This window comes from Hibiscus syriacus, unplaced genomic scaffold (genome assembly GCF_006381635.1).
Source record: "Hibiscus syriacus cultivar Baekdansim isolate YM2019G1 unplaced genomic scaffold, ASM638163v2 tig00111769_pilon, whole genome shotgun sequence".
In the NCBI taxonomy this organism is placed as follows: domain Eukaryota; kingdom Viridiplantae; phylum Streptophyta; class Magnoliopsida; order Malvales; family Malvaceae; genus Hibiscus; species Hibiscus syriacus.
The window spans coordinates 867,022-1,011,200 of NW_024063172.1; the positions used below are offsets into that span (position 1 = coordinate 867,022).

Consider the following 144,179-nt stretch of genomic DNA (forward strand, 5'->3'; position numbering starts at 1 on the left):
ACATCATCAAGAGGTGTTCCTTCATCAGTACCAAATTTCGGTGATGTCACCATTGGTGTGGGGACAGGATTTGAACCTCTTATACTTGCTCTATCAAGAAGCTCAAGAATGAAATTGCGTTGTCCACGTAATCGAGTCATTAGTACGTTGAACTTCAAGGCCGAGAAATTGATGCAGTTCTCCAAGATCTTTTAAAGCAAATTGTTGTCCCAAAACTCGAACGACATGCTCAACTTGTTCATTATCTTGGTCGGTGATAATAATATCATCAATATAAATAAGTATATAAGCATATCGACCATCCATGCAACGTAAGAACAATGATGCATCTGCTGGAGTACCTTTAAAACCAATTTCAAGAAGGAAATATCGAAGTTTGGCATACCAGCTCCTTGGAGCCTGCTTGAGACCATACAGGGCTTTCTCGAGCTTACAAACTAACTTGGTTCCATCCAAGGTAAAACATTCAAACCCCGGAGATTGCACCATATACACGTCTTCTTGTAATTTGCCATGCAATTGTCAACGTAAACTTGACGTAAGTTCCATCCATATGTAACAGTGAGAGATAACACGACATTAATGGTGGCCGACTTCACAATAGGGCTGAACGTATCACAAAAGTCTTGCCCTGGTACCTAAGCAAACCCTTTTGCTACTAGCCGCGCCTTATATTGAGCGATAGAGCCATCAACATTTTTCTTAACTAAAAAAAACCATTTACAGCCAATCGCTCGTCGACCAGCAGGTAAGGGAACAAGTTTCTATGTGCCATTATTAACCAAGGCATTGTATTCCTTCATTACAACATTATGCCATGTTGGTGAGGAGAGAGTTTCATAAACAGTGACAGGTTCATCATCACAGCTAGGAGACTGAGTGAGAAGAACCCGAAGCTTAAAAACACCTGCTTTGCTCCTCGTTACCATAGGACGACTGTTTACCAAAGAGGCATCTTGTATTAAGGGAGGCTCGTTATTAATTACCTCAGGAGCATTCAAACACGAACCAGGCAAATTACTCGAATGTGAAGGAGATATACTTGAGGTAACGCTTTCATGAGTGGCATTAGCAACCACATGGCTGGAGGACGTTCTTGATGAGGACACAACATCATCAGGCTCCATATAATTTTGGGACGGAGTGGGACTAGCATCATCACCATTTCCTAAGTTTTGGCCACTGCCTCGAATGAGAGGAATACGAGCATCAACAAGCTTTCTTGGATTGGGAATTGTTTTAACAAGTGACTCCTTGCTTGCAAATGGAAAAGAAGCTTCATCAAAACGAACGTGACGTGAGACATATATTCGTCCATCAGGAGCCAAGCAAACATACCCTTTGTGTTGCGTACTGTACCCAAGAAAAGTACAAGAACCACTCGAAACTCCATTTTATGACGCTGATGCAGCCGAATACGGGGAAGCATGTGCATCCGAATACTCGTAGATGCTCATATGTCAGTTGTTTGCCAAACAATTTCTCAAATGGGCTGCTGCGATTGAGAATTGTTGTGGGCAGACGATTTATTAGATAAGTAGTTGTAATCACAACATATGACCAAAATTTAAACGGTAATTCAACTTGTGTTAGAAGCGTTAAGGCAGTATCAATAACATGACGATGCTTACGCTCAACCACCCCGTTTTACTGAGACGTGTGAGGGCAAGTGAACTGATGGTGTATCCCTTCTTCAAGAAGACGTTTGGTGAAAGGTCGAAACTCGAGCCTTGCTTGAGATTTCTCTTTCAACAAGTATACCCACTTGTAGTGAGTGCAAGCATCAACAAAAGCTATATAATATATGTACCCATTAGAAATAGTAGGAGCAGGACCCCATAGATCGCTGAAACTTAATTCAAATGGATCATTGTATGTGGATTGAGAGTCACTAAAGGGTAAATTGTGACTTTTCCCAAGTTAACAGGCGACACATAACTTGTCATTAGACTTAGCAGAAGGAACAACACAAACTTTAACTAATGACTCGCGAGAGGGATGCCCCAAACGACGATGCCACAGCTCAACATCAATCATTGTTCCACATGTAAGATGCTCTCCGCACAAACCAAGTTTTTATTTACAAAACTGGAATCGAAAATATATAAACCCGCCTTCTCATAACCTTCAAGCAGAACCACATGTGTAACTTCATCATGAACAATGCAACGTCGGGGATGAAACTCAAGGTAAACATGATTATCCTGTGCGAGCTTGGAGACCGAAACCAAGTTTTAAGACATCTGAGGAACACGGAGAAGGTTATTCAGACGCAGTGATTTAGAAGAAGTAATTATAGCAGAGTGACCAACACTAGCAACGTTTAAACCCTTACTGTTACCGATGAGAACTTTACCAGATCTGGGGAAATTTTCAACATCGGCAATGTCAGCACCATCAATAGCCACATGGTGGGTTGCCCCCGAGTCAACAACCCAATCAACATTCTTTTGAGAGACTCCATGCCCACAGTCAGTAATTAACGCAGCTGGTCTAGCAGACCGAGAACCAGAACTAGCGCAGCCACACCAATGCTCATCAGCAGCTTTTAGATAAGAGCAGTATATATAATACCCTAAAGGAGACACCTCAGCATCTTTTAACAAACTATTACAGCTCATCAAAACCTTCTAATAAATTTGCAACCTCTCATCATCATCCATTACAGTTGTCATATCAGCTTGATTCCTATCAGGAACAGATCGAAGTAGACTTACATTGGCAAATCACATAACAGTCCTATATACACAAGCTTATCTCAAACTGATAAATAAAAATTGACATTTCAAATCATCTGGATACAGTAAAATAAACAAGTTTTGTGATAAAACATTACATCAAACATGACAGAATTTGTGACCAACACAACACAAGCCAAGGGTTCATTGTGTTGTGTCCAAGTTTATTATTATTATTGATACAAAGAAAAATAACTTAGCTTATCTCAACTACACCTCGGCTGATAATTTTTCCCTGGTTAAGATCCTGGAATGCTTTATTTCCTTCTTCAAATTTGTATTTTTGAGAGACAGCACTGCTAAGATTGAAGATTCCTGTTTCGGCTAGTTTAACCAGCTTCGGCAGATCCTGCCTTGCCCTCGCTCCATACGAACCGATCACTTTTACCTTCCGACGAACCAGACGATTGATGTCCACCTCACCTACAGCACCGGCTTTCGCAAGCCCGATCATCACTGCTTTTCCACCATCTCTTACACTTTGTATACACTGCAAAAACGTTTGAGGTTTCCCCAACGCTTCCACGGCGATGTCAACACCTGATCCTCCAGTAATTTCCTACTCAAAACAAACATTAAATGTGTTCAAGTATTTAAAATAAAAAATAAAAACAACAATAAAGATCTAATGATGAACTCAAATAATTTCAAACCGCTTACGAAATAGTCAGAATACTCGACAAACGATCATCTAATCTCACTATTTTTTATTTCAAACTCTAAAGTCATGTCTCAAATCTCAATATCTAACATTGTCACAACTAAAACTTTTACTTCTGTTGCATTTACAGTCGATTGATAGTTTAATTGGATTCAATATTTGTATGCTAAAGAACAAAGAACAAGCAAACCTGTACATACTTTAACCCGTTCAACGGCATCTTCTTCCATTGCGTTTACTGTATGAGTGGCCCCCAAAGTCTTAGCTTTCTGCAGTTTATCATTCTGAATATCCACAGCAATAACTTCAGAGGCACCAAATGCCCTTGCTATCTGCAAACAACTGAAGCAAAAAACTTGTCATTTCTATGTCAGTTCTTTTGCAAATCTGTCAAAGTTAGTAATGAAAAGTTGATGTAAAAAATACCAAAAAATGCAATTGCTTAAAATATAGATCCCACCATTATAATTTCTTTGGGGAAAAAAATAAATGATTACGATTCAAAGTTAAGAGCCCAGATTTTAGAGAGTAAACTCCCTTACAATTGTTGGGGCTTGCAGATATTGAGGACAAATGAACGAAACATGTTTAAGGTGGTTTATACAAGCAATTACAAAAATGTGGAAATGCCCTTACGAGAACTGTAAGTTTTTTACTGTAATAGAACTTTTATGTTCATTCATCATGATTGGTTTCTTACAAGTCAAGTAGTCAACAAGAACATGTGATTAAATGATGATTAAGAGGAAAGGAAGACCAAAGAAGTAAAATCCCGAGACCATAAAAAGAAAAGACCTTGTTTTCACTGAGCTTACTGAGGATACTTTCATAAACAGAGTACAGTGGTACAACATGACAGAGAACGGCATATGTTGAGAAAGGCCTAGTTCATAGTTTTTATTAGTGATAGTAACATCATGCCAACAGGTGTTATTAAACTCCGAAAGAATTCACAGGGTAGATTCATTGACAAAACCTTACAATTCAGTAAAGAACCCTGAAACCAACAAATAAATTAAATCCAATCCAAAATGTAGTGCAAACAATGAATATAACAAAAAAGAGATAAGTAAAGAAACAAGAAACTAAAATATTTTGGTGCTTAGTATTCCAGGTCAGGTGTTTGATTAATATTTTTAAGATCATATGCTTTGTGCTGGGATCTTAAGAACAGAAAGCATTAACATCGGTTTTATTCCTATACCGCCTAATATATAAGTTAGCTTGAAAGTCATGCATGATGTGCAGCTATCTTTATCGTCTATGCTATCATATATGCTTTTCTTTTGGACTCTTAGGTGCCTTTTTTACCCATTATACATTGAGGACAAATACACAGAATTATCAAAATGACAATTCAAACCAATTATCTAGTTTCAGAATCAGCTTAATATCTAAGTACCTTGAACCAACCCCTCCAATTCCAATCACAGCAACAGAATCCCCAGGACAGACCTCAGCCGCATGCCTCATGGCACCATAAGCAGTAAATACAGCACATCCTAAAATTGCAGATTCGGTGTATGGCAATGATTTCGGCAAAACACACAAACCATACGCCGGAACAACGCAGTATTCAGCAAGGCCTCCCATGCTATACATGTATACAGGTTTTCCTACACAAATAGCGTACCTTCAGTTATCCAACAATGATGCCAACACTATAAATATAAAGTTACAGTAAAAGAGCAAACAGATGCTTAAGATGGTTCACACACTACAGTTAAAAGGGCATTCGAAATGCACATAGACAAACATCCTGGTAGTCATGCTTTCATAGAGAAAAAAGGATGGAGCAGGACCATCATAATATAGTAAAATTAATAATAAAATTACCACTATTGCGGAGGAAAAGCCGTGTTTCACCATCATAAAGGGTGCCCTTTGCTCGATTATAGGCAAAGAAATCTTCACATAGATCATCATGGCCCTATCTCCCAGAAATAAAAAAAAAAGATAAGAAATTAGCAGTAATGATAATGGAATTGAAATTCAAGCATAGCATCCCAAAGCACTGTACCTTAGAACAGAAGAAACAATTACCACAAGGCATGATAAAAGCTCCCACCACTCGAGATCCAACTGGATATCTGAGAACAACCAAAATCAAAATTAAAAACCAATTTTGACAATAAGCAAGTGCAAAGAATAAGACTGAATGTAAAACCTTTCAGTGATTTTGCGGTCGGTGAGTGGCCCATGTTCAACAACTTCCCCAGTAATCTCGTGCCCAATAACACAAGGACTAGAAAAAGGAATTTCGCCTTTTATAACATGAAGATCAGAGTGACAAACTCCACAAGCTGAAACCCAGAAAAATAAAAAAGACCGAAAACTGAGATATGATAACCCAATGGAATCCAACCCATTTCAAATCTTGGGTTTTTTTCTTTCTCACAAAACCAAAAAAAAAACGTACCCTTCGTTTTTATGAGAACTTCTCCAGCTTTGGGACGAGGCATATGAAATTCTTCAATGGTGAGGGGCCTATCGGATTCCCAGAAGACAGTGCCTCTCATATACCCGCCTGAACTGACATGATAAGCCGCCGAAGACGACGGCAGGCTGCCGTTCTCCGCCTTCTTGGTGTCGCTATCAACGTGGCTCGAAAACAGAAGGGAAGACAACAATGAGATGGAACGATTCGTGGGGTTTGAAGAAAGCAGCTTCCTGGAGATGGCGATCCGAGATAAAACTGATGAAAACCCCATTTTTACTGTTCTGATTTAGTGGTGAAATTCAGTTGAAGTTTGACCGCCGGCGGGACAGTGGATGTTGACTTCAATCTTAGTGCACTGATCTAAGATCTTGTCTCTGTTTAATAGAGTTTCATTCGCTAAGTAATTTTTTTTTGGATAATTATCACCACCGCCACGTCATTTTTGTTTTGTTTATGGAAAATTTAACCCAGCAATTAGTATTTTAATAGGAAAGGGTTTTTATATATATATATATTTTATTTCAATTCCAATATTTATATTCTAAATACATTATTTCCTCTTAATGTTTGAATCGTTTTACTTTTTTAGGATAAGTTACAAGTTTAGTACTTAAATTATTAGTTTTAATCAGTTTAATACCTAAACTTCCAAAAACAAATCAAAACCATACGTAAAATCTAGTTTTTGTTTCATTTTAGTATCATGTTCAAAATTTAATTTAAGTTTTGATTTTTTTTTAAAGTTTAGGTACTGAAATATACCAAAATTGATAGTTTAGATACTAAACGCGTTAAGCTTTTAACGACAGGGTACTAAAATGAAATAAAAACTAAATGTTGAGTATAATTTTAAAAAATTTGAAAATTTAAGTATTAAAATAAATCAAAATTAATAGTTTAGATACAAATTATGTAGTTTACACTTTTTTAAGGTCACATTCATTGTCAATGAATATAAAATAATCTAAAAAAAATCAAAGGTGAGAATTATAGTCTTAAAATTATTTATTAGACATTTTTTTAGTAACGTTTAGTTTTAATTGTTTCAAAATTCATCCATCCATTTTAATAATAAAAGATAATAACACGAACAAATTTATCTCAGTGATTAAAGAAACAATTATTATTGTTAGAGGTCTTAGGCTCGAACAATAGAGACTGCATGGTATTTAAGTGTTCATTCTCGCATGGTTGAAAGTCTTTAGAACATATAATACCACTTATAAGCACCCTATATTAATGAAAAAATAATAGTAGTAAACGAGAGTGTTGTTATTTTTAGATGTCTGAGATTAGAGTAACTCTATTTGTAAAAAATGTGTGTTGTAAATTAATTTTTTAAAAAATAATTCAATCAAAAAGTAGATCTCAATAAATAAAAAATATATATAAACATTTTTTCTATTCATAAATCAACTATCAATTAATTTAACAGGTTTTAGTATTAAGTCTTTAAACAATATTCAAATTTAAATATTAATATTATAAATGAAACAAAATCTAGTGAAAGATAAACTCATAATAGACTTTTACATTAATTAATTTAAATTGATCCATAAATAAGTCATATTCTATTAATTATATAAATGTATTGAGATTTTGATTTTAAAAAATATTGATAAATAAAATTCTTTAAATAGGATGAGTATGTAATGAGTGACATTCATTGATTAAAATATACCACTAACGACATATATTACAATGCACCACTTATTAAATTAGAGTAAAATTCATAAATAGTCACAAGATTTTTTAAATGATTTTATTTAGAATTAAATTTTTAAAAGTTACAAAATAGACATTAAATTTTAAACTTTGTTAAAAAAATAAATAGCAATCGTTAAATGCTATTAAGAGGTGACATAACATACTAAATTAATGAAAATGTCTTATTTATCTTCTTAATTATAACTAAAACATCATTTTTAATATTTTTCAATGTTTTTATGTAATAATTCTAAAATATTAAAAATATATTTTTTAAATATATGAAAATAAATTATTTTAAAAATTAAAAAATATTTTAAAGAATTTAGTTATCAAACAATGAAAATAATTTTTTATTAAGAAAAAAAATCATTTTATAACTATTTATTTATTGTTGTATTTTTAGAATAAAAAAATTATAATCTTTGATATTTGAAAATTTATATTATCAAATAATAAAATTATTTTTATTGATAATGTGATTTAAACATTTAACTTTTATTTAATAAATTTAAATGTAATTTAAAATCACATATCTATAATATTATAATATCATATAAAATATTTTTTTTTAATTTATATCGTAGAAATTCAACATTTATAAAATAAAATTAAAAGATTATATTTATTTTATCTATATCTATCTTATTTTTAATTCATTGAACCTACTAAAAATTATTTCAATTAAAATTAAGAGTAAAATTAAATTTTTATAACTAAAGGGTCAATTGAGATATTTCTTAATGATTTTGTGCTCATTTTGTAACAAAATTAAAATTTAATATTTATTATGTAACTTTTAAAAGTTAAATGTTCAAAAATATAATTTTAACATAGTTTAATGATTATTTTTAAATTTTGCCCTATAAAATTAATGGTGAATTGCAATGAATGACATGCATTCTAGAATTTTTTTCCTTTAAATATTATTTAATTAAAAAAAAGGCTCATTGATTGAATTTAAATTGAAATGTAATATTTATTTAAACTACAATTAAACTATAGTTAAATATTATTTAATTCAAATAAGAAAAGGTTCATTGATTGAATTTAAATTGAAATGTAATATTTATTTAAACTACAGTTAAAACTAATGCATTTGGCTATCCTAATATGTTGAGTTAATCGATCGACGGAATTAGCCAAGAGGGGGTGAATTGGTAATTAAAAATTCGGTGGAAGCTTTTGCAGAAAATTGAAAAGATTTGCACAGCGATTTAGAGTGGTTCGACTTTCTCAATCAAAGTCTACGTCAACTACCTTAGCTATCCACACTAAAGATTTTCCAACAAATTCACTAATTTACTATTTCTTTTGAGGCCAAAGAGATAACCCTACAATACCCTCAAGAATATACCCCAATTCTTGAGAACACTCTTTTCCCAAAGAGAAGATTACAAATTTGCAAACTTACAAGGAAAACCTCACAAGGTAAGATGTTTGCACAATTCTAGAACAAGAAAAAAACACTCAAAGATAATTACAAATGAGCACAAATGGTGTTCTTGAAACCAAAATGAATATTGAAAGGAAAATTGGCTTGATTTGCACAAACTTGGTGTTTGATGCTTTCTCTTTTGTTTCTCTATGATTTCTAGTTGATCAAGGGCTTCAGAACTTGTTTAAATACACCTTGAATCACTTCTGAACGTTGGGGATGATTAGTGAATATCATATAGCCGTTTAAGTGTGAAAGCAATTAATTTTTCTAGGTGGAGCGTCTCATGCATCGATGCATGATCAAGGATGCATCGGTGCATTCGTGTAAAATTCAAATATTTTGACCGTTGGGACACTTAGTGCATCGGTGCACTAAGGATGCATCGATGCATAAAATGCATTCGATGTTTGAAAAATAGCCTGATGCATCGATGCATGGAGAATGCATCGGTGCATGCCTTTGAAAAACTGATTTAAGGCTTGATTTTGGTTCAAAATACTTTGTGAAAATTGTTTCAAAAATAGTTTAAGTACAAATCACAATTTTTACACATTTAGTAAGGATTAAAATTGATCTTGAAAAACTTGGAGTAATAATTTGATATTCGATTAATTGAATCGAATATAATTTGTAAAATCATTTGTAAAATCTTAAAATTCATTTAACTTAATTTGTTATATCGAAATATCAAAAAAATATTTTCAACATAATATATTTAGGGATTAATATAAAATAATATTTAAATTATATATTTTTTACATATTTAAGGATTAATATAAAATAATATTTAAATAATATTTTTTACGTTTAGATATCTAAAGTTTTTCTTTTAATGTACATCTCAAACGTTTTCTACAATATTATTTTGAGTGTATATTCCATCATAATAGTTAAAAATTTATTAAAAATCAATCGATAAATCAGTATTTAACACATTTAATTTATTTTATTTAGAAGAAAACATAAATTAAAAAGTTTTATTATTTTCCAGAAATACCCAAAATTGATAAAAACTTTAAAATATCACTTTAATTTCGTCGTTGATCATCATCTTTGTCAACAATCATCAACCGACCACTTACGCGGTGATTAAGATTTAGGATTGTGTTTTGTGATTTAGAAATTTAGGGATTTTGAAGATTAAGACTACGACGTGGGAATGATCAGCCATGATATGTTGGTAGGCAGCCGACGAGGATAACTCATCATTAGCCAAAAAAAATAAAATAAATTCTTGAACTTTCAAAAAAATCAATTTGAGCCTTACCCTCAATAAAAGAAAATTAGCTCATATGTCACGTCATTAACAACCTTAGATTATCTGTTGAGTTAATCGAATGACGAAATTGGCCAAGAGGGGGGTGAATTGGCAATAAAAATTTTGTGGAAGCTTTTGCAGAAAATTGAAAGTAATTGCACAGCGATTTACAGTGGTTCGACTTTCTCAAACAAAGTCTACGTCCACTACCTTAGCTATCCACACTAAGGATTTTCCAACAAATTCACTAATTTGTTCTTTCTTTTGAGGCCAAAGAGATAACCTTACAATTCCCTCAAGAGTATACCCCAACTCTTGAGAACACTCTTTTCTCAAAGAGAAGATTACAAATTTGCAAACTTACAAGAAAACCTCACAAGGTAAGATGTTTGCACAATTCTAGAACAAAGAAAATTAACACTCAAAGATGAATACAACTGAGCACAAAAAGTGTTCTTGAAAGCAAAAATGAATATTGAATGAAAATGGGCTTGAAATGCTCAAACTTGAGGTTTGATGCTTTCTCTTTGATTCTCTCTTGATTCTAGTTGCTTGATGTTTCTTGTTATTGATCAATGGCTTCTAAGCTTGCTTAAATACACCTTGAATCACTTCTGAACGTTGGGGATAATTAGAGAAGATATTATAGCCGTTTTAGTGTGAAAACATTTAATAAAACAGCTTGGACAGTGGGGGGAATCGGTTCCCTATCATAGGGAATCGGTTCCCTAAGTGTAAAATTCAAATATTTCGACCGTTGAACAGGGGGGAATCGGTACCCCCTTGGGGGGAATCGGTTCCCTCCGAGCATTCTGGAAATCTCGGAGCCAAACCATTCAGGGGGGAATCGGTTCCTCCTATGGGGGGGAATCGGTTCCCTCTGAGTATTCTGGAATTTTTGGCTTTGAATTGGTTCGAAATACTTTGTAAAATATTTTGAAATTGTTTTATGATTAAAACTTAATTTTACACTTAAGTAAGGATCAAAAATGATTTTTGAAATATTTGGAGTAATGTTTTGATATTCGAATAGTTATATCGAATATACTTAGAAAATCATTTGGAAAATCTTAAAATCCATTTAACTTAATTTGTTATATCGAAATATTAAAATGTTTCAACAATCTCCCCCTTTTTGATATAACAAAACATTTTAGTAATTTTAAGATTTTTGAAATCAAGTTTTGAAATTAGAAAATTAAAATTAGAAATTACTCCCCCTTACTTTAACACTTATTCTTCTCCCCCTTTTTGTTAAATCAAAAAGACATTGTAAACAAGGTTTTGTAAATCATTTAGCCAATTGATTTATTAATTATAAGCTTAAGCTGCTAAGATCATAATCAAAAGAGAGGTTAGCCATTAGTTTCATAAATCAATATTCATAAATAATGTGATATGGCAAAATTGGTCATATTGCTAATGATAATGTAAATGATGCAAAAATGAATAAAACACACCAAACATATAAGTTCACACCATTCATATATCCAAAATCCAACAATCCACAAAATCAAACATATCAAAATGTTGAAACAATATTCATTTTGTTCAAAGTTTTAAAGCTAAACATAAAATCAAGCATCCGGATCGGTAGGAGGAAAACGGGCTCGCATTGCGGCCATCTCGTGTGTGAGTTCATTTATACGAGCGTTGGTTGATTCATTGTTTGCACGCATCTCCCGAAGAATCTCTAATTGTTGAGCTCCCATTGTGGATAAATGATACTCTATAGAGGAAAAACGCGAGTCCATGGTAGCGTATCGGTAATCGAATGTCTCCATAAAGGATTGAAAATATGGAGGCATTTGATGCGTTTGTTGTGCTTGCTCCTCGGGCTGCTCTTCGGGCTGATCAGGTTCTTCTTCAACTTCATCAATATCCCTCATTAATTGTTCAAACTCGGGATCTTCGTCAGCTTCGGGTGGAGCTTGTGAAGAACTAGCTCCCGGAGTAGAAGAACGAACCCATTCACCGGTTTCTTTGTCCTTTACCCATCCCGCTCTCGTTAAGGAAAGAAGATTTATTTGTTTCTTAAGAGGAAAAACGGCATCTAGACTTACTCTAAGCCCAGCTTTGGAAAACAGATTACTCAAAAAGCAACCGTAAACTAGAGATGAACAGTGTTTCTTGTTAGGAACAAGATTTACGGTTTCAACAATTTCAGCAAAAATAATCTGAGGTAGGTTAATTTTAATACGGTTTTCGAAACAATGTAACCACCAAAGATCCAAAGCTCTAAGAGTAGAATAACGACCTCCGGATGGTCGAAACCACCAAGAAATCATTAGATGAAGAAAACGCTCATGTAGGTCTAAGACACTCGCACTATCTCTTCTTTTGTAACGAGAACCTAAAATTTGTTTTTCATTCGAGATACCATCATTATCTAATCCAAATGTATTGGCTATATATGCCGGGTCAATATATAAGAATTGTCCTAGGAGGTAGGAACGAATTCCTATAGTTTCTGTTTCAGCTTGGTTTTTAACACATACAGCATTAGAGTAGAATATACGAACAAGTTGATGGTAAACGATGGGTTCAAGATCAAATAGTTTATCAAATTTCCATTCTTGTAAAATGGGAAGATATTTAAAATCGATAGCTAACATAGCTTGACGAGAAGGAATACGTTCTTCCCGGATTTTGTAAGAATCGAAATATTGATAATACCAATATCGGTGATTTCTAGACCCAGGATGATTGAAACACGAATTTTGGATAGTCAAGTTAGGATCAGTGGGATTGGGATTAGAAATTGGAATAGAATGAGGATTTTGAGGTGGATTTGGTTGACGACTAGAACGACTAGATGAAGACCTAGGACGTTTAGGATTTGACATGGTGAAGGAAATCGGAATAGATATAATAACCTGCAATTTTAAAACAAGTGTATGCAATTCAATTAATCCCAAAACTCAAATGAGTCCTCAATATTTCAAGATTCTCTAAAACAATCCTAATGGGCAAAGTTTTTGAAAAACTTTTGAAAAATATGGTTTTGAGAAACAATATATGTATAGTTTTTCATAATAACAATATAATTTGATCAAAACACAATAATTTGAAAAATAACATTTTTTTTTATTTCGAAAATTTTAAAAAATTTGAAAAATTCTTGTGTTTTTGATGAAATTAGTTGTAACATCTAGTTTCTAATCACTAAATAATCAATGCCCGATCACTATTTCAACCTAGAACTAATTGAAACTAATCATATGTTCAAAAATAATGAAATAAAGAGTTTAGAAAAATTTACCTTGAAATATGAAGATTGAGTGGATTTAGATGTTGTTTGCACGATTTTAATGATTCCAACAGGTTTGGAAGATGATTTATGAAGCAAATTCCGATTAATATCGTTGATTTGAGGCAAAAATGGAGATTTGAGGGGTTTAGAGGGTGAAAACGGCGGAAGAAATAATAAAATGAGGGTTTGGGATTTTGGGGTTTTCTGTTCGATTTTAACAGATCCCCAGGGGGGTATCGATTCCCCTGTGGGGGGAATCGGTTCCCCTTCAAAGGGGGAATCGGTTCCCTCAGGGGGAGGAATCGATTCCCTCTGCACCAAAATGCTAAAATCCGAATTTTTAAGCACAAAATGTTAAATTAATCTTTTCTAGTGGTATTGGCAACTCATATATCAAACATTAATTATGTTCAAATAATTAAATTAATCTTTAATTGATTTTTGAACATAAAATTAATTTTCATTAAGAATCACAAACTCCCCCTAACTAATAGCAAGAATGCAATCAAAAAATATAAGCATTTTTCAAGATTTATTAAAAGTGCTAAAATTATTTTAAACACTAAGTGAAGATAGATTGGTCAAACCTAATTCTCTCCTAAGTGTCCAAAATCTTTCCTTGTCTAAGGGTTTTGTAAAGATATCCGCTAATTGGTGCAAAGTATCAACAAATTCTAGAACTACATCTTCCTTAGTGACATGGTCTCTAATGAAGTGATGTCTTATTTCAATGTGCTTAGTTCTAGAGTGTTGGATGGGATTTTTAGTGAGACAAATAGCACTAGTATTGTCACACTTGATAGGAATAGTACCTACTTCAATTCCATAATCAAAAAGTTGTTGTTTCATCCATAAAACTTGTGCACAACAACTACCAGCTGAAATGTATTCAGCTTCAGTGGTAGATAATGCAACACAATTTTGTTTCTTTGAAAACCAAGAAATCAGCATATTTCCAAGGAATTGGCAAGTACCGGAGGTGCTTTTCCTATCTAATTTGCATCCTCCATAATCCGCATCAGAAAAAAGCATGCAAGCTAAAACTAGAGTCTCTAGGATACCAAAGTCCTAAACTAGGAGTGTCCTTAAGGTATCTAAAGATTCTCTTAACAGCTAGTAAATGTGATTCCTTAGGACATGATTGAAATCTAGCACATAAGCAAACACTAAACATAATGTCCGGTCTACTTGCAGTTAGATAAAGCAAAGAGCCAATCATTGACCTATATAATTTAACATCTACACATTTACCTCCTTCATCTAAGTCAAGCTTTGTTGAAGAGCTCATTGGAGTGTTATGAGGTTTCCCATTTTCCAGTCCAAACTTCTTGAGCATATCTTTGACGTACTTAGCTTGATTAATGAAGATGCCATCTTTTCTTTGCTTGATTTGGAGTCCCAAGAAAAATGAGAGCTCCCCCATCATGCTCATCTCAAATTCACTTTGCATTAGCTTAGAAAATTCTTGACAAAGAACATCATTAGTAGAACCAAATATTATATCATCAACATAAATTTGAACTACTAATAAATCTTTACCTTTTCTCTTTAAAAACAATGTAGTGTCAAGCTTTCCTTTTAAAAAACCTTTTTCAATTAAAAAATTTGACAATCTTTCATACCAAGCTCTAGGAGCTTGTTTTAAACCATAAAGAGCTTTTGTCAATTTTAAAACATGATCCGGAAAATTTGAATCTTCAAAACCTGGAGGTTGTTCCACGTACACTTCTTCTTTTATAAAACCATTTAAAAATGCACTTTTAACATCCATTTGATATAATTTAAATTCATTGAAACATGCAAATGCTAATAACATTCTAATTGCTTCCATCCTAGCTACGGGAGCGTATGTTTCATCATAGTCTATGCCTTCTTCTTGAGTATAGCCTTGAGCAACAAGTCTAGCCTTGTTCCTCACTATATTACCACTTTCATCAAGTTTATTTCTAAAAACCCATCTAGTACCTACAGTAGATTTATCACTAGGCCTTTCAACTAATGTCCATACTTTACTTCTCTCAAATTGATTTAATTCTTCTTGCATAGCCATAATCCAATGTTCATCTTTTAATGCTTCTTTGATGTTCTTAGGCTCTATGCATGAAATAAATGCAACATAATTACAGATATTTCTAAGAGAAGATCGAGTAGTTACCCCTTTTGATAGATCACCTATAATTTCACCATCCTTGACATAGTTGTACTCTCTTGGAAAAGATACTTCCCTTTCTTCAATGGTTGGATTCTCGAGGGGATCATGAGTTTCCTCATCTTTTGTTTCTTCCTTTGATGATGATTCTCCAACGTAATGTCTAACGTCATTTGCTTGTACAATACCTACATCATCATTAACAGAAGAATCCTTCCTCGGAAGGGGATTATCATCGAAAACAACATGTATAGACTCTTCTACAACTAAAGTTCTTTTATTAAATACACGATAAGCTTTAGAATTTAAGGAATAACCCAGAAAAATTCCTTCATCACTTTTAGCATCAAATTTACCAAGATTTTCTTTACCGTTGTTTAAAACAAAACATTTACATCCAAAAGGATGAAAATAGCTAATGTTAGGCTTTTTATTTTTGAGAATTTCATATGGAGTTTTCTTTAAAATTGGCCTAATCATTACTCGATTTACAACATAACAAGCGGTATTTGTGGCTTCCGCCCAAAAATATTTTGGCAAATTATTTTCACAAAGCATGGTTCTAGCCATTTCTTCTAAAGTTCGATTTTTCCTCTCAACAACTCCATTTTGTTGAGGGGTTCTAGGTGCTGAAAATTGTGGCTAATACCGTTAGAATTACAAAACTCAATAAATCCAAGATTTTCAAATTCAGTTCCATGATCACTTCTAACACTAGTGATAGAGTAACCTTTTTCATTTTGGATTATTTTTGAAAATGTGATGAAATTTTCTAATGCTTCATCTTTAGTACTTAAGAATAGAACCCAAGTGTATCTAGAATAGTCATCTACCAAGACAAATGCATATTGTTTTCCTCCCAAGCTAGTAGTTCTAGTTGGCCCAAAAAGATCTAAATGGATCAATTGTAATACTCTACTAGTTGATACATCATTAATAGATTTAAAAGAAACTCGTTTTTGTTTTCCTTTAGCACAAGCATCACAGATTTTATCATTATCAAATTTAAGCTTAGGCAACCCTCGAACTAAATCACCTTGAATTAGCCGTTGCAAAACACTCATACTAGCATGACCTAGTCTCCTATGCCATAACCAACTATCATGCTCATCCTTAGCAACTAGGCATAAATTAGTCATATCAATAGAATCTAAATGCACCATGTAAATGTTTCCTATTCTATGACCAACAAGCATAATCCGATTAGATGCAATGTCAATGACTTTACAACCATTAATTTCAAATAAGACATTGAATCCTTTATCGCATAATTGACTAATACTCAATAGATTATGCTTTAATCCATTCACATATAAAACATTTTTAATTTGTATGGAAGAGGTATTACCTATTGTACCAATACCTTCAATGTGACCTTTTGAATTGTCTCCAAAAGTCACTTCTCCTCCATTTTTGGCGTTAAGCTCAATGAACCGGCTTTTGTCTCCGGTCATATGTCTTGAGCATCCACTATCAAGGTACCATGAGTTTGAATTTGTTTCCCGTGCCTTGTAGCAATGCTCCTTTCCCTACAAACATAGATTAATTTTTGATTTTGGTACCCAAATTCTTTTGGGTCCATATTCATTAGTTTCCAAAATCCTAGTTCCCTTAGGTATCCATTTTTGTAGGATATCTTTATCTTTAGTAGTAATGAGTCCTTTAGGAACCCATATACTTCTAAATATTTTACCATTTAAGGTTCGTTGAGGATTTCTATGATTGTAGTTTCTAAAATCTTTTCTAACAAAGTTGGATTTTGAATTTTCTCCTTTTTCAAAACGTTTTGTTCCAACTTTTTCAAAAGAGATTTTAAGATCATCAATTTTCTTTTGATGATCATCATTGACCTTTGAAAGTAAATTTTGCAAATCTAAATTTTTCTTTTCAAACTCTTCTAGTTTGATTTGCAAATCTTTAATTTTACTTTCAAGATCATTGTTGGTTTTGGATATGAGTTTATTTTCATTTTTCAATTTTGAAACATCATTTTTATATTTTAAAAATAATTTCTCATAATCCGAAGCCAACCCATTATATTCCTCTAATAGCTCATCATAAGATAAATCATCAAAATCAGATGAGTTAGAGGTTACCTTAGAATCTTCCCCGAATGCCATCAAGCACAAGTTTGCTACTTCTTGTTCCTCTTCATCGGAACCTTCTTCATCGCTCCATGTAGCCACATGAGCCTTGTGCTTATTCTTTGATTGACCCTTTTTCTTCAATTGTGGGCAATCATATTTGACATGCCCCGGCTTTTTGCATTCATAGCAAATGATTGGGTCCTTCTCTTTTGGTTCATTTTTGAGGCCTTCGTTTCGTTTGAATTTTCTTCCTTGGTAAGGTCTCATCATTTTTCTGAACCGTTTGGCAAACAATGCCATTTCCTCGTCATCATCATCATTAGAATCACTCTCATCTTTTGTGGATTTGAGAGCAACTCCAATGTTTTTCTTCTTCTCCTTCTCCTTTGGTGTCTCTTCAACTTTATCAAGGTCCACCTCATCTTCAAGCATCATCTCATGAGTGAGGAGTGAACCGATAAGTTCTTCAAGAGTTAAGGACGATAGGTCCTTAGACTCGATGATTGCCGTCTTCTTTGATTGCCATGATTTTGGGAGGGAGTAGACTAACTTCCTCACAAGCTTTTCATTTGAGATGATCTCTCCATATGATTTGAGACCATTGACAATCGTTGAAAATCTATCCGTCATAGCTTTGATGTCTTCATTTGGTTTCATCCTGAAATTTTCATAGCTATGCGTTAGAATACTAATTTTTGATTTCTTTACCTCATCTGTACCTTCATGTGTGACTTGAAGTTTGTCCCATATTTCTTTGGCGGTTGTACACGATGAAACTCTTCCGTATTCATCTGGTCCAAGAGCACAAAAAATAATATGGATGGCTTTGGAGTTGAGCTGGAACATTCTTGTCTCTCCTTCACTCCACAACCTTGGATGAGTGAGAGGTTTGATGTATCCTTCTTCTACAGCATTCCATGCTCCCATGTCACTTGCTTGAATGAAGTACATCATTCTATTCTTCCAATAGGCATAGTTAGCTCCATTGAAGAAAGGAGGCTTGTTGACGGGCATCGAATCAAGACCGGAGTCGAAGTTTGAAGTGGAGGCCATTGATGACTTTGTAATCGATGTAACTCTTCCCGGATCGACTCAAGAGGCGATTAAACCTTCAAATGAGTTAGGCTCTGATGCCAATTGTTGAGTTAATCGAATGACGAAATTGGCCAAGAGGGGGGTGAATTGGCAATAAAAATTTTGTGGAAGCTTTTGCAGAAAATTGAAAGTAATTGCACAGCGATTTACAGTGGTTCGACTTTCTCAAACAAAGTCTACGTCCACTACCTTAGCTATCCACACTAAGGATTTTCCAACAAATTCACTAATTTGTTCTTTCTTTTGAGGCCAAAGAGATAACCTTACAATTCCCTCAAGAGTATACCCCAACTCTTGAGAACACTCTTTTCTCAAAGAGAAGATTACAAATTTGCAAACTTACAAGAAAACCTCACAAGGTAAGATGTTTGCACAATTCTAGAACAAAGAAAAGAACACTCAAAGATGAATACAACTGAGCACAAAAAGTGTTCTTGAAAGCAAAAATGAATATTGAATGAAAATGGGCTTGAAATGCTCAAACTTGAGGTTTGATGCTTTCTCTTTGATTCTCTCTTGATTCTAGTTGCTTGATGTTTCTTGTTATTGATCAATGGCTTCTAAGCTTGTTTAAATACACCTTGAATCACTTCTGAACGTTGGGGATAATTAGAGAAGATATTATAGCCGTTTTAGTGTGAAAACATTTAATAAAACAGCTTGGACAGTGGGGGGAATCGGTTCCCTATCATAGGGAATCGGTTCCCTAAGTGTAAAATTCAAATATTTCGACCGTTGAACAGGGGGGAATCGGTACCCCCTTGGGGGGAATCGGTTCCCTCCGAGCATTCTGGAAATCTCGGAGCCAAACCATTCAGGGGGGAATCGGTTCCTCCTATGGGGGGGAATCGGTTCCCTCTGAGTATTCTGGAATTTTTGGCTTTGAATTGGTTCGAAATACTTTGTAAAATATTTTGAAATTGTTTTATGATTAAAACTTAATTTTACACTTAAGTAAGGATCAAAAATGATTTTTGAAATATTTGGAGTAATGTTTTGATATTCGAATAGTTATATCGAATATACTTAGAAAATCATTTGGAAAATCTTAAAATCCATTTAACTTAATTTGTTATATCGAAATATTAAAATGTTTCAACATTATCATATTAGTATCGTGAACTATCATAACAATCAATGAAATAAATCATTGGTAAAAAAAACTACATTAAATTTTGATTCTTTTGAATTTAAGACTACATTAAATGTAATAATGATTTAAAGACCACGTTATTTAAAAAAATTGAGGACTGGCCATATCATTAAGTATTATTTTTAAATATGTATGGCAAAATTTAGGCTTAAGTATAAAATAAGTACTCAAATTATATTTGTTTTCATAAATAGTTGTTTAAATTATTTTTTTTATCCATCCAGGTGCATAAAATTATAAATGTTACCACTTTAGTTGTCTGACGTTATAAACATTATTATTTTAAGTGTCTCAGTTCTAACGGTCGTTAAAAAGAACCGTTAGATGACACGTGTCATAACCTTATAATTTTTAATTTTTTATTTTTTTTTAAAAAAACCCAAATGCGTGCCCCCTCCCCGTGCTTTCCCACCTTCCCTTTCGGGGATTTAATTTTCATGGCCAAACCGTCAGCCGACTAAATAGCCAAGTGGTCGATTTCCACAATCGATTAACCAATCGATCAAATGAGTTTTAGAGATTGAGTATTTGAGATTTTAGGGATTAGGAATTGAAATTTAGGGATTTGAGAATTTTAGGTTTTGAGATGAAATTAAGAGTTGAAAATGGGTGGTCGGCGACGTATGGGTGACTGGAGATAACCGGCGGTTGGAGTGAATGAGACTAAAATAAGATATTTTAAGAGTTAAGCTTTTTTTTGGTATTTTAGAAAAAATGAGGGTTTTTTGAAAATAAAATTTCAAAATGATCAGATTGTGACACATATCACTTTAAGAAATTTTTTAACAGACGTTAACTCTGAGACACCTAAAATAATAACATTTGTAAAATTAAACAATTAAAGCAATAACATTTATAATTTTAAATACTTATATAAGTCAAAATATAATTTAGACACATGTTTATAGTTTAAATCCCAAAATTTACTGTGTATATTGTTTTTGCGTTTTCGAACGGCAAAAATAACACCAAAAACATCTAGTTGCTACGAAATGCGGTCGTTTAACCTCTATTTTATAATCGGGGTGAAAAAGAAATTGAAATCGGAAAGTTGCAACGAAATCCATCTTTTTATTCATTCAGTAGGAGTCGCGTAAAGGCGCAAAGTGGCGGAGTAGCCGACGGCGACGGCCGTTTAGGGTTTTAGAGGAGGAAAAAAAAGAGAAGAAACGAAGAGGCAAGCATGGTGAAACTCACGGCCGACTTGATATGGAAGTGTCCTCACTTCTTCAATCCCCTTAAAGAGCGAGAATTAGATCTTCGAGGTGCTGCTTCTCCTCTCTTTCGCCTCCAACCCTAACCCTAATAATAATGTTCTTAAACTTCCCTTTCTTTAGAACTTAATCTCTTTTCCTTTTTCCCCGTTTCAGGTAACAAAATTGCTGTAATAGAAAACCTGGGTGCTACCGAGGTGGGTATTACTTTGTCTGTGGCCATTTCTAGCTTATTCGTAGCTTTAATTTACTTGTGGGTTTTTGTTGCATTTGTTCATTTTTTATAGGACCAATTTGATACCCTAGATTTGTCTGATAATGAGATAGTGAAGCTCGATAACTTCCCTTATCTTAAGCGCTTGGGCACCTTACTTATAAACAACAACCGAGTTACTCGTATCAATCCCAATATTGGAGGTAAGCTTGGTACTGTAGCATGTGTCCTTTACCTCTTTAATGTTGCCTCTTGGTGGGAAGACTCTTATAAAGTTCACATTTCCCTTGTTCTGCAGAGTTCTTGCCGAAATTGCATACATTGGTTCTCACAAATAATCGGCTGGTGAACTTGGTGGAGATTGACCCTCTGGTATCGATTCCTAAGCTGCAGTTCCTTAGCCTGTTGGATAACAATATTACTAAAAAACCTAATTATAGGTTATATGTGATTCACAAACTCAAATCACTTCGTGTTCTGGATTTCAAGAAAGTCAAGGCGAAGGTGATTGGATATGCTAAACTATTATTTTTTCTTTCTAATAATATGTTTTGTTATGAAATTTCTGTTGCCTATAATGTGTAGATATGTGAAAACTGCTGAGAAACTTCTGTTACATTCCTGAATTCATTCTTCTGACAGGAATTGCCTAATTTTACCTTTAGCTTTGTGAATTTGAACTTCTTTTTTTGACATCGTTTTATTATGTGGATATATATTGCAGCAGCAAGTGTAGGCTCATGAAGTGCTGTTCTTTTTGACTGAATGGGAGTTACATTATCAAGGCAATAGTTTTAGATGTTAGAATGGCATTTTAATTAACACTATTAGATATTAGAATGGTTACTGTCTACCATCGGTGCACTCATTACGAGGAAAATACATCATAAATTTGTCTCATTAAAAATAAAAAATCTCTTATTTAGCCTAATGCTTTTTTTATGTATAGAAAACCCTAATGCATTGGCATTGCTCATCGTTAACCTGTTTCATAAAGAAAACACTTTTCTATAGGATTGAATAATTGATTTGACGTAGCTTAAGCATTTTTCTGCATCTTTGGGTAACTGAGGTCGAAAGAGGGTGGGGCTAAATGTTCTACTTTTCCATAGTTTATGTTAGAATTCCTAAGATTAAGGACAAAATACCTACCTTAGTCCTAAGAGTTGCCTTGTATAGTAGGATCTAATCTTAGTCTCTAATTCTTAGAAAGTTACTGATTTTTAGGAATTGTTTCCTTATTTGTACTTAGTTCTCCTTATAAAGGCTGTAAATTAATTAATAAATAGCAACAATCTTCTTTTTAAGTTTGTTCAGTTTATCCTGTAATTGTAACTTACCATATGATTAACTTCTCTTAATTATGCTTCATGGGTCACAGGAGAGACTAGAAGCTGAAAATCTCTTTGCATCTAAAGAAGCTGAAGAGGAAATAAAGAAAGAATCTACAAAGACAATTGCACCAAAAGAGGTTCCAAATGTTTCAGAAGTTGCAGAGGAAGAACAAACGCCAAAAGTGGTTGCCCCCACACCTGAGCAAATTATAGCTATCAAGGTATGCCTTTTTCTTGTATTGCTTGTATGAAACTAGGATAACAATGTTGATTGTGTTTTAGTTTTTATATTGGTTATTTTTCTTGATGTGTTTGGCTTATGCATCTTAGAAAGACCTGGGAACTTTATCAGGGACTGGGATGAAATAAAATAAATGATTTTAATTAAGAGTAAAATGGGGGAACATGCCTGATTACCTCAGTTGGTCTCCAAAAGCATGCTTGGGTTACCATTTACATGTATATAAGAAACTTCAAAAGAGTGATACTTGAACTTTGATTAGTAAGAATCTTAATCAACTTTGTTTTACATTATGATGCATATTTTAGATTTTGTTGCTCAATATCTTCATTTTTCTTGGAGTATTCGTGTTTGACAATCATGTACGATACCGAGGTATGGAGATATGAGCTCTAATGATCGTCCAAATATAGGAAAAAACTAGAAAAGTCTGGATATACTTGTGTCAGAGAAGTACCTACATTCAACACTCGTACCTTAGCCACCTACCCTCTCTTGCAAAGCCATCTAACCAGCAACATTAATAGGAAGGAAACATACATGTACGGTAAGAATGATTCGGGATGAGGGGTACTTTTTGGAATGGTTGAGCAACCCCTGATATTAGTTAACTTTGGCACTCAGGTTTAAAATTTCAAAACAGTATTTGTCAATTTGCAAAATTATTTTCCTTGGGCACTACTTTTTAATTTGTCTAAAGCTTGCATTTTTGTTTTATTTGTGGCTTAAACTGCATAAATGGTAATTTATGTCACATTTATAAACAACTTCTGCATCTTTTGTAGTGCATCCTTGTGACTAAATTCTGTTCTTGTTTAAATTTATTTGATATGCAGGCTGCCATTGTGAATTCTCAGACTTTAGAAGAGGTTGCAAGACTTGAAAAGGTGGCTGCTTAATTGCATGAGTGGCTTTTCAAGACAACCTTCATTTAGATTTCTTTCTTAGTTTTAACTTTTCATTCTGGATGTTCCTGTGGTTGAGCAGGCATTAAAGACAGGTCAGCTTCCTCCAGATTTGAATATTCCCGGTTTTGATACCAATGTTGCTAAAGGGGGAGATGAAAAAATGGATTCTGATATTCAAAATGAGTCCAATGTTGAACCTGATAATATGGATGAAGAAAAGAATGAAGAGCCTGCACCCATGGAACAGGTATGTTGATATTTTTATGAGGATTCTGAATTACCTTTTTGCTCATATTAGATGTTTTATATAAATTATTTGAATTGTTTAGCTTATTGGAATGTTTCGTACTTGCAACCTTGTACACATTCTATTTTAAAGCTTAAGCCCCCAAACTTCAATGCTATAATGGTTATCGATGAAGTTATTTTTTTCAAGACAACTTGATGATTAAGTTATTTTTATTTTCATTCAAAAAATACCCTTTATTAATTACTTAGTTAATATTAATTTAAATGTATTAATTTAAATGTATTAATATTTTTAATACTTCTCATGCCCTTAAAAGTTGTCCTTGAGTTTTCTTGGATAAGTATATACCGATTTTGAACTCATTTATATATACTTGTTTAAAGACCCTTTATCACTTATGACTTTATATATTTAATACTTCTCTGCATAAAAAGTTATTTCTTGATTTCTAATAGTCAAGTATATCCAACTTTAAGCTCCTTGTAGTTTGAGTCTAACTGACAAGTCTGGTTTGTCCGAGGTTTTTGGTTTTCGATGTTTCAACAGCCATCGTACTGGCATGCATATTATATATATATATATGTTACCTTTATATAGTTATTAGTTTATCTTCTGGTCATGTTTTTGTATTTTTGGCCAATCTCGTAAGTGGTTTTATTTTATTTTTCAGGAATAGGGGGTTGTAGATTGTTAGAGTCAATAGCACAACCAAACAGTAGCTGAATTCTTGAATGGTTGTCTGCAACAAAGGACATCGGGTATGGATCCTCTGTAGTATTAAGGATTTTGGTCAGTAGTGAGCTATATTTTATTTGGATATGGAGTTTTGGATTAGCTCTTTTTCCTGTACTAAGGAATGATTTTGAGGTATAACTTAGGAAGAAGCTTGGATTTATTATGTTGACCCTTTTTCTTTTTGTGTTTTTATATGTTTTGGTCTCTCAAATTGTTAGACTCGGTCGAAAGTCGATAGGAGCAGAAAGCCCGGATTTAATTCGACTAAATTTGGTTTTAAATTAATATCATATGGAACTAGAAAAATGATGTACAAAACCCCACCATAAATTGAGCATTGGGATCAGATGATATAATTTCTGTTGTAAGGAAAAGCAAGAGAAGTAGAAGCTACATAGCTTTGTGCCATCACAACTTTTCGACTGTAGCAATGGGAAGATCTTATAATTTTAGATTTCGACAATTCCTTCATAAAGCCATTATGTCACTAATAGTGACATAGGGGTAATATAGAAATTACTAATCATAATTAATCCAATAATAATATTATATTTTAATCTCATACAAATAAATAATTTCATTATGATTGAACACATCTTGACTTAGCTCCTCATTTTAATATTAAGTGATAAGTTGATATTAATAATTATCCTATTGACTCGTTGTCATCAACCTAAGAGTGTAGTGATTAAATCCTTCTGTGGTATCCAAAATGATAAAGGGCCGACACAACTAAAATTTAAGGTGATTACACTTTAACTATTCTAGTAACAATGATGAATTTCTTCGTATATTTATAGGTTTTAGTGTTCATTGATTGTTGATACATGTCAATATTTTAGCTATCAATCTTATAAATGTTGAAAATCTTTTATAGATAATTTTAGATGTAATATCAAATATTAAAAATATTTTTAGATATATATATATATATATTATAATTTTAGAATATTATCAAAATATATCTCGTAAATGATAATTATATATTTATATAGTGGTTTTCCAACATTGATATTTTTTAATGATTAAAAGAGAAAATTTTTTATTTTAAAATAAAAAATTAATTAATTAATTTATATAAGTTACTTTTAATTTGATACTATTAATTCTTCTCCATCTTTGTCTACAATTGCACGTTGATAAAGCTTTTTTTTTTGTATTTTCTAGATATCTGATATGACTGACAATATATCATGTGCAATCCCTCTATCTTAGCTTGAGTTTCTGTTCATGCTTCCCTAGTCGGATGAGGCAACAATGTCGACCTTGTAATATATTTAGAACTGGCTAAAGATGTATTGTACAAAACAAATTGCCTATAACGGGAAATTCTGTTATGAGGCGCCTACAATAAGGTTAATAAATGGTGTGAACGGTAAAAAGGGTAATAGGTTAAAAGCATATCACAAAATGTTATAAATCAGAACCGAAAAAATTATCAATCGGAGTAACATAACAAGTTGCACTAAAATATTATACAATGTAAGAAAATGAGTTATAATCGGTAAATGTTATTGATACTATTAACATTTTAGGTTTCGCCTAAAAGGTTACTAGAATTTAAGCTGATAGGGCCTTAGACATTCCCACGATAAAAAAATAAGTTAAAAGTTGAAAATGTTATGAATATATATAAGAAATAAGATTGTGCCAAGAATATCATGATTCACTAAGAAATAGGTTGCGATATGTAATATTAATATTAATATTTTTATTAATTATTCAAAAGTATTTATAGATTATCCTTTGATTGATTCAAATATATTATTTTAATTTTTGAAATGTATTTATTAGTTAATGTTATGAAATATATATTTCAGTTAGTATTTGTAAATTTTTAATTCTTTGATTTAGTATGCATAAAAAATATATTTGATTTAATATATATATATATATATATATATATATATATATATTATTTTGATATTTATAAATTTATTTTTGGTATATATTATTTAATTCAAATATAATATTTTGATTTTTAGAAAGTTGCTCACCGTTGTTTGATTCATATGGTCTCAGAGAATCTTTGTCCACTCGCCATCGTGAAGTTGCTCACTGTACGAATTTACGGTCGGAGATGTTCACCGTCACTAAAAAATCTCAATAAAGGTTTGACATTTCTTTTAAATTTGCTCTATTTATTTTAGTTTCTTATATTAGTTATTCTCTATTTTTTTTGCAAGTCTGTAGGTTTTTTTGCAGTTATTTAGGTTGTGTTACAATTTTTTACATATTATAGTCTTTCTCTTTTTTTTCTCCCCCCACGCGGTCGAGAGGCATAAAGCCAGCCCAACGTCGACCACTGTAAATCGGTGGCCTACACCTTTCTCCCTCCACCGCCTAATCGAAACCCAAATAGACCCTAAACTAGACATATCCTTCTTTGTTTCAAGCTAAACCCCCAAAGACTCCGAAGATCACTGTCGGTCACCAACCACCGGCATTGCTTAACCGTAAGTTGGTCTCTCTCGCACTTCGACCACCACTCAACGGTGGCCACCCCTAAGCAATAAACGAGCCTGAAAAGAAATAAATAAAATGGAGCCCAAGTTACCTTAATTTATTTTCAATATTTCGGGGGATCCCCGATTACAAAGAAGGTTAGGGGTTTTATAACCCAAATTATTACATTTTTCATTTTTTTAATAATAAAATAATAAAAAATGGTGATTACTATAATGACTCTTTTTTTGGAGTATTTTAATCTTATTTTGGAGCAAAATACTTCTTGGGTGGATGGAAATTGTTAATTACTAACGGTCCACATTTCTTATGATGTGACAAGTCCACATGTGATGCCACGTCATAAACAAATATTTTCAAATTATTTTTAAATATATTTTTATAAGTGTATATGAAATTGATTGTAATTATAGTTTACTCTAAAACATCTTTTGCTGAAGTGGTATCACACATGAATTTGTCACGTCCGTATGAAACATTGGTAGTTAGTCAACTAACAATTTTCATCCAACCAGAGGACATTTTGCTCCAAAATGAAACGTTGAGAGCTAAAATGTTCAAAACAAATGATAGGGAGCAAAGTGATCATTTGCGCAAACGTTGAGGGGTAATTTAATTATTATGCCATTTTTATTTTTGCTATTTCAGAGTTGAAGAATGATTGTCCAAAACATAAACCCTAGGCCTAGGCCTATTGAACCCACAATGTGATATGAGAGGGTTTTCATATTGATATTGTCCCCCCATCTCACAAACGTTAATTAATGCATGACCGAACCCTTTTTTTTCTTCTGAATGATTAAGTTCTTATGTTGGCATTTCGAGATACACATAGCATATGCAAAAACAATGTATTCAATCTTTTTTTGTAAATTAAAAGCCAGCCTTTCAGTGGAGGCTCCTGTCCTATTTCTGAGTGATGGTTCATTGATTATTTGCAGGCAATTTGTGTGTGAAATCTTTTCTAAGGTTAACAAACCTAAAATTATCATGATCATGCATAGACAATGCTCTCAAATTTATTGTGCCCCATCGGAAATAATATTCTCGTTGTCATTCCTTCATTCGTCAAGCCTTAAAGCTTTTAGTGTTTTTTAAAACCTAAAAAATTCTACATTCTTCGGAGCTCTATAGTCTATTTGATATGACCTCTTATATATCCTCCGGAGTTTCTTGAAGTCTTTGGAACCTCATATCTTTCAAATAACTACCATCTTTTGCTATGACGTCTGATATGTCCATATGATATGTCAAAGCTGAATATACTATCAGACGACAATATCTATTTGCTCTATCAGTCTACGAGTAGTCATCTTGATTCTAGGCTTGACACCAACACTACTTCAATATAAAAACCTAATACATGGCTAGAGGGGAGAACTTGACTTCTCTCAGGCTTCCCGTATAAAAATTATTTTTAGAATTGCAAGCAGAGCTTACATTATTTTTAGAATATCATATGTATATTTATTTACACAAGCATTGGCCCTACGTGTAGGCATAAACACTGTAAGGCCAATGCTATCTGTCTACTACATGTATTTTTGACTAAGTTAATTATTTTGTTAAAAGTGACCTTATAATTTCGAAAAGAGTTGAATGTACTAGTACAGTATAATATACTTCTCATAAAGAATCAAACTCAAAACTTTAAAGATAATATTAATAACATAAATCTCAAATAAAATTATAAAATGGATAAATTATGCGAATAGTCTTGTATGTTTAGGGTCTGACCGATTTTGGTCATTAATTTAAAAATTAAGGGGAAATGATCCCTAATGTTATTGATTTGTGGATTTTAATCCCTCATCCATTAATTTTCGTTAACCCCTTCTTGTTTAAGTCTCTAACACGACTGAGGGACTAAAATCGAAAGGAGTTAATGGTTGAGGGACTAAAATGAGTAAATTATGTAATAGTCCCCTATGTTTAAGGTTTGACCCATTTTGGTCACCAATTTTATTTGAAATCTACTTTTTTGAACTATTACTTAGACTGATTCACAAGGTAAATAACGTTATGCAAGAGATTAAATCTCCATCACAAAGTTCCTTTCAATGACTATGACTTAGTAACCATCATACAATGTGTCAATCAAGTGGCTATGTCATTTTCATTTAAATCATGTCAATTAATATTTTAGAAGAAAAATCAACTGATTCATTAATGAAATAATATTTTCAAAATAATTTCAGTGCATGTGATGTATACTAAATAATTAACCTTTTTTTTCTATATTTTCTTCTCCCCCAAGTCAACTAAAAGTTGCACATTTCACCATTATCGTCCCCAAAGAAATCTTGACGGTAACCAAGCTTTTTCACCCTTAGATGAAGCCAATACTGTTCTAATATCTTCCATCGTTTTATTAATTTAAAGTGATTATAAAATAATATCCGTTTAAAATCTTTTTTAATCTATGAATAATGTACACATATTGTGGAGTTGTGTCGGTTGACTACTAAAAAGATAGTTACTCTTTTAAATAGTTTGCCTTTTTTTACACATTTATGACAACAACATGCAGGTTAAATAGAGTAAGCTGTGCTGAAAAGAAAACTTTACATGGCAACAAACATTACAGCCATTACTGCTGCACTCTATTTATTAGTTCAAACACCCCCCTTCATCTCCCCAAAAACTTTTCTCCAGGTTAAGCTATTTTCTCCCAATCTTCCTCTTCCTCTTCCATTTCTTCATTTGTGATTGACTTGAGTGTGTTTTTTCATATGCAGAACAATGGGGCACTTGGAGTGCTTTCTTGTAGCTGCATTACTCTCCTTCCTCAACTTTGTTCACGGAACCCTTGGGCCATGGATCAACGCTCATGCCACTTTCTATGGCGGTGGTGATGCTTCTGGCACAATGGGTACTTCTCACATTCCAAAACATCACCTATATATATATATATGTTCATATTTGCTCTTATTGATTATCGGTATGTGGTATAGGTGGAGCATGTGGCTATGGGAACCTAATTAGCCAAGGTTATGGTATCAACACAGCGGCATTGAGCACCGCCTTGTTCGAAAATGGCTTGAGCTGTGGTGCATGCTACGAGCTCAAGTGTGTGAATGACCCACAATGGTGCCTGCCTGGTTCCATAGTGGTTACCGCCACCAACTTCTGCCCTCCGGGAGGCTGGTGCGACCCTCCTAATCACCACTTCGATCTCTCGCAGCCGATTTTCGAACACATTGCGCAATACCGAGCCGGCATCGTCCCTGTAAGCTACAGAAGGTAAACAAAACAAAAAAATATGTTCCAAAAAATCCATTTTTTCCCCAGTTTCCACAATCCACACGCAGACACCATTGGTATTGAAATTTTTTGTGGTTTGTAAGGGTGAAGTGCAGGAGGAGTGGGGGCATAAGGTTCACAATCAACGGACATTCATACTTCAATTTGGTGCTGATCACCAATGTTGGGGGTGCTGGGGATGTTCACTCGGTGGCCATTAAAGGCTCGAAGACCAGATGGCAACAAATGTCGAGGAATTGGGGCCAGAACTGGCAAAGCAATTCTTATCTCAATGGACAGAGCCTCTCGTTTATCGTCACGACAAGTAATGGTCACAGTCTCGTTTCTTTCAACGTTGCTCCATCAAGTTGGTCGTTTGGACATACTTACACCGGAGGCCAGTTCGGGAGCAGAAAATAATATATTTGTATGGTATTGTGGTAAAAATATGTCTGAAGAACAACTAATGCGAGTTCATAGTGCTTGGTCCGGATGTGTTTCGGTCGGTTGCATGATTCAGAATTGCGACCATTATTAAACATAAGTCAAGATTTACTTTTTAATGGCCCATGTCTATGCAGTTGTATTGAAGCTTCCAAGTATTACTGGTACATCAAATTATGAAATAGAAAGGTTCCTTTTTTATGTTTTTCAAGGGATCTAAATTACAATTACGTTCACGATTTCAATCGTATCGTGTTTGTTACGAATATAACTGAAAAAGAAAACACCGACAACCCATTACAATTTGAAGTGAAACAAGACATTGAAATACAAAGCATATGCTCTTGTCTCAAACACATTTCCATATTGTAAGTGTTCAGTTGAGTAATTGAATCAAGTATGAGAAAAGTTTTTGTTTTTAATTTCTATAAATAATTTATTTTCGAATAATTATTTTTCATAAATATCAAAAATAAATGAACAACAATCGTACTAAAATATCAATGAGTCAATAATGTTCAACATTCAAATTATGAATAATATAAATGAACGGATCAAGTCATATACATCTCAAAGAGATAATAAGGATGAATAAAAGATATCGGGAGTAGTCGTACCTCTTGAAAAATTTCAAATTTTTTATATAATTTATTTTTTATATTCTTTTTGATCATCTAATTTCGTAGCCCAAAACTTTATAATTTTATACTTCTAAATTTTTAATATTCTTTCTAAAATTATTTATACACGAAATCTCCATTCGTCCCTACAGGATACTATTAGTAATAATTTTTTATTTTATTGTTTCAACAAAACCTGTTGTATTCTAGAGAAAATAGTTGTTGAAATGTCAAAGCTTGGAAAATTGGTTTAAGTTAGGCACCCAATATTGTAATGTCAAAATTAGGTGCAACAATGTCAAAATTAGGTGCAATAATGTTTAAAAATTAAATGGGTAAATTATAAACTTTAGTCACTAAACTTTAGGGTATTTATAAGATTAGTCTTTAAGTTTCAACTATAAATACCCTAGCTCATTTAGCTTCAAAACCATCCCAAAGCATTCTAGCTTTCTTCCAATACTAGAGAGAATTTAGAGAGTTTCTTGAGAGTTGTTTTCTCCTTTTTATCAAGAGAGAATTATCATTGTTTTCTCCTTGGTAGATCGAGAGAGGTTGTAATTCCTATTTTTCTCATAGTGAAATTCTTCTAGCGTTGCCCATGGTTTTTACCCTAAATTTTTAGGGGTTTTCCACGTAAATTTTGTGTCTCTTTTATCTTCATTTTTATTTTCTCAAATTATCAGTTGCGATTTTACTCTATCCGATAGCCGTCTTCCGCAACAATTGGTATCAGAGCTAGATTAGAGTGTGTAATATCTGCTTATTGTCTTTGTGGTTGCCACCAAAAGGTGGATCCTCCAACATAAGAAAATAAGAAGTTATTACCCATTCTTTGAAGGTTCCAGAGAACTATTCACGATAGTGAAATAGTGGGAGCTATCCGTAGAAGAAGCTATGGCAACGAAATTTGATATTGAAAAATTCAATGGGAGAAATTTCTCATTATGAAAATTGAAGATGAAGGCCATCCTGAGGAAAGACGGTTGTCTAGCAGCTATCAGCGAAAGGCAGTAGATTTCACAGACGACAACAAATGGATCGAAATGGACGGATATGCTATGGCAAACTTTCATCTAGCATTAGCAGATGAAGTATTGTCAAGTATCGAGGAGAATAAGACAGCTAAGGAGATATGAGATCATCTCACCAAATTGTACGAGGCCACATCGTTGCACAATAAAATTTTCCTTAAGAGAAAATTGTACACTCTCCGTATGCCAGAATCTACTTCAGTGACGGAGCACTTAAATACACTGAACACTTTATTTTCTCAGCTTACGTCCTTAAGCTGTAAAATAGGAGAACAAGAACGTGTTGAACTTCTACTTCAAAGTCTACCGGATTCATATGATGAACTCATCATCAACTTGACAAACAGTAATGTCACCAGTCTAGTCTTCGATGACATTGCAGCTGCTGTTCTACAAGAAGAAAATCGGCGCAAGAACAAGGAAGACAGACAAGTAAATATGCAACAAGCAGAAGCGTTGACAACGATGAGAGGGAGATCAACAGAACGTGGCCAAAGCAGCAGTCACAAACATGGTAGATCGAAATCGAGGAGCAAGAAGAATTTAAAGTGCTACAACTGTGGAAAGAAGGGTCACTTGAAGAAGGATTGTTGGAGTCTAAATAAAAACTCTAATCCACAAGGCAATACCGCAAACACTTCAGATGATGGAGATGCTCTATGTTGTGAAGCGTCAACCACCGTGGAAGGAAGAAAACGATTTGCAGATATATGGCTCATTGATTTGGGAGCAACATATCACATGATCTCAAGAAGAGAATGGTTCCATCATTATGAACCCGTCTCAGGAGGATTTGTGTATAGTTACAATGATCATGCCTTAGAGATCGTTGGCGTGGGAACCATCAAATTGAATATGTATGATGGAACAATTAAAGTTGTTCGAGATGTGCGGCACGTGAAAGGTCTGAAGAAAAATTTATTATCCTACGGATTGTTGGATAATAATGCTAGCAAGATTGAAACACGGAAATGAATCATGAAAGTGTTCCGTGGAGCGCTTGTGGTGCTGAAAGGCGAAAAGATAGCTGCAAACTTGTACATGCTGAAGGGAGAGACTTTGCTAGAAGCAGAAGCCTCTGTTGCCTCATGTAGTTCAGATTCTGTAATGATATGGCATCAGAAACTTGGACACATGTCAGAACAAGGAATGAAAGTCCTTGTGGAGAAAAATCTACTTCCAGGCTTAACAAAGGTATCACTTCCTTTGTGTGAGCATTGCATAACAAGTAAGCAGCACCGGTTGAAATTCAACACATCAAATTCTAGAGGCAAAAGTGTTCTAGAATTGGTTCACTCTGACGTATGGCAAGCACCAGTAACGTCCCTAGGTGGAGCAAAATACTTTGTCTCATTTATTGATGACTACTCCAGGAGATGTTGGGTGCACCCTATTAAGAAGAATTCAGACGTGTTTTCAACTTTCAAAAACTTCAAAGCGCGGGTGGAACTTGATTCTGGAAATAAGATCAAGTGTTTCAGAACAGATAATGGAGGAGAATACACAAGCGAAGAATTTGATGACTTTTGCAGGAAAGAAGACATCAAAAGATAGTTCACAGTGGCGAACACTCCTCAACAAAATGGAGTGGCAGAGCGGATGAACAGAACCTTGTTAGAAAGAACAAGAGCAATGTTGAGAGACGCAGACCTAGAAAAATTATTCTGGGCAGAAGCAATCAATACCGCCTGTTATTTGGTGAATCGAGCTCCATCAACTGCAATAGAGTTGAAGACACCAATGGAGATGTGGACTGGTAAACCAGTTGATTATTCAAACCTCCATATATTTGGAAGTATTGTATACGTGATGTACAACGCCCAAGAAATTTCAAAGCTGGATCCAAAATCCAGAAAATGCAAATTCTTGGGGTATGCTGATGGAGTAAAGGGGTATCGCTTGTGGGATCCCACTGCCCGCAAAGTGATCATTAGCAGGGATGTTATCTTTGTAGAAGATAAACTACAAAGAAAAGAAGACGATGATAGCGCTGAAAAGTCAGAGACTACTCAGATACATGTGGAAAAAGAGTTTGAAGAAGGAGATTCTTCTGAAGCAGAACCAGCACATGATGAACAAGAACAAGAGAGTTCTGAAGCTCCAACAACTCGTCAATCAGATCGTGTGAGAAGACGTCCCAATTGGCACTCAGATTATGTTATAGAAGGTAATATTGCATACTACCTTTTAACAGAGGACGGTGAGCCATCAACATACCAGGAGGCAATAAACAGCTCAGATGCTTCACTATGGATGATGGCGATGCAAGAAGAAATCGAAGCCCTTCATAAAAATAATACATGGGACCTTGTGCCACTACTACAAGGAAGGAAGCCAATTGGTAACAAATGGGTTTTCAAAATCAAGCGAAATGGTGACGATCAAGTGGAGAGGTATCGTGCAAGACTAGTGGTCAAAGGATATGCTCAGAAAGAAGGTATTGATTTCAATGAAATTTTTTCTCCTGTGGTTCGACTAACAACAGTTCGAGTAGTCTTGGCAATGTGTGCTACATTGAATTTACGTCTGGAACAGCTAGATGTTAAAATAGCTTTTCTTCATGGAAATCTTGAAGAAGAGATTTATATGCTCTAGCCTGAAGGTTTTGAAGAAGACGAAAAGAAGAACTTGGTTTGCAGGTTGAACAAATCTCTGTACGGTCTAAAGCAGGCGCCGAGGTGTTGGTATAAGAGATTTGATTCCTTCATTATGTGCCTTGGATACAACAGACTTAATGCAGACCCTTGTGCTTATTTCAAGAGGTCTGGTGATAATGATTTTGTTATATTGCTGTTGTATGTGGATGACATGTTGGTTGCAGGACCCAACAAAGATCATATTGAAGAATTGAAGGCATAACTGGCTAGGGAATTTGAAATGAAGGACTTGGGATCAGCAAACAAGATTCTAGGGATGCAAATTCACCGAGACAGAAGTAATAGGAAGATTTGGCTTTCACAAAAGAATTACTTGAAGAAGATCTTGTCACGATTCAACATGCAAGATTGTAAGCCAATTTCTACCCCTCTTCCTATTAACTTCAAATTATCCTCCAGCATGAGTCCTAGCAGTGAAGAAGAAAGGATGGAGATGTCTCGAGTACAGTATGCATCAGCAGTGGGAAGTTTAATGTTCGCTATGATATGCACAAGACCAGACATTGCACAAGCAGTGGGAGTGGTTTGTCGGTACATGGGGAATCCAGGCAAAGAGCATTGGAATACAGTAAAGAGGATCCTAAGATACATCAAAGGGACCTCAAATGTTGCATTATGTTACGGAGGATCAAACTTACTAATTAATGGGTATATAGATTCTGACTATGCAGGGGATTTGGATAAAAGCAAATCTACTACAGGATATGTGTTCAAAGTTGCTGGTGGAGCTGTAAGTTGGGTTTCAAAATTGCAGTCAGTTGTGGCTACGTCCACAACAGAGGCAAAATATGTAGCAACTACACAAGCCAGTAAAGAAGCAATTTGGTTGAAGATGCTATTGGAGGAGCTTGGGCACAATCAAGAGTATGTCTCTCTGTTTTGTGACAGTCAAAGCGCCTTGCATCTAGCAAGGAATCCATCATTTCATTCAAGGACTAAGCACATACGAGTTCAGTACCATTTCATTCGTGAAAAGGTGGAAGAATGAACGGTAGATATACAGAAGATCCATACCAAAGACAACATAGCAGATTTCATGACGAAGGCGATCAACGCTGATAAATTTACCTGGTGTCGATCCTCTTGTGGCCTGTCAGAGACATAAGCAACATGATGGTACAAGGTAGAAAGAATGGTGTGAAGATATGATTGTTCCAATCAAATCTTCAAGTGGGAGATTGTTGAAATGTCAAAGCTTGGAAAATTGGTTCAAGTTAGGCACCCAATATTGCAATGTCAAAATTAGGTGCAACAATGTCAAAATTAGGTGCACTAATGTTTAAAAATTAAATGGGTAAATTATAAACTTTAGTCACTAAACTTTAGGGTATTTATAAGATTAGTCCTTAAGTTTCAACTATAAATATCCTAGCTCATTTAGCTTCAAAACCATCCCAAAACATTATAGCTTTCTTCCAATATTAGAGAGAATTTAGAGAGTTTCTTAAGAGTTGTTTTCTCCTTTTTATCAAGAGAGAATTATCATTGTTTTCTCCTTGGTAGATCGAGAGATGTTGTAATTCCTATTTTTCTCGTAGTGAAATTCTTCTAGCGTTGTCCGTGGTTTTTACCCTAAATTTTTTGGGGTTTTCCACGTAAATTTTATGTCTCTTTTATCTTCATTTTTATTTTCTAAAATTATCAGTTGCGATTTTACTCTATCCGATAGCCGTCTTCCGTAACAATAGTATCAACGGTAATCAGTGGTGGGTCCGTATTAAATTTGGGATGAACACGTGTTTACCTTAAAATTCAAATTTTCTTTGATTGTTTACTTATTTTATTATTTGTGTCAACTCCAATCATCCACGTTAGAATATATAACGTTCTGCAAAAAACGTTTAAAATCCTCGCTTTCTACATAATGCAAGCTCCATCGACATGAAAGAATTTGGACGCAAGGAATGTATGGAACTTGTTTTCTGCAGAACGCGATGTATTATTATGTGGCTGATTTGAGAGTTATTTTTTAAAATAATATTGTTTGTAGTTATTTTTTAATAAAATAATAAAAAAATGGCTATTTATTTGAAAAAAAACCCAAAGGATATTGCATGAATTACGTATTCCGGATTGAAATTATTGACAACTTTCACCATTCCAGCTTAACTTTTCCTATTCAACATGGCCAAGTTTTTTTTTGGGAGAGTATTAAGGGAAATTTAATTTAAGGTTAAGAAAATAGGCGACTGAAAATATTATAAAATTCATAATATTTTAAGTTAGACGTAATTTAAAATGTTAAATTTTTCTTAATATTTTTCAGTTGAATTTTTTATAATATTTTAAGTTTAACCGAAAATGTTTTAAGTTACGTCTAACCTAAAATATTCTCATTTATTATCGTTTCTTAACCTTAAATTAGGTTTATGTATAACATAACTATCGGATTTTTTAACCTATCGCAATGCAATAATTCTATAAAACATGGGAAATCTGATCTTCGTTTCTGTCGGCAGATATTTCTTAAAAGCAATGAGTGAAAAAATCTTGTGGAAGCACGTGAATGTACCTCAAAATCACGAAAAGTGCACTATTTTTTTTCATTAATTTGCTCCCAATTTCATTTCTTACGGTGGGTGTTTCTGTTATATGTTTAGGGTATGGTTGACATTAATGATTATGATGCCGTCAGTTTAGGTATCTTTTGATTTCGGCGAATTTTTTATAAAAACAAATATACGTGCATACGTGTAAAATGATTACTTTATTTATACCATTAATAGACATTTACACACAAGAATTTAACTATTTTTACGCACGAAACAATTTACATAAGTTATTAAATAAATTATTATTGTTTTTGTATGTTACGGGTTCAAACAGTAAAATGATTGAACGTTAATTGATATGATTGTGAGTATTAGAATCGATATTACTTTGTAATCATTTTATCTTAATAAAAAAAAGTTATCTTTTTATTTATTTATAGAAATCATTTTATTAAAAATAAAAAATAAATATTCAAATTATAATGAAAGCTATATTTCAAATTACTAGTTTCAAGTCGATATGAGCTGCTGCGTTGTTTGCTTAGCGGCATGGCTGTTTTGGGGACCGCAGCAGTTTCATTTTCAGTCCGATGCTTAGCGAGGAACATTTTGTTTATTACATGCTTCTTTTATTTTCTGCTTTGTTATGAGTCATGTTGTTTTCGAATCTTTTTGTATCGGCTACAGTGGCTATTTGTTGTCTGTTTCTTTGTTGGGGGAGGAGTTTCCTGTTTAGTTCCTTTTCCTTGGTGAGCATCAGTTTGGGTGTTAATTTAGGTGTAGTTTGGGGTCCGTCTTTGTTATCGGATCGGATCGAATGAAATGTACTCTTTTACTTCATTTAAGTATAGGAAAGTTTTTAACGAGACATTCTTCCTTGATATTTTATTAATAAAATTCCCACTTGCTAAGAAAAAAAATTACAATGAATTTTAATTTGGTATCGATTTTATCATTAAATTTTAAATTACTTTAATTTTCGAAACTAAATTTTAATTTGTGTAATTATTTGGTCCATTCAAAAAATTATAAACTCCTTCGATTGTTGCTGGTGGTCAATCATCACCCTTCATAGATCGTCATTAATAGTAAAATTGGTGCTTAAATGTTCGTATTTCACTTTTCTTCCTTCCATCAGATTAGTTTTTACGAAAGTCACTGAAAATAATAAAAATATATTTAAAAGTTTGACATTTTAATGCTCCAATCTCTTTTGACAATTGCTCTAAAAAACGATAGAATTTATGTGTTTAACTTCATGGGTTTAAAAAAGGTTTTAACAAAATTTAGACTTATAGAATGGTAGATGTCAAAGAGATGAGTTTATCTATGTTTAAGGTGATCGTAAAAGATGTTAGAGAGTGGTGATTTTCGACGACGACTGACAAATAGAAATGATATTTTTTTAATTTCATGTCAGCACACTTTAACACTAAACTATCATGTAATCTACCAACGAGGTCGGTTTAAGTGGTAAGCAGTTTAATATCACTTAAGCATGTCTTAAGTTTGAGTCTTTGTATATTCAGAAAATCTATGCTGAGAGTAGGGGTGTAAACGAGCCGAGTTGAGTTCGAGTATTGCTGAGCTCGACTCGACTCGAAAACTCTAAAATAGAGCTCGACTCGACTTGAAAACTCGTGAGCCTAAAATTTTCAAGCTCGACTAGAACTCAAAATCCTAAATTGAAGCTCGTGAGCAGCTCGAAATAAAGAAAAAAATTCTTAAACTTAACTCGATTGAAGCCTCAAACTCAAACTCGAACCTGAACCTTAAATATATGAAAATATTACTGTATTTTAAAAAAAAATCAATACATAAATGTTATATTATTAATAATTTATTAAAAATAAATAAAATCTTAATATATTATATTTTTGAACTGCTCACGAGCTTTTCAAGTCGAATATCAAGTAGCTCGTTTCGGCTCGTTAAGAACTCGAGTCGAGCTCGAGCTCAAGTTGAGTCCATTCGATCCGAGTATTTAACAAGCCTTGATCGAGTCGATCTCGAGTAGCTCGCGATCTGTCTCGTCTCATTTACATCCCTAGGTGAGAGACTCACCTATAAAATCTAGATGTACGATACTAGTCAATCCAAATTAATAAAAATGAAGCCTTGAAACCAGAGCTAAAAAAAGTATCATGTAATTTGACTGTATTCAAATTTTAGTGACTAAACATTTAAAAGTCGACAAGGCAAATGACCACATCTTAATTAAATAAAAACGAATATGTCCACATTTTAATTAAATAAAAATAAAAGTGACAAACTATTAAGTTTTTGAATTTAATGAGAAAATAAATAAAAGTTAAACAAAAGTGACCAATCTTGTAGTTTACCAATAATATATGTCGGCTAATGTTACAACGGCTCAACTGTGTTTCCAGCTTGGGGGCAACCTATATAAGAAGAAAGAAAACACGCTCTAATCAATTCAAATTTCATAACCGTCTAACCTCTCTCTCCCTCGTTTTTTTTAATGGCGCTCTTTTTACTCTCAGTGTGGGTGCTTCCTCCTTTTCTACGGCGGCTCTCTTTCCCCCGGCGGCCGCTTAGTCTCCCTCGTGGTCTTGCTCGGTTGTTTCTCAGTTTGAAATTTGAACACGCCATCAGTTCACATTGCACAACGTTCTAACGTCTCTCTCCCTCGTTTTTGCGATCTCCAACTGTTAGTGTGGGTGCTTCCTCCTTTGCTCCGGCGGCTGCTTAGTCTCCCTCGCGGTCTTGCTCGGTTGTTTCTCCGGCGGCTCTGTTTTTTCCAGGTGATTTCTAAGGTTCCTTTTTTGTTCATTCGAATCGTAACTGTTGTTAACGTCGGTCTCTGCTTTAATCTATTTCTCCTTTCCTGTTTTGGTTTTCCTTTATTTGGGGTTTAGGGATTTATATGTATTTGAATAACTATAGGTTGCATGTATAAACCAGATTCAGTACTCTGTTACCTTTTTCTTCTTCTGGAATTCCTTGGTTTTTCATATTAGGGGTTGTATATTAATTTGTAATGACACTGGAGCAGTTTCAAACAGGGGTTTGTATCGACATCGAATGACTTCGATCTCGCCTGGGAATAAACACTTTTGTGTTTTATGAACTGAAGGAGGCTCTGCAATTATTCTCAAAACACCTCTTTTAGCCATTGGACTTGGCCTATTTTCATCATTTGATTCGGACTTCAATTCGGGGATTCGGCTATGGGGAAGAACTCATTGCCGCCGGGGTTCCGATTTCATCCTACGGATGTCGAGTTGGTCATGTACTATTTGAAGAGAAAAGTAATGGGGAAGAAGCTATCCTTCAGTGCCATTGCCGAAGTAGATATATACAAATATGCTCCTTGGGACTTACCCAATCTCTCTTGTTTGAAGACTGGGGATTTGAAGTGGTTCTTTTATTGTCCTGTTGAGAAGAAAGGGACCAGGTTCAATCGAACAACTACAGACGGTTATTGGAAAACTACAGGGAGGGATAGGCCTGTGAAGCAAAACAAGGAGGCTGTGGGTTCAATTAAGACTCTGGTTTTCCATCGAGGGAAAGCACCACGAGGCGAGAGAACAGATTGGCTGATCAACGAGTACAGGCTCAAGGAGAAAGACGACGGTTACGTGCTTTGTGTCTTATTCAATAAGGATGGTAAGGGCCCAAAAATTGGTGCTCAATATGGAGCACCATTCAAAGAGGACGATTGGACTGACGACGACGACTCTCCTTCCCCTGTCTCTGTCCTAGAAGCTGCTGATAGAGGTACCTCGTATTTCACTGACGATTTATCTGCTGATCCGACCACATCGGACTGTCTCCAAATTCCCCCGGTTACTGATGCTATGGCGGAGGAGATTTCATGCGGCGATGATGAGGAGTTTTCATTGATGGTTACATCATTCGTAGATGATGTCAACCCCTTCCAATATACATTGTAAATTGATACATTTTTTTTTATAGATTTTGAATAACGATGAATTCATTTGGGATAAATTACAATGTCTTACCTGCATTCTCTCGAGTATTGGCGAGTGCTTGCTATTATTTCTCTTTAATTTTTCGTTGATGTATTGTTCGATGTTGCATTAATTTTTTTACAGATGGCCGAATTCTTTATTGCCGGTATGATGTGGTTGTTGGAAAAATAGATTGCTGAGGAATGAGGGAGAAGCATGGCCATGACCCATGCATTCATCGATGGACTTTGACAACCCAAGTTTCTTGAGCATTTTGTTCGGTCCTTAGGGTGTAATGAACCCACTTCCTTGTTCATCATACATCTCAAAGGCTTCTCTCAATTTGATACTTAAGCTCTTTTTTCAATTAGATATCTAAACTTGATATTCATACTCAATTCGTACTTGAACTTGGTATTCGTTACTGTTATATTACTCAATAGACTTTTCTATCAGACTTCTCAACTCAATGCAAGTGTGTTACAGTTATAATACTGTTGTGATTCATTTATGTGAATTAATCTAAATGTTTGATTTTATTATATATTTTAAAGGTATAATTTCTAGTTATCGTTATTTCTGAGATTGTATACATATTTTTAAATTATCGAAATGTTTCGTATTTCAATAAATCAAACTATCGTTTTTCCTAAAATCATGCATATTTATCTATTGTCATGTGGAGATTATTTTCAGAGAGTATTTAGACATAGTTTATGACTTGTAAGACATTACCGCATATTATTCTGCTTTGTTTCTTTGTGCACAAGATAAATCATTACTTTTGGGACTTATACTATATGCATAAGGTTCTTACCAGGTGTATAAGTGAGTGTACGGTTTAGGGGAAGCTACACGTTTTTTGTGACCCAATGGGCGTAGTAGTCATGCTTTCAAAATTCATTTGATGTTTTGATATTTTTGGGTTAGAACGGATTGAATATTTTTTATCCTAAACTCAAATTCGATTGTACTCGAATCTAACTTTTGTAATAAAAAAAAAACTAACCCAATAAAATTAGGTCAAATCAAAATACGTCGGCTTAAGTCCTGTGTCTATCCCTACCTATAACGGGCTAAATACAAATAAATTTATAAGAGGCCAAGTAGAAGTACGGTGAAGTTTCCTAGAAAAATATGTAGCGCCGGCCTGAGCATCTACGCTGGCACAACCCACAAGGATCAACCTCGTTTCTTCCAATTTTGGTTTTCTAGTAGACTGCTACCTAAATTGACTTATGCCGGAAAAATCGGCTCTCAAATGTTCTTATGCAGTGATACATCGACGGATGGGGGACAGTCGATCCCTAAAATTTAAAATTGTCGTATCTTACGTGCATATAACAGCTAATTAACACTAAACTTCGCTTTCTCAATCAACCCTACAACATGTTCAAGTTTCACCTCTTCCAAGTTTCTGCAGTTCTCTTCTTCTCACACCAATCTTGTTGTAAGTATCTAATTTCATCATATATATACACAGGCAATTTGCATACCATTGCCCGTTTCCATGCAGCATGTTCTAATTTCATGTATGATTCAGATGGCAAAATGATGATGGAGTACATTGGAGCCACGGGCGCACCTGTGAAACTCGACGCGGTTCCGATCGAAGATGGGATCGATTTCCGCTTCCTACTTAGTTTCGCCATCGACTCCGATCCCTCAGGCAATGCGCAGGACGGGAAATTCTCACCATATTGGGCGAACACATTGACTCCGGAATCCATTGCAGCCATCAAGCAAAGTCACCCCAATGTGAAAGCCTTAGCCAGCATTTCAGGGTGCAGCTGGGGCAACAAAGTCCTCCGTTGGTACAACCCGGTCGACGTCCAACGATGGATATCCAATGCCGTTACGTCGTTGTCGTCAATTGCTCGACAATATCATCTCAACAGCATCGACTTCGACTACGAGAACTTCCCGAGACGTGACTCGACGTTCACTTATTGCATAGGTGAACTCATCACCCTGTTGAAGAACCAAAGTGTCATATCCTTAGCCACCATTGCTCCGTACCATAAAACAACCGCACCTTACATCGAATTGTTCGAGAAATACGGAGATGTGATCGATTTCGTTAACTACCAGTTCTACACAGATAAGGTTCGAAAACCCAGATCTTATGTCGAAGCTTTCGAGCTCATGAAGGTTGTTGGTTTGAATCCCATGGAAAACAATTTTTCATCAAAAGACTAATAAAACGGCCTCATTTTGGTGAGGGAGTCACATCATCGCCGTCACGGTGCAGATATAGATTAACGAAGCCGAGCTGCAGCATGAATACTACATCAAGAGTGATTGGATAGAAAAATGAACACGATTCACTTGCTTTCTTGCTCTACAAGACTCGAAACCACTATAAATTTGAGAGTTGTTGGTTCATCCTAGTGGCATCTTCTTCAATGAACTTTCACTTTGGTTTTATTTTCCATTTTTTTTCGTTTAGGCATGCTTCTTGCTACCGGCCAGAATACGTTGAATTTGAAGACCTCTGCTTAAGGCTTGGTTGAAGAACAGCCTCGTCTGGAATTCCGATACAAAGGGGAACCATGCCAATATCGCTATCGGTAAGAAAAGCAACACTCCTATCATGTATTCGTACCCTCTCGCCAGTGCCTTCACTGATCCCCAATCCTGATGCCCTTCACCAATGTCCGCATACTTGCGATATCTGCAGAAGTGCCCACCCTGTCGGTATGAACGCTAGTAGGCTCTGGAAGATGTCCGACACGGTTAGATCGAGGAAATAGAACAGCATTGTGATGGTCACGATCTGCGAGTGTGCACCGGTTTGTTAGAGGACTAATTACGGAGGGGAGGATTCTGGTTTTTTTTGAAATTGAGTTTTGAGTCTCACCTTTAGAATAACCTACACGGCTACAATGACCAGCCAGGAAAGACCATAAACCTGAAACCAAACACATTTGAAAACGGGTTTCTTGCTTAAGAAGAAAGGTGAAATCGTTAAGATTAGAGGGTAATACTCCCCGCGAGGCTCAACCGAATACCTTGCCTGCTACTGGTAGTCATGTTTAGATGATACAGAATTCCGTACTGGTAATTGAAGAAGAAAAGATCTCCATGAGACGTACATGAGCCTGGTGAGTCGCACGTGCTCCTGTTCTTCCTCCCACCAAGATTCCCAGCTCTTAACCGAGGAAACTCGATGCCACCCCTGCAGCTTATCCACTTTGACCAATCTTCCCAATCTTCTACTATCTTCTGCCATTCGAATCCCGACGGATTCAAAAGGAAAGGAGTAAACAGCCAGGATAGAACCAAGAACCACATGGAGAATGATAAGAGTCCACAAGAGACAGCATCAGTTGCTGAGGAACCATAGATCCTATAACATATGAGAACCCTTGCTGATGCCTCCGCAGGTTATGTGGAAGATCCTATCGAACACATCCAGATGACCATAATGTTAACCAAATGGGGATCACTTGCTTTATATAATGTGCAAGAAAATATAGCTGATAAACTTTTAAGAGATTGAAACATACTTGAGTGGCCTTGCAAGAACTCTTTGACCGATGATAACAAAGCTCGTTTCTTGATTCGACATGAACCAGGCCAGAGATGAGACACTGCAACATAGAGATTTCAAAGCATAAGATAGATGTTCACATAAGTGATCAACAGATATCAACACAAATAAGCAAATAGTAATGTTCATTCGGACCTTCCTGTAAAGATATGCTCACGAACTCCTAAAATCGTTGGAGGTCGTACTCCATGATCCTCATTAAATTCTTCCAAAAGATTACGCATTTTGAATGCTTCTTCCAAGTAATTGTCCTGTAAATGAATAGCCTCGAAACGTCATTGGATGAATCTACTTAAACAATTGTTATCACTAGGATGATTATAGAACTTTATGGCCTTACCTGATTCATATCAATGGTTTGAAAAGCTTCTCCGCGAGTAAAAACTAAAGCATGATTCTGATTTTCAGGTTTTCCTTCTCCTAACTTTGCATTTCCGGGCAACTTTATCCGATAGATTTACTGGTCAAGATTATCAACACCTTTAACCAGTACAGAATAGTAAACTTTCTGAGGTCTTCCAGTTCCATCCCTTTCTTCAACATCGTCGATATACGCCACACAATGAGAGGTATTACTGTTATAAAAAAAAGGAATTAGCAAGGGATATAGTTCAAGATGTGATACAAAAGACCTGAAGGTACTTACTTGATCATCAAGTTAAGGATGTCGGTTGCAAGACGGTCTCCGTTTTGTTTCTGTTTTCCATAGTTTTGACAGGTAGCAACATAAGTGAATTTCAAGTCAACCAGTGCTTCCAACTGAGGATACAGGGATCTCTTGCTCTTCTTATCTTCGTCGGACGGAGTTAAGATCGCTTTCTATCCTTCTAATATTTCTGCTCACACAACAAGTACGCGTGCCATCAAACACTTGCATAGATGATGGACAAATGGTTTGCAGAGTAAGTGTTAGGCTGAACTTTCAGAGCTCGTCTGTAGTACATCATCCCTCTAACTGCAGTTCCAATGATAGTGAATTAAGAATCTAACTGCTCCAGCATAAAAATTGTCCGACGTACTGACACAACTGACTTAAGTATTGTCCGACACAACGACAATGATTAAATACCTGTCCTACACAGTTTGTCTCTTAAGGACACCCAATAGCTGCAAGATCTTTTCATCATTTTCCCATATCTCGTTCTCCTTACAATTGAGACGCTCGATGAAGTTGTTCCATTCATCTAAACAAAGCCAATGACAACAATGGAGTTGAAGTTATCTTAAAAGAGAAAGGAAAGTTCAAATGTAAGTTAACAGTATCACAAACCTGGATAGATTTTCAGCAGATAGAATATAATCGACACACTGTCCTCGTTTTCCATCTCGAGATCGCTTTTCGAATAAACAGTTTCTTCACTATAGAATGGGGTCAGGACACTGACAATGGCAAGAAATGTGACATCAATTCATGTGGAATGCAACCATAACATATATGTTCCATGACTACATTTAGGAGACACGAAAGTACCTGAACGAGAGCATGTTACGAACTCGAGGAGCTCGTGGCATATCCATAAACAATGTATTCACAAAGAAGGCAATCCTTCTACGTGCCTCGAGGTTCGTTGGTATATCAGTGCCAGATTCTTTGACTCTCAGAAGGATATGAAGACATCGTATCTGTTCTTCCCAATGTGCAGTTAGTACAGGAGGGAATGCTATAGCCGGTTTCTTGTCGGTACCGGCAAACAGTTGCCTTCCCGATTCCTTGTTACTTTGTCCAAGCTCTACTAATTCACTGCAAGGAAGAAGAACGGACATAAGATTTCGTGATAAAACGATAACCGAACCGATGTATATAGAGCAAAACCAAGTTCACTAGCCGTATCTCATTCACCATCATATCACTGGTAACTACTTCAAGCATATCTTCAAGCAAGAAAACAACAGAATCCTTTTTGGATGGATCACCATCTTTCTGCAATACAAGAACAATAAAGAAGCACTAACTACAAATGTATAAAAGCAAAGATATCATTATATCAGTTGTTTTTCATGTCAAACTGACCGCGATTGTGACAAGCTCCACAAATTTCTTGACAAGAACAGATAAAGGAGCCATTCTGAAATTCGTGAGGGTATTCTTCGAAATGTTACTCTCGATTTCTTTGATGATGATTCGAATGGTCCTGTGAATTTTCAGTAGGTACAGTCAGAACTACCAGCATTGAAGCTAAAACATTGAACTATGATCAATGCAGAATAACAAACCTTTTCTCGTTCTCTCCAACCACGGAGTGTTGAGGACAATTTTGAACGATTCGTAGCATTCGATCACAGCACATTTCAGGTATTCATCGGCACAGATGCGTTTCCAGAGGTCGGAGTCCTTGGGCCGGAACTGAACTGCCATGTCCAATGCAATTGGTATCTTTAGAAGAATACATGGAGTCAACAACAAAACCGAATGGGAGACCGAGGGAGCTTACAGACCTTGCTTGCCAGCAAAAACGGCGTTAATGGATTAAAACAGAAACCGGATTACTGAAGTGTCTAGTAGAAGCTGCAACCAAGATCACCTGGACAAAATAGCTGAATGCAAACTTGGAACACAATAGGAAAACCAGAAAAGAGTATACCTGAAAGAGGGAATATACGTAAACATGATGAGATTTCAACCAACTTAAAAATGGATGCATAAGGTGTATGCATATATATATATATACTTTCATACTTACCTTATAAGTGCAAACTGACTTTCGTGCATTCCCCTCCCAAAATAAACTCTTGGCTGCACACATGGAAACTCGGTAAATCGATACGAAGAAATCTGATTTAAGAAGGTAATAATGAAGTATATGGAGATGGAACAAATCCAGTACCTGTGCCCACCACATGAGTAACCTAATAATGTGCCAATCTGAGTTTTCGATCCATAATCGGAGCATCAGAATTCAGAAAGATAAATAAACAGCAGCCAGTAAATTGGGGCCAAATATAACCCACAAGCCAAAAGGTATAGAGGATTAATACCCTAAACTTGTTTGATAAGCGACAGCATGTTCTTAACGTTCCTCGGGACGAAACTAAATTCTTGCACATAGGTCCAAAATACCTGAAACAAAGTATCACCAACAAATTTCGGAGAATTTTTTATGGATTCTTCCTGCAACACCAAATAGATTCTACAAAGACACAAATTCATCATACTTGAAGTAATCGTAGAATGGCTGCTGTGATGAAAATGCTGGATATATCATACAGTAAGCCCTTTTGATGATTTGTTCTATCGGAGCCCCACTCCATGCAATGATGATCATTACCTGCACACAAGATAATGGGATATTAACATGTACAGGCATCAAATATGAATAACCAAAGTCACGTTTAATGCCTGTAAACCGAGAATATAAAATGTCCAGAGTCGATCCCAACTTCGAAAGAGGTGCCAAAATGATCTAATCTCTACAAAGTTTGATTTGCCAGTGCTTCCACTTCTTCCACAACTCTTCTTTCCCTGGTACAGTAGTTGTGATTAAGTACACAATCACTTGCTTATTCAAGAAATATTGCTTACAGCACACGGTAATACCTGGTCACGGGTTGATTTGAAAAAGTCACCGTCATCGCGCATAGGCCATCCGAGAGAGAAGCAATTGGAAGACCTGAAAAAGATACAGAAAATATAGATCACAACTGAAAAAAGAGACACCGTACCAAATAAAATTTGATAGTAAAACCATACGAACCAGAAATACTCGTTCAGATCATCGTAATTACACCAGTCTGCATGTGAAGCAGTGCCCTTTTTGTTATTTTCGGCTTCCTGCAATATTTGAACTCTTTTATTTGTACCTAGAACGCAATGTTTAAACTCCAAGAACAATCGGTAACTTGATGATCAAGCATACCTTTGCAACAACACAGTAAATAGGTGTTATAACCTTCGGCAAGAATGCCTCGTCGTCGCCACCATACGAGGGTTTGATGTTTTCCCCAGTCACTATGCTAACGTTTCCAGCCAACAGGCCATGGAGCTCATATGCCATCTGAAAATACCGTGGTTGTAAGTCAAAGAACAAGAAACTATATATATTTACATATATTCGATCGAAGAATACTCACGTTATGAAAAATGTAGCATAGACATTCCGGCATGTATCGAACATTAGTTACTTCACCCCAGATGAGAAGATATAATCCCATATACAGTATCTTCCTCTGTTGTATTTCTTGAGAGCCTTGAGGCAGCCTTAAACTATGTTAACGTCCCTAGAATTTACACCATGTTTTGTAATTCTTGAAAAGCTTGCTCATAACAGCATCGACTGCTCGTTCGTCGAGCTGCATAAAAGAAGTAAATTCAATCAATATACACGCTTCGATTCGAAATTTCAGTAACCACTGGCAAGCAATTGAAAAAAAGATTTTAAACACTAATTTATACCTTATTAAGAGGCTCGGGCTTGGGGTGGAGTCTAATATGATTATTGGCAAGCAGTAAAATCAAGTGCTCCCTCTGGTTCCTGACATTGTCCCTCTGCAGTGACCAATGTAAGTCGAATGCGTCATTATTTTAAGAAGAAAAAAAGAAAAATTATTAGATTCGACCGCAAGCCCGTGTTCGAGACATCCCTGGAATCCAAACATGGCCCTTAACCAATCCAGAAGGTCCAAGTCTCCGGTTTTCTGCCCGTGTGGCTCGAATCCGGAAGGCCAGTTCAAGCCACGAAGGTTCCCTAGTACAGCACAGAAGCCTTAACCTGTATGATAATACGTACATTATAGTATATGAACGGAATTATACGTAATCAGCAAATGATACGCGACATTAATAAGTAAAATCACCTCCTCAAGCTGCATAATGGACTGCGAAGCCCCGGCAGCATCCAAAGGAAAAATGTTGTAGGGAGTGTAGATATCCTTCTTTTCTTGGACATGCAGCCATAATCTGCACAACAAACATCATTAGAATACATCTTTATGACATCCATTTAAGGAATTTACTGAAAGACTGGACTAACCTCGGGAGCGCTTCCTCGACTTTCTCGGTTTTATTAACTGCACAGAGCACTTTGAAAAGCACTCCGGCCGTTTGGTAAGCTTCCCCGAGCTGAGCTCTGCAACAAATTAGTTGACATACAAGGTCAAGTCCTTGGAAACTCATTTTGGTTCGTACATTTGAGAAAACTAGTGTGAATGTGTGATATAAACTTACCTGTCTGCCAGGTATCCCTGGTCCAGAGCTCTAACATAGTGTTCATAGTATCGTTTATAATAGCTCCCGATTTCTGCCGCATCGGTCTTTTTAACCCGAGAAGCAAGACTGGATGCATTGTCCTGTGTCCAAAATGTATCCCGTTATTGTCCGAACTCCGAACATTTATTCGAATCGACATGTATTGAAAAATAAAGTTAAATGTACTCTCTCAAGCCTTTGCAGTAGACCAGTCTTGAACTGCCTAACACCACGTCCGGAAGAGTTGGGATCCAATCTGTGTGCTTTCTAAAAGGCATAGAATCGACCTGAAAAAAAAAATGTTACTTTTAATATAGGAAACTTGAAGCATTTTTGGAAATGGAAAATAATAATGAGGGATGATTTTGAACGTACATAGATAGGCAACACGAGGGCGTTCGGGTTCAATCTCTTTGGCGATGCGGAGGATGGGAGCGATCGAACTGAGCGAAGAAGGCACGACCTCGTTGTCGAACACCTCCGTCGAGAACGTCGCGGTCACAGCGCTCCTCGACGGTCGCCGCGACATCCCCTGCGGGCCCGTACTCATTGTTTCGTTATTCGTCATCACATAAAACGAAGCTTTCTCGACTCTCTACTGCTTCAAAAACAGAAAAAAGCATAACATTTACACATTAATAAACGACACATTTCGACATGAAAACAAAAGATATAATAGCTTAAAACACTGTTTGGAAGACGAGAAAACGGAAGAAAGAAGTACTCTTACGTGCAATACAAAGGGCAGGAAGAAGAGCGCTTCTTCATCAGCTAAATCGACTCATCATTGCCTTGAAGAGCTAGTACAACTATTTTCATGGGAGAGGGTTTTGCCTTGTTGCAGGAGCGATTCTTCATCAGCTAAATCGACTCATCATTGCCTTGAAGAGCTTCCATCTGTGTTTCTTTTGTTTCTCGTTACTGTTGGCTAACGTACCAAAACCATCACTGTTGGATAATATGTGACGGTGTTTATGAAAACAAACGGATCATGATAGTAATAGACGGTTCACTTTTTTTAATTTGGACGAAAGATATTAATCGATGGTCAAGTAATTATTAATTGATATTTTAATTTTTTTATCTCCATGAGGAGATAGTAAGAAGGATGAGTGAAGAGGGAAAGTCCATATCTTTCTTTCGATATCGATGGAGAGATTTTATAATAATCTCTAATATTGGTGTCAAATATAAAATTATTATGTCCATTCGTAGGTTAACAGATTAAATAGATATGATTAGTTGATGTTAGATTTAATCCTAGTAAATTATATAAACTTGTCGGAGATCATGTTAAAAGATTGTAACTTTTTAAAGGACGTCAAACATTTAAGGTCAAGTAGTAATTTGAAGGAAGAAGAACAAGGAAGAAGTGAGTGTAAAAAATTCAAAAAATAATATTAATAAAATATTAATCAATGTTTACCGGGTAATTTAAAATCTAATAAAAAAATTATTTTATCACATAGTTAAAAAGGGAACATCAATCTATGAAATTTAAATATTAGAACAAAAACTTTTAAAGTACAGTGACCAAAATAGAAGTGAGGATGAAATTCAGTCATTAGTTATATAATTTACGCTTTAATTCAAGAGTCTTTCTTCTCTTAATCCTTCAAATTCTGTCTCTCTTCACATTGATTTTTCTTGAAAGGTAATCTCGCATTATCTTCAATTTTGATTTATAAAATAAAATCTATAAACGTGTAGGATCAACAATGATCTAAACCTGTAAGGAGTTTTTTTTGTGATAAAAATATATGATCTTGTTAGATTCAATATTTTCTCTAGTCGGAATTAAAATCGATGTTTATGATTTGGAGCCATGTTTTTCAGGTTTACATTCGTTGATGAGGTGAAAAAGAGGGAGAGAGGGCCGGATTTTGGAGATCCGATCGTAGAAATTTTGTATTATTTGAAAGAACTAATTTGAGATAGTTTAATAGGTCAGTTAATTAGAAAATGTCGTCGTCGTCGAATCAACCGGAGTTCGATTGCTTGTTCAAGTTGCTGATGATAGGAGATTCAGGAGTTGGAAAGAGCAGTCTTCTTTTAAGTTTTACTTCCGATTCCTTTGAGGAACTCTCTCCCACTATTGGTCAGTATTCATTTTTAACTGCACTCATCAACTATCCTTCCTTTTTTGTCGTATAATTTACAGTGGCAGTATCTTGATCTGTGGAACATTAAGATATATAGGCTCCCTTTTGGGGGGTTTTTTCAGATTAAAAGGCGGATTAGCCAAAAAAAGTATGTAAACGGTTAAGAGTAAGACTAGAGCTTCCAAATGCTAGAATTTAATCACATTGGATCTCAAGTGTTAGATGTGTGAAATGAATTATTTGACTTTATGGTTATGAGAAATATGGTTTACGTTTTCTGGGTTTTTTGTTCTTTGAATAATTTTATTTTGTCCTCTGAGAAAAGGAAATATTGACGATTGAAAAGTAAGACAGTAGAAGAGGAAAACAATTTTATTTAACCCGAAATCAAGTTATGTTAGTGATCTTAAAATGTGTCTTGGTTAAACTATTCAATTTCTGTAAGCCTTCAATGCGTTCACATTAAACTGATCGTTAGAATCATTTATCTGCTTGCCTATCTTTATTTTCCGATTTAGAATCTACTTATTTTCTGGTGTAGGTGTTGATTTTAAAGTGAAATATTTAAATGCTGGGGATAAAAAGCTAAAGCTTGCAATTTGGGATACAGGTAATACCTCAAGTTTGCTAATGTATTATTTCTGTTTCCTCTTGGATTTTAATATTCACGTACGATGGAAATGGATTTTCAATGATTGCTTTGGAGCCTAGGGGGAATTGGTTATGCTACCAATTGGCACAATTGGTATGCTTTTGTAGCTTTTTCGAAGTGAATGAAAAAAGCAGAAAGGCGCTTTATGCTCTCACATTTGGCATGGCCAAGATGAAGTTTTAAGAATCAACCTAATCTCATCATACTTTGAGATAGATAATTGCATAAATGGAGCTTTATGGTTACTTTAAAAATGATGTTTCAGAGGTCTCGACATTTGTTTTCCTTTAAAATCATTGAACTGAGATGCAAGCATGTCCTTTGTGCAAATATCTGAGAATGATTCAAATTATGTGTTAATTGTTGTGTCATTCTCTATCATTTAGTTTGGCTAGACTTGTTATTTAGGTTACTATGTTTGGCCTTTAATGATTGGTCTTATTGCTATTATAATCCTTATTGATTATATTTTATGATGTAAATCAATTTTGCATGATAGAAAGTTGTTACTTTTATTGCTTATGACTTCATGTGGGGGGAATTTCCCCCCCGGTTCAGTCTGACTTATTAATGCTGAATATGCATGCAGCTGGGCAAGAAAGATTCAGAACATTGACAAGCTCTTACTACAGAGGTGCACAGGGGGTCATTATGGGTAATTATTATCCTTCTTCTCTTGGGAAATTACTACTTTAATTTCTCATTTGAGTAGATTTCTTTTTTAATTTGTGGAAATGAAATAAACATTGTTTTGCCTCTAATTTTTCTTTGCTTGTGTATCACTTCTACCCTCTCCTCACCTACCCCCCTCAAAAGAAATGTAATTGGTCTTCCTCCTCATATAATGATAACTGAATGGCAACAATGAAAAGGAAATGACTTGAAACAAAGAAATTGTTAGGTGGGTCAGTGTTGTTTAGAGAGCAATAAATAGAACTCGGGTTGAAAACGAGTGAGATGGAACTTGGACCTCTTGAAATATGTAAGGTACATGACCCTCTAGTTTTGGAAGTAAATTAAAAAAATGTTTCTGATCTATTTAATGGCTCCACAATTTGATGCCTCCTTGGAATCATCACCCAACCTTGTGTCCCTCAAGATAACCAAAGTTTTTCCAGCTCACCTCCAGTCTCCCCTTCATATGATGCTGTGGCTGTCATCCCTCTGTGAAAAAACAAAGACTCGCCCTGAACTAAATTCACATCAAATTCATCACTTTTTTCTGCATACTCATCATAAATAGGGTCTGGCATTTTATCGTTGTTCTCTTTCACATGCATCTTACCACGAAAATATACAGCGTCATTTCTAATTCCACCGTGTTAAATTTAAGGGCATGCACAGACTACTCCAATCCACCTCCTATCACAAAGTTTCTGGGCCTTGTATCATGAAAGGGATTTTCCTCCTCTCCATGATCAGATTCATCAGTAAGAAAACTTGTAATCCTCTTAGCCATTAACTCCATATGCCTAATAAATAATTAAATAACTGAAATAAGAAAATACCATAATAGTAGTAGCACCTGTGACATGGGTAAAATCATGTTTATTTCAACTTAAAATGCACTTTTTCCCCTCTTATGGTCTTGTTTGCTTTTTTTATTATTTTCTGTAGCTACCATGTTTACATATTGCCTTGGCCTTGATTGAAAGATTAGATGCTCTTTCATTTTTAGCTCTTTATGTGTGCAGTAATGTGATATTCAGGTTTTATCATTCTGGTCAATTTTATGACTTAGTATGTATTTCTGCTCTCAACTTTTTTGGAAACTCACAGTATGAGATTTTCTATGATCTTTACAGTTTATGATGTAACACGGAGGGAGACATTTACTAATCTTTCTGAAGTCTGGGCCAAGGAAGTCGAACTCTACTCAACAAATCCAGACTGCATCAAGATGCTTGTTGGAAACAAAGTTGATAAGGTAACTTTACCGGGATCTTTGAATTCTAATTTCCGCTTTTGACGTTATGACACTTTGGTCTTGGTTCCAAATGTGATTTCCATTTAACATTTTGCTTTGTTTCCCCCTTAGTCCTTAATAGTGCTGATCACTGTCTCTCGTAACATACAGTTGCTTTTCTATGTGCATCTATGGAAAATCAAATTAAGCAATTTTGTTACATATTTGAAGCTTGGTGAGGGATGGGAATTGTGTGTTCTATGGCACTTTATCAATAGGCATACATTAAGGGAAATTTGGTCTGATAATCTTGTATTACTGCTCGGAATTTGTGTGTGTGTGTGTTTTTTTTTTTTTGAGATAAGAATGCTTACTTCAAAACATCTTTTAAATTTGGGAATATTCCATTACCTATAGTGACACTATTCACTCTCATTGGGGGAACCACATACCTTCATCACCCTTAGGTTATGTTTCATTACCTATAGTGGCATTCAAGATTGTTTATCCATTCTTCTCTTTAATGATGCAAACCCATGCCAGTGTAATCAAATTTCAACCCAAAACCTAATTTGGTTACATTTCATCCTTACTAGTCAAACCCTAATTGCTCCTTTCTCTTACCCCAAGTTTGGAAGTCTTCGATCCCCATCATTGTCAATGCACCAGTTGCTGAGGCTTCAGGGTATTTCTTCCTACACTCCCTTAGTGCCTCCCTTCTTTTCCGATCCCATTTCTTTTCTACACTTTAGCATTTCTTCCTATGTTGTTCAACAATATAAGACAATGTCATATGCTATGTAATTTGTGTTTTATGGTCAATTTGGGTTTTGGATGTTGGATATTGGAATCGGATACATTTTGGTTTTTGGGTATTATGGTTGCAGCTTGTTGCTTTTGTCAGATTGATTTAGTCAGGTTTTTGGACTTGGCACAATTAGATTGGCTTTAGTTTGGGTCCTAGGGTCCTGTTCTTGCTTGTGTTGGCCTTTTCTTGATTTTAATTCGGTTGTTAGTTAGGTTTATGATGTTAGGTCTTTTATACTTCTCTTGTTAAGCGTTTTCTTGCTTGATTCTTTGCATAATGATTCTGGTTGTTCACTGGGATATGAGGTCTTCAATCATCTATCAATATACCCATTACTGCCAATACATGAAGAATGCGATCTGGATTTAGGTAGCCTGCTGATTTGATTGATTTCAGCTTATTCAAGAGCATTCCTTTACCAAAAAAACTAGTGCTGAGCTTTATAGGGTTTGAAGGGTTGAATGAAAATGGAATTTTGTCTTTTTGTTTAGCAAACAAGTATAAACCCTGGAGAGTTCTTAGCCACTACTGCACTAGGACGTAGAGGCCAGGATTAGAAACTATAGAACATTGTTGATAAATTTGGGCGTTGAACATCTTAGGAAATTTGCATCTTTATGCAAAACCCTTCTTTTCCCCTATTATTCCTACCATAGTTAAACTTGTGGAACATTTTTGAAGTTATAGTCAGGCTAGTTTACTATGCTTGGATGGGCGTGTATGCTGCAATTAAGTTTGAAAAGGGCATGGCTTGATTGTTTTGTATTCTATTTTGTTTGGGGGACGAGAAAATACTTTGTGGTTAACACAGTCGAAGACTGTCTGCATTGAAACTACTTTGATTTGCATGTGGCTGCTTTTGCTTGGTTTCATAAGAGTTCCAAATTTTGTTACTATAGTTTCATAAACAAGGACCCCCAAGGAGTCCCCCAAACACGTCAAAAACTTAGAAAAAAATTACTATACTGGTCAATATGCATACCCTTATCCGACACACTACCAAGTCCGAGAACTTAGATGCATACAGTATTGTCGCAGGAGTTTGAGTGGTCGTGACTTATCGTCCTATTTTAAATTCATGAGCAGAAATGATTATTGCTATCCATTATGTATCCGACTGAGGTTCCATTAGGGTTCTTAAAAGAGCATATTCAAACTTTTATGATTATCGTAGTACGCTGGGAAAAATATATTGGAACGATTTGATGATTTGAAGAACTCTGTACTTGTTTGTTTGGTACTGTGTTATTGGTATCACAAATTTGAGCCTTTGAAATGAGTTCACCATCAAATGATTTTTTTTCCAGGAAAGTGAGAGGGTTGTAACAAAGAAAGAGGGAATAAACTTTGCTCGAGAATGTGGTTGCCTTTTCATCGAATGTAGTGCTAAAACACGCGTTAACGTACAGCATTGCTTCGACGAGCTTGTTATGAAGGTATTGAAATTAACCGCTAAAACTGATTGTGTTTATCGTAATTGTGAACGTAACGGTTTCCTTAGCCAAGGACGATGATTGTGGCATGGAACTTGCATTTTTAACTGATGCAGATTCTAGAAACTCCGAGCCTTTTGGTCGAGGGCTCCAAAGGTGTGAAAAAGAACATCTTCAGACAGAAGCCGCCACAACCCGATGCGGCTGCGAGCGGTTGTTGCTGATAATCAAACCTCAAACCCAAGCGTGGTGGTTCTGGCCATCATTTACTGTATGATTTTGCATTCCCATATGAAACTGGAATCTCCTGTAGTATTGGCCACAACCAGTTTATTTATCAAAGTCGTGTCGTGTAGAATTGTTGATTGTATGATCATTGTGTTGGAAGTATTTAATTTAGGATTACATGGTTAATTATTGTTGATTAATTAAAACATGAAATTACAGGCACCCAAGTTTTGAAGTTTGGGCGATTAGAATCCATATTCCCATGTTTGATTGGCCGGGAATCTTATTCCCGGTAATGTTTTATTACCAATAGTAGATTTTTTTGGGTATATTGCCAGGAATGTTATTATCTCACTTTCCTTAGGTATCGTTAGATTACTGGCATTTTGGACTAAAATGCACATAATTTTTTTTTTCAAAAATATTATTCTTCTGTCATTGAATAATAAAAATTCTATGTAGGTTAAATTATAAATTTATCCTTAAATTATTTTACATTTACAAAAAAAAAAAGTCTAATTAAAATTTTATATGAAGTTCAGGGATTAAAATAAAATTTTACCCTTTCATTAAATCTTTTTATATTTTCAATTTTGTAAAAATATATATATATATATATATAATTTATGAATTTAAATTTTTTAAAGAAAATATATAAATATTTTCAAACTTGTTAAAAAACAAACATATAATAATAACAATTTGGTCAAATATATATTTTAATAATTTTTTATTTCTTTAACTAAACACGATAATCTTACATTCTTGCTAAACCAACCAAACACAAAATACAACATTTCTAGTAATCCTATTCCCTAGTAATCTTACATTCTCATTGGTAATCTTACATTCCGTGAACCAAACGCACCCTAAATGACTTTTTTTCATCACTCCATCAATAATTATTGGCTAAACTAAGTATTTAGTATTTAAACTATTAGTTTGTCTGTTTTAATTCTTAAATTTTCAAAAATATTTCAAAATCATACTTAATTTTTAGTTTTCATTTAATTTTGGTATCCTATCGTTAAAAACTTAATGCTAATATCTAAACTATCAGTTTTGATCCATTTTAGTACATAAACTTTTAATCTTTTTAAAATTTAACGTAAATTTGAATGAGGTATTAAAATGAAATAAAAACTAAAGTTTTTAACGATGGGTACTAAAATGAAACAACTAAGCTTTAGGTATGTTTTGAAGAAAATTAAAAGTTTAGGTACTAAAATAGACTAAAGCTGATAGTTTAGGTACTAAACGCATAATTTACCCATAACTATTGTTGATAATAGTTTATAAAATATATTTTTTACATAATATTTTTTCAAACATGTTATAGATTTGACAAATTTTAGTATATAAAGAAAAAAATATTAAAATTATAATTATATAAAAAATAAAGTTTAAATTAAAACTATTATTTTGGTACATAAAAGTTATTAAAATTATGTTTACACCAAAAACTAAATTACTCAAAATTATTCAAACTCTATATGTATTGATTATTAAAAATGCTAAAATTATTGGATATCATAAAAATCAATGGAATGTATATTTATATTAATTCAAATTCATTTTTTTTTAAATTGCAATATGAACTTCCACCTCTATCTATTAGTATAGGTCTCATAAATAGACATTTTAGGGAGTTTTTCAAATGAGGTATGGATTATTTTCTGAGTTAATTATAAGATAATATATGTTCAGAACGTCAAAGACTCATGTAGACGTTGTATTTAAATATTAAATTTTAAGGAAATGACAACCATTCTTTTAACTATTGAAATCGTGTAGTGGATTCACGTCTTCTTAATAAACAAATATTGAAAAATGACAAAAACATGTTCAAAAAGTTGTCTTTTGAGAAACAAATGCTCCATAGATATGGGCAAAGAGCATGATAATAATTCTGAAATTGCAAAAGAAGTCCCTATGCTATTAATATATTACAAGTAGAATGAAAAGAAAAAGAAGAATAATAAGGAGAATTTGGGGAAAGAAAAATATTGAGAATACAATAGTTCTTTCTTTGATCAAATTTGCACTTCTCATAACAAAGAAAAAGACTTTGGTAGAGCAAAAACGGTGCAACCTCCACATGAAATTTAAGCAACATCTTTGGTTCTTAAAAGATAAATATAATTATGGTAAACAACACATTTAATACTTAAACCGTCAGTTTCGGTTTATTTTAATAGCTAAACTTTCAAAAAAAAAATCAAAACCATACTTAAAGTTTAATTTTTGTATATTTAGTACCTGTTAAAAACTTAACGTTAAGTTTTTTAAAAAATTGAAAGTTTAGGTACTGAAACGGACCAAAACTGATAGTTTAGGTACTAATTGCGTTAAGTTTTTAACGATGGGTACTAAAATGAAACAAAAACTAAACATTAGGTATGATTTTAAAAAAAATTAAGTTTAGATACTAAAGCAAACTAAAACTGATAGTTTAGGTATTAAATGTGTCATTTACCCTATAATTATCTACAATCACGAACATAACTCTTTTTCTTTCTCTTTATATAAAGGGTAAACTATGTATTTAGTCACCTATCTTTTCTCATAGTTCTGTTTTGGTCACCTAGTTATTTCTAAAAAAATATCATACTTAACATTATGTTTTTGTTTCGTTTTGGTTCCCTACAGTTAAAAAATAAACAAAACTGCTTGCACGGTCACGAGTCCAACCTTTTGCAATCGTTTCATACATCATTTGGAATTAATCGTGCAAAATGGTTCACCGAATTTCAATCTCGTCACTACTTTCTTGGCCATACCACCATTTTTATTTTCACCCGGCTTTACATTATTTGCATAGACTCTGTCCATCATACCACCACCACCACCACCTAAGTTAGAAGTCTTCGTATCGGCATTACCACTATCGTCACCGTACAAGCTATCAATCACCATCTTGAACTCGAAGAATCTCGACGTCAACCGATACAACACTGTCACAATCCGAAGATCCAAGGCATGCAGACGGGGGACAACCCGAGAGCCGGAAGCAAGATCGAGTTGTCGGAATGAGGGGTGGGCATGTAGGTAAAGAGGCAACCGCCTCCGGCGACAATACACTTAAACAAAACGAAAGTGATGGTCCATATGTAGGTTTGGCCAGTCGCAGGATCTGTTCAGTCAACGGAAAATCACAAGAAAAGATTCAAATGAAATGAGTTTTTTTGTCATCACGTTCCATGTTATTGATCAATGGCATCAGAAATATCTATTGATGACGGTTTTTTTACCTAGGTTAGAATTTAGACGTGTTCAAATATTTTGTTTACGTGAAATGTGGTAAATTTGTGTCAAAACAAAGAGGAGACTATAAGGGGAAAAAGAATAAGAAAAAACTACGTGTTTGGTTTATATTGGTTGTGCTAAACTTCTTTTTTTCGTAACGAAGATAAAGGATTTAATTTTTGTATACAAAATATAAGACAATAGTTTTATGGGTAAATAATGTTATTTAAACTATCAATTTTGATTCGTTTTAATATTTTATTTTTATTTTTATACAAATATAAGACAATAGTTTTATGGGTAAATTATGCTACATAAACTATCGGTTTTGGTCTGCGGTAAAGAAATGATTGTTATTTCTTGAGGACCCGAGTTCGAGCACTATAGATGTCAAGGGTGTGAGTATTCAATGTCAAAGGGTTCAGAGTTATTTATAAACATATATTGCCTTGTACTTATCCCAGATTAATCAAAAAATATTTTGTTTCATTTTAATACCTCTGTTGAAAATTTAATGTTAAGTTTTGAAAAAAAAATTAAAATTTCAGGTACTAAAACAGACCAAAACTGATAGTTTAGGTACTAAACACGTTAAAATTTTAATGATGGGTACTAAAATGAAATGAAAACTAAACGTTAAGTATGGTTTTGAAAAAATTAAAAATTAAAATACTAAAACATACCAAAACTGGAAGTTTAGGTACTAAATACATAATTTACCCTAATTTTATAATAAGATAATGAAAGTTTACAATCTTAATTAGATGAACTGAATGTATAATTAGGAAATTTTTTACTAGAACCACGTAATAAAAGGATTAAAACCCTGGTCAAATAAAAGGTAGAGGACTGATTTTTGAATATTCGGAAAAGTAAGGGACTCGGAGAATAATTTAATCAACTAAAATGTTTTGTTTTGGTTTGTTTTAATATCTAAACTTTAATATTCCCAAAATCTATATAAATTTTAATTTTAGTTTCATTTAGTATGCTCGTTAAAAATTTTAGTTTTTATTTAATTTTAGTACTAAATTCAAAATTTAACTTTATGTTTTGAAAAAATTGAAAGTTTAGCTACTAAAACGGATCAAAATTGATAATTTAGGTACTAAGCAGGTTAAGTTTTTAAGGACGAGCACTAAAACGAAATGAAATGTAAACGTTAGGTATGATTTTAAAAAAATTAAAAGTTTAAATATTAAAATGAAAAAAATAATAGTTTAACTAATAAATACGTAATTTACCTTAATTTTATTATAAGATAACGAAAGTCTACAATCTTAAATATTTGATTAGGACATTTTTTTACCATACTAGGACCACACAATGAAAGGGTTAAAACCTAGTCAAATAAAAGGTAGAGGACCAAATTATAAATATACGGAAAAGTAAGAGAATTAAAGCATAATTTAACCAACTAGGAACGTTCAGTTTTATCCCGGAAAAATAGCTTCTTGCTTCTTGTTCACTAAAATGGCTTCCCAAATTTGCCTTCTTCCACACTACAACCATTGCCATCGTTCCTCTCCAAAGTTCCCTTCTTCCATACCCAAAGCTCTCGAACACCACTTTAATGGAAGCAACAAAATTCCCAGTAAAGATACCTTGCCATCTCCACTTACCCTCACCAAGAGAAGCCTTAATTCCTCAGCTTTATCCCTCGTCTTCATTGGGTTTTCGCCTCGCAATGCCAAAGCTCTGCCTGCAAAAGATCTGGAGCTCGAAAGATACGTAGATTATGAACAGGGTTTCACTCTGCTTAGGCCTTCTTCTTGGATCAAGGTACTCGTTTTTCATTTATGTAAGAATAAGATAAAGCATGATGCTTTAAATGAATGAAAAAAAAAGTTTATAATTCGTCAAACTTCTGGTTTTTCAAATTTTTCAATTTGGGTGGCTAAGGTTGAGAAAGCAGGGGCGACTGTTTTGTTTGAGGAAGCGAATGTGGGAGGTAACAATGTCGGGGTTGTTGTGAACCCGGTTCGTTTAAACCGCCTTGGAGAATTTGGCACTCCTCAATTTGTGGCTGATAAGCTTATACAGGCTGAAAAACGCAAGGTACCATTTTCATCACTTTCATGGCCTCCATTACCATTTTTTCTCTGAGGAATGTATTTGTATTTTCATGATCAGTGTCCACCAAGATAAATAATTGCATATCGAGTAGGGGTGAATATTCTATCGAGTCGAGTCAAAAGTTTATGAGTTATTGAGTTGATTAGTCTTATTTCATAACTCAAACTTAAATATTTTGGAATTGAGTTGTTTGATTTCCTGATTAAATTTAATTGTAAATATTTATAATGTTATGTACTATTTGATTTCAATTAGAATGAATTTCTATTATCATATATATTTCAAAGTTAAGGGACTCAAGTCGAATTTGAAAATTAGTTCACTAATTACTAAAAATTATGAGTTATTATAGTTCTATTTATAACTAAACTCAAATTTAAAAGCTTTTCGAGTCAAATTGAGTTTATTAGATTACAAGCAAAATCGATTTTTTTAGCATCGAGTCGAAAAATTCAATTTTTCCGAGTTGAATCGAATTTTGTTCACCCCTAAGGTCAATAACAACAGTTTGATGGTTAGTGTTAGAAAGCACAGTGTTGTTTGAGTGTGAAGACTAAGAAGGGGAGAGATAGATAAATAGAAATGAACTTGATGGAAAAGTGTAGTACTGGCAGTGCCTGGATAGTCTCCTTGCTTCTCTTCTTAGATTTAGGACAATACATTGTAAAGTGTGCATCAATTGTCAAATTAGTAGTGTACATTTGTAGATACAAAAGTTACATGTACTTCTGGGGTGATGGTGATACAAAAGATATGTCATACTGCTTCTTGATCCCCAAGATCCATGGTGTATGCGTGAAAAGGTTGATTTTGTTGGTTGAAGTGATTTTCATTGTTTTCGGTTTGAGTTGGGTGTCTCAGGGTGGCTTATTGATTTTGGTCGATCGAGTCGTAGCTTTTACTTAGTTGTGTGTACTCTTTTCTTCTCTATAGATTTAGGAAGGTTTTTAACGATGCATACAACTTAGGTTTTGGAATTGTTTGATTAAATCCTTAATAAAATCATATTTGCTGAGTAAAAAAAAGAACTCATTGATGTTCATGTTGATAGAGTTAAGGCCCTTTGAGAACAAATTTTCCTCAGTCTATCCAATGTCAACCAGTTTTTGTTCTTCCATATGGCTGCCAGTGTAGTTGGATTTTTATTTCAAAAAGTTGGTTTTATGAATATGATCATTCATAGATAATTTCTAGATTTTTAGGGTATTCGGCTGACCAATTAGGACCCTTAGGGGATTTAAATTGCGGTCGCGTTGTGTTTATCGTAGTTACGGATATAACGGATATTATTACGGTCATTGCAGAGTCGTGAATTTTTCTAAACAATTTGATTTTTTTAAATGACTTTTTTTTTCAAGAATAAAATAAAATAGCATAATAGCGGTATGTTATTGCTTCGATTGATTGCTGTCCGTTAAATAGTGGCCACGACACCCCGTTATTGGTGTGATTTCACTTCACACCGTTATTTTCAGCGATGACGATTTCGGACGCCACCGCGACCACCATACTGCTATTTGAACTCTATCCCTCAATACATTCCAAATGTTTTGAATGTAAATTATTTCCTTGTTAGACTCAAAGCTTGGAATATCTGATGTGCTGAACATCTTATTCAATATTTAGAAGATATGTTCAATTAAACATGGTTGTTTTATACAGTACTCCTTTTCATTTACAGGAAAGCACAAAGGATGCCGAGGTAATCGGAGTTGCCGAGAGACCGGGTCGAGGAGGCTTACAAGTGTACGAGTTCGAGTACAAAGTGGATAGCACCAGGGGAGGAATGAAGAGGATCCTTTCGGCAGCTTTCGTGGCGTCTAAGAAGCTCTACCTCCTTAACATTGCTCATTCAGACAAACCCGAAAGCCCTCTTGATGCCCATACAAGAGCAGTGTTGGAAGAAATCCTTCGTTCGTTCGATGTGGCGCGTTCGACGTAGTGTTCGGACGAAGTATTATTCCGGCACGATGACATCGTTGTTTCACACATAGGTATTCAGAGCCTGGTAATTGCTTGCTGCTCACTCTTTTGTACCATGTCTGGTTTAAATTGTATAGGAAGATATACCACCTGCAGACTGCTGAAAATGAAAACTGGCATACAACGAATTGATTAATTGGCGTTATCAACACTTATAATAACTCCATTGCAACTTTATTGATGATAAACTATTGTAGACTAAAAATGATATTGATTATAAAGTAGTATATGTTATGAAGGTCCAATCACTTTGGTAATAGTTGACGTTCGAACTCGTAACCTTTGGGAACAATAACGATTCTTTTAACTACTAAGTGATAGTGAAAATTGAAAAATGTATCAAAATCTGAGAAGATAAATTATAGGTAAAAAGGCATCAGAGGTCCATGTACTTTAAAAAAATTAATGTGGCTCTCGTGTTATTTTTCTCTCAATGTGACCTTTCAACTCAGAAAATAAACTTAATGTGGCCCTTTGACCGTCATGTTGCTGACTTGGCAGTTTACGATGCTGATATGGTAGTACAGGGTGGCAAATTAATGTGATGGATGGCATGACAGATGAGCTAAATTAGTAACTTAAACATGACAGATGAGTTGCACCTTCTAGTACTGTAACAGTCAACGACAAAAAACGTTAGTCAAATGGTTATATTGGATTTGTTTTCTAAGTTTGAGAGTCACATTGATAAAAAAGACAATAGAATAGTCATATTCCCTCCCCCAAAGTACAGGGATTTCTAATACCTTTTTGCCTAAATTATATTATTTAATGGGTAAATAATGTTTTTTATACATCTCACGTAAGTACAATATAGTATCTGTTAAAATATTTTCAATCTTTTGGCAATGAACGTTCATATTTCTAACATTTACAATGTTCAAACTCGAGATTTCAAGAGGTAATGAAGTTGTGTAGTTTGTGCATGAGTAAAAAATGTTAAATATATATATATTATAAATGCAATATTTTAAATTCGATTCATAAAATCTGATGGATTCGAGAGTATCATATTGGATCATTGATAGAGGATCCATAAAATTTAATTTGCTTCTTCTTTTTTAATACACCATGCTTATAAGTGGTGATATTTATTTTAAAAATTCTAAACCATTTGAAGTGATCGTTCAAATATCATACAGTTTTCGATATTCGAATTTGAGACCTTTGCAAATAACAACCATTTAAATGTAACAATAATATTTCATTTGTTAAACTAAGATATGAAACAAAATATAGTGGTAGAGGTTACACGTTGAAAATTTAATAAATCTCATGAATGTGTGTGCTTTTAAAGATAATTAAGGGAGACTATTAATAGAGAAATTAAGGGAGAGTAAATGGGTTTAAAAGGTTGGTTTGGTCGACTTAATGGATTAGTCAAACTGATTAGGTTTTAAGTTGAACTTTAATTTAGATAATTTAAATTATTAATTATATAATATAAATATATTTAAAATAATATATAGATCGATTTTATCGATAAGTTAAACTCACGTTAAAAATTGACAATTTATTAATTTGAAGGAGTTACATTTCAATTTTTTTTAAAAAAAATCTCATTCTAAATTGGTCTAACTTTTTAAATAAATTTATTTTTTTATATATTTTTAAAATAATCATGTAAATATTAACTAAAAGTAACATTGATAAACATGACATGTAATCTTAAGTGAACAATAGTATTAAAGAATTGGAAGAAGCAATAAGAGCCATGGTATGTTCAACAACAACCGCACTTGTAAATAAAATTCGACTCAATTTAAAAAATTATTATTTTATTAGACTCAATTTGAAAAAAAATCGTCTCGAAATAATTTCAAGTTGTAATTTCATAAACTCGACTTAATTCGAAAAAATTCAAGTTCAAACTGAGTTGTAAATACAACTCAAAAGTTTTAATAATTAGTAGACAAATTTTTAAGTTTAAGTCGATTCCCTCAGTTATGTATGATATATGTATATTACACATAAAAGAAATATATTCGTATTTTATTTTTTTTATCAAAAATCACTCATGAATATATTGTTATATATATATATATAACCATTTAAACTGAAATCGAATAATATTATAAATATTTATAATTAAATTTAAATAGAAAACTGAAAATTTGACTCAACTTGAATTTTATAAATTTGATTTGATTTGAAAAAAATTTAAGTCAATTCCGAGTTATAAAATAGGACTCATCAATTCGAATAATTCAAAATCTTTTAACTCGACTAGAATAATACATCACTTAATTAATTAATTAATTAATATTTTCCTAACCTAATTCCAAATGATCGACTTTTAAACTTAAAATTCATTAGAACTGATTACTTTTTATTTGATTAAGTAGGGAGACAATTACATTTTAAAAATTAATATTAAGATTTAGTTTCATACAAAATAGAATAATATAAATATCATTAGACATTAATTACTCGATTAATGATTATCAAAATTCAAAACCAATTATTTTTCAAATCTAAAAAATATTGAACAAATCTAATATTTTAGGCTTAATACAAAAATAAGTGTTTAAATTATACCTCTTTTCCCAAATAGGTACATAAACTATTTTTTGACTCACCACGGTGCCTAAAGTTACAAACGTTACTCATTTAGGTGTTCGAGTCGTCAACGATGTTAATTTTCCAGTTAAGTGACACATGTCATAATTTGATAATTTTAAAAGTTTTATTTAAAAATAAAAAAAAATTATATATTTTTAAAAAAAGAAAACATAAACATTTTAAAATAATCCAAACCTTTAAAAACCTTCATTTCATCGTCTAAACCCATGTCGATCGTCATTTGTCGTCGTCGAAGCTCCACCCGACCTCACTTCTCTCTGACGACCAAAACCCCCAATGAAATCGTGATCGATCGACAACGAATCGACGTTTTATATCTCGCAAACTATATGATGAAAAACGTCATCCCACGCGATTCCGACAACCAATCGACGGTAAATGCGACAGTGTATAATTAGAAGGTTGGCAAAGACTACATCGACGACGATGGACGCGACCATAAAGGACGGCGACATATTAATGTTAAGATTTAAAATTATGGAGCTATTTTATAATATAAAAAAGTTAATTTTTTTACAAATATAATAATATTTTTAATATATTTTTTAAAAAGTAAATTTCAAAATCATCCGATTGTGACGTGTGCCATTTAATGAGGAAATCAATTCCGTTGATGGTTTAGACAACTAAAATGGGTAACGTTTGTAACATTAATTACATAGAAGAGTAAAAAAATAATTTAAATAATTATTTAGAAAATAATAATAATTTGAACACTTATTTTAATATTAAACTAATTTTTAAATCAAAACTAATTTCGGGACAACATTTTTGTTTGAAAATGAAGCGAAACAGTAAAAAGAAAAAAAAGATGGACAAGGACGGGATTTGGTGGGTTTTTCTAATTGGTAGTTGAAAAAACTGACTGAAATCAAAGAAAAAAATGGGCAAGGACGGGATCTGGTGGGTTTTCTAATTGGTAGTTGAAAAAACTGACTGAAATCAAAGAAAATAGTTACGCTGTAATAATCCAACGGGTCCACTTGGCAATCAATTGCCTCTTTATTAACTGTCCCCTTCCTCTCGTATAAATAAACGGAAAGGGTAAAATTAAGTATACACATTATACCCGAATTCGATAGATTTCGATTTAATTTGATCTAATCGGGTCAGTCTTTTCTTAAAAGATAGATTCAGGTAGAGTCGGATCAAGTTTTTTAAAGGTCATTTTCGGTCGGGTTGAGTTTGAATTTATGATGAAAAATATCTAACCTAACCCGGTTTGAGAAAATTACAATTTTATCTTATATTTTTAGGGTTAATTGCAACAATACCCCCTATATATATTTTTTCTTTTAATTAAATCCCTATTTTTATTATTTCATGTCGGGTTCGAATTTTATCTCAAAAAATATGATCGGATCTAATAGGATAGATGATGTAAAATTTTCGATTCGGTTCGGGTCGAGTAGGTAAAATACACGATTGGTCTATATTGCTTTTTTGAGTATAACGAGGCAGATTGGATGAAGCAAGCTCTGGCTCATTGGGCTGTAGCTTATGATGAGTTGAAATATATAAAAAACGATATAGTTATTAATGCTATTGAAATTTAATGAATTATTGGGTTTATTTGAAAAAAATCTCGTGATTATTAAACGTTATAAAATGATCTTTCGATTATAGGATATTGATTTGTTGAATCTATTATTATTAAAAGTTATAAAATGATCACTCAACTATTATTATATTTTAAACTTATCATTTTTCGTTAAAACATTTACAGTAGTGTGTTAGCTAAATGTATGACATAGTTCGTAACAAAGGTTGTGGGTACAATTGTGGTGGTATTGACGGAGGAACATCAAGAGATGGCATCGATGTGTATGTAGTAAATATCGAGTATGATAGTATAGATGTATAATAACTATGTATTGGGCTAAATGCACTCGACATTAAAGTTGTAAGAATGCGATGTTTGAGTGATGTTAATGATGAAGAGTGATCAAATTATATCATATTTCAGTTAGTAAATTAATATTTAATTTAAACTGTTGTTAATATATGATTATAAATCTTTTTATATTTTATATTGTTAAAACGTTAAAGGAATAGTATAATTAAACATTAATTTCATATTATAAATCTTATAAAAATATCCTCAAATTTTTTTATCTCTAATCATATATTTAAGACGAACACATTAATTTCAATATATATATATCCAATGTATAATTCATCTAAATATAAAGAGAATAAATTATACTATTTTTCATTGAACTTTACTTTATATCTCCATTTTCTTTTATTTTCATCATTATATTTTTAATTTTTTCTAATTTACTCACTAAACTTTCGAATTATTTCTGTTTTGATCACTTTGAATTATTTTATTATGATATGATATTTATTATTATTGTTTAATATAAATGTAATTTAAAATAAATAATAAATTAATATTTTTATTATTAAATTTAAAAGAGTTAAAGTAATCATCGATTATTATCCACTTCGAAATAATATTAAAATTATTTTTATATTAAATAATAATAAAAAATACCATTTCATATGAAAATAATAATAATAAATCAAAATAGAAGCCACTCGAAAATTCAATGAATACAATAAAAACGAGTAATATTTAGCGAGGAATAATATATTCTACCAGTAGAAACACTCGAATAAATGAATATGGGTAGATGTCGACAAAGATATTTCAAGAGAGAGATGACAGAGGAGAGAGAAAATAGGGTCTAGTTACGTCTTGTATTTTCATCACATTTGGTATAAACATAAAGCTATCGTTTTCTAAGAGGCCCCGTCATCTATGGAAATGGTATCGTGTCACAGTTTTAATATGCGGTTAAAAATTTTTTATTGGTTTTATTATTAATTTTTTTATAAAAATAATAAAAAATTATTTAAAAAATTATTATTTTTATTTAAAATATTAATATTTTTTAATATTTACAATAAAGTATTCAATAATAATAAAATCAATAAAAAATAAAATAATAGTAATTTATCGGATATGTTAATAAAATCGATAAAATATATAATAATAATAAAAATAATAAAAATAATAATATTTATGATAATTTTTTTATCAAATTTATTAAAATTAACGCATTTTTTTAATAGTATATTAAGCCTTTCCCTTCGACCCGTCTTCATAATGCACATGTACTCCCTCTGTCACACTACAAAAAGCCCTTTCCCCACTCTCCCCTATTTACTACTTTCCTTTACATTTCCATCTCCATCACCATTATTATCCTCCTAATTCTCATTCAAACTTTCAAACAAATACCCCCTCATTTATTACCCCCTCATAAATCTCTCTCTTCAACCATCTCTTTACTCTTTTCTTCAATAGATAGATAGAGAGATTTTTTGTTTTGTTTTGTTTTGTGGGGGTGAAGAGCAATGGCGGAAGCGGAGGATGTGAGTATGAGCGAGGTCACCGGTCCATTTCGTCAGGTTCTTTTCATATCTGCTGGTGCTAGCCACTCCGTTGCTCTTCTATGTACTACGCCCTTTCCTTTTTCTCCCATTGGTTTTCAGCTGCTTTGTTTATGTTTCTGCTTATTGAATTCGCTAAAACTGGATATCTTGTGCTGATCAGTCGAAGTTTGTAGATTTTTCTTGTGTTGCTCCTTTGTATCGTGATCTGGTTTTAGCTTTCCTTGTCACTTGATTCTTCTGCTTCTGATTATTAGCATTCCTCGAGTTATGTTGGTTTTCAACGTGGTGGGACTTTTTCTTATCTTATCTCTTGACTTTTAGGCCAATCTATACTGTTAAATGTTGGAAAAATATCAGTAATTGGTTGCATGCTTGATTTTTCCCATGTGAGTAAACCATTGCATTACGTTTTTGAATAGGAATCTAGAAAAGAAAAAAAGGTGCTTCTTTCAAGATAACTTTTATGTTGCAATGAGAAATTGAAACATTGTCTAGGGTTATGATACTCTAACTTGGGCAAGTATCGGATATGGGTTCGTGTCTTCTACGAGTATGGCTTGTTTTTATTTTCGAGTTTTTTTATGTACTGGAATCCTTGGAGGTCACTAGTATCCCCCATAATTTTGTGTTGAAAATAAGAGTCGGAGCAGCATAGATCTAGAGTTCGTTACCTCTTCGAAAGCAGTTCTCCTTCATATCTCCTTGACTTTGGTCTATTAAGACATCAATTACTGTATACTTTATACTGTTGAACACTTGACAAATGAAACTTTTTTGTGGTCAAGTTATTTATAGTATGTTTTTAATGTGGATAAACCGATCCGATACTTCCCTTTCGCTTATGCCACAGAGAAAAAGCTTTTCGTCTGGATTAATTCTTTCTTTGTAGGGAAACAAATAATGCACAGTTTATGATTAGTGAAGAACGTTAAGAGTTTATGGTGCGTCACTGCTCCTTATATTCTGGTTCTCAGCTATTTTATTTGGACCTTGGTGTGAGTGCCCAATACAGATTGTATCTAGTATTGGTTTCTGCAATTTTTTCTAAGCTTTTCATGTATTAGGAGGGTCATATTCTCACATCCGCATCGAAATTAAGTTTCAAGCACAGTGTTGGGCACAAAATACATCAAGAAACACGAAGAGTCTGAGCAACATAGGATCTTAGCTTTTATGCTTTCTATTCCCTTCAAAGGCCTGTATCCTGCTCCTGGCTTTGGATATTGCAGGCCACTCGACTACAAAAGAAACTAATTTAACTTTCCTGGAACCATGATGTTCCACCATTCCTAATCTTAGTAACTCGTAGAATGTCTCATATGCATGTGTATGGAAACAGCATTGTTATTGTTGTACTCTACGGTGCTGAAGATTTAGTTGAGTTTAGCTTTTATGCTTTCTATTCCCTTCAAAGGCCTGTATCCTGCTCCTGGCTTTGGATATTGCAGGCCACTTGACTACAAAAGAAACTAATTTAACTTTCCTGGAACCATGATGTTCCGCCATTCCTGATCTTAGTAACTCATAGAATGTCTCATATGTGTATGGAAACAACATTGTTATTGTTGTACTCTACGGTGCTGAAGATTTAGTTGAGAGCTTAAGTCATAAATAGTATTGTCTTATTGCTTCTTTATTTTTAGATTTATCGTAATTTTTTTAGGCTTTATTTGTGTATCTCAAGGATGTATAATGTATTCTACTTGAATCTATATTCTTGTTCTTGATAATCAAACAGCTGGAAATATTGTTTGCTCATGGGGACGAGGAGAGGATGGGCAGTTAGGGCATGGTGATGCGGAAGATCGACTTTTGCCGACACAATTGAGTGCATTAGATGGACTTGATATACTATCTGTTACTTGTGGAGCTGATCATACGACTGCATATTCATTGTCTCGCACGGAAGTTTATAGTTGGGGATGGTAAGTTCTCTATTCTTGCCCTCCAATTCTGGCAGAATTGATGGCAATTAAGAGAGTTGGCAATTCTTTAACTATGGACAAGAACAACAGGGTGGTGGCAGCAGAATTGATGTTGGCGAATCGAAGGCTTATTTTAGAATCTGATAGTGTTGTGGTTGTGGATTGGTTCAAGAATCCTGCTACCACCACCCTGTTGTTCTTGTCCATAGTTAAAGATATCGCCTCGATTGTGGTTGATAAAGGTGTTATTGTTAGGCATGTGTTGAGAGCAGCTAACTGGGAAACGGATGAATTCTCTAAGCTAGGGATAGGCTAATTGGTTGGGATATATTTGTTGCATTGAGTTTGTTGTATTTGGGGAAGTTTTGGTTATATTTGTCAATTGTGTTATGCTTGCGTTTGGTTGATTGTTTTTAGGATATAGTTTTCTTGAGTTGGGTTTGGTCATTGCTGTGTTTATGTAGTTTAATGTTGTGCATTGTTGAGGTGGTAGGCAGGTTGTGTTTGGTGGTATTGTACTCTTCTTGTACTTGGTATCTGTGCAATAAAATTTTGAGGCACCTTTTGTCTCCTTCGAATGTCCGTTGAGCCACTCTTGTAGCTTGACGGTTATGAAGGGGTTTTTTAACGAGGCCTCCCTTTTTATCAAAAAAAAGTTCTCTATTCTTCAGTTTCTTAGATTTCCTTGTATTTCCTTTTATTATTTAAGGGAACTTTCTCTTAGTTGATGCATGATTTCAAGCATGAGAGTTCTAAGAGGGTTTGAAGTTGGCTATGACATTGAACAAAAATTGTTTCTTTCAATTTTCAATCTCTTAAAAGCAAAATAGCTTATGTGATTGCTAGGTTTAAATGTTTCTTAATGGAGGAAAATAGATTTGTACATTTTGTTTCGAACTTGGAAAATGAATCGATTTGTAAATTTTCCGAGAATGGACACTATTTAAATCCCTGTTTCTATCCATTTTGCTTGTTCATGTAGGATTTTAAATCAGCTGTTAGTAATCGTAGAGCTAATATTACCACGTATATCATATTCTCAGAATGTAGTAAATTTTGAGTTCTCACATCCAACGGTAACATTTCTTATACTACAGTGCAATGTTTTCCTTTTCTCAAGTTTTTTTTTTCTATTTTCAACCCTATTGAGATGCATATTTCTAAATGTCACTGATGCCAGGGGTGACTTTGGAAGACTTGGTCATGGAGATTTTAGTGACTTATTCATTCCTCAACCAATAAAAGCATTACATGGTCTGAGGATAAAACAAATTGCTTGCGGGGACAGCCATTGTTTAGCTGTGACAATGGAAGGCGAGGTGCAGAGGTTGGTTTGATTTTAAGATATTTCTTCTTTTTTATGTCTTACAAAATTATTTCATGTGTCTGATGTCTTTAAATTTATGTAGAAGTTTGTCCCAAAGTTTTGCAGTTGCTTCTTTAGATTTATGTTTGTGATTGCTCTTATTACTGATTGATTTTAACATTTTTTTACATTTCATTTTGGGAATTTAATTGAAGTTGGGGAAGAAACCAAAACGGTCAACTTGGTCTTGGAACCACTGAAGACTCTCTTGTGCCTCAAAAGATTCAAGCCTTTCAGGTATTGTGTGTTATTAGATTGTCCTGTAACTTATATTCATCTAAGGCTCCATTTTTTGTTGCTTGTACTTTAGCATTAAAATAAGCCAACCTCTGCATCCAGGTTCCCTGCTTTGTTGACCTTCATTATAATCATATTATGAATTGCTTTAAGCTCAAAAGTTGTATTCTATAAGACTTTAAATTTTTCGATGTCAAGATTCAAGAATGTAGGACTTTTATTTGAACAAATTGGAAGTTGCATTTAGCATGTGATACTATCCAGAGATGAGAGAGATTTGACAGTTTCTTTTGATTTTATGATGAAAAATATGTGATTATGTGAAGGAAACCTGTTATAGCATGTGTTTGCCAAAAAAAGAAAACTTCGGAATTCTGTAATGTGTTCGACCATTAGTTAAATTGAACTTTCTGTCTAATTTCATTCTTCAACCTAAAGAAGAATTATTTCTTGAAGCTTTAATCAAGCTAAAAGTTTCATATACAATGTGTTGAAGTGATTATCACCTTGTACTTTATGTCTGTTAAAGGGTATTTCCATCAAAATGGTTGCTGCTGGTGCTGAGCATACTGCAGCTGTTTCAGAAGATGGTGCGCTCTATGGATGGGGGTGGGGACGGTATGGAAACTTGGGATTAGGTGACAGAAATGATCGCTTAGTTCCACAGAAGGTTTCTACTCTCAGTGTAAGTCATTAACTTAGGCTTAGATGTTTGATTATCCACAATAAATATGCAAGACTGATAACTCATAACATCTCGTTTTAAGGTTGAATGCAATCTATATGAAGTTACATTATTTCAGAAAGTTTTCATCTGCTGCTTTAATTTTTCCCATTTCCCATGGTATTTTAAAGTATCAGCTCTTTCATTTTGTTTTTAATATTAAACTATTTCGTCTATTTTTCCCTAAGTTTTTTTCTTGAAGGTACATAAAAATATAGCCCTAATACGTTGTTTGCTTTTATTTGAAATGAGTTCTTTCATGCTTATCTGAAGTTCTCCTTTCATAGACTTGGAAAATCATTTTAGAAGATTTTCATTAGTAGATGTATCTCTAAGACACTGAATGAAACAAAATTGTTTTTTAAGCTCAAATTATATGCTGATTTCAAGAAGTATTCAATTAAGCTATAGGCCATGTAGCATAGTACACCTTAATTGACTAAAAGGTGATTCTAAAGGTAATGTTATCAAGCATGTCATATATATCAATCTTTTACACAATTATGAAGGGGGTTTTTAACGAGACCTCCGATTCTTATAAATAAAACAATCTTTGACAGCCTTGAATGGATAAAAAGTTTTAAGGGATGCATATTCATCTTCATCATTCAGTTTAATGTGAGAAGGAATGTCACCATAAAATAAATAATTATGTTAATACAAGTTATTATAGGCCATAAACAACTATGATTTAAGATACTAAGTAATTCATTCACCGAAGTTTAAAAGTTCTAAATAACAATCATATAAACATCTGTTTGACAAAAACAACAGATGAATCAAGAATTGATTATATTTCATCAAGATGATCATCAAGAGTAAACTTACAAGCATAAGCCATGGATCCAATCTTGAATTACTATAAAGCATAAAGATAAATCATATTTAAAGTTTATTTCCTAGACTGAGCATTTTATCAGCCAAACATTTACCAAGAATAATTTTATACATATGATAACAAATTTCAAACTTTGGAAATAATAAAGTAAACCATTCAGGCAAAATCCCATCTTTCCATTGAAGAATATGCTAGCAACATGGTGGCATTTTGAAAAAGAGTTGACTTTCTAAAAAACATTCGACTGCAAATACTCATTCAAGAACATGTATTTTTTGTGGAAAAAATGGCAGGACCAATATGTTAAGCGTTAGTCATTTCAAACTAAAAGCCCTTTGTTTCCGTGTTTTCTGTTGTAGTAAGAATTTTTTATTGCAGGGAGAGAAGATGAATATGGTTGCTTGTGGATGGCGACATACTATATCAGTCTCTGATGCTGGTGAATTATACACTTTTGGATGGAGCAAATATGGTCAACTGGGACATGGGAACTTTGAGGATCATCTGGTTCCACATAAGGTGGAAGCTTTAGCTGACAGTTTTATTAAGCAGGTGAAACAGTTCCACTTTACAATCTGCGATGTTTCTTTCTTTGGAAATTAAGTTCATGTCAAGGTTTCATGGCTTTTGATGGGTTATTATTCCAGTGTTGGATTATACTACCTGTTTGCCTTCCTTTTTTCTTCGGTTCTTAGTTTTTCATTTGATATTTATTTTACCTTGTTTTCCCTCCTTGTTCTGCATCAGGTAGTTGGGAGTTTACAGTCTGTGATGTTTCTTTTTGCTATTTATTTACAAGGGGGTGACTACTTTCATTGTTGCGTGCGTTGTTTTGCCTTTAAGTTCAACTTAGTTTCCTTCTAACCTTTTAGAACTAGTATAAAATCATATACCTATACCAGGTAGAATTATTCTGGCGATATCATATTTCATCACCCCCACCCCCTGCAGAACTTTCTGTGGGAAGTATCGTACCATTTTCTTAGGCTTATCTAATGTTAATGCCTCATTAGTTGTTCTTTTTCATGGTATCTTATGCATGTTATACCTCATTCCATATTTCCATTTTCTTTCCATCATATCTATTCATTAGTCATTCTGTGGGAAGTATCATACCATTTTCTTTTCAGGATATGTTGTTTGAAATTATTTCTGTTGCATTTTGGTTTGAATATTTTTAGATATCAGGTGGATGGAGACATACAATGGCACTCACTTCTGGTGGAAAACTCTATGGCTGGGGATGGAACAAGGTTTTAAAAAAAATTCAATTTTCCTTGTATATGTTTGAAATGCATCTATCACTGTGTTGCAGAATTAGTCAATTTGCTTGCAAAAACATTAATCATGAACCTGGAGCCCTTTTCATATGTATTTTAGTTGAGGCATTACTCCCTCTAAGCATCTTTCAATTTTGGTAGACATGCGTACATGCAGATGGACAATATTTGCTCTGATTCTTCATTTTTTTTTGAAGTACCGACATCTGACATAGGAATATGACCTCCAACAATCCTACAAATACATGGAAAAACTTCGAAAATTTTCACCATACCTATGTTAACAATTATCCAAACACATGATAGACTTGTCTGCAGGATAAAAATTTACCGGTGCATGTGTCTTGAGGTTTTATGAGATGTTTAACTAACTTCATGATTATGAATATTTGTCAAAGGTCTGATAAGTAATTAGTGCATTTTCTTCATTTAGTTTGATTTGTCCATGCTTTACTACCTGCAGTATCTGTCGTCCAACTTATATTGTTTCAATTTTCTACCTCATTTACAGTTTGGACAGGTCGGGGTTGGTGACAACACTGATCATTGCTCTCCAGTGCAAGTTAAATTTCCTTATGAGCAGGCACATTCCTATTTCTGTAACTTCTGAATGTTAAGATAACTGATGAGATTGGTTTCAGTTATTTCGGAATCCTATAATAGTTGTGATTTGTGAAGCGGTCTCTTCTCATGTGTATGTTTCTTACTTGGCAGAAAGTAGTTCAGGTTTCATGTGGGTGGAGGCATACACTTGCTATTACCGAAGAGCAAAATGTCTTCTCTTGGGGAAGGGGTACAAATGGACAGCTCGGGCATGGAGAATCAGTGGACCGGTAATAGCATTTTCTTTTTTAGACAAGCGATGACCAGTGGATGTTTTCATCCTTGATTAGAATGATGAGCTCTAAGGATAACATGTAGGGATAAATCTAAAACAATGAAACTAACAAAAATAATTAGAGAGTGCTGAAAATGTGGAGGGTTTTGAACTGATTATATGAGTGAGAAAAGTGTAGTTCCTTGAGAGTATATTCCGAGCAGAGTTGATGTCTGTTTTCTCTAAGGTTCTGGACCCGAGATTTGTAATCATGAAATTTTGAATTAGATTAAGGAAGTTCTTATTAGGAGACAGGTTTGATCTAGAGTGATTAGAGTAAACAGCACTGAGAGCTAACTTTTATTGAATTATTGTGCTTGTCCATTGGTTCTAATTCAAACATGTATTGCTCGCTATATTTTATTCTCGGTCAGTTTTAAATGCAGTACCTTTCAGACGTTTTTTCTCTCAATGTGCTTTTTTGGAAACTCTGAACACTCTGCTGTTTATTCACATTTTCGATTCTTGTTTTCAGGAATCTTCCAAAGATTATAGAGGCTTTAAGTTTTGATGGTTCGAGTGGGCAGCAGATAGAATCTTCAAAGCTTGATCCGTTGTCAGGTGCTGTGTAATTGCATTAGACGCCCTTCCTGCTTTGCTTTCTGTTTCATTGATGAGTTAATATTCTTTGTTCTATTTGCAGGTAAAGCCTGGGTTTCTCCAACTGAGCGATACGCCATTGTCCCCGATGAAAGTGTAAGTTCTAATGACATATAACAGAATCTGGAAACCTTTTAAACACAATTTTCAAGCTGCATGCATATATAGTTGACTGTTTCGGCAATGCTTTCAACATTTCGTACTGCATATTCTGGGTTTAAACATTTAGGTTATTACATTGAGTCTGTCGTCTGTGTATTACAATGTTCAACTCGAATATTTCGAGAAAAAGTATCTTCGACCTCCATGTTGAAAGTCACCAAAAGCATGCATTTCTAATTGAAAGTAGTTTGATCGAATCTAACTTTCTAGTTTTTTCCACGTTTTTTTTTTCTGTTACCCTGCAATTTCATGATGCCATTGACCACTTACCATAACGTGCATGCAGGGGCAAACGATTCATTCCGAAAGGGGTGACGGTGGTGATGTGAGTGTCCCCGAGACCGATGTAAAGCGAATGCGAATGTGATTCTTCGCATCCAGTCTGAAAATGCAAGTTAAAAATGTGGGAATCATCGCATCGTCTTTTAACATATCATCGAAGAATAAAGGGATGATGTTTTTTTTCCATGCAGCAAAGCCTTATAAATGGAGAGGGCATTTATGAGTAAGGTGAGTGTGTTTGTGCTGTTATTATTATTACTATTTTGAGCTTTGTAGTATGTAGGAGTGCACTAGGCAATGTCAACATACTTTTCTTTAGTTCTTGAAGGACTAGAAGATGGCTTTTAATGGTATCTATTTGCTTGGCTTTTTATGAGTGTTCAATTTTTTTTCTAAACCTTTTTATATATATGTAGAGATAGAGAGAGACCTCAGAGAATCATTATGCCATACCCGTGTTTGATTATAATAAAAAATAGATGTACACAAATACCTCGAACAAAATTACCAGCCAAAAGTAAATCAAGAGCTTCTTTTCTTGGGAAGAAAATGATAATCAAGGCCATGAAAAAGAATAACTAAAGGAAGCTGCAGTGTGCGCCTGCTGCATATAAAGCTTTGTTGAGTGTGAGAGATTCTAAAGATTGATCATTTTCAGAATTCTAGTGATCGTGAAAAAGATTTCGAAAAGAGAGTCTAATGATTTAAATTACTCATTCAGAGATATACAAGAAAAATAAAAATAACTTGGAATCAATTGATGCAAAATAATTTTAAAAGTTGAAAAGATAAATATTATGATGTTTACATTTAGCTATGATTGAGCAAGTGATGTCTTCTCAAAACATGCTCGAGAGGAGGCTCAATCGATATTAAATGACTGTGACCGGGTCTGTAATCAACATAGGCGCAGCCTTCTGAATAGAGATAAGAATAGAGATGATGATGATCGCTTGATGATTCTTCCCCCAAAGGTTGGGAACTTGATGAAAATATCAGATCAGGGTGTACCATCTCTTTGATATTCAACTACTCAACCCAACGCTTGGTCGAGAAATCAAGCTTCATCACTCTTCGACGCTTAAACGGCATACATGGGAACCTAGGAATGACTACCAATTCGCCGCATATATAACTAGAGCTCGGGTCCGGCCACTTTATTGCAAGTAGTTCCCCTTCTTGACGACTGAGATTGAATACCCCTAGAGCACCACAAGCAAAAACTCAATAAAAACACCCGCCTAAATAAGTTGCACTCAACGGGTAAGTAACAAAGTTAATTGGACCACTTTGTAAGAATTTGTAGGTCTTCCAATCTTTGTCTCCTGGTCGACAAGTGTTGATACCGACTGCGTCTTTCAAATACGTGCGTACTGAAAACAAGACACTCTGAATCTTTTGAACTCAAGCAAAAAGTGGCCGTTACGAGGTAGTACATGACAGGGTAACCTAGATCCAACGTGGGCAGCTCAATAACCTCATCAGTGAAGGGGGAGTACAACAAAAAGAGGCATTTCCGACTATACACAGAGACAGGTTTTTTGAAAAGCACCCAACCATATAGACTAGTTACGCAAAGATATTTGAGGATTGTCCCTCAATGTGTTTGGACATGTCTATCACTCTGCCCAACGATGTGTCCTGAAGCTTAAGTTCAACGATCAATCCCTTATCTGGGTGTGATTGCAAACATCGGTATGTCATGAGCCATGCAGCTTTGTCAATGGTAGGAATGTTGCACCCAAGGGTTGCCTGTTGCCAACTATTGCAAACTGCAGTCATTCGGATCTGATCCGACCAATAAAGTTTCCCCACTACGTACCCAACCATATCATGGGGAAGCTCAGACCAATCTCTTTGTTCATTTTCTCTGTTTTGTAAAACCATACTTTGAACTTCCTTTTGTCCCTCACCGGATACTCTGAAAGAGCCAGCAGCAACCGCAACGATATCCATCCTACTCTGTAAAGCTTCAAGTGTTCCACAATTTGACAAATTCTGAGTTTTCAACAAATTGTTTAAAAAAAATGGTTTAAATTGAATAAGATAACTATAACTCTAATACTATTAACCCTCCCTTTAACAACAAGGAAATAGAGATTGTTTCAAAAACATCACTGTATATTCATCAACATCAATAACACATAATATGTGATGTGTAAATATGATTATAATATTGTTAAAAGCATAAACATTTGAACACACCGATCACTGTTCACCGCCGCCGTTTCTCACCGTCTGATCTCCGTCCGCGTTGCTTCGGCACCAACTGAAAGTACTCTCTCTCTCTCCCCCCGATTAGATTGCTGAAAAACCTAGTTGAGATCCTCAAAAACCTCTCCCAATATTAATGAATATAGAAGATGAAGAAAGCAACCAATAAATATTTATTGAATTGCCTGAGAATTTCAAAATTATTATTACTTTTTTATTCAAGTGAGAATTTCAAAATGAAAAGGAGTAGAAGAGGAGTGTTGACGGTGGATCGGAGGAAACCTACAAATCAAACATCATGACTACTTTACATATGACCTTGTTATTAGATCAGAAGAAAATAAAAATAAAGATAAAGAAAGACAGAATGAATGAATGAAAGAGAATTCTTACTGATAGATCCTCTGAATAATGAACAAACAGGGATGCATTCATTCATAAAAAGAAATAGGATCAACTCCTATTGCATAGTGATACTTATCATGTATAGAATAAATCTTTTTTTTTTCTTCTTCTTTTGAGTCGAATTCTTCCCTTATTACTAATAGAATAGAACAAATATTAGTCCTTTCTTCGAAAGAATCACCGAAAAGGGAAGGCACTTTAATGCAATCAAGTTACATAGGGTTTATTTTTCATTGATAAAGAGCTATTTTCATAAGTTTTGTATTATGTTCCTATTGTCATATTGAATGATCCCGATCGTTTGCTTTCTGTACATATAATACATACGGCTCTGGTTGCTGGTTGGGCCGGTTCAATGACTTTATAAATTAGTCGTTTTTAACCCTTTGGAAGAACGAAAAAGAAAGAAGTCGTGATTCTTAAAAAAAAGGTTAAAATCCTTGCAAAACCAATGATGAATACATAACTAGAGGAAGCAAGATTAAAGGGTAAACTACGTAAATGGTTATTAATATTTGAGTAAATTTCGTTTTCACTACTCATGTTTTAAAAGTCACAAATCAATCACTAACATTATCGTTCGTTAAAAATTGATCACTTGACGTTAACAGTCGTTACAGTGAGTGACGAAAAACTGATGTGGCATGTTAATCTAAATATTTTGACATTATTTAACCATATTAGACCATTTTAACTAGCCCTTCTTCTTCGACCCAATTAGACTTCGATCTACAATGATAAAACAAGCAAATTATGACGATTTGTTTCACTTTTCAGATTAGCAATTCTGCAAACTCCTGTGATAAGCTTAGCAGCCAGTGAAGAGACTGTTGGTTTCATGACACCAACAATGGCAATGGAAGAAACCACACTGTTGCTGCAGAACTCGATACCATACAAAGTAGAGAATTTGCTGACATATGTCCAACACAAATACTTGGAACAAAATTAACAGCCAGAAGCAATTAATTTTAAAAAATATATTATTATGTTTACATTTAGCTATGATCAAGCAAGTGACGATGATGATGATGATCATAGCTAAATATGGTACAAAGAAGACATCACTCGCTTGATAATATCTAAATGTAAACATAATAATATATTTATCTTTTAAGCTTGTCACGTGATTCCTCAACCCTAGAGGAGGCTCAATCAATATAAAATGACTCCGACCAGGTTTGTATTCAACAAGGTTGCAGCCTTTTGAATAGAGATAAACATGGAGATGATGATGATCACCTGATAGTTCTTGCCCCAAAGATTGGGAACTTGATAAGAATCTAAGATCAGGAGGTACCATCTCTTTGATATTCAACTCTTCAACCCAACGCTTGGTTGAGAAATCAAGCTTCATTACTCCTCGACGCTTATATGGCCTACATGGGAACCTAGGAATGGCTACTAATTCGCCGTGTATATACCTAGTATTTTAAGTAGTTCTTACGTCGTGTAAATACTTTGATCAAAAAGTCACATTAAATTTTTTTAAATTAAAGAATCACATTAAAATGAAAAATAATACGATAATCATATTAATTTTTTTTTAAATGTATAATAACTTTTACTACACTTTTGTCAAAACGATAAAATCCTTGTAAAACCAATGATGAATACATAACTAGAGGAAGAAAGATATGCAACGTAATCGTTAAAAGTAAAGAAAAGCCAAAACACAAACTCGGTGGCTTTGGCTCCACCAGATGACTCTTCCCGCACAAGACACGTTCATTGTCTCTTCAAACCCGCAATCGGGGTCCACGTTGACGGCTGGTGGAAACTGGAATAGGAATGTAAACGAGTCGAGTCAAATTTAAATATTGTTAAGCTCGACTTAATTCAAAAATTCAAAAATAGAGTTAGATTTGACTTGAGAACTCGTGAGTCTAAAATTTTTAAGTTCGACTCAAACTCGAAATCATGAATTGAAACTCGAAAAGTCTCGAAATGAAAAAAAAATCTTAAACTTAACTCGATTGAAACTTTAAACTCATATTTAAACCTAAACTTTATGTACATAAAAACTTTATACTTTATTTTTTTAAATAAAAAATCAATTTAATAATTTAATAATTTATTTTAAAAAATAAAATCTTAATATATTATATTTTCGTTTTTCGAGTCAAATATTAAGTAGTTCGTTTCAATTCATTAATAATTCGAGTCGAATATTTATCAAACTTTAATCAAATCAATCTGTTTAACTCATGATCTGTCTACAACTTTATACGGACAAAACCAAGGGTTCACATTTACTTTTTCATCAGTTTTTATAACTTATATGTACACCAAACCTCATTGATATGGAAACCGTAGTGGACTTGGTTATAATTAGAGAAGATAGAAGCATCAACGTGTTCCATGCAATCTGAGATATAAAATTAAACTCGAATAATTTAAATTTGAACTGAGATATAAAACTAAACTCGAATAATTCATTACTTATTGCGTTCTTTCCATCTTTGCAGTTCTCCCAGGATGAACCTCACAAAGTTCTGATCACTTCTAAAGATTCCACGCTTCGAATACTCGACGGAATCGATGTTGTCCGTAAATTTAAAGGTAACATTTCTAGTTCGATAACTCGGAAATCGTGTTTATATCGTTCTCTTGTCTTGTGCTTGCTCTGTCCATCTGTGTTCAATGCTCAAGTTATGAAAGTTGCAGGACTCCCCAAGTCCGGAAGTCAGATGTCTGCATCTTTTACGTCGACTGGGAGACATATAATCTCCGTCGGAGAAGACTGTAGTCTTTATGTCTGGAACAACAACGCGACGTGCCCCCGAACATCCAGACATACGAAATCCGTATCTTCTTGTGAGCACTTTTTCTGCAAAGACGTGTCCATTGCAATACCTTGGTTAGGCCAGGGTTCGGATCGGAGGCATTCAGATCGGTATCCAATAGAGGGTGCTTCTCGGATCAGAGGCTCACAACGATTCTCGCTCAGCAACTGGTTCTCCATCGACGGCTCCTTGAAGAGTACGGCAACATGGCCCGAAGAAAAGCTTTCGTTGTGGGATGCAACCTATGCCAAAGATGAGTTGTATACATATGAACACCAGCAACTCTGTCATGACAACAGAGAATACCGCGCAGCCCTACCGGAAACGTGGGGGCTCGTGATCGTTGCAGGCAGTCGGAACGGAACGATCACAACTTGCCAGAACTATGGAATGCCGGTTACTCTATAGGACCTCATGGTAGACCTCATTTAACTTATTTGTAAATTTTTCCAGGTTGATATTCAACCTTTTACCACTCACATTTCAGTGAAGGTGTCAAACAATTTTCCATTGTGAATAATACAAAAAGTAAAATTTCTCAATTTAGAATAACAATTAAATAAGCCGCTGGATATGATAATACAATCTCCAAATATGGAAATTTTAAATAAAAATTTAGCTAATGTTTCTAAATTTGAGAAAAAAATCAGAATAAATAATGACAACTATTCGAATTTATATCTTCTAAGAAAAATAACATATTTAACAAAAATTTCTTAATTTAATGACAATGCACATGTCCCCATTGTATTATCATCATAATTTTTGTGAAGAAACATCCACAATATTTCTTGGACAGTTTATTTCTGAAATGTATGTATAATCAAAAGTGGATCACACTTAAAATCGGGTCAAATTTGTATTGTTCAAATTGATTCTATAATAATAAAATCGGTTAAGCCTTATTTAACAACTCCGGGAGCAACTATCCATGGGCACTATGGAGAAATCCTTTACCAAGAAGATACATTAGTCACATTTATATATGAAAAATCGAGGTCTAGTAATATAACGCAGGGCCTTCCAAAAATGGAATAAGTATTAGAAATGCGTTTGATTGATTCAATATCGATGAACCTAGAAAAAAGAGGGAAGGGTTGGAACGAAGGTATATCAAGAATTCTTGAAATTCATTGTTCGAATCCAAATCCTTTTAAGAAGAATAATATTATCTTTTATCACTGAGATCACTCAACTAGTTCACTTAATTATTAGATTGGTTATAAACAAATATATTTTTAAGTTATAATTTAATAATTCAACTATAATATTATTATAAATAGATTATTATATCATTAAAATCGAAACAATCGTATAATGTGGTATAGTAAAATTTTAGTCTTTAAAATTTATATGTTCTATCAATTTGATTATGTTTCAAAATAATTCAATAAATTTAACCATTCGTATTTAAAATTTCATAAATTTAATCGTTCTTTATAATACTGTCAAACCAAGCGAGTCCATCAAATAGAAGCAACAGTTAGATAACTACAATCTACCATAAAGCAATAACAAGATATTGTTAAATTGTTATTATACTATGAAAGTGACGCGATATTTGTGGGTGGAAAACAAGCAATTTAACAGAAAAAATATGAAATTTATAGATTTTTTTAAATACGAATGATTAAATTTATTGAATTGTTTCGAGTTTAAACTAAAATAATAAAATGCATAAGTTTTAGGGACTAAAATATTTATTATATATGAACCTATCACTATTCCGTGTAATATTTAAAAGCCAATGACCTTCGTAACACTACTTAATTTGAATGACTATATTTAAATATAAAAAATAAGTATTTATAATTGAAATAATAATTGAATGCCCTGATATGTATTTTACCCTAAATAGAATTATAACACAATAAAAAAAACACGAATTACGATGTCAAAATATTCTAAAATTCCATTGATTGCTAATTCAACAGATCCAAAACTTGCTTTGGTTTCATGAAAATTCCCAAGGGAACAAAATTATGGATAGTTATGCGATACGATAGTATATTTTAAAATTAAAGTAAAATAAAAAAAAACAATTGTAATAGAAAATTCTATAAAAAAAAATATAACATTTTCGGTTATGTATAACTTAGAATGTTCGAAAATGTTAATTTTTTTATATTTTTATAATATTTTCAGTTAAATCGAAAATATTACGAAAAAAAACTACAAGAAATGTACCATTAGTAACAAAGCAAATAGTCACTAAAAGCACTAAATTTAGACGGTAAAAGGTATAATGATAAAATTTTCAAGTTGTCACTTGTCGTCACGAATAACTCGTCACTATTACATTAGTGACATTATACTTAAATTGTTACACTTGTTCATTTTTGTTGTGACAATCTATTTGACAAAATTACCTTATTAATTATGATGATTTTTTTACACTAAAAATATATTTTGTGACCATCACACTAAGTATTTTTTAGTGATCAAGTTTTTGATACTATTATCAATAGAAATTGTGATAAACTTATTTGGCACTGAAAGTATATTTTGTGACCACTAATATTGTCACAACAAGTGTTTTTTAGTGACAACTTTAATGAATTATCACAATTACTTGTATTTTTAATGACAAATATTTTATCACATTACATAACTAAATTAATTAAGAATTTATGATGCAATCAATTATAGTAACATTTTCATTGAAGATAGATGACGTGACATCTCCACATATTTAATTTTTTGTATAACCACCAATATTTGATTTCAAATCGAGTAACCCAATTTGCTTAACAAGTCTAGTGTTTCATCTCGCTATACCATCTGCTTGTTGGTTTAACATGTTACTTTTTGATAAATTAATACAGTAAATGACTTTTGAGATGATCAAACCGGGGTCCTTCAAGGAAATAATGCAACGCCTAGTCAGTGTTTGAGAAAGAAGTATATGTTATTGACAAAAAAATATTTATGTTAAACTATTGTTGAAGTTATTTTATTTATTTAATATATATATATATATATTAATTATTAGTATAATAATTTAATTAAATTTTCTATGATTTCTCCTATGAAATACCTTATGTTTGTGGAAGATAAATATAAATATAATTAGGTTTATTTTAAAATATAATCATATAAATATTAAGATTTAAATCTAAAATAATATCAAGTGTTCTTAAATTATATTTAAAAAAGAAATATATTTGACAATGTAGTAACCATTTGTAGCGAATGTCCTAAATAAAAAAAATAAAAAAAAGCAAAGTGCTCATAGTTAACTAATGTCTGCAAAATTCACATATATCTCCATAAAGATCATAAATTACATATAAAAATTATTCCATTATTTTTAAGAAAAAATATATTGAATAATGATTAAATGACACTGTCAAGCTTATAGTACTGTCAGTCATTTATTTCGTTAATAAAAATAAAATTTATAATAATATAAAACAATATATGTTAAGGTTAAGGTAATTTTATTAGTCATTTATTATTCATATAGTCATTGTATAATTTGAATGGTTATTGAAATTTGAAATTTGAAAATGTATACAAACTAAAATTGATTAAATTAGAGCATAAGACTAATAACAAAATTTTACCACTTGACAAACTAGTTTATCTTAACAATAATTTTAATTATTATTGATGTCAATATTTATCACAACAAAAAGTAAAATTTTAAGTGACAATCAGCTTCATTGTTACAATAAATATCAAATAATAGTGATCACTTTATATATCGCCCTATCATATTATTTCTCGACAAGGAAATAAGTGTGTCAATTTGTGTCTTCTAATAGTGTCAAATTTTTTGTGACGGACGAACTTTGTATCACAATTATATACTTAGTGAGAATTTAATTGCAGGAAAAATTTAATCATTATAGTTATTACAATACTTGTGACGTAATTTAAGATTATCACAACTATACCATTATAAAAGGTAAACTTATTAGTAAAAAAATGTTATTGTCACAATTATGAATAATAATAGTGACCACTTAATATGTTATAACTATTAAATTGTTTCTTGTTTAAAAAAATGCAATGTCAATTCAAACATTTTATTAGTAACTAAATACAAGTAGGACACAACTATTCACTTCAACAGTGATAAAAATTATTGTCGTCGCATACTATCAACAAAGATTAGTGACAAAACATTATCATCACAAAAGCCAACTAAGACTAGTGACAAAAATAATTATCGTAGAAATTACCAACTAAAACTAGTGAAAATATTTCATCAACATGAATATAACAATGATTACGTAATATATTATCACTATTACAATTTTTTCGTGAAAAATAAGTTGGTGCCAATTCGACCATTCTATTAGTAACCAATTGATATGATAACTTGTTTTGGTCACAATAAAACACTATTAGTGAAATTATTTGTGATGAACTTTAAATTTGTCACAATTATATCTAAATTAGAGTGACAAAATAAAATAAAATAACATATAAATCCCCTTATTATCAAGAATATCATCATTCAACATTATATCAAATAAATCTTAAAACATATAAAAACTCATCAAATTATTTTGGGTAATCACAAGTCGTATATGTTCTAATATCTCAATCAATTAACAAAGAAGGTTCAAATAATATAAGAGTCGTGCTTGAACTCAAGACCTTTAAAGATAACAGTCATCCCTTTAACTACTAAAATCACTCAGTTCCGGCCAAATTCACTTTTCTATAACTAAAATATCTTTATCTATTTTTTTACTTATATCTCCCAACTTTAAATTCGATTTTTAGAAATTTAATATGTTTTAACATTGCATGTAAATTCCATCCCATTTTTACTAATGGATCACGAAGCTCAAGTTTTTATTTACGTCACTTTTACCTTACGTTTCGGGCTATATATATCTTTGTATTGTTCATGTTACTTACGAAGGAATCATCTTTTACTTAAATCTAAGACAATAATTTACTCTAATATTATTTAATTCAGCAATGAGGATATATATATAATGCAAACTTTGCAGATACATGTGGTGATGGAGAAGAATAAAACTATATATTATATGCAGAAAGAGGATGGAAAGAACAATGATTTCATGGCTTTCTCACGTCACCTCTTCATTCCGGGAAAGAGAGTCGGCCAAGAAACTTTTCCGGCCAATTTAGACTTTTTTGTACTATATATATATATATAACCGTTATCATTATTCCATCTTGCAGTCAACAAAATCCTAACAAACCCTCTTTTTCACCAACACTCCATCGCTCCCCTTAGAAAATAATGTTAAGATTCGAATCCAGAATTTATTGTTCTTGATGATCGGACTAACTAGGTTAAGTTTTCATAATATATGATATATATAATTATATATACACACCTTGTTTGATAGTTTTTGGCTAATATTATCATTAATACAGCAGTTATATGTTGATTAATTCAGGGATTATGGAGGTAATATCACTGATTTACCTCATGGTTAAAGCACAAGTTTTTCCCCCGTGGCCTGGATGTGTCTCCGCCGGTGGTGGTGCAACATGCCACGGTGGCGGCGGTTGCTGCTGCTGGTTATCGGATCGTTGCAACAGCAGGATCTGCCTCTTCAAGAACTTGACGTAGCAGATGGCTTCGTTCAGCATCGACGCGGTGTCCATCTTAGTCCCTCCCGGGACGAGCCTTTTGAGGATCCTTATCTTCTCGCTTATCCTCTCCCGCCTGTGACGAGCCGCCACGCTTTGGGGGTCTTCGCTGATTCGCACGTTGCGCCGCTTAGGTTTCCGGATCGTCGACGGGTCGATGTCGACGGCTGCATCGCGGCGATCTTGTACACATCTCCTCATGGCGCTCAAACTCCTCCTCAGGCTCGTCTCCCTCAGCGGCGAGGTGACCTAGTTGCTCCCCGTGACCGGTGTACGCAGTCGTTACACTTGGTATCTGCACCTCGGTCGAGAACGGAGTCTGGAGAGGGAAGCATGGCCAAATTGGGTGCAAAGGAGCTTGATGTTGAATGATTTGATCGTCCATGGACATCTCAAGATTACAAGGCTGATTTTGGAGCTTTAATGCCTGATTGATATCTCCATCAAAAGTGAGAGAGATTCAGCTTTTGGGGGAAAGATAAAAATAAGGAAGAGATAATAGAGAGAGAAAGTGTGCTCTCAATGGCTTGTTTGAAGTGGTTTGCACTTATTGTAATAACACATTACCCTTTGTTTCTATAAATGAGCAAATGCAAAAGGGTTTGGTTATTTGCAAAAGAAAACCCTTCTTTGGTGTTTCTCTTCCTTTAAGAACCTTTCATGCCCATTAAGTCATAACTAAAGTGCTTCGAACTCAGAAAAAATCGTATAAAACAATTACGTCACGTTAGAATATATCTAATTTCTTTTTATAAAAAGGGTTTGGGAAAAGAGGACTAATTTGATCAAATGATGAAGAAGTGGTACTATTTTTTCCTTTTGTTTTTCTCACAACTGCAGCTCTAGCTAGAACCAAGATTTGAATTGAATTGCATGAACCTAGCTGGTGAAGCTAGCAGCAGGCTTTGCCATATTTCTAGACTGATTTCATTCTTCTTTCTTTTATGTCAGACCAATCTTTATCCAGCACTGAAATTTTTAGGGTTTGGGATTTCGATTCTAAATTTGTATGGTTCTAGTTATGTATGGATGCATGTATGCATTAGTCTTACCGTTCATTCTCAGCATTTACCTTCTTATGTTTATGTATTCTCAAAATCATTTCTGTGCCCTAACCCTATCTGCTTTACCCTTTTGGACTCTTTTGCAATTGTTAAATATATGTGTTGAAAAGCTAGTAATTACATGTTTATGTACCCTCAAAATCATTTATGTGCCCTAACCCTACTTTGTGTTATAAATTACGCTTTTCATAACTAAACTATAAGTTTTTGTCTGTTTTAATAGCTAAATTTTTATTTTTTTAATACATACATAAAATTCAGGTTTTATTTCATTTCTGTACTCATTTAAAACTTAATGTTAAAATTTGAAAGTTTAGGTGATAAAACAGTCCAAAACCGGTAGTTTTACTAAATGCGTTAAGTTTTTAATAGCATACTAATAAAATGAAACAGAAATTAAACATTAGATATGATTTTAAAAAAATTGAAAGTTTAAGTAATAAAACGTGTCAAAATGATAGTTTAGATATTAAATGTGTAGTTTACCCTATTTTTTTAATTAACAAAAAAATATTTGATAGAATATAACATGTTAATTTTAGGATTTATTTTTTTTCAAAAAATAATTATATAAATAAGTGTAAATAAATTATTTAAAAAAGGTGCCTTAAATTTCAAAAAATTTAAATCTGAATTGAGTTAAAATCTTATAAAAACAACTATTGATGTAAGTATACGTTTGGTTAGGGAAAAAAATCATTACTAGAAGTGATATTTTTTCACATATTTAAGTTTGGTTTAATTAACGTCTCATTCCCATCAAAAGGGAAAATAATATTATTAATAATGGAAGTTTTTCTTCTGGAGTATGCATGAGAATTTTATTCTCACTCATTACTTAGATATTTATCAATTTTTATTATTTTAGATAAAATTATCCCTAAAATAAAGAGTTTTTCATATTGTTGTATGTTTATTAAATTTGTTTGCTACTAATTTAGGGTTTAAATTTATTAAATGTTTTAGTTCCTATTATTTTAATATTTAAATATGTTTCACATTTAAATAGATCTTTAATATTTAAGTTATTTTATTAATATATATTATGATATCTCTCATATTGTTTTTTTTTGCTCGGCAAAATTCAATTATTAAATTGATTGCAGAAAAGTTCACCTTATGAGCCTCATTAAAACCTCCCTAAAACATTGGAGGAAAAGAGTGCTACATAAGAGAACACAACAAGCACTGCTGCCCAAATACATCCATCATCAGAACATTACACCAATACATCCAGCAAAACAAAAAAACTAAAAACCAATAAAGCAAAACCAATCGAAAGGGCTTCCTCGACACACCTCATCTCATGCATATGCATAGACAACAAAACATAGCAGAAGTATCATCTCATATTGTTGTTTAAATATATATCTAAGCATCTAGCTTATGTTATAATTTTATTGAGAATATTTGACTGAGTAATATAAATTTGATTTTAATTTGAGCATTATTTTTTATAGGAGAGTTGGGTTGATGAAATGAAATGTTATTAGGTATTCGAATTTGGTTCGATAAAGAACATGTTAAAACTCAAAATTTAGGATTACTTTACTTTTGGTTCTCCGGAGCTGAAAAAAATAGCATTGTTATTGGCACTGTTGGAAAGCTTGATCACTATGTACAGTGATCAGTTTGGTTATCTTTTTCAATAAGAGAAAACCGTCAACGATGATAGAAATGACGAAGAAAGGAGGGTCGATAATTTTCAATTCGGAGAAAGACAAGTTTAGGATTTTCAACGTGCCATATCAAATTTTCTTAACACGTTAACAATAGTGACTATAATAAAAATAAATTAAAAGTTTAGTGATTATATTATAAATTTTAGAAGTTAAATGACCAAAATGAAATCTCTTTAAAATTTAGTACCATAAATGTAGTTTTGTCCTTTTTAAAGAGAACAATTTTTTAAAAGTTGATTAGTTACAATACTATTGGGAATATATTTTGAACCAACCAGTATATCTCTTAAAATAAAACTAAATAATTATTGCCAACATAAATCTATATCGACGCTAAATTGAACTATGTACAAAATATGAAAAATAAATAAATACAAATGTATAAAAATATATTAAAGTAGATATCGGTGGCGGATCCAGAAATTTAAGAATGGGGATCCATAAATTTAAGAATGGGAGTCCAAAATTTTAATTTTCTTTTCTTAAAAATAATGAATATACAAAATTGTATTTTTTTTCTTTTTTCCTTAACACATTAAACTAATTTAACATTTTTTCAAAATAATGGGATACACTTGGTCCCTATGAGGGCTTAGTGCATCCGCCACTGGTAGATACAAAATCGAAGTAACGTTAACTTAACATATATTTACTAACTAATTGTTAAAGTATAAAATTTATACTACTAAAATTAAAAGGGTTCATTAATAATATTTTTTAAAATATATTATGATAAATTTTACAATAACATCAACGCAATAATGCAATATATATATATATATATATATATTCAAATTAAACAACAATGATAAATTACTATGTAATATAAACTAGGTCAATTACATAAATTTCCCCGACTATAAGATATTTGTTGATCTTTTGACTATAAAAAATTATCAATGGTCCATCGACTAACTAAAATTAAAAGGCATTAATAATATTTTTAAAATATATTATTATGATAAATTTTACAATAACATCAAACGCAATAATGCAATATATATATATATATATATATATATATTCAAATAAACAACAATGAAATTATCTATGTAATATAAACTAGGTCAATTACATAAATTTCCCCCGACTATAAGATATTACTTGTTGATCTTTTGACTATAAAAAATTATCAATGGTCCATCGACTATATTGTATTCCTTTTGAGCCCCAACTATTAAATTTATAAATGACCACCCGACTATTCATTATATTCTAAATTCGTCATTTCCATTAAAATTAACGACAATCTAAGATGAATGTTAACATGTTGATTGAGATATAATAAAATTGATCACAGAGTCTTATTGTATTCCTTTTTGAGCCCCAACTATTAAATTTATAAAATGACCACCCGACTATTCATTATATTCTAAATTCGTCATTTCCATTAAAAATTAACGACAATCTAAGATGAATGTTAACATGTTGATTGAGATATAATAAAATTTGATCACAGAGTCTCAAACACTATCATATCTAATATTAACATATAGCTCAGATTACCATTAACTTTAACGAAAAATGACAAGTTTAGAATATAATGAATTGTCGAATGACTATTTTATAACTTTTAATAGTTACGGGGGCTGAACAAGGGAATACCCTATAGTAAGAGGATCATATTATAATTTTTAATAGTTAGAGGACTCAACAAAGAAATATCTTATAGTCGAAGAACTATTGTGTACTTACCCTATAAATTAATGCATACCATAAAATAACATAAAATTTTTATTTTAGATTACAAAAATTAACGTTGCAAGAAAACAATTCTTTAACACATGCTTTGAAATTATACCAAAACCATTTATTTAACAAACTCCATTTGTGACTTGTTCATCTTCACAGCCAATTGGGCTACCCAGAGCTATTGGAATAACTTTTATTTTTTTATTTGGGTAAATTACGTGTTTAATGTTTAAACTATCAGTTTTCATCCATTTTGGTACCTAAACTTTTATTTTTTCAAAAATACATAAAGTTAGTTTATTTTCATTTTAGTACTTGTATAAAAATTTAACGTAAGATGTGGAAAAAAATGAAAATTTCTGCACTAAAACATACCAAAACTGAATGCGTTAAGTTTTTAACGATGATGCTAAAAAATAAAAAAAATGAATATTAGGTATAATTTAAAAAAATTGAAAGTTTAGATACTAAATAGATCTAATCTGATAGTTCATATCTAAATGCATAGTTTATCCTTTTTTTATATCATTTTGAATGTTCTATGGTGATAGTTTATTAAAAAATTATAATATTATTAATAATACTCACTTAAATTGATTCTCTTAAGTAAAGTAAGATGTTCGAACCCTGACATTGTAAATAGAGTAAACTAGATTGAGAGAATCGTTCTTTTCTTGTCTCTACAGTATCTGATCTGAATTAATCGATCAATAAATCAGATACCGATGGTTTTAAAAAAATAAATCGTCTTATAATATTAGTTTTTTAATGATTTAAAATAATTATAAATTAATATATATTTAAAAAATTAATCATTTATTTCATAAATTCCGAAATACTGAAATAGCATTTATAAATTATATAGACTATATCATTGACATAGCTGTTGTTTTAACTGTCAACGTGACATAAATTAATGCATATGTCATTCACATAAAGTGGACACGTGCATTCCAATCAAAGTTCCCATGTCTCTACACCTAATTCTAAATTTCTTCTAATTATATCATAATTATTTCAAGAAAAATAAAACATGATTTTGAATGTTCTATGGTGATAGTTATTAAAAAAATTATGATATATTAATAATACTCACTTAAATTGATTCTTAAGTAAAGTAAGATGTTCGAACCCTGACATTGTAAATAGAGTAAACTAGATTGAGAGAATCGTTATTTTCTTGTCTCTACAGTACTTGATCTGAATTATTCGATTAATATATCGGATACCGATAGTTTTAAAAAAATAAATCGTCTTATAATATTAGTTTTTTAATGATTTAAAATAATTATAAATTAATATATATTTAAAAATTTAATCATTTATTTCATAAATTCCGAAATACTGAAATAGCATTTATAAATTATATAGACTATAATCATTGACATAGCTGTTGTTTTACTGTCAACGTGACATAAATTAATGCATATGTCATTCACATAAAGTGGACACGTGCATTCCAATCAAAGGTCCCATGTATCTACACCTAATTCTAAATTTCTTCTTAATTATATCATAATTATTTCAAAGAAAAATAAAACATGAATTTGTAATTTGCTTGGTACGTCATTTTCATTGACGACTGATCTTCCGTAACAAGATAATAATCATCTTCGCCACTCTTTCTAATGTAATGATATCATATACTTAAATCTAACGCAAGCTTTCTTTTTCTCGAATAAATTATAAGTTTAGTATCTAAACTATCAATTTTAATTTGTTTTAGTATCTAAATTTTTATTTTTTTTTTCAAAATCATACTTAAAGTTTAATTTTTCTTTCATTTTAATACATTCGTTCAAATTTTAAAGTTGAATTTTAAAAAGATTGGAAGTATACGTACATAAAAATGTCTTGAATTGCGCATGCTTAAAACAATCATTCTTTTTCCTAGAGTTTCACTTGCTTCCTCCAACATCCATGATGTAACCTAGTATAAATATTACCCATTATTTTACATCAGTAAAAAATAAATAAAGGAAAACCAAGCTTCAAGAATCGCAGTACTACCATGGTGAAATATTAGTAGATATGCAATAAGATGATAGGGTTAATAGCATGAATGAACCTGGAACTTCAAAACGTATTGATTAATGACAGATCTACTAAAACGTGGGAGTGGGTAAAATTTAAATTTCCTTAGAATAATTATTTAATTTATTAATTACATCTGTTCTGAAATTTTATATACACCCATATCATGCAAAAAATTTATATGATTAATATATATATATATATATATATATATACTTTAAAAAATATTCCTAGATAACATGTTTAATATATATTTATGAATTTAATAAAGACAATGTATTTTTTTATTAATAAAATGTAAGTATAAGATTCGTTCAAAGATAACTCTTAATCTTTCGACATTAATGTTTATATCCCTAATAATTATGGTGTTCGAATCCGTGTTATCAAAAATAATAATAATTCATTTATCACTTAGATTCGTGTAATAAAAACGATTTATTAAATACAAGTGATATTCATGGTATGAAAATTCAAATCGTCGAAGATTTTCAAGGCTTCAAGAATTCAATGGATACTGTTTTGGTAAGAGGGAGGGAGAGACAAATTTGGCTTCACAACGACGAGTTTCGTTATTTGCGAACAATCTACTCCGAGAAAAATTGGAGATAGCCTTTTCAAATTGGGTAAATTATATTTAGTACATAAATTATCAATTTTGATTAGTATCTATATTTTTTTTTTTTAAAATCATACCTAAATTTAATTTTGTTTTATTTTAGTACTCCACCGTTAAAATTTTTAGTTTTTGTTTCAATTTAGTGCTCGTTCAAAGTTTAGGTATTGAATTTTTTTTAGTTAATGAGATATTTGAAATACCACGAGTTATGGTATTCATGTCGATAATAATAATAAATATATTGAAACTTTGAGATATATTACCTGAACAATAAAATTATTATTTTGTATTTTATTACACGAGAAATTTAGGGTGATATATAATACGATCAAAATGATTAAATGGTGAATGGAGAATAATTTTCCCCTATATGCATTATCACTCTTCAATCCGACCCGACCTATAAAATTTGAAACGAATACTTCTCTAAAAATAACTTATTTTGTCTCAAAGTCCTAATTAGCTCTCTTTTTTGTATACCCACTAATATTGTTCTTAAATATCATTCTCCATGTGCTTGTGGACTCAACTAATCCTAATAAAACGAAAGAAGACGACATTATTATTTCCTCCATAGTTTCTTCTCCTACCTTTGCTTCTTTCTAACTGTGAACCTAAAATTATTTATTTGTAACTATATACTTGAAATAAAATTAAACTTTAATTATAAAATTGAGTTAAAATTGAGGCTATATGTATCTAATTGTTCAAAACTAAAATCCATTATTTTCGATCAAATTCCATATATAATTCTAAAATGGGTAATTATGCGCGCAGTATGTAAATTATCAGTTTTGATATGTTTTAGTACCTAAACTTCAAAAAAATTCAAAACTATACTTGAAATTTAATTTTTGTTTTATTTTAGTACTCCGATGTTAAGAACTTTAGTTTTAGTTTTCATTTTAGTATCCCATTCAAAATTTAATGTTAAGTTTTGATTTTTTTAAAGTTTAGGTACTAAAACGGGCCAAAACTGGTAATTTAGGTACTAAACACGTTAAGTTTTTAACGGTAAGGTACTAAAATAAATGAAACTAAACGATAGGTATGGTTTTGAATTTTTTTTAAAGTTTAGATACTAAAATGAATCGAAATTGATAATTTAGGTACTAAATACGTAGTTTTATCCTTCTAAGATTTATCTATAAATCGACATTTAGTTTCAATTCAGTGGTTAACCACAAAGGCCTAGCTTGAAAAGAGTGAAAAGGCTAGTTTGATTAGGGGTAAAATCTTGTGTAGTTGTTGATAATTGGTGGACAATATAGGAGGTTTTAGCTTTGAATTTAAGTGGGCATTTGGTCATATTGATGAAAGTTTTGTTTCTTGTGCAAAAGGTGAGCTTGTTTGATGCTATGGGTATTAAAATAGGCCTTGAAAATTGAAGAATTTTCTTCACAAAGGAAAATAATGCGTGGCTACGAAAAAGGGTAAACTGCGTATTTAGTACCTAATGTCACATTTTAGTTTTATTTTGATCACTTCACATTAAAAAATTAACAGAACTGCTGACATGACATCGTATAATTAAAACCAAAATATCACATCAACAGTTCTATTAATATTTTGAATGACAAATAATCAAAATAAACTTAAAACGTAATGTCAGTGATGAGTTTAAGGAACACGTGTCATTTAATTTCGAATGACTGACAATATTTCATATTAAAACCCTTTCCCTATACATAGCTATAAATATATCTTCATTTATTAACGATAAAAGGAGTAATGTGTTTGGTGTCGTGAGGAAATGTTGATGGTGCCGTGGTGACATACTCATTTGTGTTTTAATTAGAAACCGTTTTAGGGTTCCTGCTTTGTGTTCTTAGGACTCGTATGGTCTACATTTGCTTTGGGGAAGGAGTTTTTCATCATATATTACATCATTTAGATAAATTAGATGGTAATTGCGGTATTTTATGAAATATTATAATACTTACGGTAAACTACGTATTTAGTACTTAAACTATCAATTTTGATCCGTTTAAGTACCTTCAATTTTTTCAAAATCATTATGTAACGTTAGTTTCATTTACTTTTAGTACTCACCGTTAAAAACTAATGTTAAATTTGAATGGTGTACTAAATAAACAAAAACTAAAGTTTTTAACGGTGTATCGATTTTAGGGGTTTGGTGACTTTCTTATATTTGGGGGATTTGTGGTGTTTATTAGAAAATCCAAATGGTGAGAATCATTATGCGAGAAGACAAACAACATATACTTCAAAACTAGCCTAACGAACAATCATAAAAGATTGTAGTTGTGAACTTGTAAAAGAATTTCGTTGATTCTGATTGGGTTTCATGGAAAATCAATCTTAGGAGAAGAAAAAGGAGTAAATGTGAATGTTCAGTATTATCTTACCGTGAAATATGATCTCTAACGAGGTGATTGGTTGTTGACGACGATCGAAAAGTATAGTGCTAAAATGAAATTGTTTAAAAGTTTAGTGCAAAATCGATACACCCCTAAATTTCAATGCATAAATTGACGGCATTCTAGGTATCAATAGCCCTCATTAGAACGACGTCAATTTGTCCATATCATCACAATGACGAAAGATTTGTTTACATCATCATGTCGTTAAACTTAATAGCTCAATAGCAAACTGAAGTTAAAACCAAAGTTTAGTGGTATCTGATATAGTTTATCCTATATTTATTGAGTAACTACATATTTAGTACCTAAACTATTAGTTTTGATATTTTTAGTACTTAAACTTTCATTTTTTCAAAATCATACCAACATTTAGTTTTCATTTCATTTTAGCACCCCCACCGTTAAAACTTAACGCGTTTAGTACCTAAACTCTCAGTTTGGTCCGATTTAGTACCTAAACTTTCAAAATTTTCAAAACTTAACGTTCAATTTTTAACGAGGGTACTAAAAAAACAAAAACTAAACTTTAGGTATGATTTTGGAAAATGAAGTTTAGGTACTAGAACGGATCAAAACTAATAGTTTAGGTATTGAACGCGTAATTTACCCTATTTATTAGCACTAGAACCCTACATTCATTCTCTAAGAAACGAAATGAGAAGAGTTGAGGATGTTATGGTTCTTGTTGTTTCAATATTCATTGTGCATGGAACTGAGAAAGTTGAATCGGGAATGAAATATGATTAGATTGAAAACTAAATGTGCGTCCTTCAACTTTTGGGTTCTGAAATTTAAGACCCCACGCCCATGACTCGGTAAGGGCACAGAAAAGTTGAATTGGTACGTCAAAGAAATAAAATCAAGAGAGTAAAAAGTAACACCTCACCTGTCGGCTCCAAAATAGTATCCTGCAAACCTCGTTTTCTTTTACCATTGGGAACCCTCAAAGTCTTGTTTTTACTTTTCAACACAAGTATTTACCTCTTAATTTTAGGGTAAACTACACGTTTAGTATCTAAATTAGTAAATTAACGTTTACTTTTTTGTTTCGTTTTGGTTCCTCGTCATTAAAAAATTAATGATACAATTACAACATGACACTTTCTCTGGATAAAAGACGATGTATGCGGCATGATCAATACATTTTGATTGATGGAGATCAAAGAAGAATTCATTCATCGAGTACACTTCACCAAAAAAGAATATTTCGTTGAATTCATTGAGTAGTCTCAATAATTAAAAAAAATATTACTTTTTTAGAAGATTTAAATTTAAGTAGTTACATTTGTAGTGTATGTACGTTATTGACTAAAAAATATTCTGAACAAATTTTACATAATATTTCAAGGTTCATTACAGAAGGATCAATCCTTCGAATAGTAATGTTTAAAATACTTGTTTTTGGGGTAAACTATGCAGATAGTCCCTTACAGACTTTGGTCACCAATTTAAAAATTAAGGGAGAATGTTCTCTAAATTTATAGTTTCATTCGATTTTAGTCCCTAACATTATCGATCCGTTCAATTTTAGTCTCTCAGCCGTTAACTCTCATTCTATTTAATCCCTCAGCCATGTTATGGACTTAAACAACAGAGGGTTAACGAAAATTAATATCTAAAGGACTAAAATCAAATAGACCGGTAACGTTAGGGATCACTTCCCCTTAATTTTTAAATTGATGATCAAAGTCGGTCAAACCCTGAACATAGGGGACTATCCACATAGTTTACCCTATTTTTCATTGGCATGATACTTTTGCCCTAATCATATTAGGCTTTGTAATTGGATAATTGAGTTAAATTAACATTAGTAGGAGGGAATGATAGAATCTTTTAAATATAATTCATAAATGTTAAATTATCAATATCTTAAATGGCGAACAACATAAAAGTTAGTTGTGAGTGTAGACATAAAGAATAAGAAAAATAAAATCACCGGAGGTCGGCAACCAATACTAAGATTGGTGTCACTGTCGACTAAACAAAAATAAAAAGAGAAAGAATACGACACAGGAGTATTTTAAGAATTTTGATTATATTTGAACATTTTGAAAACAAATATGTTTGGGCTAAATCATTTGGATCCTTTTTGAGTTGGATATTTAAACCAGGAGTTGGGTGAAGTGAATTTGGAATTGGACTCATAGGCCCATTTTATTATTTCTTGTATATATATACACTTCAAAACAAGCTTCATCCAACTGTTAGAATAAGACACGAATCAAGTGATCTCGGTAGTAAAATTGTTATTATTTTTTGAGATTTTATATTCGTGCACCAAAAATGACATGAGCATGAGTATTCAATGTCAAATGATCGATAGTTATTTTTGAACATATTATCTTATATTTTCTCATATTAACCAAAAAAAAAAATAGAATAAGAGGTCGAAGGGTAAGGATTCAATTCAAAGGGTTTATTGTTAATTTTGAGAGTTTAGGACAACTTTTTTTATTGAATAAAGGTCATATTTATGCTTAGGAGATGAAAAGGGCAGTTGGAAAAAATTTCGATTTCATAGATCGCTGTTAACGGAGATTGATGCAACAATGCTTAGTGAACATTGATCAGTAAAATTTTAAGGTTAAATTAATAGTTTATCTAAAATCTTGAGGTGAAGTTAAAATTTATCCATTTTAACTAGCATGCCACATCAGCATACTAACAGGAGTCCACGATCCACTTATCAAAATTAATAATCAATAACTTAAGTGACCAAAACTACTTTTTTAAAAATTTATGGTCATACCGAGACAAGCCAAAAAGAAAAGAAATCATTAATGTAATTAACCCTTGATTAAAATATTAATATTTGTTTAAAATATTTTTAATTACTAATTATACACATACTACGCACATGATTCGAAGTCTCTAAAATAATATTTAATATATATATTATATATATATATATATATATATTAAATGATCATAACTTAAAATGAGTGTTATTTTTTAAAAACAATCTAATATAATTTAATAATTATTTATATATAAATCCATTAAATGATTTTAATAAATAAAATATTATTTTCTTTTTAATTTTCAAATTTAAATAATTAATATATTTAATATGTATGTCATTATATTAACAAAATTAAATAAATATTATCTTATAATCTTTAATATTATTTAAAAGACAATTATTTGTATACTTTCCACATAATGATGAGTAGGAAAAGTGAAAAAAACATTATCGCGAGTCCCTTGCTATATTCATCTCCTTCCCTAATTTTCTTTCCCCCCAAACAGAATCTACTGAATGAATCTGCAGTAACTAAAATGACACACTTTACATTTCCATCTTCATTTTCTGGGAAAATTCTACCAAACATTCCCCACATTACTCCAGTCTCCAGCTCACTTTTCTTTGGGTTTTCATTTCCTTCCACCGATTTTCAAAATTCCTAATCAACATCACATGGAATTATAAAAAATACCAAACCAATAACCATGGCCTCATCTTCACCTTCCAAAAACTTTCTTCGAAAACCCAAGTTTATCCTCCTATTAATCTCAATGTCTGTGTTTCTATTCCTTTCCGTTCTCACTCTAACCCTTTTCTTCACCCTCTCCGCCTCCCATCGCCACCACCTCCACCAGAACGCCTCCCAAATTCGCCTTGCTTGCCGATCCACTCGTTTCCAGCAACTGTGTGAGACGGCTTTGACTCGATCCTCTTCCCTCCCTCCGAACCCAACTTCCCTCCAAATCATCCAATCCGCCATTTCTGTGTCTTCCCAGAACCTCAAAAACGGACAATCGATGGTCGAATCCATCCTCGACTCCTCCAAGGGGAATCTCAACAGGACAAACATCGCCACGATCTGCCTCGAGCTCCTTTCCAACTCGGATCACCGCATTAACTCCACCGTCGACGGCCTGACGCGCCAAGAGATCAAGGACGCGCGTGCGTGGATGAGCGCCGCGCTTTGCTACCAGTCCGACTGCCGGGGAGCGCTCACGTACGTCAACGACACCCGGTTGGTGAACGACACGCTGGCGTTCCTGGACTCCCTGACGCAGCACACCAGCAACGCGTTGAGCATGATGGTCGCTTACGATAATTACGGCGACGACCTGGACTCCTGGGTCCCACCCGAGACGGAACGGGACGGATTCTACGAGAAAGGGTCGGGCGGGTCAACGGCGCTGGTTTCCGGCGGGGGAGTCCCGGCCGGGTTGAAGCCGGACGCGACGGTGTGTAAAACCGGAAGCGGCGGGTGTTACAAGACGGTACAGGAGGCGGTGAACGTGGCGCCGGATAATACGGAGGCGACGCGGCGGTTCGTGATACTGATAAAGGAAGGTGTGTACGAGGAAACGGTGAGGGTTCCGTTGCGGAAGAGAAACGTGGTGTTTTTGGGGGAAGGGATTGGTAAAACCGTAATTACGGGTTCTCTAAATGCGGGTCAGCCCGGAATGACCACCTATGATTCTGCCACCGTCGGTGAGTTTCTTATTTTAACTTTGCCGACATAAAGGATTAGGGTGAAATTAACTTGACTAGAATGTTTAATTTTTTTTACTCTATTCTATTTGAAAATTTTGACTTTTAATTAATTTTGAATTGTAATTTTATAAATTTCATACAGCTTGAATTTTTAAAATTAATAGATTAATTTTTAAATATTAGTCAAAGTTTAAATAGAAACTTTCGACTTATATACTATATATAATAACATATAAAATAATAAATATATATATATATTATATATTATAAAATATTATTTAAATCAAATAATATTTATATTTTATTATCAAATAATTTAGAATATTAAATGAATGGTATCCAAATAGAAAATCAATATAAAATATTATTAGGATCTTGTCGGTCAAATCTAGTCAACAGCAAGCGTTAAATCCAATTTAAAACGGTAAAACAATTCTATATACGATTATTTCATATAGGATTGGCAGTCTCAAAATCCAGATATACTGGATACTATATGTTATAGATGATTCGATCGAGTTAAATTTTGGGGTTTGTTGCATCCTAAAATATTTAAGTAGAATACTAGACCAACTCTTAAATATTTGCAGGAATTCTTGGGGATGGATTTATGGCCAGTGGCCTCACATTCGCCAACACGGCAGGCCCTGATGCGCACCAAGCGGTAGCCTTCCGATCGGATAGCGATCTTTCCATCATTGAGAACTGCGAATTCATAGGCAATCAAGACACTCTCTACGCTCACTCTCTCCGTCAGTTCTACAAGAAGTGTCGAATTCAGGGAACGTCGACTTCATCTTCGGAAACTCCGCTGCGGTTTTCCAAGAATGTGACATTCTGGTCGTTCCCCGGCAGTTAAATCCCGAAAAAGGAGAGACCAATGCGGTCACGGCTCACGGAAGAACCGATCCTGCTGAATCGACCGGTCTCGTTTTCCAAAACTGCTTGCTCAACGGCACCAATGAATACATGAAACTACTTCGCCAACCCTAAAGTGCACAGGAACTTCCTGGGAAGGCCATGGAAGGAATATTCGAGGACGGCTTACATAAATTGTGTCATGGGACCTCTTATTTCGCCGGACGGATGGATGCCATGGAACGGTGACTTTGCGCTGAACACACTCTTCTACGGAGAATATCGGAACTCCGGACCGGGTTCGAACGTGTCGGCCAGAGTTCCATGGAGCAGCCAGATACCAGCACAACATGTATATACCTACTCCGTGGACAATTTCATTCAAGGTGATCAGTGGATCCCAACATGATCTTGATATTTTTCCCCCATTAATATTATCAAGAATCATGGTGATTGTTATGTTAAAGTAATAAGAATTCTTTATAGGAAAAGAAGCAGATTTTTTAGGCAGAAAGGCTCATGATATAGATTAATCAAAAGCTTAGGTTATACAAATATTGAAGTGTGTTGTAAGTCAACGTCACATGGTTGAACAAATTGGGAGTTGGGCAAAGCAAATGAATGCATTGATGGAGGTAGTTGGGCAAAGCAAATGAATGCATTGATGGAGGTAGTGACCCTATGATGTATGATAATAGGGTAAATTACGCGTTTAATATTTAAATTATTATTTTTAATTTATTTTAGTACTTAAACTTTTATGTTTTTAAAATCATACTTAAAGTTTAGGTTTTGTTTCATTTTATTACTCTGCTATTAAAACGGATCAAAATTTATAGTTTAAATTCTAAATCTGTAGTTTACCCATGAAAATAACGTTGAGGAAGGGTGACACTTTGATGTTGGGTAATTGCTTTTCTTGACTTAATGCACAAAGCGGCAATGGGGGGAGTCGTAAATCATACTAAGTTGCATAATTGTCTAAGCTAAGGGATTGTTGCCCAATTCTTAGTGTCACCTGTTTATTCTATTTGCACGAATCATCTATTTGCGTTAAGTTGTTTAAGTGATAAAAGAATTATTGTTAATTTTTTAGGATCAGAGTTTGAATACCATAAATGTGAGAGATATAAACGTTCAATAACAAGAAATTGAGAGTTATCTTTAAATAGATATTACCTTATACATTTTAATAAACTATTCAATAAAAACACATTACATCAAAATGACTCAATAACGATATAAATTCGTACATTAAATATGTAATTTTTAAAATCATACAATATTACACGTTATACAACATGTCTCGATTTACTCCAAGAATGGATAAACACTACATCTATATTTGAATATATTAGTTATATCATGATCATAACATATTATATGTGAAGTAAATTGAGGTAAGATGGTTATAGATCGAATCTAAATTTTGTAAAAAAAAAACTCAATAAAACTAGGTCAAATCCAAACACGTTGAGTTTGTGTCCGTGCTCATCTCTACCCATAACAGGCTAAATAATAATAAATTTATAAGAGGCCGACTAGAAATATGAAGTTTCCTAGAAAAATAAGTAGCGCTGGCCTGAGCATCTACGCTGTCACAGGTCACAAGGATCAACCTCGTTTTTCCTATTTTAGTTTTCTAGTAGATTTCTACCTAAATTGACTTATATAACAGCTAATTAACAGTGAACTTCCCTTTCTCAATCAACCCTACAACATGTTCAAGTTTCTGCTATTCTCTTCTTCTCACACCAATTTTGTTGTATCTAATTTCATCATATATATACACACAATTGGCATACTGTCGTTGGTTTCCATGCAGCATGTTCTAAATTCATTTCAGATGACAAAGTGTTGATGGAGTACATTGGTGCCACGGGCGCACCCGTGAAACTCGACCCCGTTCCGATCAAAGACGACATTGATTTCCACTTCCTACTTGGTTTCTCCATCAACTCCGATCCCTTCGGCAATGTGCAGGACGGGAAATTCTTGCCATATTGAGCGAGCACATCGACTCCGGAATCCATTTCAGTCATCAAGCGGAGTCACAACAATGTGAAAGCCTTAGCCAGCCTTTCGGAATGGAGCAGAGGCGACAAAGTCCTCCGTTCGTACAACCCTATCGACGACCAACGATGGATAAATGACTTTGAAAAGTCAAAGGTGGCAAAGCTTGGTTAAGAATCAATGTGGCATCACACTAAACCACATGATTAAGGCGGTAAAGAAAGAATTATTTAGAGAAAGCACATGGGAAAATTGCTTACGGTAGCAACAAAGAACGTCTGACAATTGCAAATTGTATTGATTTGGAAGCACTGTTGCTGAAAACTTTTGTGGATAAAGTAATGAAAAAAATTAATCACGTGAACAACACAAAGTTGAAGTGGAAGCTTTTAGAGGATTTAATGAGACGGTTTAGCATACTATAAATATGTGTATTTGGCATACAAGTAATATACAAAAATGTACGAGTGAAAGAAATAGAAAACCGAGAGTTTGTGTAGCTTAGCAAAGCTTGAGTTTGTATTTGTAAACTAACCGTAGTTAATGTCGTGTTCGAGTTCTTGTATCGTATTTTGGTTCATATTAATAATAGTTTGAGTTATTAATTTTACCGAGTGCCCATTACGCTTCCAAAAATATTATAAGTCTAAAGTTTAGTGAGTAAATTAAAAAATTAAAAAAAAATAAAAATAAGGTGAGTGAAATAAGAGAGAATAAAGTTCAGTGAGTAAGCATGCAATTTACTATTTACCTATTATTTCTCATGTATTAGTACTATATTACGGTAATTATCTTTAAATAACTATGAAATTTACTATCTTAACTTTCATTTTCAACTATGAAATATAAAGGGATTAATATTAAAATAAGTGCCCAAACTATACCGTTTTTTCTAATTTTTTGAGTCATCTAGGTGTCTAACGTTACAAACGTTACATATTTAGGTGCCCAGGCTGTCAACGACGTTAATTTTCCCGTTAAGTGACACGTGTCACAATATGGTGATTTTGAAACTTATTTTTTAAGAAAGATGTTAAAAATATTATTATATTTATAAAAAACACTAACTTTTCTTATATTATAAAACAACCACAAAATCCCAAATCATAACCTTAATCTACCACTGCCACCCTTTCCGACCACGACCACTGTTGTTGATGTAGTTTATGCCATCCTCTAGTCATACGCCACTGTAGTTGTCGTCGATTGGTCGTCGGAATTGCGTGTGATGACAATTTTCATCCTAGGGTTTGCGGGATAAAAACGTCGATCAGTCACGATTTCATGGGAGGTTTTAGTCTCCAGGAGAAGGTGAGATCTGGTGGTGTTTCGTTGACGGCAAAGGGCGGCCAACGTAGGTTTAGGGGTTGAAATGAAGGTTTTAAAGTTTTTGGGATATTTCAAAATGTTTTTCTTTTTAAAAAAAATATGTAATTTTAATTTTTTTTTTAATTTTAAATAAATTTTTTAAAACTACCAATTGTGACACGTGTCACTTAACAGAAAAATTAACACCGTTGATGGTACGAGCACCTAAATGAGTAACGTTAGTAACTTTAGACACTGAAATGAGTCAAAAAATAGTTTAGGCACTTATTTAGAGAAAACAATGTAGTTTAGACACTTATTTGGAGAAAACAATGTAGTTTAGACACTTATTTTGGTATTAAGCCAATATAAAATATCATCAGTTTACCCTAATGGTTAAGAGAAGAAACTTTGAAAAAAAAGAAGAAACTGAAATTTATTAACGAAGCATAGATGCAGCATGAATACTACATCAAGGGTGATTGAATCGAAAAATAAACACTATCCACTTGCTTTCTTGCTCTACAAGATTCGAAACCACTAAATAAATTTGAGAGTTGTTGGTTCATCCTAGTGGCATCTTCGTCTTCAATGCACCTTCACTTGGGTTTTATTTTCCTTTTCTTTTTTTTGTTTAGGCATGCTTCTTGCTACCAGCCAGAATACGTTGAATTTGAAGGCCTCTGCCGAAGGATTGGTTGAAGAGCAGCCTCGTCTGGAATTCCGATACGAACGGGAACCATGCCAATATCACTGTCAGTGCAAACAGCAACACTCCCATCATGTATTCGTACCCTCTTGCCAGTGCCTTCACCGATTCCCCCATCCCGATTCCCTTCACCGATATCCGGCACGCTTGCGATATCAGCAGAAGCGCCCACCCAGTCGGTATGAACGCTAGTAGGCTCTGGAAGATGTCTGACACGGTTAGATCGAGGAAATAAAACAGCATTGTGATGACCACTACTCACCCGATGAACATTAGTAGCTTAAGGAGTCTGAACATCAGTTGGAAATCCGCGCTGAACTTCATTCGACTCATCGACATGATCTGCGAGTGTGCACCGGTTCGTTAGAGGACTATTACTGAGGGGGGGATTCTGGGTTTTTTCGAGTTTTTAGTCTCACCTTTAGAATAACCAACACGGCTACAATGACCAGCCAGGAAAGACCATAAACCTGAAACCAGGCACATTTGAAAAAGGGTTTCTTGCTTAAGAAGACAGGTGAGATCATTAAGTTTAGAGAGCAATTCTCACCGCTAGGCTCTACCGAATACCTTGCCTGCTGGTGGTGGTCATGTTTAGATGATACACAATTCCTTACTGGTAGATGAAGAAGCGAAGCAAAAGAATGATCTCCACAAGACGTCCCATGAGCCCGGTGTGTCGCAGGTGCTCCTGTTCTTCCTCCCACCATGATTCCCAACTCTTAACCTAGGAAACTCCGATGCCACCCCTGCAGCTAATCCACTTTGACCAATATTCCCAATCTTCTACTGTCTTCTGCCATTCGAATCCCAACGGATTCAAAAGGAAAGGAGCAAACAGCCAGGATAAAACCAAGAACCACATGGAGAATGATAGGAGTCCATAGGAGACTGCAAGGATTGAGTTGATGACATCCGCATTGGGGATGTCCGCTCTAACATACAAACTCAGGTCGTCGGCGAAGAACAAATGGTGGGGAGGGATGCCACCCTTAACAAAGCAAAAAGCTTAGATGTTCTTATTAACAGAATCAACAATGCTGTAGCTCATGCGTTCCATTGTTAGAACAAATAGATAAGACGAGAGGGGATGGCCTTGATAAATGCCATGCTCCGGTTTGAAGGTGTCAGAGAGATCACTAATTTATTATTGATATGAAGTTCAAAATCATCTCATTATGTGATTCATAAGATTAAAATTATACTCGTCCTACCTTTCACTTGACTTTTCAAACAAAGTTAATTCATAATATCCAAATATATCACTAATCTCTTTAAATGCAACATAAGTGTGATACCTTTAGAAATTAATCAATACATTAACATAAATATTGCCAAATATTTAAAAGTAATCCAAAGTGAAAGGAGTTACTGTGGAATTCGAAAACGTTACAAAGAAACTAAGAGATTTATGTAAAAAGTGAATAATGTTACATTGAATCTCAATTATTTCATAAATGAGATGGAATAGACCATAAATAAGAGCAAAAAAAATTCAATATCTATTTTATTATAACAAAAAAATTTCAATCTGCCTCCATCAAAAAGTTACTTTTTGTTTTAATCCCACAACAATCTACAAACATCATCACAGATAGAAAATTCCAAAAACACAGGCAAAAGATGCTCAACAAAATCCCTTAAAACATCTAAAACAAAACAAAACAAAACAAACCCATCATTTCATCAAACACTTTGAATATGCAGAGGGCTAGTTTAAGTGGTTAGTCACCTTCAATCGGGAAGAATTTGTTCACCGTCTGCATCTGCTTCAGTCTCGACCTTGGGTTTCGAAGCTTGGCCCGCTCCAGGAGCCTGTTTCTTCTTAATCCCGCTTACAATGTCGTCGATTCGTAGAAGCATGCATGCAGCTTCTATGGCCGTCTTGAAAGTTTGCGCCTTCACGTTGTATGCATCCCAAATCTGACACATGTTTTTAAAAATTCATTCAACAAGACAACAACAATCTACAAAGTTCGAGGGATACAATGGAGGCATCCATCAAGCCTACTTTAATTTACAAGACCATAACCATATCTTCACACTTATGTCCAAAGGTCTTAGACACGGGTGTGATTTTGCTTAACAATTCATTTTTAATAAAAGAAAAACCACCATTTTCACTATAAAAGGGTCTTAGATGTCTTTCATGTATCTGAAGTGGACAATTTCATCCACCTTATTAACATCTTGAAAAGTGGATCATAATTGTTACACACAATCAAAGTTTAGGGTGAAAAATTCAGGTAGAAAAGTGAAATTATGGTGAAAATTTGAGGACTAACACTGTACTAATAGAAAAAGTGCAAATTTCATCATACCTTTTGGTCTTTCATGTCAGTAATGGCACCAGTGTTCCCATCTATGCCAATCCATGCATTTTCACCATTTGCATGCTACAATCACAATTTCAGAAAAAGAAAACCGTAAAGTTCAGGGTATTGTCAAAAGCGTATAACTGCACTGAACTCTAGAAACATCCATACCTTTCCTTGCAGAGCAGTCATGGTTCGTATCACATTAACTCCACAATTCTGCGCCAAAGTACGTGGTATGGCTTCAAAAGCAAGAGCAGCTGCTTCATACGGCCACTGGTACGCAACCAATGAAAATAAGCACACTAGCAACTCAAATATCAGCATATTACCAAAAACTAAATATCTAAAAGCATTGGTAAGTATACATTCAAATGTCAAGAAATGTTAGCATATCAAAGTCAGTTAAGCAAGCATCAAGCAACTTTTCCATGCCTTCAACACTAAATCTTCTGGCAGCTAAAAAAACAATGAAATTATAAAAACTATATTTCTAAAGCTGCCGATATGTATTTGAATGTTGAGAAAGGTTAGCACTTAGCATTCAGGATCAAATAATTCCTAGATTGAATTAAGTTACGCATGAAGCATCAAACACCTTTTCTATGCCTTCAACAGATGAACTCTTCTGTTTCAAGGCGGCAGAAACAGTTAATTCTGTAGCACCACCACCTGGAACAAGCTTCGGATTCTTGATTATGTTTCTTGAAACGGACATGGCATCCTGTAATTGAAACAAGCTTCAGAACTTTATTCCATAATAGATAGAAGCAGCATATTTTACTTACCTGCAGATTTCTCTCCACCTCGTTCAGGAGATCCTTGCTAGCACCCCTTAAGAGAACCGTACAAGCTTTAGGATCTTTGCAATCAATAATGAAAGCAAAGAACTCATCACCCATTTTTTTAACTTCAAATAGCCCAGCTCCAGTACCGACATCGGACTCCTGCAATTCATCAGGACGATTCACAATAACAGCTCCAGACGACTTTGCAATTCTGTTGTTGTCCGTCTTTCTCACCCTCCTAATTGCACTGACACCAGCCTTACTAAGATAATGGCATGCCAAATCACTAAGTCCTTTTTCTGTAATCACCAAGTCTGGTTTGAATTTCAGAATCTGCAGGCAAAGGTTCTCGATGTATTCTTCTTCCATTTTCAAAAGGACTTCCCAATCTTCTTCCTTAACCAGCTCTGCATTTGTTTGGTTCTCCCCTTTCTTATACTCAAGGGGACAATCAAGAAGAATAATACGTGGATTTAAGATCTTTCGTTTCATTTTGCCGGGAGCAACTACATCTTTATTGATCATCACTCCCTTGAGGACCTTAGAATCTTCCAACTGGCTGCCCGGTACCTTCTCTACTTTAATGTACTTCTTAATATCAACTTCTCTCAGCCCTTGGCCAACGTCAACTCCAACTGTTTGAGTTGCATCAATTGCCAAATCCTGGAAGTTAAAATTAAGTAGCAATATAAATTAATTAAAATTATATGGAACACAAGAACTCATTTCTAGCTTTTCATTTAAAATAAAAACAGATGATCTTAGAAGGAATAAAAGTTCTTTGCACAGAATTTATACAACTACAAAAGAGAAAATCTGAGCTACAAAGAAAAAGTAAGAGACACAAAGAGTTACGGAACATTATTGCATAAGCTAGCACAGTCTTGCCCCTGTTGTATCAGTAGAGTGTCTTTTCACAAATACGGCGCTAAGTAGATTAGGCTCACCATCAGACAGTTTCAATCGCTAAATGCATTGCATCAAAGTTGCAATCTAATAGCAGGCACACAAATTTAAAAAGCATGGAAAATGAAAGATAAATGTAAAAACAAAGACATCTGAAGTAAAGGTTCCGGTTCATCTTCTGTTGAAAATTCACTAGAAGTGTCTGTACTAATGGTAAGACACACCAAGAATGGCTTAATTAAATGCCTAAAGATACTTTTTTTTGTTGGTTCAATCAAAATATAGGAACAAACTTTGTATTTTCAGCTAGAAAAAACAAGATATTGGCACCATTCCCATGTCAATAAGACATAAATTCTGGTGTGTTAAACATGTCTAACATGGGCAGTGATTATACAAACTCGGTCTTTCATGCGAGCCAGACCAAACACCAAAATGAAGAAAGTGAACTGAGACAAAAATAGGAGATTGCAGGGTCATGTGAAAAACACGATACACAAACTGGACAAAAAAATGTCTGAGTATACCATTTCTGTACACTTTTCATCCAAATGCACGAGTCTGAATATTTTAGTAAAATATAGGCCAATACATAGAGAACCATCTCAGATATTCAAATACCCAAAGCAAATTACTATAGTTGCTTGATTTATGATTTCAAATGTTCCCTAATTCCTTCTGTAACACACATATTTCAAATGTCTTTTCCCCCTAATGCTTGCTGATTGACGCAATATTAATTATTTGGAAGTAAAGATGAGGAACCAGATCTGTTCATATTCAAATTTGAGCAAACTGCTAAACAATCAAATACTCAAATGGTTAGATGACTATTCTAACATATGCCAGTTGCAAAAAGGAAAAACAATAAAGGTATCTACTAATCTAGCTCATTGGCATATGCTAATGAATCTATAATAAAATTTCCCATAAAAAAAGTTTTGATTAAAAGAACACTAACGGCAATCAGATCCCCAAATTGACTGGTGAACTTTGTTCCTATGCAGCTCTTCACAAGTCCCAACACCGTTGAACCTGCCATTCAAATATAAAAGAAAAAATATGATGATCCATAGATGATAACGATGCAAATACATGGGGATAAAAGATTAAAAAAATTGTTTTATGATTATAAAAGCTGCCCAGGAGAAACATACGGTGTTTCACATCAATAGTCATTGCAATATTGTCAAGCACAGCAATAGCATCCTCCAAAGCCTTATTGTATGCTGCAAATGAAATGGTTCATCATCAAATGCTAAGTAATGATTCAAAAGCAGATGCTAAGAATCTAGCATCAGTTCTAAGTTGCATTACCTCGACAGATAACCGTAGGATGATAATTTTTTTCGATAAAGGCTTCTGCGACATGAAGCAACTCACCAGCTGCACCAAAGAGTACACCAAATGTAAGTACTAAAGGTAATTAAATCTCGACATGTCGATTAAACATCCAACCGAAGGCAATTGAACACCAAATAAGCTAAGCAATAAAAATCCATTGATCACAAGAAAAGATCTTATAGATGAGAATATAATTGAACAATAAACTAATGTATGCAAAAGTATCAAAGCACATAAACAGCATTCTGCTGCGTAAAAAAATATATACCAAGAACAATGACAGATGTCGTTCCATCTCCAACTTCTTCATCTTGCGTTCGGCTCAATTCAATCATTGACTGCCACGATAAACAACAAAAAAGATACGAATGAAAGAAAATAAGACAATTTTTTTCTGGGGGTGGGGAAGCATTCACATGCTAAAAGCAAATCAAATAGAGATGCATGGTGGAATATCATGCCTTTGCTGCTGGGTGTGCAATATCTAACTCACGTAGGATGGCATTTCCATCATTAGTAACGACAATACCTGGTAGAAACCAAAACCATACAACAATATTTATACCAGCTCAACAAAATCGCATTCGAAGGGTAATAAAATGTTTTTGTTGATTCCAAAACATCTGCACTGGAAATATAAATAGAAGTGAAAAAAGGATTACCTCCAGAAGCATCAAGGAGCATTTTCAACATGGATCGAGGACCCAATGTTGTTCGAATAATGTCAGCAACAGCCTGTAAAATAATTTTGTTCAGTGAGCATTGAACAGACAACAACAAATGGAAATCATATGGAATACCCAAAGCATGTTGAATCCTGCCTTCTTAGATATATATATAAAAGTCCTCAGATCAGAACTCAGAAACAAAAACTGGGTTTACATTCTTTTAAAATTTAAGCAGCTTTATCCAGCAATCACGCTATAGATTAATACAGAGAAAGTAAAACCGGAATAAATTTAAAAAAATTGAAAGAAAATGATTACCTTGGAGGCTTGGATATTAGCATGGTGAACCTTAGTCCCCGACTCCCGCTTCAACGAATCCTCTGCGTATTTCAATTATATTTTTAGGAACAAATTGAATCTAAAAGGCCCATTTGGGATTAAAAAATGCATCAAAAGAAAAGAAAAGAAACTTACTCAGGACGAGAACTGGGGCGTGCATGATTTATGATTGTTTTTGGTATTAGAACTTAAAAGGTGTTGAAGCAGACTAATCTAAAAAAAGGGTTTCTTCTTCTTCCACTGAAAAACCCTACTAAAACGATGGACCTTTTCTCCCTCCAGTTTTTTCTCTTCGCTTGTTTTGTATGGGAACCAATGGAAGATTTAAAAAAAATGAGGTTCCTGCCATTTATGGGCTTCATTTGTTTTCTTCTTCTTTGGATAGGCCCAATTACTTTTCTATTCGCTTGTTTTATCAATAATATTACGATAAATCTCAACATCACCATTATTTTTTTTAGTGAAAGACAGATTAAAATAGAATTAAAATGTAACATTATATATAATTTTAAAAAAATAGTTAAATGATTAAAATAGTTAAATTATAACGTTCCTCGCTAAACTTTATCTTCTCTCCTATTTTCCTCACCTAACTTTTAATTTAATCAATTTGCTCACTGAACTTTACATATTGAATAATTTTGTTCACTACGTCGTTGACTATTTAACGACATTATGATGTGGCACAAACATAAAAACAACATCGTTTTGAAAAACTCAAATATACTCCAAAATGACGACGTTTCGGTGAGTGAAATAGAAGAGAAAGTAAAAAAAATAGAATTGTATTATTTGTTAGTATTATTATAAAAATTAGATAAAAAATATTTTTTTCCTCTTAAGTAACAAAAATTCATATGAAACGTGAGTTTTAAGGATCTAGCATAAAAATGACATTCTGATCCAGGTCCATGATTGTAAAAACAATAAACACCCTCCAATGACATTTTTGTCTGATCTACGGCTCTACAAAGTTGCCGGAACAAAAATGCTGACACCCCAACTTATATTTATTGAATCACTCAAATTTTGCAAATTATTCAATCACATCAGATGAACCTTATTTCGGGATTTATCTGACATTAAAATCCCCCAAATAACTCGTAATATATGCGCACGAGAAAATCACTTCAAAAATTTAATAAAATAATATAACTACTTAATTTAAAAAAAATAAAATATTAATAAATATTCATATATAAAAACATTTATATTTACCTCATTCACTTCATGCAACTCGCATCCTACAAGATGCGAGTTACGTTGAAAACACTCGGAGTTTATTCCGTTCTCAGTATCTCGCGATTTGCAATACGCGAGATTGCTATCAGATTTTATCTTTTAAATTTCAAAATATATTATAATTATAATATTTAATATTTTACGCATATAATTTTTTATTATTTCAAAATTTACAAAATATATTATAATTTTTTATAAAATATTTATTTTAATTACTATATTTATATATTATAATTATTTATTATATTTAATAATTAATATTATTATTAATTATTATTATTATATTTATTTATTATATTTATTTAATTTACACGTTTCAAATTAGGCTGCTGAATTCGAAAGAACTCTGCGCTTTGCAAGCCGCGAATTCCCCATAAATCTCGTGATATTTTTTTTATCATAAAAGTTACCTCGCCCTTCGCAATCGCCCTTCTCAATGCACGAGGTCATTTTATTCAATTATTTTATTGATTTACCTAAAAAGTGTGTCTACATCATATGTATCTCGCATGTTGAAGGGTGTAAAACTTAACACGCGGTTTGCAAGCTACGAGGTTGTTCAATGTGGACAATTTAAGATTATTCTTCCAAATAATTACGGGAGAAATCTATTTCTTTAAATAATTATTTATTTGGGGATTTTAATATAAAATTGCCATTAATCTCGCTACCTACCAAATTTAAATGTTGAAAACATGAGAACCTTTCACTTAAAATATAAAAATAGGAGGATCAAAAGTGATAATTCCCCAAAATGAAAAAACAGTAATAAAAAGTGAAAAGAGTAAAGCTGCCAAATAGCTTGGACGGCAAATTGTCAGCTAATAACAACAACGTTGACACTGAGTCCGAACGGAGAGCATTTTACGGCGCTGAGTCGAGTGATCGAGTCACCGGCAACGACGGCAACTCACTCCCCACTCTTCTCTTTCATCGATCTTTCAAAATTCAGTCGCCGTTTTTTCCCCCATTTTCTCGCAAACCCAACCCAAATTCAAAGCGTTGCTCCACTCGGGTATTATTATTTTAATAATTCCCTGGTGCTTTTCTTTAAATTCTTTGGAATTTATCACAAAAAAAATCACCCTTACATGAAATATTTACATGTCAGATATTATTTTGTTAAATTTTATTTATATAACATCTTTTTTCGATAAAGCACGAATTTCATCTGAATTTACGTCACATCATAAAAGGTGCAGATGACCATCTACACCTTAATTGAATTGGTGCCACATAAGAGCAGACACGAATCACCTTTCAACCTTAGCATTTTAAATACATATTAGTTCCATGAGTTGAACTTAATGAGATTAGCTCATATATACATATTGGAGTGTTTATGTTATTTTTCTTGACAATGTGAGTTAAAAGTTAAAAAATATGTATTTCTTTATGGACATATTTATATTTATTTACGTTATCTTTAATTAGAAATATTAAGAATATAAAGTAAAATTTACGTAAAAAGAAATTGTTCATATATTATTATTATTTTTATTTATTAAGTATTGATTGACATATTTATTAAGTATTAAAAATATAATTTTTAATTTTTATCTTATATTATTAAGAAACATAACATAAACACTTCAATATACCTATATAATTTAACCATATTAAACTCTTCAACTCATGAAACTAATATGTATTAAATTAAAATGTTAGTTCTTATAATTTTATTTTTTTAATTTTTAAAATATTAAGATGCGGATGGTGATATGTGCTCATCCTTAAGTGGCACCAGTCATCCGCGTTTTTTATGACGTGACGTTAACTCGGATAAAATTTAACAAAAATACGAATAATGATTCGTGTCTTATCAAAAAGGTACTATATCAATAAAATTTGACAATTTAACACATAATTATTTTATGTTAAGGTGATTTTTCGATAAAATCGCCTCTTTAGCACAATTTGCTGACTTTCTATTTATATTTAATTTGTTTGTATTATGGCCACATGGATAATATGATGAAAGTCGTTTACTTCCTCGAATTGTCATGTCAACAAGCCCTTTTAAGTCGCCTACAGTCATCGCTGGCTTTGCTATTTCTGTGGTTAATGAAGAAACCATTTTGAAAACTGTGCAAACCCTTTCTCAATTACCTCCAATTGAATAGTAAAAAATCATATCTTTCTGTGTATATGTTCAGTTTTGTTGAGTTTGGATCTTTAGTAGATAAAGTTGAGGACAGTTTTTTGTTTACTTGCTGCTTTGATTTGGATTGAATTTGATCTGATCTTGGCATGGCAGAAGCTGTTAGGGAGGTTTCCGGTGACCCGAAAACTTCAGGCCAACCAGCTGGTGACTGTGTAGCTCCACCGAATCAGCTGGTTTCGGTGTCGCCGACTGCGGGTGACCGCGTAGCTCCATCGAATCAGCCTGTTTCGGTATCGCCGACTGCCGGTGACTGCGCAGCTCCACCGGATCAGCCTGTTTCGGTATCGCCGACTGTCGGCGATGCTAAACATCTGGATTCCGTATACGATGAGGTAATCTGCCTGCCTCTGCCCTGCCTGGTTTCCAGTGGTTTGTTTGGCTTATATGGTTTTCTTGCTTGCTTTTATCTTGTGTTTTTTCCTTTTTGATTCCTCAGAAATTGCTATGGAGTGATAATAATAAGCAATAGAATCAAGCTTATGAAAACTGGTTATAAATGAGTGGATGGCTATAATTTTAACTATGATACCAACATGATTCTTCTGCATATGCATATAAAGAATAGAATCATTCATCTCCTTATCTAAGTAAATAAAATTTCAATTTTATGTTCTTCGAGTATTTTTCTTCTTCTTCGAAGATTACTCTTTCTTTCAATCGGAAGCTGCGGGGAAAGTTATATGTACTTTTTCCCCCCAATGGAAACTCTGTGTTCTACATTTTAAGCAATGAGTTTCTGTGATTGAAGTATCTCCACACACGGTTCATGTTTATTCTTTAAGTTCATGAAAGTTGCAGCTGATCCATCTCGGTTTGAAATTCTTTCGTTTCGTATTGCAATATGCAGCTGAGCTTTGGCTATCGTGGAGGAAATTTTATTTTTGGCATTTCATATACTTTCAGAATGCTTGTAAGCTATTTATTTACCTTCATTGTTATGATGGATTTGCATGAAGTGTATATATTCTAGTATTTCTTCCAATTTTTCCTCTTTGTGCTTTTCGAAACAAGGAATAAACCAAATTGCTGTTTTGCTGAGAACTTGAATTCTTTGTGCAGAATTTGAGACACACCTCAAACACGGGAGCTTCTGTTGCAATGGGGCGGCTTGATGGTGCTGAATACGTTACTATCGGTGAAGTGCCAACTCCCACGTCGGATAACTTTAAGAAAGTATCCATTTTACCACTTATTTTCCTGATCTTCTATGAGGTTTCTGGAGGCCCGTTCGTGGTTGAGGACAGTGTCAATGCAGCTGGACCATTTCTTGCTCTTCTCGGATTTTTGGTGTTTCCATTCATTTGGAGCATTCCAGAAGCATTAATTACTGCTGAGATGAGCACTATGTTCCCCGAAAATGGTGGTTATGTTGTGTGGGTTTCGGCGGCATTAGGTCCCTATTGGGGGTTTCAGCAAGGCTGGATGAAATGGCTGAGTGGTGTCATCGATAATGCTTTATATCCGGTATTGTTTCTCGACTATTTAAAGTCTGGAATCCCTGCTTTAGGAGGTGGTTTACCTAGGTCTTCGCTGTGATTGCTTTGACTTTAGCGCTCACATATATGAACTATAGGGGTTTAACCATTGTTGGATGGGTTGCTGTGCTTCTCGGGGTTTTCTCTCCTCCCCTTTGTGGTCATGGGGTTTGTGTCGATTCCGAAATTAGAGCCTTCAAGATGGTTTGTCGTAAACATTCATCATGTCGATTGGAATTTATATTTGAATACACTCTTTTGGAATCTAAACTATTGGGACTCAATCAGTACGCTCGCTGGAGAGGTAGAGAACCCGAAGAAAACTCTCCCGAAGGCCTTGTTTTATGCTTTGATCTTGGTGGTTCTCGGGTATTTCTTTCCACTATTAGTTGGTACAGGGGCCCTTCCCCTTGATCGCGAGTCATGGAGCGATGGTTATTTCTCCGACATTGCTAAAATTATCGGTGGAGTTTGGTTGAGATGGTGGATCCAAGCAGCTGCAGCAATGTCAAATATGGGGATGTTTGTGGCTGAGATGAGTAGTGACTCCTTCCAACTTCTGGGAATGGCGGAGCGCGGGATGCTACCAAAGGTCTTTAGCAAGAGGTCTCGCTACGGAACTCCTCTAATCGGGATCTTATTTTCAGCTTCAGGCGTTCTATTGTTGTCGTGGTTGAGCTTTCAAGAGATTATAGCTGCAGAGAACTTCTTGTATTGTTTCGGCATGATGTTGGAGTTCATAGCATTTGTGCGGTTAAGGATGAAATATCCGGCCGCATCGCGACCTTACAAAATACCTGTCGGGACGGTCGGGTCAATCCTTATGTGCATTCCTCCAACCATATTGATGTGTGTTGTGTTGGCTCTTTCTTCGTTCAAAGTTGCAGCGATTAGCCTCGTGGCTGTCATTATTGGCATCGTAATGCAACATGGTCTTAAGTACGTTGAGAGAAAAAGGTGGCTTAAGTTCTCTACTAGTGCAAACCTTCCCGACCTAAGCGTCTCCGGTCACGATGACACCGATCACATAGCAAGATGACATATCGTCGCTAAAAACTCGAAGGTAAAGTTCTTCGTCCATTCCCAAGCCCTTAACCTTCCATTGGAAAGGTGGTTGATTATGGAAATGTTCATGAATGCCGTTCTATCTTGATTATGGAAATATTTTTCAAAAATAAATAAATAAAGATGATTATACATACATACATATATATATATATATATATATATCTTCATAAATTTCACTTTTTGACTGACAGTACATTATCCAACTAATTTAAATTATAAAATAATAAAATGTATACAAGAAGTACTATATACATCAATTAATTAACTGCAATTATGATTATTTGTCAAAATAGTGGGATAACCTACTCCCATATGAGATTGTTAACCAAACCCCTGAAATGACAAGAAGCAAAACCTATATTTTCTCGGCCAATTACAAATTTAGTATTTAAACTATCGGTTCGTACTAATATCTAATTTTTTTTAATTATACCTAATGTTTAATTTATTTCATTTTAATACCCGTAGTTAAAAATTTAGCGCATTTAGTACTTAAATTATTAGTTTTGTTCATTTTAGTACTTAAATTTTTATATTTTTCAAAATATAACGTTAGATTTTGAAACTAAAGTTTTTAACGGTGATATGCTAAAATAAAAAAAGTTAGTTATATTTTTTTGAAAATTTAGTAACTAAAACAAGTTAAAACGGATAATTTAAGTATTAAACGTGTAATTTACATTATTTTCTTACAATTCCATTGCTTTCAAAATTCAACATACAAATTATAATTTTTTTAAGTCCTTCACAAAATAATTGCTAGAATCAACATGGGTTTTATATATATGCATGCATATTTTGATTAATATGAAGTAAGTATAACACAATATTTGTTTAAATATAGCTCTTAACCTATCGACATTCATCATTCATAACCCCTGGTATCTATGGTGCTTAAACTCAGGTCCACAAGGAATAACAATTACTCCTTTATCATGGAGACCACTTTAGTTCGATATATATATATATATATATATTTGATTAATATGGTTCAACGTCGAGTGGAGCATCGAGAGACTTGGATGAGCTTCGAAATGGGTTTAGGGTTATGCTCAAGCATGTCGATTCACGCAAGAATTTAACCAAGTGGGAGCGGGTGCAACGTGGGATAAAGCGTGGGAACCATAGGATGCAGAAGTTGAATTCCATGATATTGGCGGCCAACACGGATTTGGTCGCGGTTCAAGCGTCGGTCGTCGCGGGGAATGGGAAGTTTCTTATGGATATGGTTCACGGTAGACGCCATAGACAAGTTACTCTGTGATTTTGGACACAGGGAGCAATTTGATATGGACTCGATGCAAGCCTTGCACACAATATTTCGATCAATTGACCCCGATTTTCTACCCGGAGAAGTCTTCGACGTTCTCCAAGTTGTCTTGCTCAAGCGACCTATGCTCCGCACTACCACAATCGACATACAGCGACAGATGCGAGTATCTCTACACCTACGGTGATTACTCCTTGATACAAGGCGTCATGGGAACCGATACGTTCACGTTCGACAAGGTTTCGGTCCCGAAAATTGGATTTGGGTGCAGAGAAGACAACAAGGGCGATGGAATTTCGCAAGGCGCGGGCCCATGGGACTCGGGCGTGGACCCTTATCCCTAGTTTCGCAACTGAAAGAACCCGAGTTTTCATATTGCTTAACCTCAATCGATGAGACACAAAAGAGCTTACTTGTGATGGGGTCAATAGCAAGTGGGACTAAATCATTAGGTGCAATGAAAACCACACCATTGATACGTAATCCATCACAGCCATCTTTCTACTACCTTTCACTCCAAGGCATCACCGTGGGGAGCACTGCCTTGCCTATCAAGAAATCAACTTTTGCACTCCAAGACGATGGCACGGGCGGCGTAATCATCGACTCCGGAACCACCATCACGTACCTAGAACAAGCTGCTTCCAACGTGCTGAAGAAGGAATTCATTTCTCAATGGGGCTTCCCGTCGACCGTTCGAGCTCAATAGGGCTTGACCTTTCATCAACTTGCAGTCGGACTTAGGGATGGCAACTCAACCCGAACCCGACGGGTTCTGACCCGACCTGATCGGGTCGGGTTGTTTTTAATGCACTGTTCGGGTCGGGTTTAGGGTGGAAAAAATTCGACCCGGCCCGAAAAATATATATAATTTTACTCTATATATTTAGAGATAATTACAATAATACCCCTCTATATATAATTTTTTTTAATTAAGTCACTGTTTTTAATAATAAAAATATATTTTTTTTATTATTTCGGGTCGGGTTGGGTCGGGTTTCTAAGTCATGTATTCGGGTTGGGTCGGTGAAACCTTACTTTTGTCGGGTCGGGCCGAGTCACGGGTGGAGGACCCTTTCTTCTCGGGTCGGGTCGAGTGACCCAAAAACCCGACCGACTCATTGCCATCCCTAGTTGGACTCGACACAAGTCGAAGTACCCAAATTGATATTCCATTTCGACGGAGCGGATTTGGATTTACCGGCGGAAAACTACATGATCGCCGACTCGAGCTCGGGTGTGATTTGCTTGGCGATGGGGAATTCGAGTGGGATGTCGATAATCGGCAATGTTCAACAGCAGAATTCGTTGGTGGTTCATGATCTACAGAAGCAAACGGTGTCTTTTGTTCAGACACAATGCCAAAACGTATGATTTCATTTCGTTTGTGCGTTGATTTGTAACCTCTTTTTCTTATTATTCACAATTTCATGTATAGATAGAATTATGTTAGAAATTAAATTCAATCCTTGTTCGAATTTATTAATGCTCCTAATTAATTAGCTTATTTTAGCCATCAAAATAAAACTATTTTTTTCACTCCAAAATGGAATGCTTAACAGTTCACCGAACGTATTCTTGCCAGCACAGATTAATTACTAACTATTATAAAAGTATGTAATTACTCGGTCATTATACTATTCTAAGAGAAGGTTTTTTCACACTCCGCCTGAATTCAACTCGATTCGATTTTATCTTTTAAAAGTTTTAACCTGATCTAATATATTTTAAAAAAAAAATCCGACCATCGAGTATGCAGTCCGACTGTTTCAACAAAAAGCTCATTAAACTTAGGCACTTAAGACTAGGTCATGAAGGTGGAAGTTGAAGTGAAAGACTAAAGGTAACAATGAAAATCTTGTTTTAGAGCCTCGGAGAAAGAATTCCATTAAAATAGATGCGAGCTGTTGCAGTGTAAAAACAGCTTACCCTGTTGTTGGAGCAACTATGACATCTGCCATGGCAAATATATGTTATGAATTTGCATCTGGCGGTCCCTGCATATGTGTAGTGAAGATTAATTATCATAGCAAGTGTGCAGGATCTACAATCATAACCCATGTTATTCGGGCTAGAGTGAAAATGTTGGACATGAGTATGCGTGTCAAATTATGCAGATTGTATTGAGGAGTTTGTGTTTTTAGGAGTTTCATAAGATACGTATCATTATCTTTATCTTCAGAGAGTTTGTTAGGGAGTCTATTTCTTGCACTTCATGGAAAATGAAATGATATCGATACTAGATGAATAGAGGCAAAATATGAGCATTTTGTAAAGGTAGTATCGATACTCATAGGGTAATATTGATATTACTGCTTTGTTAAATATACTGGAGTGATTTTTGACAATGTCAAAGCTTAAATTGGTATCAATAATCAAGGAAGTATCAATACTCTATAGGTTAGTATTGATATTACATGTATGCTATCAATGCTAAAGATAATTGGTGAATTTCGGGGTACTGGATGTACGTCCTGATGCGAGTGTGACCCAGGTCTCATTCAAAGAACCTATGTTAGTAAACTAGAAGAGTGTGGGTCCTATAATGTGTGTGTGACCCCAGACTACACCATGATATTTGCTTGTGTTGTGGATGAGTATTTGAGCTTCGTGACCGAGCCTCATCCTTGATGAGGCATATTGATTGTGGACATCCATTAGATAGGCGGCTTGATAGCATTGATGACACCGGTAACATTGTTTCTCTGACTATACATGCCGGCACACTTATGCTGTAAATACATGTAATATAGTTGAGTTATTATGTGGCATTGAGCTTGTTAGCTTAGCGCTCAAAATTAACCAGAAAGTGATCAACTACTATAGTGCTATGGCAGTAAGTAAAACACAAGTAGAAACGAACAACTGCAATTCATCTTGAATTTCTTGATTATAATCACTAAACAAAACAAGTTCTTAAAACAGTTGATGAGAAACTTTCTCATTTTCAGCAACTAAAATCACATTTAACTAAAATGAAGCAACTTTCTCATTTTCAGCAAAATTTGAGAATCTGTTCAAGGAAGAGTACTGATCACTGAAATAAAAGAAAATCCAAGCATGAATTTCGATGCGAAACAAGAGATCATTAGCAGAGAGAAGACTAACGATGATAAATTAGTGCACAGAAAAGGGTTTGATTGAAAAGAAAACCTTTATCGACTCTAAACACGACTCGTTGCTGCAAGGACCAAAATCATCTGCTCAACGGGCTTGTAAACAACGCCGGCATCCCTCAGCGATCCCATTTTTTGCATGAAAAAATGGGGTTAGTGGAGATTGTTGGGGCAAACTCAGGTAAACAGATTCAACTTTCAAGTCAAACAATTATGAATCTGTACAGTTTATATATAAAAAAAATTGGGTTTTGCCAATAACGATACTGCATGCAGCATTTAATATATGGAATAATTTAATAATTTATTAAAATAATGATTTCCATTATTACTGAGTGGGGATTGCCAATCGCAAAGAATCAGTTGATATTAATGAACTCAATAGTGCAATACGTAGGATTAATATACAAAAAAATTATTAAATTATATTTAAAATTAACTTTTTAATGTTTAAAAAATATTCATTAATAATTTTATTTGTATTCGTTATATTTTTAGATGTTTATCCTTAAAAAATTGTTTAAGTCGTCATACATTCCGGACGACCTACTACGTGGCCAGCCATGCACGTCCCCAAGCATAGGTCGCCATGCCCTCTGGGCGACCTTGTAGGTCGCCATGCCCTCTGGGCGACCTTGTAGGTCGCCATGCCCTCTGGGCGACCTTGTAGGTCGCCATGCACTCCCTCCTACTCCTCGCGTGATTCCTCTTGCCCTCGCATAGCTCGCTCGGATGGCCTCGGTCGGATGGCCTAGATCGGATGGCCTCGGATGCTCTCACATAGCTCGCTCGGATGGCCTCGGATGCCCAGCATGTTGGAACATGCATGACACATGCAATCTCTCTCATAGCTCGCCGGGAAGACATGGTGACCTAGTAGGTTGTCCGGATGGTATGGCGACCTACGGCCAACACTGTAGATTTCACCCTATTTGAACAATTAATTTGTGGAGTGCATTATCTCGTGAATTAATTTGTTCGAAAATATTATCTCGAAAGTTTTACCCAAAAAACATTAAATATATATTTTAACAAACAAAAAAAACTCTTTAGACCGATAAAGAAAATTTCAATAGTATAGGGGTGAGATCCGATTATACAATGTAAAATTTTCAGTTTTATACAGATTCAAAACCATTTGATGAATGAAAATATATGACTCAGATTAACAGTATGATATTTGAAAAATATTCCACTTGGAAAAAAATAAAAAATCAATATGAATCATCTATTTTTATTTATCTGATGATACTATATCTATATAAAACTAAAATAAATTATATTGTATAAGTAGATTTTAACCTTAATTTATATATTTATTTTTATATTAAACCATATATGTATAATATTAATGAATTCATGTGTTCCTTCCGTGTTAAATTATTAGTTTTTGACACAGTACAAAAGAGTCGGTGGTCGTTAACTTCTAGGCTTTAGTGTTTAAAAATAAATTGTAAAGCACACAAATCAATATACCTGATCATAGGATATCATTTTATTAAGTTTATTCATTATTAAAAATTATAAAATAATTATAGATTATTATTTTATTGATTCTTTCGATTACTAAATGTTATAAAATGACCATTCAATTATTTATAAATTTTAAATTTATCTTTTTCTGTTAAAAAAATTATAATTGTCTGAGCTAAACGTTAATTTGCTGACTGAATATAATAAAATTTGATCTCATGATTGTTTGAGTTGTATAGTTGTTTGAGATTATGATATATATTTTCATATCTCAGTTAGCATATTAGCATTCAACTCAAACAACTATTAATATTTTTAACGAAAAATGACAAATTTAGAACATATAAATAGTTGAGTGACCATTTTGTAATTGGTAATAATCGTGTGACTCAACAAAATAATGTCCTATAGTCAATAGAACATTTTATAATTTTAATATTTAGATGACTCAATAAAACAATATCTTCTAGTCACTTTACCAAAAAAAAAATCAACTACCATACTAGCATGTAATAAAATAATGCCAACCGAAAAAATATGGGATCAATTAAAATTTAAAAGGCTCAAAATAAGAATAAATATCTAAATTATATTTCTTTTTGTTTTAAGTATTTAAACTATTTTTGCCAAATTAGGTACTTCAACTATTACATTCAATCATTTCTAGTCCTAATATATTTTTAGATGGGAATTTATTTTTTACCAAAAAGATGTTGATATGTCATACAAAATTATATATTCGTTTTTACCAAAAAATATTAAGAGCTTAAAATAAAAAAGTTACAATTTAGAGACTTAATTTGATTAAAAAAAGTAAGATACGTAAAGTGTAACATATAATGATTTAAGTATCTAATTTAACTAAAGAATAGTTTAAATACATAATTTAACTAAAGAATAGTTTAAGCACCTAAAACAAGAAAATATCACAGTTTTTTTTTTTTTTAGTTTAAGCCAAATTAAAAGTATAAGTCTCACCTCAAAAGCAGCCATGCGGCTGCAATAATTATTTAGGCTTTTAGAGTGATTAAAGTTTTAATTAGTAATTTATTGTAGTGTCTTGAAACTAGTTATATGAGTATGACGGGTTTTAATATAATATATATTTTTATTAAAATTTATTATACGGATATGACAGATTTTAATAAAATAATATAATTTTGGAATTCGTCATGATCACATAATAAGTTTGAATAAAAAAAATTAAAACTCATCACATCTATATGACGAGTTCGCCCCTCACTGTAGTAAATATAGTTGATCTCAAAAAAAATTTGAACAACCCTAATGAGCTAATAAACTCTCTTTCTAATTTGGTCCCTAAACTTTTGAATTTTCCAATTTAATATCAAATCCATCCAAATAGATAATTAGCCTCAACCATAATTTAACCTAAATTTAGTTTTTTTTCAAACATATAATAATATAACTCATCCTAATGATTTTATGAACAAGAGATGTGATTAATATATACGTAGTTTGAGATGAAATTGGAATGTTGAAAAAAGTTTGGGGACTATTTTAGAATAATGTCATAATTTAGGGATGAGATTGAAATGTTTAAAAGTTAGAGGATTAATTTAGAATTATAGTCGCGGGTTAGGGATGAAATTGGAGTATTTAAAAGTTTAGGGATTAATTTAAAATGAGAATCATAATTTGAGGACATATGATGAAATTAACTTTATAAATATTAATAACTAAAGGTATAATACCAAAATTGGCCCCTAACACTTACCAAAACAATCATTTTGCCCCATATTCTATTTTTGGAGCATTTTGATCATTAATGTTTTATTTTAGGGTAAAAAGACCGTTAACAGTTGATAGAATAATTACTCTGACCTTTTTTTTTCTAGAGCATTTTAACCATAAATGTTTCATTTTAAGTTAAAAATGGTCATAATTTAGAGTGTTAATTGTGTTTAACTTATGATCTCCATTTGTAGAGACGATTTTCTGTCTCAAAGTGAAACGTTGGGTCAAAATGTTCAAGAAAAATAATAGGGATTAAAATGACCATTATAGTAAATTGTTGGAGCTATTTTTGGCATTATGCCATAACTAAATTTATTGTCAAAATTAAAAGGATAAACTACACGGGTGACCACTTAGCTATTGTCAAAATTCCTTTTGACCATTAATGTTTCAATTTAATTAATCAGACGACTCAACTATTTAAGTGTTTCAATAAAGCCATCTGTCGTTAACTTTTAATGGATGAGGTGAATTGGCAGTTAAAAAACTTGATATAATTACATATTTGGTCCTTAATATTTATACATTTTTCCAATTTCATAATAATTTAAGTCAATTAAAATAAATTTAAGCTCCAATTAAAGTTTTGTTTGTTTGAGGTATTTCATTTTCCGGGAAATACTTTCCCCATTTCTAATGGTTGGTTGGGGAGAATGAATTCCGATCAAAGGAAAAAGATTACGGTCAAAGAAAAAAAGAAATGAAACGCAAAAAAAACTTACCGAAAATTTCTCCGTAAGTCATTTTCTAAGTCTCTCACAAGTTATTTATACTTCTCTAAATTCTTTATCCTAGACGACTAAACCTACACAGATCACCATTGTGAACCATTCATCAGCTCTTCTCAGCGGCTTTCTTCCCCTCAGTGGTTTTATTCCAATCACGTCTCCCTAAAGCTTCTCACAGGTTCTTTCTATTTCTCCAAATCCTTTAACTCTTTATCTTATTATTTTTTTTTTAAAATTCTCATGATCATGCTAACCCACAAGTAAGAACAACTTGTTTCAGACATGATTTAGGTAAGGATTGTTTATGAGTTTATTTTTATTTTCATAAAGTTCGGAGTTTCTGAATTGTTTCTTAATATCTAGTGATGTAAAAAAAATCCATAAATACAAATGGTTTTTGGGTTATTGTCTGATAACATAATTCTTTAGGAAACAATTCTAATATGGGTTAATTTCAAGAAAAAATAAATTACAAAAATATTTTTAATAAAAATTATCAAACTAACGAAAAATGAATTATACAATATTATCCAAACATCATAAAATATTTTTCAGAATTTAGTTTACAAAAAATATAATTCATTTTCCAAAAAACCAATTATAATAAAACAAACGGACCTTAAACTGAAATGTTAGTGGTCAAAATGAAATTTTGGAAATAGTTAAAGGGTCACTTGTGTAGTTTACTCAAATTAAAACTATGTGATTATTTAAAATTAGACCCTAATACTACTAAAAAGACCGGAATGAGTTCGGGTCTGGGTCTGGGTCTGGGTCTGGGTCTGGGGCGGATATGGAAGCAACGAAAAGTAAAATCCATATTTTCTGCGGGAGATCTATCTATATTATGGCAAAACAATCAAATGTATAAAACAAATTAAAAAATAAACTGAAAATTCGCATTACACGGAAACACAGTTTTCCGTATTCTAGATTCGCATCAGTTCCCCCAAATTGTTGTTTGGAGAAGAAGCTTTCTGAAATCCGGTAAAGATGATGGTCGAGGATCTGGGCGTCGAAGCCAAGGAAGCGGCGGTTCGTGAGGTGGCCAAGATACTCCCTCTTCCCGAGCTTTTACAATCTATTTCCTCCATCAAAGCTGATTACATCACTCGTCAACAGGTAATCCACTCGCTCTTTCTTTTTTTTTTTTTGGAATTTTCGATAATTGAGTCTTTCATTTGCGTTGAAATCGAATTGGACAACTTTTTCTCTTTTTGCCTCTTATTTCTCTCTCTTAATTGTCAGGCAAATGACGCACAACTTAGTACAATGGTTGCAGAGCAGGTATCTAAGTTATGATTTTTATAATTTTTTATACTGATCATATGTTTCGTTTGCTTATTATTGCATTAACTACTTGATTTTCGCTGAGCAAAGAACTGGTATGTGATCCCATATGATATATAAAAGCTATGGATCTTTTGATATATTATTTGAAAGCAAAATAACAAGTAGCAAAAGCAAGATCAAATATTACTTGATTAAATATATGGAGCTAAGGAATCCCCTAGATTTTACTTTTTAATGGTTTTTGCATGGAAAAATACAATGCTCTGCAGGTTGAGCAGGCCCAAGCTGGGCTGAGATCGCTTACATCATCTCAGAAAATAATAACCCATCTGCGTGGAAACTTTATTTCTATCGAAAAGTATGTTTGTTAGAATTACATTTTTAGATGATATTGATGTTTATTCTAGTGATTTCTCTTGGAAAACTCGAAGTTATGGTTTACCTTGTCTATCAGATTATGCCAAGAGTGCCAAACTTAATTGAAAACCATGATCAGATAAGCTTCTCAGCAATGTCAGGAACAACTTAAATACAACACTCAAGGTGAGTTTTCCAGTTTGCTATTAATCAAAAACCATGATCAATGTTGTTTCTGTTGATAGTATTAAACAAATTCCTTGGACTAAATCTTGGAAAGAAGGGTGGTTATATTGTTGGATGGGCAAGCCTTTAGTTATAAGTTTTATGTGGAAACTTACTTTTGTCAAATACAAACATGTGGTTACGAGGCTTTTGTGATTTTCGATGTATTTACCCTTTTCTTATGCCATAAGCCCGTGACAGTATCTTTAACATCTTGATCTATCGTAGGATGTTGAGGGTATGATGTCCATTTCAGTTGAAGCTTCTGAGGCCCGAAATTCGTTGAGTGATGATAAAGAACTTGTCAATACATATGAGGTATAACCTTTTCTTTTATAGTTGCAGTAATTAGGGGGTGGGGGTGGGGGCGGGCAATTAATTTTAGTGTTGAGAAATTGTGTATCAATGCTCTGTTTTTTCCTATCCACCCTCTATTTCTCAGAGGTTAACTGCACTTGATGGGAAGCGGCGGTTTGCTTTAGCAGCTGTGGCATCTCATAAAGAAGAGGTTGGCAGGTTAAGGTGTGTATCTTCTTCAATTTTTGTGTGTAAAATATATGATACTTATAGCAATGCCAACATGATTGTTGGAAAATTGATGTGGACATATTTGCCCATATAGTAGACATTAATTTCTTTTTAGATGGTTGCTGAATATAGTTGAACGTAATTGTAAACTAGAAAAAAATTTATCTGCCATTGCTTGTGTTCTCCTTTTTCTTTAAAAAAGATTATAAATTGTTTGCTTACTGTTTTGGTTGAATGTTGTGTTTTCATATTCATGTTGGAAAATACTAAAAAAAGTGTCATTTTTAACATTGTAACATTTTCATTTATTTGTAAAATATGACTTGAACAAATCAATTTAATTTACTAAGAGTCTTTAAATTGATATATTTTAGGATTTTTTCTGAATAATCAGCTTATTATTAATTGAATTTTTTTTATCAGATTTATTAAATTTAATTAATTGAATATTTATTTTCATTAAACTTTTAAATCATGTCTATCAAATTGATTAAATAATTATTAAAATGAAAATAATATACATAATATTTAGAAAGAAAAAAGCAGCTATAGTGTTCATCTATTTTTCTAATAACAATTCAGGTTTTAGGGAAAGAAAAATCTTAAATAGGTTCTATATTTATAGTATGGATATTTGGTTAAACTTTAAAATGTGAAACAAGTTCAAATATAATTTGCTCTGTACACAGAGATTAATGTTTAATTGTTATGAAAAGTATCTTCTTTGTACCCAAACAGATATTTTTTTTCATTTTTCTTTTAAAAGTGAAAGGCAAATAGAAGAGGTAAGAGCAAAATCATCTCTGACTTGTAAAATTCATGGAATATTTTGGCATGGACATGAGATTATATCTTATTATAGTAGCTTTTTTTTAAAGTGATAAGATAATATCGCACCAGCCAGCTTGGATATTTGGCGGTGTGCATCAGAAACATTCTTATTCCTTTTAATTTTAGCAAGTCCTCAGGTTCACCTGCAGAGTGAAGGCTGTTCAGCCCGTATTTTTTCTCAATGGGATCAAATTGTGTAACTTGGTCCTGTATGATGCAAAAATGCGCTTGAACAATGTAATATAGGAAGTCTTACGCAATGATGGTAGTCGCGTATTATAACAAATGGTTGTTTGAGTCTCATGTTTTTAATGTTTTCTGTTTGATGCAAGAATGGACTTGAATAATGTAACATAGGAATATAATGATTATAATCATATATTATGATAAAAAGTTGTAGTTTTACTCATGTTTGTAATGTTTTTCCTGCTTCATTTTATAGTTTTAAGATTTATTGACTTATTTTTAATGTAATTTTAACATTGGCTCTGTCTCCCAGAGAATATTTTGAAGATGTTGATCGAACCTGGGAGACATTTGAGAAAGCGTTATGGGGTCATATTGCGAATTTCTACAAACTTTCGAAAGAAAGGTATGCTTATAGGAAACTGAGGAAGAAACCAACTTGTTTGAATTTATTTGAATATTGTCCCTGCATAATTTGTTGTTGCCATCACACTACATTAAGATTCCCATGATAGTGGATTCTTGTTACCTGCAATCTATGCGCACTGATATGAAAGCATATTCAAAATTTCTTTAAATAGCATTTTCACGATTCCTGTCCCAATCTTAGCTGCTTATTTTCATGACAGTATCATCTTTTTCCTCCACTAACCCTAAGTGGGCCCTAGCACGCAAAAATTAAATCTGTGGTATAACGCCTTTAATAACTTCCATTTCTTGTTTAGGCTTGTTATTTCACACGAGACAAATTGGTCTGCGCAAGAACAACGCATGGGCTTAACATAAGAACTTACTGTGTGCTTATATACAATGTTAAGCATATAAATCAAAATTAATTAGCAAATGATTGAGGGACCTCACTTGAATTTGGCGTAAAAACAGAGCTCAGTTTATCTGATGACCACCTATTGGTACTTTTTGTGGCACATGAGTCAGAGATGCTAATTTGGATTTAAGTATTAGCCGTGGAATAAATCATTCCAAGGTAATTGATGGGAGGAATGAAGGTCTTAATTCTTGAGACCCTTAATTTTGTATGAGAACCAACAATTGATTGGATAAAGTGGGGGGAATAAAGAAAAATGGGGACGATTCCAAGTGCTATGGACTGAGGCACATCTACTAGCAGCTATGCCTCAAGCAGTACGAATGATGGGGGAAATGGTGTTGAAAAAATCATAGTCAGATCAAAAGAAGGAACTTCTTCCCTCTAAATGTTTCTTGGCTTAGTAAGCTTCTAGCTGATGAAAGGTGTCTTGCAAAAGATGCCCTTTCTTTTGAGATCAAATCTTTAGCCATCCAAAATCAACCTTGAATTTCCAAAATTGCAACTTTCAACTATTTTAGCATTTACTATTTCTTCTTACATTGCACCTCATAATCTACTAAGCTATTCTTGTGTATAATTTGGAAATTGGTGGTTTGGGGGTTTGGATAATTGATTTGGATTTACAGATTTAGCAAAACTGGTGGAGGGAAAGTAGCCTCATTACTTTGGATGGAGTTGTTTTACCTATATCGCAGCATGTTTGAGGAGCAAATAATGAATTTCTTTACTTCTTTGTCATACATTTCATTTTACCACTTTGTTTCTCCTCTGGATTCAGAGCATTTATTCATCTTCCTGGGTTGATTGCTTCAAAGTAATTATCACCTGTGCTATTTTTTCTGAGTTGCTTTTACATTTCATAGCATATTAAACCTTAAATAGGCTACCTATTAGTTTTTTTAATGTTTTTTATTATTACTTTTATAATCTTTTTCCTATTTTGCAGTCCACAAACCTTGGTTCGTGCTTTGAGGTATGCTTTTAATAAGCTTCTAAATCACTTCTGTTTTGTATCCCTTGTATTTTCAAGGTCCCAGGATGACTTTTAAAATCTATGCATTTCTTATATTGAGGTGTGCTGGTAATGATACTTGGTTGTTTTTGGGGTTAGGTTGATATGATAAAGAGTAGTTGTACTTAATTTTTGATGTCTTCTGTCTAATGAGTTTCTTTGACTTCCCTTTTAGAGTTGTTGAAATGCAAGAAATTCTTGATCAACAACTTGCTGAGGAGGCAGCAGAGGCTGAAGGTGATGATGCGATGGCAGCTATTGCAAACCCTCGTAGAACTGGCAAGTATGTATCTGGTGTGATTGTTTACTGCTCATGAATGATGAATGATCAATTAATCCATATATGCTAAAGTTATCTTCTATGACAATGTAGAAAATTTACCAAGGCTTTAGCTTCTTCTAAAAGTTTAGCATTGCGAAAAGCGAAAGTTCAGGGGAAAGGCTACAAGGATAAATGCTATGATCAAATAAGGAAAACAGTTGAAGAGCGGTTCAACAAACTTTTGACAGAGGTACTTTTCATAATAATCAACCTAGTACATGAGAATATATTTAATCCTTGTTTAGTTTTATATGATGCTAATGGTATTTTCTATTTCAGCTTGTCTTTGAAGACCTAAAAGCAGCTTTGGAGGAAGTTCAACGGTATGCTAAACTGGTCACTATATTTCTTTAGAATTTTGTGTTTCTGATTCTTACTCGAGTACTTCAAATGGTCCATTTATGGTAATTTAACATGGGTTCCTTAACTGTTCCTTGTAGTACACTGTTCTGACTGTAACGTTTGTTACTGCATGTAATGTTTGTTACTGCTTTTTTAGTTCTGACCACTTCTTTATCTATAAATTTCCTTCACGTTTGATGCATTTGATTGTCTTTTTGATAATAGATTGGAGAAGAACTTGGAGACATTTATGATTATGTAGCTCCGTGTTTTCCTCCAAGGTTTGCCTTGCTACAGACCTGTTTTCTTTTTCTGTGTTCATTTGGTTTACATTTCTTATGAGATTTTTCTTTGATGTCCTTTGCCTTTTACAATTGCATTATGCCCTTGATAGGATAATTTGATCTTGATACCTTGAATTTGCTTTACTATCTTCCCCTTATCTTGAAATGTAAAGGGTTTTCATGGATTTGACGATAAAATGGCCTGCTTTTTATTATTTAAAAACTTCCCTCGACTGAGGCCTGGTAAATCCACAGGTATTTAGCATGGAACATTTAGGATTGTCTAAGTTCAAATTCTCAATAATTGATTAGTAACAAAGAAACTATTCGTTCAAGCAAATGCATAATGGAGGGTTGAAGTTCCATCTTCCTAGGCCTAGTTATTCTATTAAAATTCTGGCGTCATTATTTCTCTTTTCTTTTACAAGTTGGCAACTCTTGCACAAGATAAACAGGAAATTGGTGAAATTCTCAATATAGCCACAGGTTAGACATGGTTTTAAACTTGTGACTATCTGTTATAAATTATTTCGATTAAATCTTAACCCATAATTTTGAAAGAAGCATACTAAGCAGATTAATTTTACATACAAAGAGCTGGTAAATAGTAGTAATTGAGTGGATTTACCATTAAAGGGACAGCTAGCTTTAGATTACATTATGACCCTGTTGAACTTGTGTCAAAGCATGGAAAGAATTAAATCAGTAGGTTTCCCACCAAAGACATATGAACAAGGTATAAGCATGTTGAAGTTTGATTTTGATTTTTGAATATTCTATTTGTTGACTTTTGGAACTTGATATGGGTCACTATCTTCTTGTTCTGTATATTTTAGCTAATGGGATTGTTGCCGCTTGGATAAGGTGTTATTTTAGTCTGTTTTAAAATTACACTACAAAATTCTACACGATAAGGGAAATTCAAATTTTAAGCATATGTGTAGTGCCTCATTTGCACTTATTCCATGGCTGCTATATAGACATCTGGTTGAAATCATTTGAAGAGATAATTATAAGAAATGCTGAAGTGCAATTATATGAATATGTGCCTGCGTTTATATCAGTTAAAGTGCAAGTCCACCGGCATATGTACCTTGTATTACTTGATACTCATACCTGCATGCATGCGGGTGTATATGAATTTTGCCAAGCTAAACAATTTTTACCATTAGAGACTTTTATGAACTTCCACTGTTTCTTTTGATTAATTTTAATTCCTTTCCTTTTCTGCTTCACTTTTCAATCTGAGAAAGCTTGTGATTTATTGTTGGGTTTTTTGGCGTACTTGTTATACTATATTATTAGTCACAGCACATTCATGCTTGCTTAAGCTGTCATTTTGTTCCCAGGATTGTATAGGCAGTTAATATTCAAATAAAATTTCTGCAGCAGAGATGAATACAAGACTAATATTGATAAGAACCTAGGGTTCTATCAAAGGAAATTTGAAAAATTAACAAGAGTAAAATTTGATCACTTTGAGGGGATCAACATCCAAACAGTTGCCAACAGGCTTTTTGTTATATTTTATTGCTTGAGAAAAATAGCCTTAGGGCATTATATATTTATTGGGTTTATAATCCTTGCTGACCAAGAACTAGGCTTCTCAAACAAGGAAATAGAAACATGCAAGGAAATTAAATAGTCTACTCTAATATAAATTCTTAAGATTAGGGTATCAATTATTTAAAATAGTAAATCCTTAACATCAAGGATCCTATCAAATATATTCTTACTATTACAAATTATAGTTCAAGTATGCATTTTTCAATGATTGGACTTCTCAGTGGGATAACTCTCCCCCGTCTTTATACTAGTCAAGTTTCTTTCAGATTGCTGTAGTCGCTTTCATGTGTCCTTTCCTGTTAACCAACAGCCAGTGACATAATCATAATTCCAGCTGTTTTAAAAGGTTGCCCAGAGAGTTTGTTCCTGCCGCTGCTATAGCTTTAATGCTTGTGGTTATATGTGGCTTGATTTTGGTGTGTGGGACTAATATGGATGTGTGTTTTGAACTTGGAGATCATCCAAGAATTGTTTTATTCCTGTCTGATGCTGTCTTCCTTTCTGGCAGATACGAAATATTCCAGCTAATGGTAAATCTGTATACAGAGAGGTTTATTCAAATGCTTAGATTGCTTAGTGACAGAGCGAATGAACTGACAAACATTGAGATATTAAAGGTACTTTCCATTATTTTTCATGGTTTTCAAATATGATATCTCAAAATACTTCCATTTTGTAATTTTGTTCATTGAGAATCTTGGCACATGCTGCGTGCACATGATCTTTGTTTTATAATTACTGATGATTCTAACCCTGAACATGATGTAAAGAACATCTATAATAAAAGACAAATTGAATATAGAAGCATGTACATCTTAACACTTAAGTGTTTATCTCCTATGACCAGAGTTAGTTACTGGGCTAAGTTTTGTGAAACCAATTATTTTTACCACAAATATCTCCTGAATTATTCATTGGTGTAGTTGACCATAAGACAGAGAACTAACATTGGAGCAGCCATGAGAAAAAATATATCTTCAAGTATTTCAAGATAGAGATAAATAAATCTTTAACCTCGAAGTCAGTTCATCACTTTCATTTTAATGTCTGAGTTTCATTTATTTTTTATATTTTAATTTTGTTTTCTTACAGCACAACCTTTTACCCAACTTCGTATCAGTGTTGTATTTTTATATCCTGTTTTTTACTGATGTAAGTTTAGTAGTTTATGTGTCTTAATGCTTGGGCGTAGGTAACTGGGTGGGTAGTTGAATACCAAGAAAGTTTAATTGGGCTTGGTGTTGATGAGACTCTTGCTCAAGTCTGTTCCGAGAGTGGATCCATGGATCCTCTCATGAATGCGTATGTTGAGAGAATGCAAGCCACAACAAGGGTAACGATATGCAATCCTATTTAACTGTTGGTTACTATATGGAAAAGAAAAGTATGGCATAGATCTTCTGTTAATTATTTCATTATTCATTTTTCTAGAAATGGTATTTAAACATCTTGGAGGCTGACAAGGTCCAACCACCAAAGAAGAAAGAAGAGGGAAAACTATATACTCCAGCTGCAGTTGATTTATTCAGGATCCTTGGTGAGCAAGTACAGATTGTGAGGGATAATAGCACTGATGCCATGCTTTACAGGATTGCTTTGGCAATAATTCAGGCAAGTTAGTAGAATCTGACAAAGATAATGCCTTGCTTCGTGACTTGGGGACCATTGGCTGAGATATAGCTAAATGTTTTGGAACATTTCTCAAGAGTTATTTTCAAATTTAAATCATATGAAATCAATAGTGTTCTGTTTTTTTTCTTTTCCATGGTTGTATCCCTATTCTAGTACAGCTTTGACTATATTTCAACATTACTAGAATGTCTCTAATCTTAATTGAGTTAGATGGGAGCATATTGTATTCCCCCCCTAGTTTTAGCTTTTTCAAGGTTTACTGGTGAGGTTTGGCTTTGGTTTAGTTAGTTTCCTTTTGCTGTTCTCATCACTCGGTCCATCTTCATCATTGTATTTCCTTGCCACATTTTTATTTTAGGTTTTCAAATTATACCTACGGAAGTCGTATTGCTTTATTAAATTGGACCACCATTATATGATTTCAGGTGATGTTTGATTTTCAAGTGGCTGAAAAGAAGAGACTCGAAGAACCTGCTTCTGATATTGGTCTAGAATCTCTCTGCGCAATGGTTTGTAAATATTCTGGGTGCTTAATTTGTCTGTCTCAGTTTTCCTCTGTATAATTGGTTGTTTTCTACCATACCCTTCCCAGATTAACAACAATTTGTGCTGTTATGACCTTGCTCTGGAGTTAAGTAACAGCATCATAGAGGCTCTTACACAAAACTACGCCGACCAGGTTTCAGTTTCCTTTCTTGCAATTATTTTGATCGCAATTGCAAATTCTGGAATAGATACTTTGGTCAAAATTTATCGACTCACCTAATTGTTGCTTTCTTAGAACGTTCGTTGTACATAGATTGTCTACAGTAATACTTCAGTTTGTGTCTGAGATTTGCTCATGTTTTTTTCTTTCTTCTTAGTCTGTTGAAATAAAAGTTTCTTCATGCTCCCATTTTCCTCTCATCTCTACTTACTACTTGAATGATTAACCTTGGTGGGACACCATATTTGGACATCCTTAGTATCAATTTTGACATGCATTGTATAATAGGAGATATAACATGATTAATGCTATCATATTAGCCCATTTTCTTGTATTGTTGAGCTCTTATATGAATAAATTATAGCCCTATGTTTTTATCTACTTTTCATTGTTTGCAATCCTATACCCTGCTTACTGCTTGTGTGGTGTGTGTAGAAACCTTCTGACATGATCTATGAATATGTTTCTACCATCATTGTGCTGTTTAGAAATCCAATATCCTTGCTTACTGTACAGGTAAATTTTGAAGACGCATGCAAAGGTTTCTTGGAAGTCGCGAAGGTATGCTGAAATTTGGATGATTTATCCCCCACTCCCCACAATTAAACCACCCTTTTCCCATTTCCTTCACTTTGGATTTTAAGTGAAATTCAGTATTGATTTATTTGAACTTCTTGAGGTATTTTGGGATTGATGCTTTGTGTGCTTCAGATCCATTGCCTTTCAAGTTTCAACTAGACCTGTCCAAGGGCCGGATAATGCTAGGAGAATGTAAATTTGAATTGGGCCTGGCCCAAATTACTGTTTATTAATTACGAATTCTTATTATTTAAATTTAATTTTAAAAATAAATTTTTAATGCAAAATGAATAGTAAATTTAGGCTTCAGGCCAGGCCAAGAAGGGCATGGTCCAAAGAAAATAAAAATTTCTTTTACCCATGGACTGGTCTACTTGCAACAAATAACCGATCAGGGCTGGAATTCATTAATTGAAATCCTTTTCCCCTTGTTAATTGCATCAAGGCTGAATTTTCCTTGATATTACATACTGTACAATCTCAATTGGCTTTATTCTAATACTGTTCTGGTATCCAAAAAGAGTCACACACTGTCTGTATTGTTAATAGGAAGCTGTACATCAAACCGTTAATGTAATCTTTGAGGATCCTGGAGTGCAAGAGTTGCTTGTAAAACTTTATCACACAGGTAGTGATTTTTTATCCTTGTAGTTGGCTTTTTCAAAGTTGATTCTGTTGATACTATATGTTGAACTCCCTTTCGAACTATTACTCTCTTATGTGGTTCAAATTTCTGTTATTGCTTCATTTACTTGGTGCAATTTAAGAATGTATAATCATGGTTCTGCAAATGGGCACTTTCATTAGAGGAACAGTTGTGAACTTTTAATCATTTTAATCAGGCTTAGGGTGAGTGTTGGATATGGGCATGTGTCTAACATAAGTTCCTGCAACACTATGCAAGTATTTCTTTATATTTGTACCATTGGATCTCCATGCTCATATCTTTCGGGTATTATGACATAAGGGTAATTTGAGGAGAATTAAGTGTTATAGCAGAATGTATTTTAGTCCCCTCTCTGGAATTTGTTTTTGCCAATATGCATTGTATGATATTTGGTTCTTTGACTTTTATCATATGATGAACAGAATTGATCGATTTATGTGGAAAGCAGACTTTTGTTTTCTTATAGTGGATTGAGCATTATTTTCTGATAACCTGTTCTATGTCATATAAAGCCAACAGTTAGGCAGTCTCTCATGCTATTTTCTCTCATCTGTTTCCTCATACTTTCTGGAGTCTTTGGTACTGTTATGTATATTGTTTGTACATTGTCCTAGGTATAGCAAAAATTGAGTCTAGGTTGTACACTCTTAGAATATAGTATGCCCCAAATCAGGTGTCGTTCAAAACTTATAGAATTTCAATTTTGAACTGAACTTCATTGGAATATATTGCCAAAATGCATATGATATTATGGTCAGTTTAGATACCTGAATTTGTAGGGTGAACTGGATTATGTCTTAAAATTAAATTCATTTTTAGAGAATGTTTTAGAAAGCTGGATTTATATCTGGGTCAATTCACTTGGAGTTTAGGACAAATACCGGGTATGTTAAACCTTGGAAGGCTAATTCCTAATCCAGACAATAATTTTAATTTTAAACAAAAAGATCTTGGACTTATATAGGGGCAGGATCCAATTACACCCAATGTAAAATTAAGAGTTTTACACCTTTTAGGACCGTTGGATGAGGGAAGTCAAAGGCTTAGATTCAGTAGGAAATAAGAAGATATTCAATGGGGAAAAAAAACAAGGTGTTAATCTCAGCCTTTGATTTACCTTGTCCAGTGGTCCTAAAAAGGTACTAAGTTGCACTGGGTGTAAGTGGATCCTAACCCACATATTAACATATATATAAAATTTAAATACTAATCTCTATTCTAACTTATTGATAACACAGCCATATCACCGGTTTCCTGACATTTAATGGTATTTTATTCTCGGTGTACACGTGCATTCAGATTGTCTGCCATTGAAACTGAACCATTTGTTGGTAAAAATAGAAGCTTATTCATGTAATGACCAATTTTAGAAAGGATTGAAATGAGGATGAGATGTGTTCATGCTTCTTATTGCATTATGTTCCAAACATACTAGGGAAAGAAAGTTACTTAACCAAAGCATTGATTTGGGTCTTTTACCTTGCTATTTTTCAGAGTGGTGCGAAGGGCAGGTTACTGAGTACCTGGTTGCGACATTTGGTGACTATTTTACAGATGTTAAGATGTGAGTTATCTTTAATTAATCTTGTGTGACAGCAAAGTTTTATTTTCTAAATTTATTGTCTAGAACTTCACACTCAGCTGTATGCACTGAAGCTTCAATATTCAATAAAGAGTCATTACTATTTATTTTAATCTATGTTACTGGACTTAGGTGTGAGTCTTGGATATGTGAACGTCATGGGTATGGTTAGATTTTTCTGAATTTAGATGTCATATCCCATACCCAGTACTTAAAAAAACTTGTCAGAGCAACATAGATTATAATTTATCATTATTCGTAATATATCAAAGTGAGCTCAATATCAACTGTTGTACACATGCTGGTCTGGTTGTTGAGCCAGTTAAATCTAAATGCTCCTCACCCTGAAGTTGCTTTCTGGTGTATTTATGTCTATTCTTTGTTTTATCTATTTGATGTTTTTCATTGATTTCATTTGGGACTGTTTTGGTTATCCACTTTTGAATAACATAGATTTGTCCAAGACTTCATGATCAGATGCACATATTTTTTTGTCAACTTGTTTATCAAAAGGTTAAAATATTGTTTCTTATTGATTAAATTCTGTGCAACTAAGGTATATTGAAGAGCGATCTTTCAGAAGATTTGTTGAAGCATGCTTGGAGGAAACGGCAGTTGTCTACGTTGATCATCTTTTGTCAATGGTTTGACTATTATCATTTATTTGATTATAAATTTCCATCATGTTTTCATTTTCTAGGTGTTAAATGCATGCTTGCATCCTCTGTAACATCTATTCCTTTTGATCGCAATTATAGAAAAACTATTACATCAAGGAGGAAACTATTGAACGGATGAGACTAGATGAGGAGGTTCTAATGGACTTCTTCAGGGAGTATATTAGTGTCCAGGTAGGTGCTTGCCTGGAATTCTTTAATGATTTCTTTTACCTTGTTCAATAAATTTGTATGAAATGGTTCCGCTAGCTCATTCTTCATCCTGCTTTTCTTACCCATGCAGAAAGTTGAAAGCAGAGTCCGGATACTGAGTGATCTGAGAGATCTTGCTTCAGCCGAGAGTCTGGACACGTTCACGCTAATTTATTCAAATATTCTTGAGCACCAACCTGACTGCCCGGTAAAACATTAAGTCTATGATACGATGAAGTCTATTCACTATTGTAGTATTATTCTAAGGTTATAGTAGGACTGCATTTCTGAGTTAAAATCTCAATTTTTCTTTCTAATTTCAGCCTGATGTTGTCGAGAAGCTCGTTGGAATGCGAGAAGGCATCCCACGCAAAGATGCGAAGGAGGTAGATGTCACCCTTTAATTTTTTAATTAAGTAATTATTTAGAATCATACTGCAATTACATGAACTTGTGGAGCTGGCATAAGAATAAAAGCCACTAGGTTTGAATTTGAACTGTGAAGAACTGATTCTAGTGAACGAAAAGAAAAACCTTGCATAGGCTTAATTGCAGTCTGATCTCTCTGTATTGAACTCATATTCTTATGGTCAGTATTTGCAGTTATGTAATATTGTTGTTTCTGGGGCATGTGTAACACACAGGTTGTGCAAGAATGCAAGGAAATCTACGAGAACTCGCTTGTTGGGGGGAAACC

General features: G+C 33.5%; 13 protein-coding genes and 4 pseudogenes across 15 annotated transcripts in view; 12 read left to right on the top strand and 5 right to left on the bottom strand.

Annotated features, from left to right (window-relative positions):
• Nucleotides 1–2,744: 2,744 nt before the first annotated feature.
• LOC120169982 (alcohol dehydrogenase 1B) lies at nt 2,745–6,174 on the bottom strand. Its single transcript, XM_039178052.1, has 7 exons — nt 5,819–6,174; nt 5,567–5,702; nt 5,420–5,489; nt 5,236–5,329; nt 4,802–5,015; nt 3,600–3,741; nt 2,745–3,297 (listed from the first exon to the last, which is right to left on the bottom strand). The coding sequence occupies exons 1-7, from the start codon at nt 6,108–6,110 to the stop codon at nt 2,935–2,937; spliced, it is 1,311 nt and encodes a 436-aa protein (XP_039033983.1). The 5' UTR covers nt 6,111–6,174; the 3' UTR covers nt 2,745–2,934.
• Nucleotides 6,175–21,055: 14,881 nt separating this feature from the next.
• On the top strand, nt 21,056–25,010 carry LOC120169535 (U2 small nuclear ribonucleoprotein A'-like). The gene is made up of 9 exons (XM_039177656.1): nt 21,056–21,247; nt 21,353–21,393; nt 21,484–21,613; nt 21,709–21,914; nt 22,792–22,965; nt 23,822–23,872; nt 23,973–24,140; nt 24,814–24,855; nt 24,906–25,010. The coding sequence occupies exons 1-8, from the start codon at nt 21,166–21,168 to the stop codon at nt 24,817–24,819; spliced, it is 858 nt and encodes a 285-aa protein (XP_039033587.1). The 5' UTR covers nt 21,056–21,165; the 3' UTR covers nt 24,820–24,855; nt 24,906–25,010.
• A 5,052-nt stretch (nt 25,011–30,062) lies between these two features.
• On the top strand, nt 30,063–31,024 carry LOC120169501 (expansin-A5-like). The gene is made up of 3 exons (XM_039177629.1): nt 30,063–30,216; nt 30,299–30,587; nt 30,692–31,024. Exons 1-3 carry the CDS (start codon nt 30,087–30,089, stop codon nt 31,005–31,007), a joined length of 735 nt encoding a protein of 244 aa, XP_039033560.1. The 5' UTR covers nt 30,063–30,086; the 3' UTR covers nt 31,008–31,024.
• Nucleotides 31,025–41,025: 10,001 nt separating this feature from the next.
• Nucleotides 41,026–41,751, top strand: LOC120169798 (NAC domain-containing protein 82-like). The gene has a single exon (XM_039177908.1). It carries the CDS (start codon nt 41,026–41,028, stop codon nt 41,749–41,751), a length of 726 nt encoding a protein of 241 aa, XP_039033839.1.
• Nucleotides 41,752–43,323: 1,572 nt separating this feature from the next.
• On the top strand, nt 43,324–43,968 carry LOC120169799 (chitinase 2-like). Its single transcript, XM_039177909.1, has one exon. The coding sequence runs from the start codon at nt 43,324–43,326 to the stop codon at nt 43,966–43,968; it is 645 nt and encodes a 214-aa protein (XP_039033840.1).
• A 178-nt stretch (nt 43,969–44,146) lies between these two features.
• On the bottom strand, nt 44,147–51,054 carry LOC120169801 (annotated as a pseudogene).
• A 1,286-nt stretch (nt 51,055–52,340) lies between these two features.
• On the top strand, nt 52,341–57,727 carry LOC120169728 (ras-related protein RABC1-like). Its single transcript, XM_039177850.1, has 6 exons — nt 52,341–52,602; nt 53,148–53,216; nt 53,848–53,913; nt 55,064–55,185; nt 57,280–57,408; nt 57,522–57,727. The coding sequence occupies exons 1-6, from the start codon at nt 52,467–52,469 to the stop codon at nt 57,627–57,629; spliced, it is 630 nt and encodes a 209-aa protein (XP_039033781.1). The 5' UTR covers nt 52,341–52,466; the 3' UTR covers nt 57,630–57,727.
• Nucleotides 54,800–79,588, top strand: LOC120169726 (ultraviolet-B receptor UVR8-like). Of its 2 annotated transcripts, XM_039177848.1 has the most exons (13): nt 54,800–54,804; nt 70,884–70,987; nt 72,665–72,851; nt 74,032–74,178; nt 74,373–74,454; nt 74,984–75,139; nt 76,395–76,568; nt 77,198–77,269; nt 77,808–77,879; nt 78,011–78,129; nt 78,649–78,734; nt 78,817–78,869; nt 79,222–79,588. In XM_039177848.1, the coding sequence occupies exons 2-13, from the start codon at nt 70,888–70,890 to the stop codon at nt 79,300–79,302; spliced, it is 1,329 nt and encodes a 442-aa protein (XP_039033779.1). In that variant the 5' UTR covers nt 54,800–54,804; nt 70,884–70,887; the 3' UTR covers nt 79,303–79,588. The 2 variants fall into 2 exon arrangements, with proteins under 2 accessions (XP_039033779.1, XP_039033778.1); XM_039177847.1 differs by lacking the exon at nt 54,800–54,804 and having other exon boundaries at nt 70,689–70,987.
• On the top strand, nt 62,314–65,145 carry LOC120169727 (psbP domain-containing protein 2, chloroplastic-like). Its single transcript, XM_039177849.1, has 3 exons — nt 62,314–62,661; nt 62,782–62,937; nt 64,637–65,145. The coding sequence occupies exons 1-3, from the start codon at nt 62,353–62,355 to the stop codon at nt 64,895–64,897; spliced, it is 726 nt and encodes a 241-aa protein (XP_039033780.1). The 5' UTR covers nt 62,314–62,352; the 3' UTR covers nt 64,898–65,145.
• Nucleotides 79,589–83,539: 3,951 nt separating the features above from the next.
• LOC120169802 lies at nt 83,540–85,074 on the top strand. Its single transcript, XM_039177910.1, has 3 exons — nt 83,540–83,629; nt 84,305–84,398; nt 84,504–85,074. The coding sequence occupies exons 1-3, from the start codon at nt 83,540–83,542 to the stop codon at nt 85,028–85,030; spliced, it is 711 nt and encodes a 236-aa protein (XP_039033841.1). The 3' UTR covers nt 85,031–85,074.
• A 4,628-nt stretch (nt 85,075–89,702) lies between these two features.
• LOC120169803 (transcription factor HEC3-like) lies at nt 89,703–90,665 on the bottom strand (the record flags this gene model as incomplete). The annotated part of the gene is given in 3 exon segments (XM_039177911.1): nt 89,703–90,369; nt 90,372–90,395; nt 90,398–90,665. Coding segments are annotated over 3 exon segments (627 nt in total), but the record flags the coding sequence as incomplete, so codon positions are not given.
• Nucleotides 90,666–102,897: 12,232 nt separating this feature from the next.
• Nucleotides 102,898–105,529, top strand: LOC120169607 (annotated as a pseudogene).
• Nucleotides 105,530–108,827: 3,298 nt separating this feature from the next.
• Nucleotides 108,828–110,135, bottom strand: LOC120169652. Of its 2 annotated transcripts, none has more exons than XM_039177756.1 (3): nt 109,438–110,135; nt 109,281–109,360; nt 108,828–109,216 (listed from the first exon to the last, which is right to left on the bottom strand). In XM_039177756.1, exons 1-3 carry the CDS (start codon nt 109,726–109,728, stop codon nt 109,207–109,209), a joined length of 381 nt encoding a protein of 126 aa, XP_039033687.1. In that variant the 5' UTR covers nt 109,729–110,135; the 3' UTR covers nt 108,828–109,206. The 2 variants fall into 2 exon arrangements, with proteins under 2 accessions (XP_039033687.1, XP_039033688.1); XM_039177757.1 differs by having other exon boundaries at nt 108,828–109,360; nt 109,438–109,488; nt 109,569–110,131.
• Nucleotides 110,136–110,557: 422 nt separating this feature from the next.
• LOC120169551 (T-complex protein 1 subunit gamma-like) lies at nt 110,558–115,538 on the bottom strand. Its single transcript, XM_039177670.1, has 13 exons — nt 115,514–115,538; nt 115,358–115,419; nt 115,034–115,106; nt 114,833–114,900; nt 114,640–114,709; nt 114,345–114,413; nt 114,185–114,256; nt 113,989–114,062; nt 112,122–112,784; nt 111,932–112,057; nt 111,505–111,609; nt 111,340–111,414; nt 110,558–110,941 (listed from the first exon to the last, which is right to left on the bottom strand). Exons 1-13 carry the CDS (start codon nt 115,536–115,538, stop codon nt 110,753–110,755), a joined length of 1,671 nt encoding a protein of 556 aa, XP_039033601.1. The 3' UTR covers nt 110,558–110,752.
• Nucleotides 115,539–118,676: 3,138 nt separating this feature from the next.
• Nucleotides 118,677–121,416, top strand: LOC120169591 (annotated as a pseudogene).
• Nucleotides 121,417–122,214: 798 nt separating this feature from the next.
• Nucleotides 122,215–123,971, top strand: LOC120169804 (annotated as a pseudogene).
• Nucleotides 123,972–130,525: 6,554 nt separating this feature from the next.
• The window catches only part of LOC120169444 (exocyst complex component SEC6-like), a 13,856-nt gene continuing 202 nt past the window's right edge, over nt 130,526–144,179 (top strand). The window contains 27 exon segments of the mRNA XM_039177586.1: nt 130,526–130,794; nt 130,921–130,959; nt 131,235–131,323; nt 131,420–131,439; nt 131,442–131,459; nt 131,462–131,508; nt 131,776–131,865; nt 131,990–132,069; nt 133,406–133,498; nt 134,868–134,894; nt 135,109–135,216; nt 135,307–135,445; nt 135,535–135,591; nt 135,823–135,878; nt 137,956–138,064; nt 138,640–138,780; nt 138,879–139,058; nt 139,505–139,588; nt 139,672–139,758; nt 140,302–140,346; nt 140,914–140,992; nt 142,526–142,595; nt 143,170–143,257; nt 143,372–143,464; nt 143,574–143,690; nt 143,806–143,868; nt 144,127–144,179. The exon segment at nt 144,127–144,179 is cut by the window's right edge and continues 202 nt beyond it. Of these exon segments, the coding sequence (XP_039033517.1) occupies nt 130,666–130,794; nt 130,921–130,959; nt 131,235–131,323; nt 131,420–131,439; nt 131,442–131,459; nt 131,462–131,508; nt 131,776–131,865; nt 131,990–132,069; nt 133,406–133,498; nt 134,868–134,894; nt 135,109–135,216; nt 135,307–135,445; nt 135,535–135,591; nt 135,823–135,878; nt 137,956–138,064; nt 138,640–138,780; nt 138,879–139,058; nt 139,505–139,588; nt 139,672–139,758; nt 140,302–140,346; nt 140,914–140,992; nt 142,526–142,595; nt 143,170–143,257; nt 143,372–143,464; nt 143,574–143,690; nt 143,806–143,868; nt 144,127–144,179 (2,201 nt within the window). The 5' untranslated portion in view covers nt 130,526–130,665.

Bases quoted from the DNA above. Each gene is read 5' to 3' on its own strand.
- LOC120169799 (XM_039177909.1), top strand. From the start codon at position 43,324: ATGATGGAGTACATTGGAGCCACGGGCGCACCTGTGAAACTCGACGCG.
- LOC120169802 (XM_039177910.1), top strand. From the start codon at position 83,540: ATGACTCTTCCCGCACAAGACACGTTCATTGTCTCTTCAAACCCGCAA. The intron at 83,630-84,304 runs GTAAACGAGTCG...CCATCTTTGCAG, and splicing joins GTGGAAACTGGAATAGGAAT to TTCTCCCAGGATGAACCTCA. The intron at 84,399-84,503 runs GTAACATTTCTA...TGAAAGTTGCAG, and splicing joins TGTTGTCCGTAAATTTAAAG to GACTCCCCAAGTCCGGAAGT.
- LOC120169501 (XM_039177629.1), top strand. From the start codon at position 30,087: ATGGGGCACTTGGAGTGCTTTCTTGTAGCTGCATTACTCTCCTTCCTC. The intron at 30,217-30,298 runs GTACTTCTCACA...TATGTGGTATAG, and splicing joins TGATGCTTCTGGCACAATGG to GTGGAGCATGTGGCTATGGG. The intron at 30,588-30,691 runs GTAAACAAAACA...GTGGTTTGTAAG, and splicing joins GTCCCTGTAAGCTACAGAAG to GGTGAAGTGCAGGAGGAGTG.
- LOC120169535 (XM_039177656.1), top strand. From the start codon at position 21,166: ATGGTGAAACTCACGGCCGACTTGATATGGAAGTGTCCTCACTTCTTC. The intron at 21,394-21,483 runs GTGGGTATTACT...CATTTTTTATAG, and splicing joins AAAACCTGGGTGCTACCGAG to GACCAATTTGATACCCTAGA. The intron at 21,915-22,791 runs GTGATTGGATAT...CATGGGTCACAG, and splicing joins TCAAGAAAGTCAAGGCGAAG to GAGAGACTAGAAGCTGAAAA.
- LOC120169652 (XM_039177756.1), bottom strand. From the start codon at position 109,728: ATGGTGGGAGGAAGAACAGGAGCACCTGCGACACACCGGGCTCATGGG. The intron at 109,361-109,437 runs GTGAGACTAAAA...GCACACTCGCAG, and splicing joins CCGTGTTGGTTATTCTAAAG to ATCATGTCGATGAGTCGAAT.
- LOC120169551 (XM_039177670.1), bottom strand. From the start codon at position 115,538: ATGCACGCCCCAGTTCTCGTCCTGA. The intron at 114,901-115,033 runs GTAATCCTTTTT...GGTTTCTACCAG, and splicing joins GCTCCTTGATGCTTCTGGAG to GTATTGTCGTTACTAATGAT. The intron at 112,785-113,988 runs GTTAGTGTTCTT...TTTAACTTCCAG, and splicing joins AATTTGGGGATCTGATTGCC to GATTTGGCAATTGATGCAAC.
- LOC120169798 (XM_039177908.1), top strand. From the start codon at position 41,026: ATGGGGAAGAACTCATTGCCGCCGGGGTTCCGATTTCATCCTACGGAT.
- LOC120169727 (XM_039177849.1), top strand. From the start codon at position 62,353: ATGGCTTCCCAAATTTGCCTTCTTCCACACTACAACCATTGCCATCGT. The intron at 62,662-62,781 runs GTACTCGTTTTT...TGGGTGGCTAAG, and splicing joins GGCCTTCTTCTTGGATCAAG to GTTGAGAAAGCAGGGGCGAC. The intron at 62,938-64,636 runs GTACCATTTTCA...TTTCATTTACAG, and splicing joins TACAGGCTGAAAAACGCAAG to GAAAGCACAAAGGATGCCGA.
- LOC120169982 (XM_039178052.1), bottom strand. From the start codon at position 6,110: ATGGGGTTTTCATCAGTTTTATCTCGGATCGCCATCTCCAGGAAGCTG. The intron at 5,703-5,818 runs GTACGTTTTTTT...TCTGGGTTTCAG, and splicing joins AGTTCTCATAAAAACGAAGG to CTTGTGGAGTTTGTCACTCT. The intron at 5,016-5,235 runs GTAATTTTATTA...CTATTTGTGTAG, and splicing joins GCTTTTCCTCCGCAATAGTG to GAAAACCTGTATACATGTAT.
- LOC120169728 (XM_039177850.1), top strand. From the start codon at position 52,467: ATGTCGTCGTCGTCGAATCAACCGGAGTTCGATTGCTTGTTCAAGTTG. The intron at 53,217-53,847 runs GTAATACCTCAA...ATATGCATGCAG, and splicing joins GCTTGCAATTTGGGATACAG to CTGGGCAAGAAAGATTCAGA. The intron at 55,186-57,279 runs GTAACTTTACCG...TTTTTTTTCCAG, and splicing joins TTGGAAACAAAGTTGATAAG to GAAAGTGAGAGGGTTGTAAC.
- LOC120169726 (XM_039177848.1), top strand. From the start codon at position 70,888: ATGGCGGAAGCGGAGGATGTGAGTATGAGCGAGGTCACCGGTCCATTT. The intron at 70,988-72,664 runs GTACTACGCCCT...ATAATCAAACAG, and splicing joins CCACTCCGTTGCTCTTCTAT to CTGGAAATATTGTTTGCTCA. The intron at 78,870-79,221 runs GTAAGTTCTAAT...ACGTGCATGCAG, and splicing joins CCATTGTCCCCGATGAAAGT to GGGCAAACGATTCATTCCGA.